The 107,500-nt window shown below is 44.1% G+C and overlaps 8 protein-coding genes across 17 annotated transcripts in view; all 8 read left to right on the top strand.

The window, feature by feature from the left end:
* The window catches only part of LOC311139281 (kinesin-like protein KIF13A), a gene marked incomplete at its 5' end in the record, with an annotated part of 125,731 nt that extends 121,926 nt beyond the window's left edge, over positions 1-3,805 (top strand). The window contains 2 exons of the mRNA XM_084174167.1: positions 901-2,050; positions 2,357-3,805. Of these exons, the coding sequence (XP_084030293.1) occupies positions 901-2,050; positions 2,357-2,490 (1,284 nt within the window). The 3' untranslated portion in view covers positions 2,491-3,805. The remainder of the gene's footprint in view (positions 1-900; positions 2,051-2,356) is intronic.
* An 8,948-nt stretch (positions 3,806-12,753) lies between these two features.
* On the top strand, positions 12,754-22,787 carry LOC311139856 (RNA-binding protein 24-B-like; the record flags this gene model as incomplete). Its single annotated transcript, XM_084174833.1, has 4 exons — positions 12,754-12,924; positions 13,492-13,615; positions 14,073-14,127; positions 22,430-22,787. The coding sequence occupies 4 exons, from the start codon at positions 12,754-12,756 to the stop codon at positions 22,785-22,787; spliced, it is 708 nt and encodes a 235-aa protein (XP_084030959.1).
* Positions 22,788-29,116: 6,329 nt separating this feature from the next.
* On the top strand, positions 29,117-38,392 carry LOC311140318 (protein lifeguard 1-like). Its single transcript, XM_084175330.1, has 7 exons — positions 29,117-29,339; positions 33,855-34,236; positions 34,501-34,616; positions 34,844-35,044; positions 35,356-35,484; positions 36,990-37,133; positions 37,635-38,392. Exons 2-7 carry the CDS (start codon positions 33,942-33,944, stop codon positions 37,782-37,784), a joined length of 1,035 nt encoding a protein of 344 aa, XP_084031456.1. The 5' UTR covers positions 29,117-29,339; positions 33,855-33,941; the 3' UTR covers positions 37,785-38,392.
* Positions 38,393-38,887: 495 nt separating this feature from the next.
* On the top strand, positions 38,888-42,222 carry LOC311139282 (speriolin-like protein; the record flags this gene model as incomplete). Its single annotated transcript, XM_084174168.1, has 4 exons — positions 38,888-39,053; positions 40,746-40,870; positions 41,472-41,677; positions 42,096-42,222. 4 exons carry the CDS (start codon positions 38,888-38,890, stop codon positions 42,220-42,222), a joined length of 624 nt encoding a protein of 207 aa, XP_084030294.1.
* Positions 42,223-42,299: 77 nt separating this feature from the next.
* smpd5 (sphingomyelin phosphodiesterase 5) lies at positions 42,300-54,658 on the top strand. Of its 10 annotated transcripts, none has more exons than XM_084175765.1 (9): positions 42,339-42,543; positions 44,206-44,357; positions 44,460-45,770; positions 46,132-46,207; positions 52,192-52,332; positions 52,626-52,715; positions 53,064-53,127; positions 53,271-53,430; positions 53,724-54,461. In XM_084175765.1, exons 3-9 carry the CDS (start codon positions 44,568-44,570, stop codon positions 53,835-53,837), a joined length of 1,848 nt encoding a protein of 615 aa, XP_084031891.1. In that variant the 5' UTR covers positions 42,339-42,543; positions 44,206-44,357; positions 44,460-44,567; the 3' UTR covers positions 53,838-54,461. The 10 variants fall into 10 exon arrangements, with proteins under 10 accessions (XP_084031892.1, XP_084031891.1, XP_084031895.1 ...); XM_084175769.1 differs by lacking the exon at positions 42,339-42,543 and adding an exon at positions 43,222-43,536 and having other exon boundaries at positions 44,287-44,398; positions 44,547-45,770; XM_084175764.1 differs by lacking the exon at positions 42,339-42,543 and adding an exon at positions 43,313-43,536 and having other exon boundaries at positions 53,724-54,462.
* On the top strand, positions 54,558-58,314 carry malsu1 (mitochondrial assembly of ribosomal large subunit 1). The gene is made up of 4 exons (XM_084175770.1): positions 54,558-55,211; positions 55,895-56,073; positions 56,358-56,439; positions 57,679-58,314. Exons 1-4 carry the CDS (start codon positions 54,902-54,904, stop codon positions 57,837-57,839), a joined length of 732 nt encoding a protein of 243 aa, XP_084031896.1. The 5' UTR covers positions 54,558-54,901; the 3' UTR covers positions 57,840-58,314.
* Positions 58,315-59,614: 1,300 nt separating this feature from the next.
* stk31 (serine/threonine kinase 31) lies at positions 59,615-79,704 on the top strand (the record flags this gene model as incomplete). The annotated part of the gene is made up of 25 exons (XM_084174169.1): positions 59,615-59,683; positions 59,780-59,846; positions 60,981-61,033; positions 61,186-61,284; positions 61,381-61,449; positions 64,120-64,278; positions 64,491-64,613; positions 64,710-64,940; positions 65,701-65,865; positions 65,958-66,092; positions 69,078-69,193; positions 69,459-69,615; positions 69,835-69,957; positions 70,215-70,397; positions 70,731-70,853; positions 71,129-71,233; positions 74,693-74,794; positions 76,298-76,378; positions 76,642-76,767; positions 77,144-77,275; positions 78,264-78,350; positions 78,591-78,740; positions 78,913-79,044; positions 79,352-79,426; positions 79,603-79,704. 25 exons carry the CDS (start codon positions 59,615-59,617, stop codon positions 79,702-79,704), a joined length of 2,964 nt encoding a protein of 987 aa, XP_084030295.1.
* Positions 79,705-88,417: 8,713 nt separating this feature from the next.
* Positions 88,418-107,500, top strand: part of pals2a (protein associated with LIN7 2, MAGUK p55 family member a) — a 37,301-nt gene continuing 18,218 nt past the window's right edge. The window contains exons 1-3 of the mRNA XM_084174642.1: positions 88,418-88,759; positions 98,169-98,281; positions 103,571-103,689. Coding sequence (XP_084030768.1) covers positions 103,573-103,689 — 117 coding nt within the window. The 5' untranslated portion in view covers positions 88,418-88,759; positions 98,169-98,281; positions 103,571-103,572. The remainder of the gene's footprint in view (positions 88,760-98,168; positions 98,282-103,570; positions 103,690-107,500) is intronic.

Raw genomic sequence — 107,500 nt, forward strand, 5'->3', positions numbered from 1 at the left:
TATGAAGTGCATGATGTCATCAGCTCATGTTTCCGCCCCCATCTTCCAACATCATCTCAACCAACCAACACTCCATCCATCGTTACGGTCACTGTCCTCAATGCATTTTAATATCCTGTAATAGGTAGACATAGGCTCCAGTGGTGGCTGGTGACACATTAAATCAGAAGAGGGCTCTTTGTAACAGCTGGAATGAAAAACATTGAATGGCATCAAACATATCAAACAGGTCTTTGATTCCATTCAATCCATTCCAGCCGTTGTTGAGTTTCCCCTCACCAGCCTCCACAGATAGGCTCCCTGCAGAAAGAAACAGTATCTGACTTTGTCCCTGTGTGGTGTCTGTCCTCTGTCTGTCTCGGTGTGGTGTCTGTCCTCTGTCTGTCTCTGTGTGGTGTCTGTCCTCTGTCTGTCTCTGTGTGGTGTCTGTCCTCTGTCTGTCTCTGTGTGGTGTCTGTCCTCTGTCTGTCTCTGTGTGGTGTCTGTCCTCTGTCTGTCTCTGTGTGGTGTCTGTCCTCTGTCTGTCTATGTGTGGTGTCTGTCCTGTCTCTGTCTGTCTGTCCTATGTCTGTCTCTCTGTGGTGTCTGTCCTCTGTCTGTCTCTGTCTGGTGTCTGTCCTGTCTCTATCTGTCTCTGTCTGGTGTCTGTCCTGTCTCTGTCTGTCTGTCCTATGTCTGTCTCTCTGTGGTGTCTGTCCTCTGTCTGTCTCTGTCTGGTGTCTGTCCTGTCTCTATCTGTCTCTGTCTGGTGTCTGTCCTGTCTCTGTCTGTCTGTCCTATGTCTGTCTCTCTGTGGTGTCTGTCCTCTGTCTGTCTCTGTGTGATGTCTGTCCTGTCTCTGTCTCTCTCTTTCTGGTGTCTGTCCTGTCTCTGTCTGTCTCTGTGTGATGTCTCTCCCAGGACTCTGAGGAGGAGGCAGACATGGAAATGGCCCTGAGTTTTGGCATGGGCCCTCAGCACTTCCACAGCTTCCAGTCCTACATCCCAGAGGACTTTGCCAACTTTGAGGTGTACAACGCTACCCTGGAGACCCAGGAGGGGGTAGTGTGTGTGGCGGGGGGCAGGGGAGAGCTGAGGGGGGGTCGGGGAGGGCGGGATAAAGAGGTGGCTCCACGGAGCCCCACCGCCAGCAGCTGCACCAGCGGTTACTTCTCCCACAGTGCCTCGGATGCCACGCTCTCTGACGTGCCCTTCGGCGCCAGCGACAGCTCCGACCAGCTCAGCGCCTCCGCGATGGCTCAAGAGAGGAATGACTCTGACCGGGACACCCACCACCTCCACCCCCACGAGACCCCCTCCTTCGACTGCACCCAGACCAGAGGTGCCTCGCCGTGGGGTGACACCCAGACCCTCCCCACCCCCCAAACCACCACCTCCCCTGTCAGTATTCCTAACTGCTCGGAGCAGCAGCCCTCTCCGCTGCCCCACAGGTGTGTCCTCAGCGTCAGCCAGGAGTTTACAGACTTCAAGGGGGCCGACGACGGCATGGGGGATCTGGGTGAGCTGGGACACTTCCAGGAAGGATGGCAGCCTGGGGACGCACCACACAAATCCCCTGTCCAACAAGAGAAGAAGAAAGAGGTCTCTGACAAACACGCGGTCGTCATCAACACACAACAACAACAACAACAACAACATACATCTCACCCCGGTAACGCCCCGCTCCCTCAGAACCACTCCCACCTCCACAACGGCAAACCGTGTGTCAGCAGCGTAGCCGTACCCTGCCCACCCCCCTCCAGCCCCCCAGGCCAGCTAGCAGGAGGAGAGCCCCAGATCCAGGAGCCGATCCAGGGAGACCTACCTCCAGGGAGCCCCTGTCCCAGCCCTAGCTGCCCCAGCCCCAACCCCAGCAGCACTGAGGCCTCTGGGGACTCCTCTAGCGGGGACGAGGGCTCTGGCTCTGGTTCTCCGGTGGCCCAGCTGCCTGACTGGATGGCTCCCGGGGAGCAGGTATGGGTGGGGAAGAGGAGTGGCACAGTGCACTACGTCGGGGGGGTGGAGTTCGCCAAGGGGATCTGGGTCGGTGTGCAGCTGGACCTGGCTGTGGGTGAGTGGCTGTTTATTTATCAAATGATGTTATGTGTAATAATGATGTAATGGGATGCGTCCCAAATAGTACCATATTCCCTATATACTATAGTGCACTGCTTTTGGGTGCATCCATAGTGCTATGGTCAAAAGTAGGGCACTATGTAGGGTGAGACTGTCATTTGGGACACACTCTTAGAGTGCTGGTGCTCTGTCAATACTTAACTGACCTTAATGGGACCTGTGAGGAACCTATTAGGTGTTTGAAATGTATTGTGAATGTGACACATGACCCCTGAATACCCCCTCTGTCTCCACTATCCAGGCAAGCACAACGGGACAGTCCAGGGGAGGGTTTACTTCCGCTGTCCTCCAGGCTACGGGGTGTTCGTCAAGCCCTCCTGTCTCACTAGAGGACCCCCCTCCATGGACACCACAGACCCCCAGCCCCTGGTCTGATAAAATTCACAAAACTCCCCAAATTCCCAGTCTTTCCAGGAATCCCGGTTGGAAGATTCCTGGAATCAGCAGGAACTCCAGAATCCTCCAACTAGGATTTCTGGAAATCCTGGGAAATTTGGGAAAGTTACTCTCCACCCAGGACTATCACCTAAAGGGGGTCCCCAGATCCAGAACAGTTCCTACTAGACCTGGCCCAGATCCAGAACAGGGCCTTCTAGACCAGGCCCAGATCCAGAACAGTTCCTGCTAGACCAGGCCCAGATCCAGAACAGTTCCTACTAGACCAGGCCCAGATCCAGAACAGTTCCTACTAGACCAGGCCCAGATCCAGAACAGTTCCTACTAGACCAGGGCCAGATCCAGAACAGTTCCTACTAGACCAGGGCCAGATCCAGAACAGGGCCTGTTAGACCAGGGCCAGATCCAGAACAGTTCCTACTAGACCAGGGCCAGATCTAGAACAGGGCCTGTTAGACCAGGGCCAGATCCAGAACAGTTCCTACTAGACCAGGGCCAGATCCAGAACAGTTCCTACTAGACCAGGGCCAGATCCAGAACAGTTCCTACTAGACCAGGCCCAGATCCAGAACAGTTCCTACTAGACCAGGGCCAGATCCAGAACAGGGCCTGTTAGACCAGGGCCAGATCCAGAACAGTTCCTACTAGACCAGGGCCAGATCTAGAACAGGGCCTGTTAGACCAGGACCAGATCCAGAACAGTTCCTACTAGACCAGGGCCAGATCCAGAACAGTTCCTACTAGACCAGGGCCAGATCCAGAACAGTTCCTACTAGACCAGGGCCAGATCCAGAACAGTTCCTACTAGACCAGGGCCAGATCCAGAACAGTTCCTACTAGACCAGGGCCAGCTGTCAGTGCTCAACAGAACCAGCTCCTCTTCTCTCAATCTCACCATCCACCCTTCTGTTCCACTAGATCAGACATGTTCTGTCTGTCAGTATAAACGTCTGCTTTCCCTTTAGCCCATCTGACCCGTGTGTTTTATAAAGGCATATCGTTGTTCAATATCGTTGTTCACTGAAAGTCAAGTTTTCTACTGCGTTATTTTAGCTTGAGAGCCTCTAGATGGAGAGACATTACCTACATGTGTTTTTCTAACGTTAGTATCATTGAATCAGCTCAGCAGCTCATATTTATGTTCAGACACCAGATCTTCCTGTAATGGTAACAGAGGGTTGTCATCTGGGGTGTGTGGATCGAGAATGTACTACTGTTGATAACTCACTGATATCCGGATTTGTTATCGAAGTCACTGTGATACGTCGTCAGGGGTAACCAAAGAACTATGGTTTTATATCTGCTGTTTAAACTGATGTCTTATGTTACTTATGTGTGTGTGTGAGTGTGTGTGTGTGTGTGTGTGTGTGTGTGTGTGTGTGTGTGTGTGTGTATGTGTGTACATATTATATGTGTGTCAAAGTAACGCATAGTGCCTAGGCCACGAGTCTTCCTGAACTTTTGGGCCGTCATGAATTGATTAATCATGAATATGAAGATGTACAGTACGTATGACTGTGGTTGCCGTGTTGCCCATGTAGGCTTCATTAGCCTGTTGGTGGTGGTGGTGGTGGTGTACTGTAACACTGTGGATTGACAGATAACCCACCCACCCCACCCACTGAAACTATTGGGACTGTTGCCATTGCTGACTGACTGAATCATGCTTCTTGCACTGGAGTGGATCAAGACAGTCTTCTGTCTTCAATTCAGGACAAATGAAACGTGTACTATCCTATCTATGCGTGTTTCTCAGTTTCTCAACTGTACTACATTGTACCTCTCTAGGGGGTGGAAACTGAGGCGTCCATGTTGGATCTATGCTGTGTCAGCTATCTGAATGAAGCGACAAGGCTTCCTCTGGGTCGTATTCACTAGGCACAAAACAGAAGAGTACATGAACTTGTCCAATAAGAAACTTTGTTTTGCGGAACGTTTTGCTACAGTGAACACTAATGAATATGACCCCGGTTGTGAGGCTAACTTCACTGACTATACAAAACATTAAGAACCCATGCTCTTTCCATGACATAGACTGACCAGGTGAATCCAGGTGAAAGCTTATGATCCCTTATTGGTGTCACTTGTTAAATCCACTTGTAGATGAAGGGGAGGAGACAGGTTAAAGAAGGATTTTTAAGCCTTGAGACAATTGAGACATGGATTGTGTATGTGTGCCATTCAGAGGGTGACTGGGCAAGACATAAGACTTAAGTGCCTTTGAACGGGGTATTGTAGTAGGTGCACCGGCTTGTGTCAAGAACTGCAACGCTGCTGGGTTTTTCACGCTCACAGTTTCCCGTATGTATGAAGAATATTCCACCACTCAAAGGACATCCATCCCTGTGGAATGCTTTCGACACTTTGTAGAGTCCATGCCCCGACGAATTGAGGCTGTTCTGAGGGCAAAAGGGGGTGCAACTCAATATTAGGAAGGTGTTCTTAATGTTTGATATACTCAGTGTATACTATAATGCATTGTGCTTCTCAAGGGGCTGGAAACGGAGGCTAGACTTGGCTGACTGCGGGCTGGCTGGCCTGATACAATACTGCCCTGTTCTGGTTCTATCTATGGAGACAAACCGCACCCTATTCCCTATGTAGTGCACTACTTTTGACCAGGGCCCATAGCTCTCTGGTCAAAAGTAGTGCACTATATAGGGAATAGGGTGCCGTTTGGGGCATAGCCATAAGGATACTGCAGAACGCTCTACAGTTCCTAACTAAGGATGTATTATTGTACTGACTGACTGGGATATACTATATACCCAAATGTATGGACCTAAACCCTGTGTATGGCTATGACCTGAAGCTCACAGGCATTAACAATGCCCTCCTCCAATCCCCTGGACTGTTACTGTTAGGTTGAATGCCCTCCTCCAATCCCCTGGACTGTTACTGTTAGGTAGAATGCCCTCCTCCAATCCCCTGGACTGTTACTGTTAGGTTGAATGCCCTCCACCAATCCCCTGGACTATTACTGTTATGTTGAATGCCCTCCTCCAATCCCCTGGACTTTTACTGTTAGGTTGAATTCCCTCCTCCAATCCCCTGGACTATTACTGTTAGGTTGAATGCCCTCCTCCAATCCCCTGGACTGTTACTGTTAGGTTGAATTCCCTCCTCCAATCCCCTGGACTGTTACTGTTAGGTTGAATTCCCTCCTCCAATCCCCTGGACTGTTACTGTTAGGTTGAATTCCCTCCTCCAATCCCCTGGACTATTACTGTTATGTTGAATTCCCTCCTCCAATCTCCTGGACTGTTACTGTTAGGTTGAATGACTAACGATGAAGCCTACTATGTTAATTTGACTAATGAGTAAAATGTAAGTATTTTTTTAAAGAGGTACTCTTGTCAACAAATTAATTACGTTTTTTTTTACAGGGAGAGGTGTATGAACAGGGGATGGACAATATGAGGAAATGGGAGGGGAGAGGAGAGGAAGGGAGAGGAGGGGAGAGATGATGTCAATTAGTTTTATAAACTGAATGATGAACCATGTCCCTCTGACATTTGTATTTTGTTGGAGCTGTGTCTGTGGCCAGCTCTGGTCCAAGGGGTTAGTGCATTCCTCGCTGATGCCCTGGACCAGAGCTAGATGTGGCTAACTGGGGTGGAACTGAGGAGAAATAGAATTTAATAATGCTGTCATTTCAAGTACATAAGAAAACAAACCCAAGACCTTACTTTAAAGACCAGATCGAAGCTGCTCTCCCTAATGAGGACTTGTAAATAGAAATGTATTTGAACATAGTATTATTTACAATATTATAATGTACAGAATTGTATTTATATTGTATCTCAACAAACTGTTTTAATTGGTACAAAGATGTTCTAGAATACAGAACGTTTACAATCTAAACACTTGTTGTGTGTGTGTCGCCTCTTATTTGCATTCAATCAATTGACTCAATGCAGGTATTTACTGAGACTTGTGCAACTATTTATTTCTGATTATAGTCTCATTGAAGTGTTTGAGTGTAATTCAAGGTGTCAAGTAGGAGTAATTATACTGAACAAAAATACAAACGCAACATGTAAACTGTTGGTCCCATGTTTCATGAGCTGAAATAAAAGATCCCAGAAATTTTCCATAAGCACAAAAAGCTTATTTCTCTCAAATGTTGTGCACAAATTTGTTTACATCCCTGTTAGTGAGCATTTCTCCTTTGCCAAAATAATCCATCCACCTGACAGGATTGGCATATCAAGAAGCTGATTAAACAGCATGATCATTACACAGGTGCACCTCGTGCTGGGGACAATAAAAGGCCACTCTAAAATGGGCAGTTTTGTCAACACAGCACAATACCATAGATGTCTCAAGCTTTGAGGGAGTGTGCCATTGGCATGCTGACTGCAGGAATGTCCACCAGAGCTGTTGCCAGACAATTCTATGTTAATTTCTCTACCATTTGCCAACTCCAACGTTGTTTTAGAGAATTTGGCAGTATGTTCAACCGGCCTCACAACCGCAGACCACGTGTAACCATGCCAGCCTAGGACCGCCACATCCGGCTTCTTCACCTGCGCGATTGTCTGAAACCAGCCACCCGGACAGCTGATGAAACTGAGGAGTATATCTGTGTGTAATAATGCCCTTTTGCGGGGAAAAACTCATTCTGATTGGCTGGGCCTGGCTGCCAAGTGGGTGGGCCTATGGCCTCCCAGGCCCACCTATGGCTGCTCCCCTGCCCAGTCATGTGAAATCGATAGATTAGGGCCTAATGAATTTATTTAAATTGACTGATTTCCTTTCCTGTAACTCAGTAAAATTGTTGAAATTGTTGCATGTTGCGTTTATATTTTTGTTCAGTATATTACTGTATGCCTCATAGTTGAAATGCTGTGTCATTGTTGCAATGTTCTTTTCAAAGGTTGTGTTCTAAGAGTGGTTCCACTAGGTGGCGCTAGTTAACAGTCAGTTAGAGGGAGCGCTCCACAGCGACCCAGAGAAGAGACTGAGTTAGAGGTTGCCGGACAGCAGTGGCGATTGAAGCATGTCAATCTTGGTGGGGCAAACTTCCGAAAACAAATGTGGGATGCATGCCAGCAAAGCCACTACACAACACAACACTAAACAATACATTAATTGCACTATAACGGTGACAAACGGTGCAGACAAACTGTTAGGGCCTACATAAAGCAGTCCCAACAGCAGAGCTTTCTTTTCAGCACCATGGAGTGAATCCTTACCACTGATACACCTGGCTATCAGCGGAGCCTTGTCTGGCAGCGAAACAGTTAATTCAGCCTCATTTACTGCCTAGCTGATATGGGTGACTTGCTTAAACAAATATGGTTTCTACTGACAATTGAGATGTACAAACTATGGCATAAGGGGACGACGAGCAGATAAGAGGAAATCCGTAATTTCAATTAAGACATTAATGAGTGAGCTAGGACAGACGTAGTCAATATAACTATTTGTTCAGCACTTTTGAAATGTACAGCGACAGAATTCAGAACATGGCATTCTCTGGATTTATGGTGCTTTCAAGACAACTGGGAAAAAAACAAGGTTGAATCATGACGTCAGTGATCTTCAGGTCAGAGCTCTAGAAAGAGGCCAGAGTTCCCGACTTGGTATTCCGAGTTGGATGTCTGTTCAAAACGTATTTTCCCAGTCAGAGCTAGTTTTTTTCTGAGTTCCCAGTTGTCTTGAACTCACTGAAGTCTGGGATTTCACAGTTCCGAGTTTCCAGATGTCATGCTGGATTGACAGCGTGGCCAATGTATTCAATATTGTCTGGCCCATGGTGTTGCATGTGAATGTTTATCCCTTTAAGCTTGGAAAATAGACCCTTAAACCCAGACTTGGACCATACACCCTCTCCACTGAATAGCAGGCTAGCGATTGCTTTGCAACACTTGCAGTTAGCCACTGATTCCTTCCAAACCACTCATTGTTGAATTTGCGATTTCCAACGTGTTGTGTAATGTTTATGTCCAGCACCGATACGTTTTATCTATAATTTCTCTTCATATGACAAGGATTGAAAAGGATTTGCCAGTAGATTGTCGACTTGATTCATGATGATGACTGCTTGTCTAGCTTGCTAGTTAAGATTTTGATAGTATGATGTTGACATGATCAGTCCAATCAAAGCTACGGTAGATATAATTTGATTTGACGTAATTTTATCTGTGGCCAATGACCTTGAGTCTTCTTGGATGGGCACTTCTAATGTAACTCTATGGCAGCACCCAAGGGGCTTGAATTCTTCGAGCTCGCCCCGTAGATTTTGCGGTGACGTAGTGTCCCAATGAGTGAAAGAACACTGAGCCAATTATGTCGCAACTAGAGAACAATACCCACCCCTACGCTCTGTATCTCCGCTGGCTGCCCCACCACCACAGAAAGCACTGAGCTAGGCTGAAACACCTGCATTCTGGAGCTGACATACTTTTTTTTGCTAAACAGGTGGGGCACAAAACAGGCGGAGCTCTGCCCCACCTGCCCTGAATGACAGGTCGCCACTTCCGGACAGACACTATCCTGTGACAGTGGCGACCTGGCATTCAGGGCAGGTGGGGCAGAGCACCGCCTGTTTTGAGCCCCACCTGCCCTGAATGACAGGTCGCCACTTCTGGACAGACACTATCCTGTGACAGACACTATCCTGTGACAGACACTATCCTATAACAGACACTATCCTGTAACAGACACTATCCTGTGACAGACACTATCCTGTAACAGACACTATCCTGTGACAGACACTATCCTGTGACAGACACTATCCTATAACAGACACTATCCTGTGACAGACACTATCATATAACAGACACTATCCTGTGACAGACACTATCCTGTGTGACAGCAGTACATATACCTATGCATGACAGACTGAGTTGTCAACACAGGTGTTTCTTGTGAGCTCAGCTCTACATGAAGGGGACATTGCCCCAAATGACAACCTATTCCCTATTTAGTGCACTGCTTGGTCGCAAGAATAGCTTGCCATTTGGGATGCATCCGAAGTAGTCTGTGCTGGGGACAATGCTGGCTTTTGACTGCTAGATTTTCAGGGACTCCATCTGTGGCTTGGTGTTGTAAGGGGATCCTGCCTGCCATAGCCACAGCCTCAGAACCAGCACCCTGTCACAATAGTGGCTGGCTGGCTGGCTGGCTGTCTGGTCACTCCAAAGAGAGAGTTTCAGACCAATTCTTCAGCTGGTTCTCTGTTGCTGAGCTTCATGTTTTTTTTATTTATTAACCTACCTGGAAGACCAGGTGTGTTGAATTTAGGCAATCGTTGAACTGATCAATTAGCTCAGTTGGTCAGGTGTGGTCCCTAGTTGGAACAGAATCCTGCATTACCTGCCGCACTCCAGGAACAGGGTTGTATACCTCTGCTCTAGTCCATAGTAACCAGAGAATGTGAGCGGAGTTGAGCGGTCAGACATCGCTCAGCGCTCCACATCCTTTCCAACAGTTCCGCTTTCACTGGAAAAGAAAAGTAAAAAACTGCCGCTCCAAATTTGCTCCATTCATTAAAATCACCATTTAACCAACACCAATCTATTTTTGTGACTACCTGGACCTACCATTTGCTTTTGAAGTACTGAAACCAAACCATATGATTTGAATGAAACGTATTTTAATACACATGAAAAGGTGAATGTAAGAAGCGCTCATAATTTCAAATAGGCTACATGTTATATTAAACAGCATATAAACACTCTAAATAGGTCAGGAGCCAGACAGGGAGCCTAAGAAGGAACAACAATGAATTATTTAGGCTATATTTTTTCAATTATTTCAAGCCTATAGCCTACAAAGAAAGACATTGTGAAGCGTTTGCGAGTGCGACACACTAGGCTGGTAGAGAATCAGCATTTAAACAACATTTGGTTGTATTAAATCATTATAGTCTATAAATTGTGCATATAGGCTGTGACTTACTTAGAATTAAATACAAATTAAACGAAAAATGTCTACAGTCTACAATGCCTTTGAATCCATTTTTAGAAACACCAGTTTTGCCAGAATTTGTGGCTTCAGGCTCATTGTGCCTGGAAAGCCGACACTCGCTCTGCACTCTGGTCAAATTGGGCACGCTCCTCGCCCCACTCCAGCTCCACTCTGCTCACATACTCTGATAGTAACTAATGTATATTTGAAAATGCCTGATAGGTTTAAGCAATATGGTAATAGCTTCACCAACATACTGGTGGAATTTTGGCTTATTGCTTATACCTATACCAGTCATTTCAGATCTACACTAAAGACTAGTGCCTAGAGAATATGGGATAGGGAGTAGGGAGTAGAGAGTAGGGGCTAGGGAGTAGGGGCTAGGGAGTAGAGAGTGGGGGCTAGGGAGTAGAGAGTAGGGGCTAGGGAGTAGAGAGTAGGGGCTAGGGAGTAGAGTGTAGGGGCTAGGGAGTAGAGAATAGGGGCTAGGGAGTAGAGAGTAGGGGCTAGGGAGTAGAGAGTAGGGGCTAGGGAGTAGAGAGTAGAGAGTAGGGGCTAGGGAGTAGGGAGTAGAGAGTAGGGGCTAGGGAGTAGAGAGTAGGGGCTAGGGAGTAGAGAGTAGGGGCTAGGGAGTAGGGAGTAGGGGCTAGGGAGTAGAGAGTAGGGGCTAGGGAGTAGGGAGTAGAGAGTAGGGGCTAGGGAGTAGAGAGTAGGGGCTAGGGAGTAGGGAGTAGAGAGTAGGGGGCTAGGGAGTAGGGGCTAGGGAGTAGAGAGTAGGGGCTAGGGAGTAGGGGCTAGGGAGTAGAGAGTAGAGAGTAGGGGCTAGGGAGTAGGGAGTAGAGAGTAGGGGCTAGGGAGTAGAGAGTAGGGGCTAGGGAGTAGAGAGTAGGGGCTAGGGAGTAGGGAGTAGGGGCTAGGGAGTAGAGAGTAGGGGCTAGGGAGTAGAGAGTAGAGAGTAGGGGCTAGGGAGTAGGGAGTAGAGAGTAGGGGCTAGGGAGTAGAGAGTAGAGAGTAGGGGCTAGGGAGGAGAGAGTAGGGGCTAGGGAGTAGAGAGTAGGGGCTAGGGAGTAGAGAGTAAGGGCTAGGGAGTAGAGAGTAGGGGCTAGGGAGTAGGGGCTAGGAAGTAGGGGCTAGGGAGTAAGGAGTAGGAGCTAGGGAGTAGGGGCTAGGGAGTAGAGAGTAGGGCCTAGGGAGTAGGGAGTAGGGGCTAGGGAGTAGGGGCTAGGGAGTAGGAGCTAGGGAGTAGGGGCTAGGGAGTAGGGGCTAGGGAGTAGGGCATTGGGGCTAGGGAGTAGGGGCTAGGGAGTAGGGAGTAGGAGCTAGGGAGTAGGGGCTAGGGAGTAGGGGCTAGGGAGTAGGGAGTATGGAGTAGAGAGTAGGGGCTAGGGAGTAGGGGCTAGGGAGTAGGGGCTAGGGAGTAGGGCGTAGGGAGTAGAGAGTAGGGTTGATTTGGAGCTGGTGTGAGACTAGTGCCTAGGGAGTAGGTAGTAGGGGCTAGGGAGTAGGGGCTAGGGAGTAGGGAGTAGGTGCTAGGGAGTAGGGCGTAGGGAGTAGAGAGTAGGGTTGATGTGGAGCTGGTGAAAGACTAGTGCCTTGTGAGAGTCATTCAGCTGTCCATGTTGACCCCATAACGTGGTGTGACGCAACAGGTGTGTTTTGTGTGTCAGGGTCAAGCCAAGTGGTATCTGTTACTTCACAATCATGCAGATCTACAGTGTGTGGATCAACATCAACAACATGCAGATATCTGACACTGCACTAACAGAGGACAGAGAGTTCAGATGACTTTCATAGAGTTTTAGATTTTAGGAGATTATTTCATAGATTTACATTAAATGGCAAGTGTGATATCAATAAATGAAAGTAACGTTTTTTCAAATACAGTACAGTAATGTTTTACACATGGGAATAATCAAAAGCAATGTCAGACGGACATGTGTTGTTATTTTGGGTTCTGTATTGAAATGAGCAAATGTTTCGCGCTCCTATGGTAGAGGTCTTTGGTCGGTGCGTGTCATCCCAATATGCGATAGTGGGAGGGCCCATGAGAGAGCGTGTCCACGGCCCAGCCCCCTTGAAGTGACAGCTGGGAAGCTAACATAGGCAGCGGTATCCATCTCCAAAGTTAAGCAGTGTCAAACTGAACTGAAGTTGGGAACGATTGGAAAGTCGCGTCTATCAAACAAGTGTCTGTTCAGTTCCAACGAAACCTAACTTAAATTAATCGTTCTAAATAACCTGTGCTTTCACAGAACTGACTGATCTCTGTGAGATTGCAAAAACATTCTATAGAAACATTGTTGCCTGCCACTTACCGCAAAAATGATGATGCACTCGTCTCAGAAGGACACCACCTACACAAAGATATTTGTAGGGGGTCTTCCATATCACACCACGGACTCCAGTCTCAGGAAATACTTCGAAGTGTTCGGTGATATCGACGAGGCTGTTGTTATAACAGACAGACAGACGGGCAAATCCAGAGGTTATGGATTCGTAAGTATTATGGATGTAAATTTGAATAACATTGTGATTGATTGATCGATCGATTGCGTAATTAATTTATGTCACATTGTTAAATACAGATATTATGGGTAGCATCTAAAATGTTTCCAGCACCAATTCTTAGAGGCTATCCGTAGCCTATCCATAATGCATCTGATGTAACTAATTCATTCACACCATTTTGTAGCCCATTTATGAACTTGCATTAACAGTTCATAAATGGGCTAACCATTCTATTCTGCTAACTATTCAGCGAAAGCTCAGTTGTGGTGTCTTGGGCTCAAGGGGCCCACAGTGATGTGATGTAATCATCCTAGAATTGCTGACTTGTGCGTCATACACCATGCCTTACCTTCAACTAATGCAGGGGCATTTTTCTCTCCACGTTTCCTTATTCTGATTTTAATACCCTCATTTCTTATTGTGACATGATCAATACTTATAAATGAATTGTAGTTCAATTAACAAAATTAGCCAGACTCCCCACTGAGTGAACATAAGATCAATTCAGACAGCCTAAACAATTTTTTTTTAAATTCTGCCCTCTCCATCCCTCAGGTGACGATGGCAGACCGGGCGTCTGCAGACCGAGCCTGTAAGGACCCTAACCCCATCATCGACGGCAGGAAAGCCAATGTGAACCTGGCCTACCTGGGGGCCAAGCCCAGGGTCATGCAGCCAGGTGAGGGGATGGACGCGCTGGCGGAGGGCTACGCCACACGTTTATTTCACAGCTTGGACGACCAAGGTGGCGTACAAACAATGACTAGCTGCTAAAACTAGCAAACTAACCACCTGCTTACAGTATGTTAGCACATTGTATGTTGCAAGGTAGATCTGTAACGTGGGATTTAGACGGAGTGTGCTGTAGTGGGGGAACTAGCAGAACAGACAGTGAAGCTAGTGTGAATGATGATTGGTTATGATTAAAGTGTGCCACCATTTTTAAAGACACCAAATGTTTAGAATGTGTTTTTATTCCTACCATTTACATTCTCTATAAGTACTTGAGCAGTTAAATTGGAAGCACTGATCACATTTGTTATAATGGAGTTATAATGCATTTATAATATGTGTATGGTTCAAGATTGAGCAAATAACGGTTGAGTTTTTAAAAAAATAACTTGTTCTTATTCCAGGTTTCTCATTTGGTGTTCCTCAAATCCATCCAGCATTCATCCAGAGGCCTTATGGGTATGTCATGACATAGGGATACTTCTTGTCTTGTTGTAAGTGTGTCATATTAAAACAACACATTTCACTGCACCTATCCAGCGTATGTGGCAATAAAATGTATTTTAAAAATAAAATATTAACATCTTTTACAGGGTGGAGAATGTTCAACTAGTGTAGGGTTGCAACATTACGATAACTTTCCCAAGATTTTCCAGAAATCCCGGTTAGAAGATTGGGAAATTGGGAAAGTTACCAGAATTTTGCAACCCTAAACTAGTGTTAGAATATCATACTGTAACACAGCACCTGTTTTCTTCACAGCTGCTAATTTTGAATGATCTATGTGCCCGTTTCTATTCTTACCCACAGTATCTAGTGATTTTCATCTTTATAAAATAGCTTGGATTGTAAAATGTAACGTTTTCCTTCTCCAGAGTTGTGTAACTGTAAGCCCCGCCCATTCATTCTCCGTTGAGTGTAGAGGTCTCTGCGTGCCATTCTTAGATTCTAAAGCGTGAATCTGATTCTGATTCTAAACGTGATGTCACCAGTTGTCAATGTTGTCTATCTCTCTCTGATCTGACAGGCTGGCTTACGTTTAAGATACAGTATCTGATGAAGGGACATGATGGTTTGAGGATGAATAGCTGAGTCTGCATTGAGCAGATCACTAACGTCTTACCAGTATACTCTGACACACACAAACAAGCTGAAATGGTGATTAGATGCATGGAAGTTGTTTTTCTTTTAATTTTTCTGTTCCGGTTTTCCATAGTCCATAGATTGGTGTGTGTGCCTTTGTTTCAGTATGAAGTGGTTTTGAGCCTAACTGCGTGCTTCTCTTTACTAGCAGTGGGGAGGGGAGTTGAGTAGTGGTTGATGAGGGGTTGAGGAGGGAGATTTTTGCAGACTGTGGGAGTTTGGATATGGAGATGTAACTTTGTCACGGGGTGTTGATTCTGATCTGTTTTTGTATTTTTATTTTCAACGATTGATTGTGCTGTAGCCTGTGTTTTTTTATTTTCCCGTTTTTAGTTAACAACGTTTTCATATGTTTTGTTGTTGATGGGGTTGATCACCAGTGTTGCTGTGTGACTTGTCTTGGACCTTCCGAACCCCCCACGCAACAAAACAACTCTTGGCTTGCATGTTGGAGATCCTTTCCTACCTTTTGATTTCTATACTCATGATGTTGTGGTTTCTGTTTTCTTTCTCAAATTAACCCATTGCTTCCTTCTGTAGCTCACGTCATTAGATATTAGTCCATCTTCTTCTACCTCTTTCTCTCCTGCTCAGTGAAATATATTTGATGGCTAGAAGGTAGGGTATGTATTACTGTAAACTTTCGAAGTTTATCAGTAAACTTCCAGAATTTTGGTATCTTTCAAGGATTTTATGGAAATCTGTCACATGATATCTAGTGGCCCCTTTGGGTACTTCAGATTATCACAGGTGTCTGTAATTATCTCTGGCCCTCTGTGTTTTAATAAGATGATTTTAAAACAGAAAATATAATGACAAAGCTGTAAAACATTATCCTAAATATAAACCATCAACTTAGTGAATACCATTGGTGTTTAATATGAGGGTTTCAGCATGAATTATCCTTTATATTTTTTACACACTTGTATTTATTTTACTATGTCAACATATATTTGTTGTCAATGTTTTGGCATCAAACTGGTGGCAGTTGTGATAAAAGTCAGTAGTCGGAAGAGATGCAGAGGTAACTGAAAATAATGCCATTGTTGATTAGATGCTTTTTTCATTAATTAGGCTATTTTCTCTTGAACCATATGGTCTATCTACTATACACTCATGGACAATATGGACAAAAAATGAATACCATATATTAATACATTTTTTCAAAGTTATTCAAGTATAAATTACTAAAGTCCGATAGATTGCCATAGATTTTCCGTTCATTACCAAAATTACTGAAGATTCCAGTAACTTTGGTAAATTACCGGTAGCTTGGCAACCCTAGCTATAACTCTGAACCCATGAACCACTCTAGAAATGTGTCCATACAGAGAAGAGAACTAGTGAGAGAGAGAGAAATGGAGGGAGGATGGAATCGGAGAATGGTGTCACAACTGTTGGTATATGCCAGACAGTATGTACATAGTGTGGTATACGCCAGACAGTATGTACATAGTGTGGTATACGCCAGACAGTATGTACATAGTGTGGTATACGCCAGACAGTATGTACATAGTGTGGTATACGCCAGACAGTATGTACATAGTGTGGTATATGCCAGACAGTATGTACATAGTGTGGTATACGCCAGACAGTATGTACATAGTGTGGTATACGCCAGACAGTATGTACATAGTGTGGTATACGCCAGACAGTATGTACATAGTGTGGTATACGCCAGACAGTATGTACATAGTGTGGTATACGCCAGACAGTATGTACATAGTGTGGTATACGCCAGACAGTATGTACATAGTGTGGTATACGCCAGACAGTATGTACATAGTGTGGTATACGCCAGACAGTATGTACATAGTGTGGTATACGCCAGACAGTATGTACATAGTGTGGTATACGCCAGACAGTATGTACATAGTGTGGTATACGCCAGACAGTATGTACACAGTGTGGATGGGTTTGTAATCGAGCCAGGCCGCTCTACTGGAACAATACAGGGGGTTGAGATGACACAGAGTTCCAAAAGGGGTTGCGTTAAGGAACTCACTCATTCAAAAGGACATCCTGATCCACTCTGTTGTAGCTCATTGGTGACCCAATATCTCATTTGTTTTAATACCAAAGGTCTGATACTAGTTCTCGCTGCTCTAACTGACAGGAAATACCCTATAAGTAGATTGTAGCGTGGAACATAGATGAATACTAACCAAGACATCCAAGTAGGCTACAAAAGTTATAACCTTTACCATGTAAAACATACAGCATATTTGAAAGGCGTACATACAGCCAGTAAACATTGAGTGTAAACTGAGCTCAGATAAGTCGTTTGCAGAGTGGTAGACTACTGGACAGGCAGCAGCTGTTCACAGTGTTCTACACGGCTTCTCAAATTCAGCTGGAAAATGAGAGTCACTCGGTGGTGCCCTAAATAATGGATGCGTAGACAGGGCCTTCGCTGGCTCGATCACTCGCACGCCGGCAGACAACAGGTGGGCTGCCTGAGACATGTGCCTCTGTTCTAGGGGATTACCCATGTGTCTCAGTGATTTACAAAGTATCTTTATTTAGCCCTGAACTTTCAGCACAACACAAAATGTCCGCCTGCCCTGCCGGCCTCCAACCAGAGGAAAGGTTCATGTCGACCGGACCAGTTTCAGCAGCAGAGCAGTAATAGGAGTAGGAGCTCTGTCTGTCCTCTGTGTCTTCTACAACTCTGTTTGACAGACAGGTGGACTCTGTTACAGTCATAGAGAGATAGACAGGTGGACTATGTTACAGTCATAGAGAGATAGACAGGTTGACTCTGTTACAGTCATAGAGAGACAGACAGGTGGACTCTGTTACAGTCATAGAGAGACAGACAGGTGGACTATGTTACAGTCATAGAGAGATAGACAGGTGGACTTTGTTACAGTCATAGAGAGACAGACAGGTGGACTCTGTTACCGTCATAGAGAGACAGACAGGTGGACTCTGTTGCAGTCATAGAGAGACAGACAGGTGGACTCTGTTGCAGTCATAGATAGACAGACAGGTGGACTCTGTTACAGTCATAGAGAGATAGACAGGTGGACTATGTTACAGTCATAGAGAGACAGACAGGTGGACTCTGTTACAGTCATAGAGAGATAGACAGGTGGACTTTGTTACAGTCATAGAGAGACAGACAGGTGGACTATGTTACAGTCATAGAGAGATAGACAGGTGGACTCTGTTGCAGTCATAGAGAGACAGACAGGTTGACTCTGTTACAGTCATAGAGAGACAGACAGGTGGACTATGTTACAGTCATAGAGAGATAGACAGGTGGACTATGTTACAGTCATAGAGAGATAGACAGGTTGACTCTGTTACAGTCATAGAGAGACAGACAGGTGGACTCTGTTACAGTCATAGAGAGACAGACAGGTGGACTATGTTACAGTCATAGAGAGATAGACAGGTGGACTTTGTTACAGTCATAGAGAGACAGATAGGTGGACTATGTTACAGTCATAGAGAGACATACAGGTGGACTCTGTTACAGTCATAGAGAGACAGACAGGTGGACTATGTTACAGTCATAGAGAGACATACAGGTGGACTCTGTTACAGTCATAGAGAGACAGACAGGTGGACTCTGTTGCAGTCATAGAGAGATAGACAGGTGGACTTTGTTACAGTCATAGAGAGACAGACAGGTGGACTCTGTTACAGTCATAGAGAGACAGACAGGTTGACTCTGTTGCAGTCATAGAGAGACAGACAGGTGGACTATGTTACAGTCATAGAGAGATAGACAGGTGGACTATGTTACAGTCATAGAGAGATAGACAGGTGGACTCTGTTGCAGTCATAGAGAGACAGACAGGTGGACTCTGTTACAGTCATAGAGAGACAGAAAGGTGGACTCTGTTACAGTCATAGAGAGACAGACAGGTGGACTCTGTTACAGTCATAGAGAGACAGACAGGAGGACTCTGTTACAGTCATAGAGAGACAGACAGGTGGACTCTGTTACAGTCATAGAGACAGACAGGTGGACTCTGTTACAGTCATAGAGAGACAGAAAGGTGGACTCTGTTACAGTCATAGAGAGACAGACAGGTGGACTCTGTTACAGTCATAGAGAGACAGACAGCTGGACTATGTTACAGTCATAGAGAGATAGACAGGAGGACTCTGTTACAGTCATAGAGAGACAGACAGGTTGACTCTGTTGCAGTCATAGAGAGACAGACAGGTTGACTCTGTTACAGTCATAGAGAGACAGACAGGTTGACTCTGTTACAGTCATAGAGAGATAGACAGGTGGACTCTGTTACAGTCATAGAGAGACAGACAGGTGGACTCTGTTACAGTCATAGAGAGATAGACAGGTTGACTCTGTTACAGTCATAGAGAGACAGACAGGTGGACTCTGTTACAGTCATAGAGAGATAGACAGGTGGACTCTGTTACAGTCATAGAGAGAAAGACAGGTGGACTCTGTTACAGTCATAGAGAGATAGACAGGTTGACTCTGTTACAGTCATAGAGAGACAGACAGGTGGACTCTGTTACAGTCATAGAGAGATAGACAGGTTGACTCTGTTACAGTCATAGAGAGATAGACAGGTGGACTATGTTACAGTCATAGAGAGATAGACAGGTGGACTTTGTTACAGTCATAGAGAGATAGACAGGTGGACTCTGTTACAGTCATAGAGAGATAGACAGGTTGACTCTGTTACAGTCATAGAGAGATAGACAGGTTGACTCTGTTACAGTCATAGAGAGACAGACAGGTGGACTATGTTACAGTCATAAAGAGATAGACAGGTTGACTATGTTACAGTCATAGAGAGATAGACAAGTGGACTTTGTTACAGTCATAGAGAGACAGACAGGTGGACTATGTTACAGTCATAGAGAGATAGACAGGTTGATTCTGTTACAGTCATAGAGAGACAGACAGGTGGACTCTGTTACAGTCATAGAGAGACAGACAGGTGGACTCTGTTACAGTCATAGAGAGACAGACAGGTGGACTATGTTACAGTCATAGAGAGATAGACAGGTGGACTTTGTTACAGTCATAGAGAGACAGACAGGTGGACTATGTTACAGTCATAGAGAGATAGACAGGTGGACTCTGTTACAGTCATAGAGAGACAGACAGGTGGACTCTGTTACAGTCATAGAGAGACAGACAGGAGGACTCTGTTACAGTCATAGAGAGACAGACAGGTGGACTCTGTTACAGTCATAGAGACAGACAGGTGGACTCTGTTACAGTCATAGAGAGACAGAAAGGTGGACTCTGTTACAGTCATAGAGAGACAGACAGGTGGACTCTGTTACAGTCATAGAGAGACAGAAAGGTGGACTCTGTTACAGTCATAGAGAGACAGAAAGGTGGACTCTGTTACAGTCATAGATTGACATTTACTCCTCTAGTGAGGTTTACAAAATGTCAGTGCATCTTTTAGAAAGTAATTAACTCCCTACAGTTTATGAAGAGGATGTAAAATTGGGAGATGTGTTGGGCTACATTTTCCACAGTTAGACCACACTACTCAACAGCTGATTTAGCAACTGACCTGTAGCCTATAATGGAGAAGACAGAGAAGGGAGAGAAGAGAGAGAACAGAGAGAACAGAGAGAAGAGAGAGAAGAGAGAGAAGAGAGAGAAGAGAGTGAAGAGAGAGAACAGAGAGAACCGAGAGAAGAGAGAGAAGAGAGAGAAGAGAGAGAAGAGAATAGAAAGTCATGGAGGTCACTGAGACAGAGGAATGGAATAGTTAGCCTCCAGAGTTGACAGGGGTCATGCCATGTGCTGCTGTAGGAGAGAGAGAAGAGAGAGAAGGGAGAGAAGAGAGTGAAGAGAGAGAAGAGAGTGAAGAGAGAGAAGAGAGAGAAGAGAGTGAAGAGAGAGAAGCTCAGCTTGTCCTTTAGGGATGACAAGAGGATAAAAATAGCCTCCAGCCTCTCCTGTCACTCTCCTAGACGTGTGTGTGTGTGTGTGTGTGTGTGTGTGTGTGTGTGTGTGTGTCTGTGTGTGTGTGTGTGTCTGTGTCTGTGTCTGTGTCTGTGTCTGTGTGTGTGTGTGTGTGTGTGTGTGTGTGTGTGTGTGTGTGTGTGTGTGTGTGTGTGTGTGTGTGTGTGTGTGTGTGTGTGCGTGTGTGTGTGTGTGTGCGTGTGCATGTGCGTGGACAAGTTTAACTATTCCAGAATACATTTTGTTAGTCCCCACAAGGTCAAATGCTATTTCTAGGGGGTTTAGAGTTAAGGTTAGAATTAGTGTTAGGGTTAGAATTACGTTAAGGGTTAGGGTTAGGAGCTAGGGTTAGGTTTACGGTTAGGGTTAAGGTTAGGTTTTTGGGTTAAGGGTTAGGGTTAGGGTAGGAGTACGGGTTAGGGTTAGGTTTAGGGTTAGGGTTAGGGGTTAGGGAAAATAGGATTTTGAATGGGACTGAATTGTGTGTCCCCACAAGGTTAGCTGGTCAAGACTGTGTGTACGTGTGTGTGTGTGCATGACATGGCACATCTTTGGACAGTTTTAGCACTAACACCTGGTCTCTGTTTGCTGGAGGTGACTGACGCTTAGGGTGGAAATAGGGCCAAATCTGCCTGGATACACTGGCTTGGTAGCCCCATTTATACCCTCTCTCTCTCTCTCTCTCTCTCTCTCTCTCTCTCTCTCTCTCTCTCCTCTCTCTCTCTCTCTCTCTTTCTCTCTCTCTCTCCATCTTGCTCTAATAATAATACATATATAAATATATTGATATTTACTCAACCAGAGGGTCTGGAGTAAAACAAAACACTTGGATTCATTATAAATGAATGTACACCAGTACTCACTCATATTGGATGGATTGTCAGAAACGTTACTAGTCGCAGGACTCACACAATAGTATGTATCGAACCTCTATTCCGTAGTCCTCATAGCAGGACATAACGTAATGACCCATTTCAGATTTTTTTTTATAACCATAATATTAGAAAACTAAAGTATGTAATTTACAAATAGAAAATGTTGAAGCGTGAACCTTCAAAAAATAATCTCTGCCACATATTCATTTTCTTCTGTGAGGCTTCTCTTTCATTTTAGTTCACTTTTTTAAATCTGCGTTTGAGGACTTAACGTGTGTGGGCATGTGGTGTGTGGTGTTGGACTGATTGTATGTTGAGTGGGATAAGTTGAGTTGCAGTTATTTCTTGATGCTTTCTGGTTGTGGTGCTGTGCGATCAGCTGGCATTGTGAGAGAACCCTGGTTCAGACACAGAGGGCTGGCTCAGGGCTGGCCGGTCTGTCTTCTCTAATGCCTAATTAAATGATGATGATTCCTGAGCTGCTCTGGTTTCCTTTTGGTTTGAAGCCTTCTCTTTCTTACCCAGAGTTCCATTGGGTGGTGTTGCTGTGTTAATGAAATGAGGACTGGGTTGACGTTGTTTTGTTTTTGTGACGCCTGCTTTCCTGTGTTCCTGAGCTCAGTTTCAGTATGTGTCCCAAATGGCACCCTATTCCCTATGTAGTGCACTACTTTTAACCAGGGTCCATAGGGTTCTGGTCAAAAGTAGTGCACTGAATAGGGAATAGGTTGCCATTTGGGACGTAGCCTAAGTTTGCGTAGAGCAGATTGCCGAGTGGCTCTGTCTGTCTGTCTGCCATCTGACCTCTGACCTCTGTGTCCTGCAGGATCCCAGCCCACTACGTCTACCCCCAGGCCTTTATGCAGCCAAGCACCATGGTCATCCCTCATAGCATGCAGTCGCCCGCCGCCACGGCCTCCGCCGCCTCCTCCCCGTACCTCGACTACACCGGAGCAGCCTACGCCCAGTACTCAGCCGCAGCTGCCAGCGCCGCGGCCGCCGCTGCCTATGAGCAGTACCCGTACGCAGCGTCCCCGGCCCCTGCAGGCTACATGGCTGCAGCAGGGTATGGGTATGCGGTCCAGCAGCCCCTAGCAGCCGCAGCCACCCCAGGAGCAGCCGCTGCAGCTGCAGCCTTCGCCCAGTACCAGCCCCAGCAGCTTCAGGCAGACCGCATGCAGTAACCAACCACAACTACTACTATTACTGAGCCTGTTTAACAGAAGAGGGGGAGGCTATAGAAAGGAGTGGGGAGGTCGTACTCACCCCCAGGATACTACAAGGGGAGAGGTGGGGGGTGGGCGGGGGGGGGAGTGGTCGTCAAACCTTGGCTTTAGAACATGCAGCGCTGCTACCAAAAGAGCCTGAAGAAAATAATCTCATAACTGAAGAGAACAGTTACTTTATTATTCAAATATCATCAGTGTTGTCATCACTAAAGTACTGTTTTTTTGTTGTCATTATATCAGAAATATTTAATATTTATTCATCAGGACAAATATCTAGAATTATTATTTAAGATATGACCTCATAACCAACCTTTAAGTTTAAGTTTATCATTTTAAGCATATTTAATGTGTAGTAAATTAAATGTGTGATTTTGTACAACCTTCACAAGTGCACTCAAGTCTAATCAGGTATTTTCCCCTCAAATTTCTTAACAACGCAGATGGTCAAACCAAAAACATAGTATGGAATTATTACTTTTCACCTTTAATACTTTTGGACCTGTATTTTGAACTATGCAATTTGAACTTTTAAAAGATATTTAGTCAAATATGTTTTCTACAAATATATACAGTGGGGGGGGAAAGTATTTAGTCAGCCACCAATTGTGCAAGTTCTCCCACTTAAAAAGATGAGAGAGGCCTGTAATTTTCATCATAGGTACACGTCAACTATGACAGACAAATTGAGGAAAAAAAATCCAGAAAATCACATTGTAGGATTTTTAATGAATTTATTTGCAAATTATGGTGGAAAATAAGTATTTGGTCACCTACAAACAAGCAAGATTTCTGGCTCTCACAGACCTGTAACTTCTTCTTTAAGAGGCTCCTCTGTCTTCCACTCGTTACTGTATTAATGGCACCTGTTTGAACTTGTTATCAGTATAAAAGACACCTGTCCACAACCTCAAACAGTCACACTCCAAACTCCACTATGGCCAAGACCAAAGAGCTGTCAAAGGACACCAGAAACAAAATTGTAGACCTGCACCAGGCTGGGAAGACTGAATCTGCAATAGGTAAGCAGCTTGGTTTGAAGAAATCAACTGTGGGAGCAATTATTAGGAAATGGAAGACATACAAGACCACTGATAATCTCCCTCGATCTGGGGCTCCACGCAAGATCTCACCCCGTGGGGTCAAAATTATCACAAGAACGGTGAGCAAAAATCCCAGAACCACACGGGGGGACCTAGTGAATGACCTGCAGAGAGCTGGGACCAAAGTAACAAAGCCTACCATCAGTAACACACTACGCCGCCAGGGACTCAAATCCTGCAGTGCCAGACGTGTCCCCCTGCTTAAGCCAGTACATGTCCAGGCCCGTCTGAAGTTTGCTAGAGTGCATTTGGATGATCCAGAAGAGGATTTGGAGAATGTCATATGGTCAGATGAAACCAAAATATAACTTTTTGGTAAAAACTCAACTCGTCGGGTTTGGAGGACAAAGAATGCTGAGTTGCATCCAAAGAACACCATACCTACTGTGAAGCATGGGGGTGGAAACATCATGCTTTGGGGCTGTTTTTCTGCAAAGGGACCAGGACGACTGATCCGTGTAAAGGAAAGAATGAATGGGGCCATGTATCGTGAGATTTTGAGTGAAAACCTCCTTCCATCAGCAAGGGCTTGAAGATGAAATGTGGCTGGGTCTTTCAGCATGACAATGATCCCAAACACACCGCCCGGGCAACGAAGGAGTGGCTTCGTAAGAAGCATTTCAAGGTCCTGGAGTGGCCTAGCCAGTCTCCAGATCTCAACCCCATAGAAAATCTTTGGAGGGAGTTGAAAGTCCGTGTTGCCCAGCGACAGCCCCAAAACATCACTGCTCTAGAGGAGATCTGCATGGAGGAATGGGCCAAAATACCAGCAACAGTGTGTGAAAACCTTGTGAAGACTTACAGAAAACGTTTGACCTGTGTCATTGCCAACAAAGGGTATATAACAAAGTATTGAGAAACTTTTGTTATTGACCAATTTGTCTGTCATAGTTGACGTGTACCTATGATGAAAATTATAGGCCTCTCTCATCTTTTTAAGTGGGAGAACTTGCACAATTGGTGGCTGACTAAATACTTTTCCCCCCCACTGTATAATAATGTTACTATAATAATGTTTGTACCTATGCAAAACAGTGACCTAGAGGAGTGATGTTAGCTGTCTGTCCTGTGTTACTATGGGGTCAGATCAGATCCAGTGGGGTCAGATCAGATCCAGTGGGGTCAGATCCAGTGGGGTCAGATCAGATCCAGTGGGGTCAGATCAGAAGAGAACAGCTACTGGCCTGAAGCTGAAGTTGGTGGACAGCTTTTCTCAACGTGCCTTCAAATATTGGTATTTGGAAAATATTTATTTAGGTAGCTTTTAATTAGAAAATACCGTTTTGCACCCTTTAGTTAGTATCAGGGAGTAGGACTGTATTGAATAAATAATGTGTGTTCATGTTATATTAGTTTCATGTTCACCTGAGTTATTCAAATTGTAATTGTGAGGTATTTACTGTAGCTACAATGATCATTTGGATTTGTATAAAAACAAAATATAATGGCATGAAGTATACCTTTTCTATATCTATACAACTATTTTCTTGTTATTTTGTAGATATCTTTATCTTTCTAATGTGTTTGGACAATGAAAGAGAGATGTTACAGCAGAAACTATTAGCAAAACATTATAATACTTTATATCCTAAATAACGCAGTTCTTTTTTTTTTTCATAGCTGTGATTTTGTTATTAACTTTGTGAGATTTACTCTTTTACAATGTTGGGAACTTTTTATACTTGAACTGTTTCATACAAAGGAATATGTTAACAAACGCTATATCTTTTTAATAAGAGTACTTTGAATGTCACTGGACATAAACTATCAAGTCTCTCAGAGATTCCAGTACAATATTCTGTTAATCTTGCCTTTTGAAATGTGCTGTTCTGCAAATAAAATCATTCATTTAATTAGATTAAATAAACAACCTTTTAGCTACTTATATTCGTATTGTCGTTTTTACATAATTACACAACTGACAGAAAGCAGTTCACTGTAAATCAACCAAGTCTCACCTACTGGGGCACATCTTTCTGTCAAACACAATCAACACCTCATCAGTATGATCTCTTATTTAGAAGAAACCTTGCCTTGCCTTATCATGGGTAACATATTGGAGTTGCAAGGTAGGTAGGTCATACAATTTACATAGATTAAGTCCAATGACATGTGAATGACACAGTCGGGTGAGAGACTCTTTAGAGGGAAACAGCTATGCACTGATCCAGTCAGCCTATGCGTCCCAAATGGCACCCTATTCCCTATATAGTGCACTACTTTTGACCAGAGCCCTATGGGCCCTGGTCCAAAGTAGTGCACTGTATAGGATATAGGGTGCCATTTGGGAAGCACCCAATGTTATAGAGTTTGGACACAGCTGAAGATGGGGACAGGTGGGAAAATACGTTAACTTCCAAAGAACGTACCAACTGTAGGAAATACTACTCTGCTCTTAACCATCAGACCATCTCTGGCTACGTGTGTCAGGTCTGAACAATGGTGAACTGTAGTCTCTTCCAAAATGTTTCTCTTCAAAGATTATTCTAAGACTCAATTCTAAATGTAACTTAAATGAATTCAGGTGAGTCAGTGTCTAGTTCATTTCTATGTGGAATTCGAATGTATTAGTTTGCCAGTTTGGTTGCTGTCCATGGTGCTATAGTACCGTGCTGTTCATGACACTGCTGCTTAGGTGAGATATGATTGGCCAGACAATCAAAACAAACTAAAACAAGGAAGAGGAAGCTGAACTAGACGTCTTGTATTATTACTTCACTGGAAAATCGGAAGAAAAAATAAACTAGGTTGGTGTGCTCTAGTCTAAACATTAGCTCTCCAACTTGAGAGATTCTGAGTCTTGTTGATTACATGATCCTCCTCTCTCTTGTTAATAATGTAGATCACCTCTGAAACATGAACCTGCTAAGTTCCTAGAATTGTAAGTATATGAACTCTCTCCCCTGCTGTGTGCGTCCCAAACTGCACCCTACAGTATTCCCTATATAGGTCCCTGGTTAAAAGGGAAAAGGGAAAAGGGTGCCATTTGGGACACTAGCCTGATTCCTCAACCCTTCCTAGAAGAGTCCTTGGTCTCCCAACTTGCAGCCACAAGTCTCTCTGACAGCCTCAACTCTCAACTGAGTATTTCATCAAAACATATCAGTTCACCAATGTAAAATACATACCACATCATCATTACCATATCCTGATGATAAACATTCAAGCTTCAATTCTATTAACACAAATCTACATAATGAAGTACACTTTACTGTATACAGAAACACTTTTTAATGGGGCTTTGATTGCATTCATGGTATTGAATCCTATGAGATAGTTGATTGGTTGTGCGGTGTTCCAACATGACATACCCTGCTGTGGTCAGTCAGGAAGAGCATCCAAAGGTTAGTGGTGTGTGTGTGTGTGTGTGTGTGTGTGTGTGTGTGTGAGTGCGTGCGTGTGTGTGTGTGGATAGCAACCAGACAGGAACAGATGAGGCTGCAAAACCTGCGATGTGACCAGTCAGACAGACAGAGAGGATCCTGGGAACTCTCTTTCCCCAGTTTCCACCTGTTTGGAATCCTTTTGAATTCCAGGCAAACAGGAACTTCAATATGGGAGTACAGTTGATAGAGTTTAGCTAAGACCACTTATGGCCACGTAAGCTTTACCATTCATCTGACAGTTTCAGTGGAATAAAGGACATGGTATGTAGTGTTCTATCTGCATTTAAGAGTTACAATACGATACATACATTACTGTTCATTTTCATGGAGATACATTTTGTGAGGCCAAGAGTTGGTCACGCTTGTCCCCATTTTACAACAGCTGAACCCTATTAGGCAGACAGACAGCTGCAGAATGTCACCTGTCAGGCCTCAGTGTCTGAGTGTGTGCAGGCACGGTGGGGACAGGTGGTGGCCTACAGGTCCTTCTCAGTGGAAGGAGCATAGTATAGACAGAGGACTCCTCTTTATATCTGTGCCATATTAGTGTCTGTGGCAGCATGGGCAGCACCAATGAGGCTACAACCCATAGGAATCCCCACCCAGTTGACTACTTTGACTACTTTAAAATGGTGGAAGCATGGTGGAAGCCCTCAATGGTGCTGCCCATTCTAACGCTGCCTTCTGTCCACTAAAGGCCTCTATCATTCTCTATGGGAAGGAGGAACAACAAAAGCCCTCTTGTGTTTCGTAAACAAGACCCTTGAAAGTGTCTCCATTTCTCCCTTCTGATCAATGTGAGAAAGAGTTAGACTAGTTCAGTGTCCTTCAATTAGACTAAATGCTAAGCTGGTGGTCAGTTCATTGAATCAGGTGTGTTAATACTGGGCTAGAACAATCAAGCCTGCACCCTGACGCCAAGACTGGGATTGATTGAAGAACACAGAGTTGTAGTTGATTGGAGAACACAGAGTTGTAGGCGAGAGAGCTGAGGTCTGTGTGTGTGTGTGTGTTCAGATGTGACATGCTAGTGGACTTTTGGCTCACTTTTACTTAAAAAATAAAAAATACTTAACAAGGCACTATAATTTATTAATCCTCATTAATAAACAAAAAACGTATTACTGAAAGTACTTGTTGTTAAAGGCCCAGTGCAGTCAAAAACGCGATTTTCCTGTGTTGGAATAATACTGTGAAATTGTGAAAATAATGATAATACTCTTTTAGTGTAAGAGCTGATTGAAAAGACGGCCTGATATTTCAGCCTGTTGTGTTGGAATGGAATTTTGGCCTGCCTGGTGACATCACCAGGTGGTAAATTAGTTAATAGAACAATAAGGAGAGTTCCAAACCTCTCTGCCAAAAACAGCTAGTTTTAATTTCCCTGCTACCCACTCAGACCATTCCCAGACAGTCCTAGCAAAATTCTTGCTTGAGAAATTGCTCTTTGCTAAGAAGCTATTTGTGTTTCTTTTTGACCATTTTAATTGAAAACAATCACAGTAAGGTACTTAATTGTTACCCATAAATTATTTCATATTGAAAAACGGCTGCATTGGACCTTTAACGTTCGATATCAAGATATATTATTTACTCAACAAAATTACGTTTCGTTTTCGGCAGGCTATATTTGTTCCGCTAAGTCCTGTGTTACATATTTAATTTCCAAAACGTCATGCGCTCCCCTTGAGGCACGTCATTTGGCCCTGCTGTCGCCAGATGGCGCTATTACACATTGTCTTTTGTCATTGGCACGGAAGGAGTAATAGCGCCATCTGGCGGCAGCAGGGCCAACAGTGGGCCACAGTTCATCCGAGAAATGACGTGCCTCAAGGGGAGCGCATGACGTTTTGGAAATTAAATATGTAACACAGGACTTAGCGGAACAAATATAGCCTGCCGAAAACGAAACGTAATTGTCTTCTTTCCTTTAAAGCTGTTCAGGTGACTATCTTTCAAACTGGGAGCGACTTGGTAAACGCTTACGGAAAACTTGCAAACTTCACCCGCGGACAATTCCGGTATGTGAGTCTGAGTTGTTTGTTCTAACTGTTGCAGTGGGATTTTCACATAATGAGTAGTTTTTATTTTATTTTTTAAACAGCCTGTTATAGTTTTTCCACTTATACAAAACAACGACGGTTGTCTATGGCGCAGTAATAGTTATTCACAGACGTAGAGTCGGCTAAACTGATCCTAGATCTGAGCTCATGAATCTTGTTACAGTAGCCCACTGCCAGTGACTGTTATTCTTGGGGGAAGGGTGCAATTGCGGCCCGCAATTCGGGGCGTTCCTGCATCTGCAGGACTCTCTCTTTATACACTATATATACAAAAGTATGTGGACACCCCTTTGCATGGCTGTGTGCTCAATTTTATACACCTGTCAGCAACAGGCATAGACAAACATTGGCAGTAGAATGGCCTTACTGAAGAGCTCAGTGACTTCCAAAGTGGCACATCATAGGATGCCACCTTTCCAACAAGTAAGTTGGTCAAATTTCTACCCTGCTAGAGCTGCCCCGGTCAACTGTGAGTGCTGTTATCGTGAAGTGAAAACATCTAGGAGCAACAACGGCTCAGCCGCGAAGTGGAAGGCCACACAAGCTCACAGAACGGGACCGCCGAGTGCTGAAGCGCGTAAAAATCGTCTGTCCTCGGTGGCAACACTCACTACAGACTTCCAAACTGCCTCTGGAAGCAGCAACGTCAGCAGAATAACTGTTCCTCGGGAGCTTCATGAAGTGGGTTTCCATGGCCGAGCAGCCGCACACAAGCCTAAGATCATCATGCGCAATGCAAAGCGTCGGCTAGAGTGGTGTAAAGCTCGCCGCCGTCGGAGATCTGGAGCAGTGGAAACGCATTCTCTGAAGTGATGAATCACACTTCACCATCTGGCAGTCCGACGGACGAATCTGGGTTAGGCGGATGCCAGGAGAACACTACCTGCCCGAATGCATAGTGCCAACTGGGTATTATTATTATTATTATTTATTATAAAGTTTGGTGGAGGAATAGTGGTCTGGGGCTGTTTCATGGTTTGGGCTAGGCCCCTTAGTTCCAGTGAAGGGAAGTCTTAACACTACAGCATAAAATGACATTCTAGACATTGCCAGACCTCACTAATGCTTGTGGATGTGAATGGAAGCAAGGCCCTGCAGCAATGTTCCAACATCTACTGGAAAGCCTTCCCAGAAGAGTGGAGGCTGTTATAGCAGCAAAGGGGGACCAACTCCATATTAATGCCCATGATTTTGGAATGAGATGTCCGACGAGCAGGTGTCCACATACTTTTGGTAATGTAGTGTACTTCTAATGGTCAATTTTTAAGAAGGACTCCGGGACAGAGGCGGGGTGCTCCAGTACAGTAAGTGGTGGTAACGCACCATAACGTTGTATGCCAACCGTTGATAAACCCCACAGAAGAAGAGGCGGGGGCGATAACGCCGGTAGCTAGCTAGCTAGGCGAACGGTAGACAGTGTCAGTGTCCTTCGCCCTCGCCTGTCGGTGACTGTTTTCCCACAGTGCTGTTAACGACGGCGAGGGCAGGCGTTAGCGAAGCCTAAGGACACTGGGTACTAGCTAGTTAGCTAGATAGGTATGACTCCGGTACACGTCAGGCGGGATTGGTAGCTAGCTAGCTAACGATAGCTAGGACTCTGGTACACAGCAGGCGGGGGGCGACACCGGTAGCTAGTGATGATACTTTATAATCCCGGAGCTCCGAGCCATGCGTCAAAATCGCTAAGCAGCTAACTTCGAAGCAGTGTGTCGAAGCATGTATCACTTTATCAGAAGTACGTCATCATCAATGACGTCCGAAGCTTCGTTTGATCATGTGCTTTTTCAAACCGTGTGTTGCAAAATGCGAGATCCCACTGATTAGTCGTTGTTGCGGCGCTTTCTTCTATTCTAAGCTGCATTCAAACACTGACCTCTACAGGACACCGTACTTACAAATATAGTTAGGATTTTGTACAAAAAGTTTAACCTGACTGGTAGTTTAGCAGGTAGAGTATGGAACATTCAGGGCCGTGAGGGTCTGGGGTCGAAACCCGTTGAAGGAACACTATTAAGAAAAATATATATGTGAAAACACACTTTCTGCACAGTTCAAATAATTTGTTTTATTTAGTATAATATACGTTTCTGTCTTAAGCATCCTAAATAATGCCATAGATTCCGTTTTTGAAAATAGTAATTTTGAAGGCAAAAAAGGGAAGCATGATGTGAACGTGGTATTCCAACGGATTATAGGCTACTAAACCAACGATTTACTGCTGCACCACGGAGATTTGCTGAAAACAGTGGAGAAAAAAACGTTTCTGATAATCATACCGCTATTTATTGCTGAACAGCAGATGTTACTAATGTGCATTGTGAACAGATAATGAAGCTCCCAGTAATGAACCCTTTTTCTGCACAATTTGGTGAAAGTGGCGAAGCCTTCAGAAAGCCTTGATTTCCCATCACCACTGGTAGCTAGCTGGTTAGGATACCGGCACAGATGGAACCAGGGTTGCCAGGTATAGCTAAAATGTATAGTCCAATGACCTCTGAAAACCCGCCCACATGGCCTGAAAACTAGCCCTCCCAAGAAATTTCAGCATGAGAGGAGTTGCCACATTTATCCAATAAACCCTTTTCCCATAAAGTTACCATGGCTTTCAACCAATCAGCATTCAGGGCTCAAACCACCCAGTTTATAATTGTAAATAAATCCTGTTTGCGCATGTGCATAACTATAGATAAATCCGACAGAAGAGTTTGAGTGATGAATATTGGACAGAGGATCTCAATCTCTGTGCATTAAACACTTGGACGAACTTCAAAAAATGAATGTTGGGCAATTTTCTGGCAAATGTGCAGTTACTAGGTGCCAGATGTTAAGACTACAAACCGTTATAAATGGCCAATTTGCGAGATTGACTTGTTATTTCAAGAACTGAGCATGAGTAAAACCCTTCGCTTGATACGGTTTTCCATAAGAAAGTCGACATTAGAATGCAGTTTACTTTAAACCACCTCTGAGCGAATTTATCTGAAGAGCTCTATTGCGCCTAAAGTCGTTTTCCAATGCTTTGTCGCCGTTATATCAGTTCTAGCGCGTTAATGTTTTATGGAAAAAGGGTGCCTCCATAATGACCAATCTAAATAGCCTACCTACAACTATGATTAATTTCCCCCATTGGAAACGACAGGCTCTGGTCTATTTTGGGTTACTTATCACAATATTTGATACCGGCAGACAGTGTCCTTCGCCCCAGAAAAATTCTGATAATACTTTTATTTCCCTTTTGACCCACATTTTAATCGCATAGACAATCAGGGGAAATCCAGAATATCAAGTGTCACACAAGCATGAAGATGGCGTGCTCGAGGGGGGCCGTTTATGCAGGAACCAATGGAATGCTCGCATGGGAGGCGTTCCTGCAGATGCAGAAATGCCTATATGTATGAACGCCCCGAATTGCGGGCCCCAATTACACACTATTAGAGAATTATTGGGAACAGTCTAAATAAGAGCGGGACAGGGAGGGATACTTCAAAGTAGTACCACTGCCCCCGCTCGCTTCCCGTAACCATACTTCATTTTTAGTTACTGATCAACAGTAACTTTATTTTCGTTTATATAATTTTGAGCTCTTCCATTGCAATGAATAACACAATGCTGTTTGTTTATAATCATTGTTCTAATCTAGATAGTTTGCTGAATCATGGCTCTCTCACAGTTATCACAGGGTGGTTAGGGTATCCCCTGCCCCAGTATCTGTACGTTAGAGATGCCTCTGAACTCAGATTCAAACTCCCATTAGACAGCTCTGCAAGCGAGTTTACCAAATAGGGAGTTTCGCTGGGCAGCAATCTTCATTTACTCCCGTTACGGCCTGTATGTACTTCCAAAAAAGGTCTAAATAAAAATACAAGCAAGCGAAAAAAATATTTTTCAGCACCTCCAATGTATTGAGCTGTTGTAGACTTTCTGTGCGTGGCAGTATGAGTGCCGAATATGCATATTTTTTTGTTTGCTTGTACATTTTTATTTAGACCTTTTTTGGAAGTACATACCGGCCGTAATGGGAGTAAATTAACGTAGTTGCTGAGCGACACTCCATATTTGGTGAGTAACGAACGTATTTTGACATAATGCTTGCAGAGCTGTCTAATGGGAGTTTGAATCTGAGCTTCCTGGGCGTTAGAGAGGAGACCCATCATACTCATTGTCGACATCTCTAATGCACAGATACTGGGGTAGGTATCCCCTAGGGATACCAGGATGGACTTTGACCTCCTTTAAAACCCCTTTTTAGATTATATTATGTACTCCTAAGACCTTTACCATCCTAACCTAGTAGGATACCTACTAGGATCCTAACTACCTAGCCGACTAGGTGAAAAATCTGTCCATGTGCCCTTGAGCAAGGCACTTAACCCTAATTGCTCCTGTAAATCGCTCTGGATGAGAACTTCTGCTAAATGACTGAAGTGTCAAATGTAACATTTGTTATTTGTCATCCTGTGTCTCTGTCTCTAGTGCCCTGTTTCAGACAAGATCAACACTTGTCCAGACAAGATCAACACTTCTTGAACCCCTCTCCTAGTGAGATAAACAGACCTAGTGATGTCCCAACCTGACAGGAATATCTATTCTCCATTGGAGGGGGGCGTCCAGCCCCCAAATGTAGTCTTTGGGCAGCCAAGCCCCCCAGGATATGAGATGACCTTACCCAACACACAGGGGATGCCTAACTCATTTGGGGGGCCAGGGCCTGCTCCAGGGGGGATGCCCTTCCCCTCGCCTGGGGCATTTGGTCAGCCTATGTACTTCCAGGGTCAGGGGAACCCAGGATATGGCACAGCACCTTACGCTCCCATGCCTGGGGCCTACGGTCAGGGCTTTGACAACCCAAATCATGGTGAGTACTTCAGTATCATTCAGAAGTAATGTGGTGATGGGAATCAAGTTTCAAGTTTTAAAGGAATAGTTCACTCAAACTATCTTTTAGTATTTTACTCATTTGTCCACAAAATTATGCGTGACAGCAGTGCCATTTTCAAGGTGGAGCACTTTCAGTACGGAGCAAAAACTATGTGATTTATCATTCATTAAAAGATAGAAAGGGGCATTTTGAAGTATGTGTGGTCTGATGTGCATTGAGTCTATCTGTCTTTTCTCCCAGACCCAAACACTGATTACAACAGCGATGATCAACCCCTTGCCTATTGTGACAACAGTGCCTTCTCTCTTGGCTCTGGGCTGGACGACAAGACCATACGGCGAGCCTTTATCCGGAAAGTAAGGGACCACAGGGATGCCAAGAGGCTCCAAATCAGGACCTCAAGCAAACTTGAACTAAAGATAAAAGATAAACTTAAGATAAAATGGTTGTACATGCATCTGTATAGCCATCATAACAATCAAACAAAATGGCCTAAAACCATTTTTAAAGAACAATCCCCGAAGTCTATTATAGAACTGTATGGATCCTATATCTAATAGTCTGTCTCCTTGTCCACATACAGGTCTTCATGGTGTTGACCGTCCAGCTGATGGTAACATTCTCCTTTGTGGCTCTCTTCACCTTTGTGGGGGGAATCAAAGTGTTCGTCCAGGCCAACCCATGGACGTACTGGGTGTCCTATGGCATCTTCTTCGTCTCTCTCATCACCATCAGCTGCTGCGGAGAGTTTCGCCGCAAACATCCATGGAACCTGATTGCACTAGTAAGTTAATAAGACCTGTCTCGTTTAAATGGCTGTCATTCCTATAACATAATGATATACTTTATGGGCCAGTTTTCCAAACTCGGATTAAGCCTATACCTGGAATAAAAAGCACGCTCAATGATCAATAGTATTCGTAGCTATACTTTATGGGCCGGTTCTGTATATTTATCAAATTGAAGAAAAATAAAATCATGTCTTATTCACTATAAGCCTGTGTTGATATGTGCACTTCCACATAAACAGTTGTATAAGTATTGTTGAAGTTCTAAAAGAGGTTGTATCACTCTCCTTGCCTCTCGTGTTTCCAGTCCATCCTGACCCTGGCTATGTCCTACATGGTGGGGATGATAGCTAGTTTCTACGACACTGACTCAGTCATCATGGCCGTGGGCATCACTGCTGTTGTCTGCTTCACCGTGGTCATCTTCTCTCTCCAGGTCTGTATCCATCTGGACATCCCTCCCTCCTTCTGTCTGTCTCTGTCTCGCTCTGTTTCTCTATCTCTGTCTGTCTCGCTCTGTCTGTCTGTCTGTCTGTCTGTCTGTCTGTCTGTCTCGCTCTGTTTCTCTATCTCTGTCTGTCTGTCTGTCTCGCTCTGTCTCGCTCTGTCTCGCTCTGTCTCGCTCTGTCTCGCTCTGTCTCGCTCTGTCTGTCTGTCTGTCTCGCTCTGTCTCTCTCTGTCTGTCTGTCTGTCTGTCTGTCTGTCTGTCTGTCTGTCTGTCTGTCTGTCTGTCTGTCTGTCTGTCTGTCTGTCTGTCTGTCTGTCTGTCTGTCTGTCTGTCTGTCTGTCTGTCTGTCTGTCTGTCTCTCTCTCTCTCTCTCTCTCTCTCTCTCTCTCTCTCTCTCTCTCTCTCTCTCTCTCTCTCTCTCTCTCTCTCTCTCTCTCTCTCTCTCTCTCTCTCTCTCTCTCTCTCTCTCTCTCTCTCTCTCTCTCTCTCTCTCTCTCTCTCTCTTCGCACAGTTCAACATGTCATAGGGTTATCAGGGTTGGGGTGTATTCCATCTATATTCCAGTCAATGCCGCAATTAAAGGTAGACTCAGCGAAATGACGTTGCCACAAGTGAGATGCAAGACTTTGCTCCCACACAGTCACACACCGTATCTGTGCATTGGCATGGGTTCACGTCATATCGCTGAGTCTACCTTTAAACAGCATTGCTATGGAATCAAATTGAACTGGAATTGACCCTGCCATCATATATACTGGCTCTACCCTATTCAATGAAGCTAGTGATGATACTGACCCTACTCTGTTCAGTGATGATACTGACCCTACCCTGTTCAGTGATGATACTGACCCTACCCTGTTCAGTGACGATACTGACCCTACCCTGTTCAGTGATGATACTGACCCTACCCTGTTCAGTGATGATACTGACCCTACCCTGTTCAGTGATGATACTGACCCTACCCTGTTCAGTGATGATACTGACCCTACCCTGTTCAGTGACGATACTGACCCTACCCTGTTCAGTAATGGTACTGACCCTACCCTGTTCAGTGATGATACTGACCCTACCCTGTTCAGTGATGATACTGACCCTACCCTGTTCAGTAATGGTACTGACCCTACTCTGTTCAGTAATGGTACTGACCCTACTCTGTTCAGTGATGATACTGACCCTACCCTGTTCAGTAATGGTACTGACCCTACCCTGTTCAGTGATGATACTGACCCTACCCTGTTCAGTAATGGTACTGACCCTACTCTGTTCAGTGATGATACTGACCCTACCCTGTTCAGTGATGATACTGACCCTACCCTGTTCAGTAATGGTACTGACCCTACTCTGTTCAGTAATGGTACTGACCCTACTCTGCTAGGTGAGGCTAGTGATATTATTATTGATTGATAGGAAATGAGTCACCTCATTGGCTAATAACTAATATGTCCCTTTGACCTTTGGCCTTCATCCTGACCCGACCTCTGACCCCATACAGACCAAGTATGACTTCACTTCCTGTCACGGTGTGCTGTTGGTCTGTCTGATTGTCCTGGTTCTCTTCGGCTTCCTCTGCATCTTCATCCGCAACAAGATCCTGGAACTGGTCTACGCCTCGTTGGGCGCTCTACTCTTCACATGCGTAAGTCCTTGCCACAAATGCCAACCTATTTCCTTTATAGTGCACTACTTTTGACCATAGTACTGCACTGTTTAGGGAATGGTGACATTAGGGACGCATACTAAAATCTCTTTGGCAATGATCTTGATTATCACAGGTGGTGTCTCTTTTCCTGTAGAAACTATACTGGTGGTAGTAGTAGTACAACTATTTAAGTATTCATGCAAGTGTTTTGATGGATGGGTCCTGGTCAAAGTAGTGCACTATATAGGGAACAGGATGCCATTTGGGACACAGTCTTAGTCATTATTTTGCATGTGTTGATCTGTCAGACCAAATCAAGACCATATCTTACTAGACATATTTACATTTACATTTCAGTCATTTAGCAGACGCTCTTATCCAGAGCGACTTACAGTTAGTGCATACATTTTCATACTATCTTGCTAAATAGAATGAGTAGAATGCTAATTCTAATTGTGACAATAGAATGATCATTGTTTTGAATGTGATTGATTCCAGTTCTTGGCTGTGGACACTCAGCTGCTGCTAGGCAACAAGGAGAAGGCCCTGAGTCCAGAGGACTATGTTTTTGCTGCTCTCACCCTGTACACTGACATCATCAACATCTTCCTCTACATCCTGTCTATCGTTGGAAGATCACGGAACTGAGCGCTTCCTCTAAAGGAACCATTGAAGGATGAAGGAGTCTTTTACGGGAGTTACTTAAATGTTCCCATATGTAGGACAACACCTGCTACACATTGTTTTATGCGCCAATGTCTAATTTTAACTCTGCTGTCGCCTGTCGTTCTAAATGTGGTTCCCTGTGCTTTAGAGCCGTGGTTCCCAAACTGACTGAGATTGGGAAACCCTGATTTAGCAGATGCAACCTATTTTGCTATTGTGTTACTATTTTTCTTTGCTAATTTTCTTATTTTTTAACTCTGCATTGTTGGGAAAGGACTCGTAAGTAAGCATTTCACGGTAAAGTCTACACCTGTGTATTCGGCGCATGTGACATAACGTTTGATTTGACTTATTCAATTCTTTCAATTTAGGTAATAAACAACCACATATCACAGTCATAGCAAGTACCTCTTATTGATAATACTCCCTCATGTTAATTGTGCTCAGTTTTACTACAATCCAGACTGGTTTAAATTGTGTAGTGTGAATAATTAATATTTGGATTCAATTTGTTTTGTGATATTTCTGATGTTTGTGAGTCTTTGCAGCTGTATTTGTTGATAGTTATTCAATTAAAAACTGAATTGTAATCTCGTCGTTTTTTTGTATCAGTGCTGGCGATTACTGGATGCTGCTAAATTGTTTCTAATAGTATATGAATCATGATTATGCACTCTGTCATATGATTATTTTTTTAAAGCCAAAAGCACGAATGTCAGATGTTTGTTAATATATTTTTCAAGACATTTGTGCCTAGTTTTCAGCTTTTCAGTATGGAGAGAAATGGTGTGAGAAATTATTTCCCGTGATGCAATGCAAATTTACAGCGTCTTTTTGTATGACATCATAAAGGAGATCCTATAATTCTATGTTATACGTGTAATTATGACACATGACATAACGGTGTCAAGTTAAATCGAACGTTCTGACTGACACCCTATTGTGATGCTATTGATAACAACCTATTTCATTGGAGGATTTGATTTATAGCACAGACGGAAAGGGTCTGCAAACTGTCGGGTTGTGCCTCAACTGTCTGACCGCCTGAAGTAGGCGCTTGGAGTCGGAGAAGCGTCTGTATGGATATGGATACCGAGGGGGGCGGTGCGTCATTGCGCTTGGAGAATGAGAAACTGCGGCACGAGAATGACGACCTGAAAATAATGCTTGGCCTGATGAAAGAAAACTTTGATCTGAAGTCCAAGCTTCAAACCTCCACTCTAACCAGCGACACTGTCAGGGAATCGACAGGTAACTGTTCAAGTATCGTTTACGCATTGCCATCTCCATCTCCTGTGTGGGTGATAGTGGTGCGTGTGCGGCTCTTTGCCACTAAAGGGCATCCGAGACACGTGACACGTCAGTACAGTTAGCATTAATCGGCAGGGTTGGAAAGGCATTGAAGAAAATTGGAATTGGAGAATTGGATTTGGAATTTCAGTATACATCGTGAATTGAAATGGAATGAATCCCAACTGCAAGTCAGTACTGCCATGCAGGTCCTAGCAACAGCACCAGCTAAGATCTTGGACATATAATAATAATAATAGGGGTGGCAGGTAGCCTGGTGGTTAAGCGCTTTGGGCCAGTAACCGAAAGGATGCTGGTTTGAATCCCTGAGCCGACTAGGTGAAAAGTCTGTCTGTGCCCCTGAGCAAGGCACTTAACCCTAATTGCTCATGTAAGTCTGCTAAATGACTAAAATGTAGATAATGTATTCAATTTATTCATTACTATTCATTACATAAAGACATCTCAAAGTGATGTAAAGCAACAACAAAAAACAAGCAATTTAAAAACAACGTTAAGTGCATTAATTGATCTACTGTCAAGAGACTGAAGGTTGAGAATGTTAATGGTCCCGTTAAATTGCTTAGACGTTGCCAGATCTTAAAACGCCTGTATAGGTATTTTACCTATCGGCTAACCAAATCATATGTTATAACAATCTGGCAGTCGATGACGTGGCAGGCAACCATTGGTTGATGCATGCGACGTCTAAGCAACCCATGGCTTGAGTGAGGTGAGCAGAGGGTGGCAGGTAGCTTAGTGGTTAAGAGCGTTGTGCCAGTAACCGAAAGGTCGCTGGTTCTAATCCCCGAGCCGACTAGGTGAAAAAATCTGTCAATGTGCCCTTGAGCAAGGCACTTAACCCTAATTGCTCCTGTAAGTCGCTCTGGATAAGAGCGTCTGCTAAATGATTAATTATTATTATAATTATTATGTGGTCAAAGGGGGAGAACATCTACATATATTTGCTTATTATTTTTGCCAGGTCTCGTTTTGTCTCAATTTGTCACCCTTTTTGCATTTAGAATTGATTCTGATTATAATTTCCTACCCCCAGGCAGGAACACAACTATTCAGTGGCAAGACACCGTGGATGAGGACAGATTCAAACATGAGCTGCATCAATCGTCCAAACATCCTCCCAGAACATCTTCCCCAATTAACCTGGAGTCCTACACCAAGCGCTGCATGTGCACAGACCCACGACAACATGAAGAGACTGCGAGCTATTCTTATGTCATGTCTCAGAAGGTGAAAGGTGTGTGAAATGGTCGTTTGCTCATCACAACTTTGGGCATGATCCTTAGAGATATGTTAGTCAGAAATTGAATCCCCATTTTGTATCAACTGAGCTGATTATGACAATATTGTAATAGCAGAATATAAAAATATTTATTCAAACCTATTGTGTGTCCCAAATTGCACCCTATTGCCTATATAGTGCATAACTTTTGACTAGGGCCCATAGGGCTCTGGTCAAAAGGAGTGCACTATATAGGAAACAGGGTGCCATTTGGGACGTTATATTTTGTTTAGAATAGAATAGAAACATTTTGTTAAACTACCTGTGGATTCATATTTATGTTGGTGTAATGTGATCTATTGGAACTAATCCATGCAGATTCAGAGGTTGGTGTTTATGTTATTGTTCAGATCCAGAACGGTTGGTGGGGGAGATAGCCTTCCAGCTGGATCGAAGGATCCTGTCCTATGTGTTCCAGAGCCAGACCAGACTCTATGGGTTTACTGTGCTCAATATACCAGACAAGATCATTCAGGTGGGAACGGTGTGTGTGTGGATGTGCATCTGTGTTGTCCTTTACACAAAAGGCTGATATTCCAGTTTTTGAATAATAAGAAAGTTGAACACCATATTCCTTCCTTCTGTCTGCTAAGGGATAATAGGGTAGTTTAACACCATATTCCTTCCTTCTGTCTGCTAAGGGATAATAGGGTAGTTTAACACCATATTCCTTCCTTCTGTCTGCTAAGGGATAATAGGGTAGTTTAACAACAGGGTGTGGTGGGGTGCCATGTATTCTTTTCAGTGATTCACACATAGATGGAATTCAAAGCCTCCAAACTGGTTTCTTCCCACGTCAAAATGGTTTTCCATTTCCTAAGAAGCTAATTGCAAATCTGTTCTAAACAAATGTGTGAGAGAGTTGGATAATGGCATGTACAGTATAACTGAATTAGAAACTCTACAGGCTAATCCCACTCCCATGAGACTGCGAGTGCGTCCCAAATGGCACCCTATTCCATGTGGGCCCTGGTCAAAAGTAGTGCACTAAATAGGAAATAGGGTGCCATTTGGGACTGACATTTCTGTTTTCACTCAAACTAAAGCCTTGACCCCCTCCCCCCTCATTTCCTCAGGTGTCCACACACCCTCTGACAGGGAAGGTGGACGAGGGCTATCGGCTGCAGCTGTCCCAGCGTCACTCTGAGCTGATGGCCAGGCTGAACCATCTAGGATATAGTATGACTCTCCACCCCCCCTTCACAGAGTTCATCATCAACACCTATGGCATCCTGAGGCAGAGGCCTGACTCCTACAGCACTCAGGAGCTGGGATACAACAGGTGATGACGAAGCTTCAGGGTGCAAGCTCGGCTGTGGTGTCACAGCACACCTTTCCTGCCATCAGGTCGGAGGTATCGGAAAATTACTGTAAATGCCGTACTGCATGCTTCGGGAGGAGTTTCATCCCTGTGGGGGGATATCACCATGATTCATTAACAATTCTATGAAGCTTCCTCCTATATGTGCAGGTGTGGCGGGGTGAAGTACTAGGACTTTATGGGACTATTTACTGTTGTTTGTTTCCTGCCATGTTACAATGTGGTTTATGTATGTAATGTGTGGTTTATGTATGTAATGTGTGGTTTATGTATGTAATGTGTGGTTTATGTATGTAATGTGTGGTTTATGTATGTAATGTGTGAGCTGTGGTAGGATTTTCCTCTTGTAGGACAATAAACAACAATCTAATCTAAACAGCCCGGACTTCCTGAGGAGAGTAGTGATCAACGCAGCCCCCTCCAAGCTGCTGAAGGATCTCCTGCTGCTGTTCAGCTGCCTCTCTTTCATGGCCAGGCAGGACGGCAAGCCCCTCTTCCTCTGGTAGACAGGCTGGGACTAGCTCTTGTCCAGGGTGTTACGTGCAGCTTGCTGACGCTGAGCCTTTTATAAACGTTTAGGACCAGAGCTAGACTGGGACCGCCACAGAGACCACCTCCCTCCACAGCAGAGCAGTCGTCTGTGGAGAGTCAAGCTTTTACACTATAAACAAATGACTCGAACTCAACTCTTAACGTGTCTACGCTTGTATTGCTTTGGAGATAAGTGCTCTCTCATACAAATTTCACACACCCTCCACAGGGACTCATTCAGACAGGACAGGTCTGCATCTCCTGCATTGGACCATTTCCTTGTTTAGCCTACAAAGGTGGAGTATTTTTTTTAATTCATATTTTCTGTTCACTTGGTTTGTTGGTTGGTTGCACTGAGGGTGGTTTTGTGAGTTACCTGACATTATATTTCCATATTGAAATGACAGACATGGGAAACCTGGACAGAATAAATACTTCTAGGGCTCATTGGGCCATAAAAAACAAAAAAAAAGCATTTCAACAAAGAAAAAGCAGCCTATGTTTAAGTATGCTCATTTTCACATACACCGAACAAAATTTTAACACAACATGTAAAGTGTTGGTCTCATGAGTTGAAATAAAAAATCCCAGACATTTTCCATACACACAAAAATCTTTTCTCTCAAATGTTGTGCACAAAATTGTTTACATCCCTGTTAGTGAGCATTTATAATTTGCCTAGATAATGCATCCACCTGACAGGTGTGGCCTTTCAAGAAGCTGATTAAACAGCATGATCATTACACAGGTGCACCTTGTGCTGGGGACAATAAAATGCCACTTTAAAATTAGCAGTTTTGTCACACAACAATGCCACAGATGTCTCCAGTTTTGAGGGAGCGTGCAGTTGGCATGCTGACTGCAGGAATGTCCACCAGAGCTGTTGCCAGAGGGTATTTATGTCTGTAATAAAGCCCTTTTGTGGGGAAAAATTCATTCTGATTGGCTGGATCTGGCTCCTGTAACTCAGTGAAAGTATAGTTGCCTTTCAATATGTTCACCTCACTTGTCACTTCAGACGAGAACGCAAACGGTGGGAAATAAACAGCGTGCACGCCCAACGAGGGAACAATGACGCAAACTGTCTAGACTAGAGTTGGCTACTCCCGGCGCGGGACAAGTCGTACACTAGTCGCTGGAAATTATTGTATTCTATTTTATACAGGAATATTGAATGAAAAATATCCACGGCATGACAAGGCCAATTTAGCAGTAGCTACTGTTACATGTATTGTATTTAGACGGATAAATTCACATTTTATGAAGGAAGTGGACTTCTATGCAGACAGGTAAGAATGCAGGTGCCTAGCTCATGTTAGCTAACCTAGCTAGCTAGCTAACCAGATAGCTACAGCTGCCTAACTAGATCTCCTATCTTAGCTAGCTAGTAGCTAACATTCGTCCACGAACGTGTGGCTATGTAAATGAGTAAGATGAAATTGGCTTGTTCGTGAATGATACATTGTGCATGTGAGCACCTGCTACCTAGCCCAAATTAGTGAACATTTTCAAACTGGTTGAATTAGCCAGGTAGTACTCCATGTTAGCCGGCTAGCTAGCTAACCACGTCGCGTCAGTTGTGAGAACAGCATTTGGAGCGAGTCGATAATTTTAAAGTAACAAGCACACACTACGAAAACTTGAGAAGCTATCGATATCACATTATTATTAATGACTGATGTTGGTTGGCATGACAGTGTCAGCAGAAATGAGTCCACTCAGGACGGTTGGCGTCATTGTAGGAAGGTGTGGGGATTTTTGGTGCCTGTGTGGACAATTTTGAACGTTGCACCGACCCCAGTAGTATCAATAGTACACTGTACACATCTGTCGCTATAGCGATTAGTGAATTCGTGCAGATGGTGACGTCTGGATTAACAGTAGTTTGGGTAAGATACCCGTATATTCTTCTCCTCTTTCCCTCCTTTGCAACAATGTCTGTCTATCCACCAACCCAGCCCTTCATGTTCGCGCAGCTCAGTAAGCCAACGTAATCTGCCTTTCTACTCCAATTGATCGCTTGCACCATGACGCACCAGCTGTCGCCCAGCCAGCTTGGGTTGATCCTGGTTTCCTGAACGGGAGTCATTTCCCTGACAACCACGCACTGGCAAGCACTATTGATTTACCTCACTAGTCGAGCCAGGAAAGGTCAGAAAACACCCTCTACATGTCCTGTCTGTATGTTGTGTTCTGCGTTTACTTTCAGTAGATTCCAGAGTCTCAGTCAGATGGTGAATAACCAGAGTGAGGTGAGCAGCTGGGAGCCCTGATGCCTGCTCTCCCTATTTGTGTCCAGAGGTGACTGAAGGAGGGAGGCATGGCTCTGCGGGAGTCCCCATTCCCCAACTGCTTTGTGGAGGGCCTCCATGCAGTGGGCTGGGGCCTCATCCTGCCCTGCTTCTGGTTCCTGGACCGCCTCATCGCCGTCTGCATGTCCACCAGCCTGGAACGCACCCAGCGGCACGAGCAGGAGTGTTACCTCCACCCTCTCAAGGTCTTCTTCGGCTTCATCCTCTTCCTTGCCCTCTTCCTGGTCACGGCTCCCCTGGCCTTCCTGGGGTTCCTGCTCTGGGCTCCCCTCCAGGCCGCCCGCAGGCCCTTCTCCTACCACCAGGAGCCCCCGTCAAGGCCAGCACCAGCCGATGAGGGGGAGAGGAACCTGGGCTTTGAGGCAGGGGCCAACAAGGCCACTTTTGGCTTTGCCACTGCCAACCTGTGTCTGTTGCCGGACGGCATCGCACGCTTCAACAACCTGGGGCACACGCAGCGCCGTGCCACCGCCATCGGCCGGAGCATCGTGCAGGGCGTGAATCGGCCACACATCCGCATCTTTGTGGACTCCCCCAGCAGCTGTGGCACCCTCAGCCCCTCCAGTAGCCTGCTCCCTGGCCCCTCCACCACCAGCCCTGTCTCATACGGTGCTACAGACCCAGCCTGCCAGCCACCACCCCAGGCTCCTCCTGCTGTGAAGGCCCATTCAGACGAGGATCAAGCTGACGGAGCGGTCCCAACAACAACGACGCCGCCCCCCAAGCCCATTGACACAAATTGTGTGGTGTACGTGCCCTGTGACGACACCGAGGAGCCTTCCCCTTCTCCTGCCCCTGTCATCAACACCAACCAGAACTCCAACCAGCAGGGCCGGAAGGGCCACAGGAACCCTCCGCGGGCTCTACGCACTCAGGGGGTCGCCCAGCGCGGCCAGGCTGGGCCAGACGACGTGCCCTGGGAGGTGTCCTCTCTCTTCCCGGCCAACGTGGACATCCTGTGTCTGGAGGAGGTGTTTGATAAGAGGGCAGCTCTGAAGCTGACCAACACCCTGGGGCCCCTGTTCAACCACATACTGTATGATGTAGGGGTGTACGCCTGGCAGCCTCCCGGCAGCTGCTCCTCCTTCAAGTTCTTCAACAGCGGCCTGTTCCTGGCCAGCCGTTACCCAGTGCTGGAGGCCCAGTACCACTGTTTCCCTAATGGCCGGGGGGAGGATGCCCTGGCTGCTAAAGGCCTGCTCTCTGCCAAGGTACCACTCACCACAGAGATCCTATTACATTACTAGAGGGGATGAGGTCAAAGACCCTCAGAATTCTAGAATGGGCTGATAATGGCAGCCATTTTGATTAAATTAAGGAGAAATCCAGTTCTAATTTGTAATTCTATGCCACTCACTGTCATTATAGCTCTTGTCTTTCTCACCTGCACTTTGTGTTTTTTTCTGCTTATAATAACTGTGATATGTGGTTGTTTAAATGTAATATATTGTTGCCGTTAACGCTCCTACTGTGTTGTGTTACTGTTGTCAGTTATTGTATTGATAATAGCCACTCCCTTTTAGTGCTAGTTAAGACGTGGTAGGTGAAGTAATGGTGTGTGGGTGTTCCCAGGTGCTAGTTGGCCAGAATCAGAAAGAGAAGAAGCTGGTTGGATATTTTAACTGCACACACCTCCATGCACCTGAAGGCAAGTCATCTTCATTCATTTTTTACTTCATCCAAAATGTCACCTTATTCTCTATTTACAGTACTACTTTTCACATCTCATTATAATATAGCTACTACATTGTTGTTACACTGTTTATGCACACCACATTTATATACTGGATTCTTTATATACTGGTATATACTGCTGTACATATCATTCTTAGTTCAGTGCTTTCAAAAAGTATTCAGACCCCTTGACTTTTTCCACATTTTGTTACGTTACAGCCTTATTCTAAAATTGATTAAATTGTTTTTTCCCCCTCATCAATCTACACAAGCAAAGCAAAACAGGTTTTTAGACAAATTTGCAAATGTATTACAAATAAAAAACAGATATAACATTTAAATAAGTATTCAGACCCTTTACTCAGTACTTTGTTGAAGCACCTTTGGCAACGATTACAGCCTCAAGTCTTCTTGGGTATGACGCTACAAGCTTGGCAAAATGTGTATTTGGGGAGTTTCTCCCATTCTTCTCTGCAGATCCTCTCAAGCTCTGTCAGGTTGGATGGGGAGCGTTGCTTCACAGCTATTTTCAGGTCTCTCCAGAGATGTTCGATCGGGTTCAAGTCTGGGCTCTGGCTGGGCCACTCAAGGACATTCAGAGACTTGTCCCGAAGCCACTCCTGTGTTATCTTGGCTGTGTGCTTTGGGTTGTTGTCCTGTTGGAAGGTGAACCTTCGCCCCAGTCTGAGGTCCTGAGCGCTCTGGAGCAGGTTTTCATCAAGGATCTCTCTGCACTTTGCTCCGTTCATCTTTCCCTCGATCCTGACTAGTCTCCCAGTCCCTGCCGCTGAAAAACATCTCCACAGCATGCTGCAACCACCATGCTTCACCGTAGGGATGGTGCCAAGTTTCCTCCAGACGTGACACTTGGCATTGTGCCCAAAGAGTTCAATCTTGGTTTCATCAGACCAGAGAATCTTGTTTCTCATGGTCTGAGAGTCCTTTAGGTGCCTTTTGACAAACTCCAAGTGGGCTGTCATGTGCCTTTTACTGAGGAGTGGCTTCCGTCTGGCCACTCTACCATAAAGGCCTGATTGGTGGAGTGCTGCAGAGATGGTTGTCCTTCTGGAAGATTCTCCCATCCTCACAGAGGAACTCTGTAGCTCTGTCAGAGTGACCATCGGGTTCTTGGTCACCTCCCTGACCAAGGCCTTTCTCCCCTGTTTGCTCAGTTTAGCCGGGTGGCCAGCTCTAGGAAGAGTCTTGGTGGTTCCAAACTTCTTCCATTTAAGAATGATGTAGGCCACTGGGTTCTTGGGGACCTTCAATGCTGCAGAAATGTTTTGGTACCCTTCCCCAGATCTGTGCTTTGACACAATCCTGTCTCAGAGCTCTACTGACAATTCCTTCAACCTCATGGCTTGGTTTTTGCTCTGACATGCACTGTCAACTCTGGGACCTTATATAGACAGGTGTGTGCCTTTCCAAATCATGTCCCAATCAAGTTGTAAAAACAGCTCAAGGATGATCAATGGAAACAGGATGCACCTGAGCTCAATTTCGAGTCTCATAGCACAGGGTCTGAATACTTATGTAAATAAGGGATTTCTGTTTTTTATTTTTTATACATTTGCAAACATTTCTAAAAACCTGTTGTTGCTTTGTGATTATGGGGTATTGTGTGTAGATTGATGAGGGGAAAATAAATAATTTAATCAATTTTAGAATAAGGCTGAAACTTAACAAAACGTGGAAAAAGTCAAGGGGTCTGAATACTTTCCGAATGCACTGTATATACTTGATTCTTGACATAACTAACTATAATATATCTACTGATGTGCATGTCATTCTTAGTAGATATTTTTGCTGTATATACGCACAGATTGCATTTGTTTTCATGACAGTGTTATTTGGTTGTGAGAACGTAAAAACAGAGTAAAAATTCAAACGGACGACTAAAAAAAGCTCAAGCCACGTTTATTCAACCCACTGGGTGCCTCAGCTGCGAGCACAACATACAAGCACATATCTATACCTTATGACTAGGAGGCACCTCCTTGTATAACTAAGATAAACAATCCTTCTCTGTTGCTAGGCAGGAACTAAGTCTGTTCCTCTTACTGGTGTTGTCATGGCCCTGCATGAGTCTAGAACCTTCATTGGAGCGTGGAAGTGTGTGTGAGATAGGACTGTAGTTAGGTGGCCCCTCTGGCCCCCCTCCCAGAGGTTTCTTCTCTCTTCAAGTGTTGACCTTATTGAGTTGAGTTCCACATCCTTCCTGGTCCTAGTTCCACAGCAACTGACCTGCCTTATCAGGAACTGGGACTAGACTGTTGCTCTGTACCTCCTTCCTTAGAAATATTAATATTCAGTAATAACATGTTTGAATAGACAGAAACTTTCTGCACTTCCCATCGTCTCCCTCTTTAACTTTCCATAAACAAAGTTACTATTCACCCTTCATTGACCCCTAACAGATACAGTTCTTATACATGTAAATTACTCAATAAGGTATAATATGGTGACAGGAATAATTATATTTCAAGACAGAATCCGACAGTTGTTAATTGGATTTGTTCTAAAATTGTTGATTTGTTTCTAGTTTTCCATTATTTGTGTACTTGTTTTGACATTTTACTGCCGTGTTAGGAGCTAGTAACACAAGCATGTCGCTGCACCATCTATAACAGGGGTGTCAAACTCATTTTAGCTCAGGGGCCACATGGAGGAAAATCTATTCCCAAGTGGGCCGGACCGGAAAAATCATGGTATATATAACTTAAAAACAACAACTTCAGATTGTTTTACATTTACATTTTAGTCATTTAGCAGACGCTCTTATCCAGAGCGACTTACAGTTAGTGAATACATATATTTTTTTAACTGGCCCCCCGTGGGAATCGAACCCACAACCCTGGCGTTGCAAACGTCATGCTCTATCAACTGAGCTACATCCCTGCCGGCCATTCCCTCCCATACCCTGGACGACGCTGGGCCAATTGTGCGCCGCCCATGAGTCTCCCGGTCGCGGCCGGCTGCGACAGAGCCTGGATTCGAACCAGGATCTCTAGTGGCACAGTTAGCACTGCGATGCAGTGCCTTAGACCACTGCGCCACTCAGGAGTTTTCTTTGTTTTAATACGATCAACATACAACATAAAGCTGGAGCCTGAGGACAGTGTGTCCAAAATAGTACAAGCACAACATCACTATTAATCATAAAACACATCAAGTTTATTTGAAAATTCTAAAGAAAAAGAACACACAAACACACAATGCCTCAGTGATTAACAGAACTGTTTCACAGATCACAGAACTATATCAGGGTGTCATTTCTCAGGCAGAAATGTAGATAAAAATAATGAAATCCTGTTCCCCAAACAAGTGCAAGAACCACAGAGTCAAGAATAGGTTAAATATACAAATAAAATAAAATCAATTAAAAACAATAGCACATCAACATAAAAACATATAAACATAAAGCTGGAGCCTGAGGACAGTGTCCAAAAGCACAACATCACTATTAATCATAAAATACCTCAAGTTATTTGAAAGTTCTGAGGACAAAGAACACACAAACACACAATGCCTCAGTGATTAACAGAACTGTTTCACAGATCACAGAACTATATCAGGGTGTCATTTCTCAGGCAGAAATGTAGATAAAAAAATAATGAAATCCTGTTCCCCAAACAAGTGCAAGAACCACAGAGTCAAGAATAGGTTAAATATACAAATAAAATAAAATCAATTAAAAACAATAGCACATCAACATAAAAACATATAAACATAAATCTGAAAGCGTTGCTCAAACTCCCGTAACAGTCCCGTTATTTTATCTTTGAACCGCTTCATGTCTGCCACATGTTGGGTCGCGCACACATTTTTCAGACAGGGGAAGTGAGCTGCATCACCACCGGCAAGTTGCGTCTCCCACAATGACAGCTTCAACTTGAAAGAACGTATGCTGTCATAATACTGCGAGACAACTTTGTTGTGCCCTTGCAGCTGTTTGTTCAAGTTATTCAGGTGCTCTGTAACATCCACCATAAATGCAAGGTCCTGCATCCATTCTGCGGAATGAAATTCTAACACTGGTTTGCCCTTTTCTTCCATGAACTGTTCAATTTCTTCTCGTAAATCAAAGAAACGCCTCAGCACAGCACCTCGGCTTAACCATCTTACCTCAGTGTGGTATGGCAGGCCATAGATGTGGTCTTTCTCTCTGAGAAGGCTGTCAAACTGACGGTGATTCAGGCTTCTGGATCGGATTAAATTAACAGTTTGGATGACCACCTTCATGACGTTATCCATCTTTAATGACTTGCAACACAAAGCCTCCTGGTGCAAAATACAGTGAAAAGTCAAAAAATCACATCCTCCATTTGCAGATTGCACTTTCTCTCTGAACTTTGTCACAACGTCTGCTTTTTTCCCGATCATTGAGGGCGCACCATCTGTAGCCAGGCTGACAGCGCGGGACCAGTCCACTCCGACCCTGTCCAGCGCGCCGACGAGTGCGGTAAAAATATCAGCTGCTGTCGTTGTATCTGTCATCGGCACCAACTCCACGAACTCCTCGGTGACGGTCAATGTGTCATCAACTCCGCGGATGAAAATGGCCAGTTGTGCAACATCTGTAATGTCCGTGCTTTCATCAATTGCAACCGAAAACGCAATAAATGACTTTACTTTTTGCTTCAACTGGCTGTCCAAATCCACTGAAAGATCGGAAATCCTGTCTGCAACTGTGTTTCTTGTCAGGCTGATATTTGCAAAAGCCTGCCGCTTTTCAGGGCACACAATCTCCGCTGCCTTCATCATGCATGTTTTTACAAATTCACCCTCACTAAATGGTTTTGAAGCCACTGCGATTTCATTAGCAATGAGGTAGCTAGCTTTCACTGCAGCGTCACTGATGTCTCGGCTGTGAGTAAACACAGACTGCTGTTTCTTCAGACCCGCCAACAGTTCATTCACCTTCTCTCATCTCCGCTGTCCTTGAAAGTTGTCATATTTGTCGGCATGAAGACTCACATAGTGGCGACGAAGGTTATATTCTTTCAGCACTGCAACATGCTCTGAACACACCAAACATACAGCTTTCCCATTCAATTCCGTGAATAAATAGGATGACCATTTTTCTTGGAACACTCTGCACTCTGCGTCCACTTTTCTCTTTTTTGACAGAGACATATTGGGGCAATGAGGGTGCCAAAGCACATAATGTTAAAAGTAGAAGCCGTAATAAATATCGCGGGCAAAACAAAGTAGCTCATTGGCTGCACGTGCTTGACCTACTTGCTCTGCCCCGGTATAAACAGTTTGCTTGCTTAACACAATTGCTATTGCGCCATCCAGTGGACGCAATTGGAACAGCAGTTTATTTTATTGAAAAATTGCAGCGCATTTTTTAAATTTTTTTATTAATTTTTTTCAAAATCATCTCGCGGGCCGGATTAAACCCGTTTGCGGGCCTGATCCGGCCCGCGGGCCGGACGTTTGACACCCCTGATCTATAACATCTGCTAAACTGTGTACGTGACCAATAAACTTAGATTTGATTTGGATTTGGGAGGCAGACATTGTCTGTCCAGCACCAGTCTCTCTTTTCTTTTATTGTAATGGGGTCAATAGTGTTTTATCACACGTTGATATACTCCCGAGTGGCGCAGTGGTCTAAGGCTAGCTGTGCCACTAGAGATCCTGGTTCGAATCCAGGCTCTGTCGTAGCCAGCCACGACCGGGAGACCCATAGGGCGGCGCACAATTGGCCCAGCGTCGTCCAGGGTAGGGGAGGGAATGGCTGGCAGGGTTGTAGCTCAGTTGGTAGAGCATGGCGTTTGCAATGCCAGGGTTGTGGGTTCAATTCCCATGGGGGCCAGTATAAAAATAATAAAATAATGTATGCACTTACTAACTGTAAGTCGCTCTGGATAAGAGTGTCTGCTAAATGACTAAAATGTAAATGTAAATAACTGTTCCCTGTGTGTCCTGTGCTGTGATTTGGCTGAGCAGGTGAAGGGGAGATCCGCTGTGAGCAGCTCAACATGATCACCAAGTGGATCCAGGAGTTCCAGGCGACCAATAGCGAGCCTGATGAGGTGGTCGTGTTTGACGTGCTTTCTGGGGATTTCAACTTCGACAACTGCTCACCTGGTATGGCTGCATCCCAAATGACACCCTATTCTCCACAGTGCACTACTTTTGATCAGAGCCCTATGAGCCTTGGTCAAAAGAAGTACGCTATATAGGGAATAGGGTGTCATTTTTGGACACCTTTCTGTTTACATGTAGAGTACATTGGCTCTGCATGCAGTTTGACTTGAGAAACAATGTTTACAAGTGCCTGGTCAAAATTGTATAGATGGGTGTCTATGTGGGCTTGATGTCATGCAACAGTTTTCAACATTGTTCCATGTTTTTGTGTGTTTTGTCCTTGGACTGTCCAGATGACAGTCTAGAACAGAAGCACAGTCTGTTTGAGGAGTACAGAGACCCCTGCCGGGTCGGGCCTGGCCAGGAGAAGCCCTGGGTCATTGGTGAGTTGGACTCTTTAGACTACGAGTGTGGCCCAAATGGCACACCATTACCTATACAGTGCACTACTTTTGACAAGGGCCCATAGGTAAGTAGTGTACTATTTAGGGAATAGGGCCACATAGCCAACAAACAGGCCTACAACTCATTAGGAACGATCAAACATTTCTTGTGACATGAATATAATGTTTTTAACCACTTGTATAGTTAGTCCCCTGTACAATCCCCAGCCCACGTTGAAGTATGTCTGTTGTTTTATGTCTTGTAAGGAGTTTTTATTTTTTATTTTAACCAAGGCACATTTCTGTGGAAACTGACAATAACATGTTTTCTTATGTTATATCGTTCAGGCACTTTGCTGGAACAGCCTACTCTGTATCATGAGGATGTAAGGACCCCAGAGAATCTTCAAAGGTATGCTATCCCTCAGACTGCATTTACTGAACGTAGTCAATGGGCCCTGGTCAAAACAAGGTAGTGCACTACACCACATAGGGTAATAAGGTGTAATTTGGGAAATGTGTTAAGTTCCTCTGATCCCATCTCTGTCTCTGTAGGACCCTGGAGAGAGAGGAGGTGAGGAAGCAGTACATCTCCTCTCCTGTGGCCCTGGACGGCTGTCCCCTGGTCTACCCTGAGTTGGGTCAGCCCTGGGTGGGGCGCCGCATCGACTACATCCTCTACAGAGAGAGCTCCATCTCCAAGCACTGCCGAACTGTACGCGTTTCCATACATTTCCCCCTCTCTGGTTAGCTAGCTACGTTAGCTAACATGAGGTAGCTATCAGATACCTGCATTCTCATTTAGCTGTATAGAAGAGTCCACTTCCTTCATGTTCTCCTCTCCCCACTCCTGACTTCCACCTGTATTATATTATTGAAATGATGGCTTGGAACACCACGAGGATGTGTTCTAGGAAATGTGTCTGGCTGCAGTCATCACAACAAAATGTGTGCCTATTCATTCTGTTTTGATTGCAACCTTTTCTCCTGTCTTTCTTTGCTCTGTAGGAAATCGAGGAGTTCACCTTTGTGACCCAGCTTGCTGGCCTGACCGACCACATTCCAGTGGGCCTGAGGCTCAACGTGATCCTGGACTCAGACAATGCCCAGTCCGAAGAGTGACAACCTAAGCCTGAAATCCTTTGGGGGAGAAGGGAAAGACATGGGGTTCATCCCAAATGGCACCCTATTCCCTATATAGTGCACTACTTTTGACCAGAGCCCTATGGGTGCCATTTGGGATGCAGCCATCCACTATGCACCACACACACCACACGGGTACAACAATACATTTACTTTGTCATTGTTGCTGTGAAAATGAACGGACCAATGAAAATGCCTAGGGGTTATGGTGGGGGTGAGCTGGCCTGCATCCTCAGTCAGAAAGATTGGATGTGCTTCCTAAATGGCACCCTATTCCCTATATAGTGCAGTACTTTTGACCAGAGCGCTATGGGAAATAGGGTACAATTTTGGACAGTACCATTGTCTGGTAGCTGCTGGATTAAAACCAATATTGATTTGCTGATGCTGTGTACAGAGACCAAATCTAAGCTGAGTAATAACATGACTCACTGAGTTATAAATCCATGTGGGCCTTTTCAGGTCAGGGGCATTGATAACTCACTTTTATACAGTCACAATCATACTTTTGGTAAATTGTTGGTACTGAAAGTAATATTTTATATTTTTTCACTCTGATTTCATGATCATGCCTGTGGAAAATAAATGATCTCACTGAAATGCACAAACTGTTTTGAGTCTCTTACTGCCTAGAATGGTGGTTAAAATATTTGAAGAATATTTGCTGGGTGGTGATACTATGATGAAACCAAGAACAGTAACACATAATTTCATAAATATGGATACATTCTGAAACCCTTATAAGCAGTTGACTGTATGGGTTTAGAGCGATTAAATATAACAATGTCATGTTCATAGCTAAAACGAGCAATAATCTTTGGCCGTCTTTGATTTGCTACTTCACAAAGTCTCACTCCTGTACACTAAGCGGCGATAAAGCGCATCCAGGAGCGGTACTGGACGGAATGAGGCGTAAACAGCGAAGAAGCCACCTGAACCAATCAGAGTCTTGGAATTAGAAACATTTCCTGTTTCTAGACAGTCCTTGGAAAAACAAACCAAAAACACATGCGTGTTGATGGCAATGACAAGATCGCTAAATCATGTGTGTACTAAATTGTTCTAGGCAATTTCTCTCTCAGATACTTTCACATAATGTTCTTCGAGGGTATACCGGTGTCGTTAGAGGTACGTGTTTAATTTCAAAAGCGTGGCCCAGCACAGGGTTTTTGTATCGACGTTACACATGTCTTGCCTCTCAGCAATTGCATCCACATCTCTCTGCATTTCACAACGGTATTAGAAGATATTACGCCGATTTACATAGTGAAGAGAATGTTTCAAAGTTGAACAGCCCTGGCAAGCTTCTGGCACAACAAGACGCATATGAGATGGAGAGTGACTCAAGTCAAAGTAAGTAGAGCTAAAATTGAATCAATCAGACAAATAAGTTAGCTAGCTAGTAGTGTGAGTAACGTTACATAGCAACAAGGCACCTAATGCAATTACAAAGACACACTATCTTATCTAGCGAAGCGCGGTACCTGCCTCTTCATGTTAAAGTTCGTTATGTATTTTTTCTTTTCGGAAGGGCAGGGCTGTGCATGGCACTTTTCTGTAGACCAATTCTAAAGCTTCATATAGGGGTTAGCTAGCTGAGTTTATAATAATAATAATATAATATAAAATGCCATTTAGCAGACGCTTTTATCCAAAGCGACTTACAGTCATGCGTGCATACATTTTTAGTGTATGGGTGGTCCCGGGGATGGAACCCACTACCTTGGCGTTACAAGCGCCGTGCTTTACCAGCTGAGTTACAGTTTACTCACCTCCACAATATATACACCCGTATGGAAGATATCCATATTACAGGGATGTAAACTACAGCTAAGTATAGGGTATGCCTATCCTGGGTGCCAGTCTGTTGGTGCCAACATGCCAACTCCTTGTCACTCGAACATGCTTGGTATGACATTGAGTGACAGGGAGCTGGAATGATGTCACAACCAGACTGGCGCCCAGGTTAGTGTATGACGTATGAACACACTGAATGACTGTTTAATGTGATGATCCTCCCTCTCTCCTTGCTGCAGGAAACCCGCAGGAGGACTTTAACATCGACGTGTTGGTGGCCCTTCTCCGCCAGGAGAATGCAGCTGATATCTGTGTCATCAAGGTGCCTGAGGACATCAAGTACACAGACTACTTCATCGTTGTCAGCGGGTCCTCCTCAAGGCACCTCCGTGCCATGGCCCTCTATGCCATTAAAGTGGTAATTCATTTATTGGATCAATTGTAGGGTTGCAAAATTCCGGTAACTTTCCCTAAATTCCCAGGTTTTCTGGATATCCTGGTAGGAAGATTCGCAGAATCAGAAGGGAATAAGCAGGAAACCTGGGAATCCTCCAACCAGGATTTCAAGAAAAGTTACTGGAATTTTGCAACTCCATTTGGACCATTTGGGTAATGGTGCTGCTGGTCAAAGCTGTGCAGCAAATGCCATGTACATTGACACCACTGTGTTGTTGTAATACTACATGTTTCATATTTTGGCAGTACAAATATATGAAGAAAGATGGGGACCCACATGCGAAGATTGAGGGAAAGGATGCAGAGGACTGGATGTGCATTGACTTTGGTATGTTTGATGATCTTCTCCTGGCTGTGGATTATAGTGCAGTAGGATGATCTGCACCTGGCTGTGGATTATAGTGCAGTAGAATGATCTGCTCCTGGCTGTGGATTATAGTGCTGTAGAATGATCTGCTCCTGGCTGTGGATTATAGTGCTGTAGAATGATCTGCTCCTGGCTGTGGATTATAGTGCAGTAGGATGATCTGCACCTGGCTGTGGATTATAGTGCAGTAGGATGATCTGCACCTGGCTGTGGATTATAGTGCTGTAGAATGATCTGCACCTGGCTGTGGATTATAGTGCAGTAGAATGATCTGCTCCTGGCTGTGGATTATAGTGCTGTAGGATGATCTGCACCTGGCTGTGGATTATAGTGCAGTAGGATGATCTGCTCCTGGCTGTGGATTATAGTGCTGTAGGATGATCTGCACCTGGCTGTGGATTATAGTGCTGTAGGATGATCTGCTCCTGGCTGTGGATTATAGTGCAGTAGGATGATCTGCACCTGGCTGTGGATTATAGTGCTGTAGGATGATCTGCTCCTGGCTGTGGATTATAGTGCTGTAGGATGATCTGCACCTGGCTGTGGATTATAGTGCAGTAGGATGATCTGCACCTGGCTGTGGATTATAGTGCAGTAGTATGATCTGCACCTGGCTGTGGATTATAGTGCTGTAGAATGATCTGCACCTGGCTGTGGATTATAGTGCTGTAGAATGATCTGCTCCTGGCTGTGGATTATAGTGCAGTAGAATGATCTGCTCCTGGCTGTGGATTATAGTGCTGTAGGATGATCTGCACCTGGCTGTGGATTATAGTGCTGTAGAATGATCTGCACCTGGCTGTGGATTATAGTGCTGTAGAATGATCTGCTCCTGGCTGTGGATTATAGTGCAGTAGAATGATCTGCTCCTGGCTGTGGATTATAGTGCAGTAGAATGATCTGCTCCTGGCTGTGGATTATAGTGCAGTAGAATGATCTGCTCCTGGCTGTGGATTATAGTGCTGTAGAATGATCTGCACCTGGCTGTGGATTATAGTGCATGTAGATTAGAATAATTTACTGAAATATCACACTGATGGTCTCTCTAGAAATATTACACTGATATATTTTCTCTGGATATGTGGTTAATAAGGTAAGGTTATTACAAATTGAAAATGTCAATTTCTTACTTGCTACTCCTGTCTCTCTCTCTCTTTCTCTCTTTCCCTTCTCTCTCTCTCTCTCCTTCCCTCCGAGTAGGAAGCATGGTGGTCCACTTCATGCTACCAGAGACCAGAGAGGTGTATGAACTGGAGAAGCTGTGGACACTACGTTCTCTCGATGAACAGCTGAGCTCCATCCCTGTTGAGACGCTCCCAGAGGACTACATATTTGGAGCCGATGTCAATGTCACCATGTGACTCAACAATTAAACAACTGTTGAGACTGGAGTGTTATTTATTCAGAAGAAGCGACACTGAGGTTGCTTCCTAAATGGCACCATTTTCCTTTTATAGTGCACTACTTTTGAACAGAGTCCTATGGGCCCTGGTCAAAAGTAGTGCACTATGTAGGGAATAGCAATGTACCATTTGGGACATAATGCTAAATGTTGAAAACTGCTGTTGTTGCTGGTTGAATTCAGCCTGTGAATTGAAGTTGTCCTCCAAGCTTTGATCTTTGTTACCATTATAAACCAGTCTGCTATGGAGACTAGAAGACACAATAAGAAGTATCTTACAATCATGGTTGTTAATGTTGACGCTGGAATGTATCTATGGGTTTTAGGGGTTTAGGGTGTTTTTTGTGTGTTTGTTGAGATGTATTGATGCAATGGGGGGAGGGGAGCATTTCATCCGAAGACTGAATTGTATTAAAGAATTCATATCAAAAATACTTTTCACAAGTAATTGTATTGTTCATGATGACTCCTGGCTGGCCACACATTATTACATTCAGTAGATGGCAACAGTGACATAAACTGATGCAGAGCTTGATATATAAACAACAGAACAATTGTTGTTAGCTAAAGTCAGTGTATAAAGCTAAACAAAATATTGTCTCATGCAGCTCCTTGTAATTTTTTTTTTTTACGCAACAAACTTTAATGTTGAACAACAAACATACCTTTATCTATACATTATGTACCGTACCATATTCAACTATTATAAACTGGGTGGTTCGAGCCCTGAATGCTGATTGTCTGACAGCCGTGGTATATCAGACCATATACCAGGGGTATGACAAAACATTTATTTTTACTGCTCTAATCAAGTTAGTAACCAGTTTATAATAGTAATAAGGCACCTCTGGGATTTGTGGGAAATGGTTAATATACCACAGCTAAGGGCTGTATCCAGGCACTCCGCGTTGCGTCGGGTTTTAGAACAGCCCTTAGCCATGTTATATTGGCCATATACCACTCCCCTCGTGGCGTATGGTTTAAATGTGTAGTACACATTATTTACACCTGCTAAGAGACCCACTGTAGAGTATCACAGAAAAAGTTTCCCTTCACGCGCGCATCCGTTTTTGCATTTAAACCACTTGACCTCAACATACATTTTCTAAACGTGCTTACATGTTTTTCATTTTCTGAAGACAAATATCAAGATCCAAACAGGTGAGATGATTCGGTAGGCCTACTTTAAATTAAATTATATTTTGTATTTTTCCACGGTAACTTCATGGAAAACATCTGTTTTTTAGAAGAAAAAAAATCTCAAAAAAATTGAATTTATAAATTGATAGATTTCACTTTGGCCTAGCGTAGCCATGCATGCTAGCGCATGATCATTGTTATGTTTTGTACGTCACAGCCAATCAACCTATAAACATGGACCAATGCACGATGGACCGTGAGAATAGTGAGTCTTTTTGTCCTCGACCTATTTCTATAACTATCCACTTAATTATGAAAAATATCCATCCCGTATTAATACTGATTTCATTGAATTTTAGTGGAGCTTGTTGGTGTTACCCACGTTTTGGATGCCATCACGTTCTGGGCACAGGTAGTTAAGCTACACGTGGCACATCTCACTGTTGAAGTAATTAGGACTTTGGTTGAAAATTTCACCTGTTGATTGATTCATTTGATTTACACAAGAACACCCAAGAAATCTATATACAGCATATCCACATGGCTCATTGTTTTGTGTCCTAGAATGTCAATGAAGGTCAAGCCATTGAAAAAATGACCAATGCCATGGCAGCCAAATGCCCAACGGCCCAAAGGTTACTTGGAAGTCCCAATCCTCAGAAGGTAAAGGAAGGTAGACGCTAAACGTGGAGAGATGGAGAAGAGTGAGACTATTACCATTGGATCTATACATTGCATCCATCTTGTGTTTCCGTCTAGATTTATGGGACAGTCTTCTCTGAGGATAGCTGTTGGTACAGGGGCAAGGTCCTGCAGCAGACTGAGGGTGTGAGTCAATTAGTGTCTGGATGCTTCCCACATGGCACCTTATTCCCTATATAGTACACTACTTTTGACCAGAGCCCTATGGGTAATTTGGGACGCGCTGATCCTCTCGCTGTCTGGAAAAGCCTACAGTACATGATGTGAGGGGGATTATCAGAATACCTTCATTCTGACACATCAAACATGATCTGTCTGTATCCACCTGAGGCTGTGCTGATGAGATCCTGGTTTGGAAGTTAAGTGGTTGGACAGGTAGTAGATTTAGACTGATTTGGAATTGCAGCTGGCGTGTAACCCCCCCAGGCCTTAGCACTGCAGGCTGTTGTGCTGACTGATGTCAGGAGACTGTGGTGCTGACTGATGTGAGGCTGACTGATGTGAGGAGGCTGTGGTGCTGACTGAGGTGAGGAGGCTGTTGTGCTGACTGACGTGAGGAGGCTGTGGTGCTGACTGATGTGAGGAGGCTGTGGTGCTGACTGACGTGAGGAGGCTGTGGTGCTGATTGACGTGAGGAGGCTGTGGTGCTGACTGACGTGAGGAGGCTGTGGTGCTGACTGACGTGAGGAGGCTGTGGTGCTGACTGACGTGAGGAGGCTGTGGTGCTGACTGACGTGAGGAGGCTGTTGTGCTGACTGACGTGAGGAGGCTGTGGTGCTGACTGACGTGGGGAGGCTGTGGTGCTGACTGACGTGAGGAGGCTGTTGTGCTGACTGACGTGAGGAGGCTATGGTGCTGACTTTTCTAAACGTGCTTACATGTTTTTCATTTTCTGAAGACAAATATCAAGATCCAAACAGGTGAGATGATTCGGTAGGCCTACTGTAAATTAAATTATATTTGGTCTTTTTCCACGGTAACTTCATGGAAAACATCTGTTTTTTAGAAGAAAAAAAATCTCAAAAAAATTGAATTTATAAATCGATAGATTTCACTTTGGCCTAGCGTAGCCATGCATGCTAGCGCATGATCATTGTTATGTTTTGTACGTCACAGCCAATCAACCTATAAACATGGACCAATGCACGATGGACCGTGAGAATAGTGAGTCTTTTTGTCCTCGACCTATTTCTATAACTATCCACTTAATTATGAAAAATATCCATCCCGTATTAATACTGATTTCATTGAATTTTAGTGGAGCTTGTTGGTGTTACCCACGTTTTGGATGCCATCACGTTCTGGGCACAGGTAGTTAAGCTACACGTGGCACATCTCACTGTTGAAGTAATTAGGACTTTGGTTGAAAATTTCACCTGTTGATTGATTCATTTGATTTACACAAGAACACCCAAGAAATCTATATACAGCATATCCACATGGCTCATTGTTTTGTGTCCTAGAATGTCAATGAAGGTCAAGCCATTGAAAAAATGACCAATGCCATGGCAGCCAAATGCCCAACGGCCCAAAGGTTACTTGGAAGTCCCAATCCTCAGAAGGTAAAGGAAGGTAGACGCTAAACGTGGAGAGATGGAGAAGAGTGAGACTATTACCATTGGATCTATACATTGCATCCATCTTGTGTTTCCGTCTAGATTTATGGGACAGTCTTCTCTGAGGATAGCTGTTGGTACAGGGGCAAGGTCCTGCAGCAGACTGAGGGTGTGAGTCAATTAGTGTCTGGATGCTTCCCACATGGCACCTTATTCCCTATATAGTACACTACTTTTGACCAGAGCCCTATGGGTAATTTGGGACGCGCTGATCCTCTCGCTGTCTGGAAAAGCCTACAGTACATGATGTGAGGGGGATTATCAGAATACCTTCATTCTGACACATCAAACATGATCTGTCTGTATCCACCTGAGGCTGTGCTGATGAGATCCTGGTTTGGAAGTTAAGTGGTTGGACAGGTAGTAGATTTAGACTGATTTGGAATTGCAGCTGGCGTGTAACCCCCCCAGGCCTTAGCACTGCAGGCTGTTGTGCTGACTGATGTCAGGAGACTGTGGTGCTGACTGATGTGAGGCTGACTGATGTGAGGAGGCTGTGGTGCTGACTGAGGTGAGGAGGCTGTTGTGCTGACTGACGTGAGGAGGCTGTGGTGCTGACTGATGTGAGGAGGCTGTGGTGCTGACTGACGTGAGGAGGCTGTGGTGCTGATTGACGTGAGGAGGCTGTGGTGCTGACTGACGTGAGGAGGCTGTGGTGCTGACTGACGTGAGGAGGCTGTGGTGCTGACTGACGTGAGGAGGCTGTGGTGCTGACTGACGTGAGGAGGCTGTTGTGCTGACTGACGTGAGGAGGCTGTGGTGCTGACTGACGTGGGGAGGCTGTGGTGCTGACTGACGTGAGGAGGCTGTTGTGCTGACTGACGTGAGGAGGCTATGGTGCTGACTTTTCTAAACGTGCTTACATGTTTTTCATTTTCTGAAGACAAATATCAAGATCCAAACAGGTGAGATGATTCGGTAGGCCTACTGTAAATTAAATTATATTTGGTCTTTTTCCACGGTAACTTCATGGAAAACATCTGTTTTTTAGAAGAAAAAAAATCTCAAAAAAATTGAATTTATAAATCGATAGATTTCACTTTGGCCTAGCGTAGCCATGCATGCTAGCGCATGATCATTGTTATGTTTTGTACGTCACAGCCAATCAACCTATAAACATGGACCAATGCACGATGGACCGTGAGAATAGTGAGTCTTTTTGTCCTCGACCTATTTCTATAACTATCCACTTAATTATGAAAAATATCCATCCCGTATTAATACTGATTTCATTGAATTTTAGTGGAGCTTGTTGGTGTTACCCACGTTTTGGATGCCATCACGTTCTGGGCACAGGTAGTTAAGCTACACGTGGCACATCTCACTGTTGAAGTAATTAGGACTTTGGTTGAAAATTTCACCTGTTGATTGATTCATTTGATTTACACAAGAACACCCAAGAAATCTATATACAGCATATCCACATGGCTCATTGTTTTGTGTCCTAGAATGTCAATGAAGGTCAAGCCATTGAAAAAAATGACCAATGCCATGGCAGCCAAATGCCCAACGGCCCAAAGGTTACTTGGAAGTCCCAATCCTCAGAAGGTAAAGGAAGGTAGATGCTAAACATGGAGAGATGGAGAAGAGTGAGACTATTACCATTGGATCTATACATTGCATCCATCTTGTGTTTCCATCTAGATTTATGGGACAGTCTTCTCTGAGGATAGCTGTTGGTACAGGTGCAAGGTCCTGCAGCAGACTGAGGGTGTGAGTCAATGAGTGTCTGGATGCTTCCCACATGGCACCTTATTCCCTATATAGTACACTACTTTTGACCAGAGCCCTATGGGTAATTTGGGACACGCTGATCCTCTCGCTGTCTGGAAAAGCCTACAGTACATGATGTGAGGGGGATTATCAGAATACCTTCATTCTGACACATCAAACATGATCTGTCTGTATCCACCTGAGGCTGTGCTGATGAGATCCTGGTTTGGAAGTTAAGTGGTTGGACAGGTAGTAGATTTAGACTGATTTGGAATTGCAGCTGGCGTGTAACCCCCCCAGGCCTTAGCACTGCAGGCTGTTGTGCTGACTGATGTCAGGAGACTGTGGTGCTGACTGATGTGAGGCTGACTGATGTGAGGAGGCTGTGGTGCTGACTGACGTGAGGAGGCTGTTGTGCTGACTGACGTGAGGAGGCTGTTGTGCTGACTGACGTGAGGAGGCTGTGGTGCTGACTGGTGTGAGGCTGACTGAGGTGAGGAGGCTGTTGTGCTGACTGACGTGAGGAGGCTGTGGTGCTGACTGACGTGAGGAGACTGTGGTGCTGACTGACGTGAGGAGGCTGTTGTGCTGACTGACGTGAGGAGGCTGTTGTGCTGACTGACGTGAGGAGGCTGTGGTGCTGACTGACGTGAGGAGGCTGTTGTGCTGACTGACGTGAGGAGGCTATGGTGCTGACTGACGTGAGGAGGCTGTGGTGCTGACTGACGTGAGGAGGCTGTGGTGCTGACTGACGTGAGGAGGCTGTGGTGCTGACTGACGTGAGGAGGCTGTGGTGCTGACTGACGTGAGGAGGCTGTGGTGCTGACTGACGTGAGGAGGCTGTGGTGCTGACTGGTGTGATTGTGTATGCAACTTGTCTTTAAAATATTTTATATATTTTTATATATATTTTTTTATATATTGTTTCCAAATGGTACCCTATTCCCTATAGTGCACTACTTTTGACCAAATCCCTATGGGCCCTGGTCCAAGGTAGTAGACTATATATGGAATAGGATGTCATTTGGGACGCCACCTATGACATTCCGATCTCCGTCTCGTGTCCAGTTTCACGTGTCCTACATTGACTATGGGAACACAGAGTTTGTCTGTCGGTCAGCTCTGGTGGAGCTGCCAGAGGATCTACAGGCACCTTGTCTGGCCAAGAAGTACACGTTCTGGGGCTTCCATGTGTCCAGTGACCAAGACTCAGCACATTTCCAGCAGGTAAGACTTGGCCTACTCTGTTCCTCTCCATGCACTGTCATTAATGTCTATGTGGAAATATGCCAGGTCCCCCTCGCAAAGTAGGTTTCTTATCTCAAGGGTTAGTGTTCAGTATTTGGTCACGTATGTGTGAATGGGCTGACACATTCTGATGTATTTTGAATACAGTCCTTCTGCTCACAAAATGTGTATTGTCGTGTTGTGCTCTTTAGGGAAAGGCCTTCCTTCAGAATCTGATCTATGGGAAGAAGGTGCGCATCCAGAAGAAGTCTGTCTGTTTCGACGGGACCATCCTGGTCCAGGCTTTTCAGGGGAACCTGGACATCGGTGAAGAGGTCCTCAACCCTCCATATGTGTTGTTTTTATGTCCTGTAAGGAGTTTTTATGACTCAAGGCACATTTTGAAAACTGACAATAAAATGCTCTTTTAGGTTTTGAAGATGAAGTTTGCCAAGTTCACCCTCCCGGGGAGTAACCGTGAGAGCCCCATGTCTGTGCAGGCCCTGCAGGAGTCCCCTTGCCTGTGGCCTCAGCGGGTGTTGGACTGGGCTGGCCCCCAGGGGGACGGGGACATGCCTGGCTCTACAGTCTGCATGCCCAGACTACGGCCTGCTTTCCCCGACCAGAGACACCGGTCTGTCTGTTCCTCCTGGGATAATGAAGTAAGACACCGGTCTGTCTAGGACTGTGTTTTCTAGCTGTTCCTCTGGGATCCCCAGGACTGGACATGTTTTGTTCCAGCCCAGCACTAGCACAGCTGATGCAACTAATCAAGGCCAAGGGCTTCATGAGTAGTTGAATCAGGTGTGCTAGCAGGGGCCTGTGCTTCCAGACTTTTTTTTTTCACTTGAAATGAGTAATCCTGTGATGTGAATGGTATTGGTGGCGGGAAGTAGCTTTGGGGATTTAACATGATAAGCTGCTGGAGTGGGGATTGACTCTTCTGTTTAGGCTGTTGATAGTTTAAACTGAGAATGGAGCCAATACAATAGAATCAACATGGTGTGTGTGAGCCAGACAATACAATAGAATCAACATGGTGTGTGTGAGGAGAAACATGAATACCGTTACATAGCCACCTTGTTACTTTTGCAGCATGTTTATATAAAGACTGTTTAGAGATGTAGGGGTTGCAACAAGTTATTGGGGTTGTTTGTATTAGTGATCACTAACTGGGGTTTTCATCCTCTGACTGGCTGCATCCCAAATGGTACCCTATTACCTATATACTCCATTACCTTTGACCAGAGCCATATTACCCATATACAGTATAGGAAATGGGGTCCAAAATGGCACCCCATTTCCTATATCCTATTCCCTAAATAGAGCACTACCTTTGACCAGGGCCCATGGGGGCAAAAGTAGTCCTTCATATAGGGAATAGGGTGGAGCAGCCTTGTGTTTTAACTCCTGCTCAGGGAGAAGAGCAAGGCCACAGCCCAGCATGCTGCCAACCTAGTGAAGAAGAAGAAGAAGGACCGGGAGATGGTGGAGGACAACCAGAGGCTGACGGCAGAACGAGATGCCCAGCAACAGAACAACCAGCGCAGGGAGGACCAGCTGAGAGACAGCCTCTCAGAGCTCCAGGTTGAACAAAGAGTGGAGAGATACACACACACAGCAAGCTTTCCAGGACATTGGTTATGTATGAGTATCGTCTTGTGTTGTCGTAATTTCAGAAGTTGAAAGAGGAGACTGCGAATTATGCCAAAGAGGCAGAGAGATGGAAGACGGAGAGGAACACACTCCAGAACCAATCAGAGCAGCTGGAGAAACACCTGCAAGATGCCAAACAGGAAGTGCAGGTGAGACTGGTGTCGTAGGGAGCAGATGTCTACTAGTCAATAGGCCCTGAACACCTGCTCACATTCAACCCTCACCACAGCACAGTAACGAGTCAACATTCAACCCTCGCCACAGCACATTAACGAGTCAACATTCAAACCTCACCACAGCACATTAACGAGTCAACGTTCAACCCTCACCACAGCACATTAACGAGTCAACGTTCAACCCTCAGCACACCTAATCTATGGATTTCACATGACTGGAAATACAGATATGCATTTGTTGGTAACAGATACCTTTAAAAAAAGGTAGAGGCGTGGTGGATCAGAAAACCAGTCAGTATCTGGTGTGACCACTATTTGCCTCATGCAGCACGACATCTCCTTCGCATAGAGTTGATCAGGCTGTTGATTGTGGCCTGTAGAATGTTGTCCCTCTCCTCTTCAATGGCTATGAGAAGTTGCTGGATATTGGCGGGAACTAGAACACGCTGTCGTACACACTGATCCAGATCATCCCACACATGCTCAATGGGTGACATGTCTGGTAAGTATGAGGCCATGGAAGAACTGGGACATTTTCAGCTTCCAGGAATTGTGTACAGATCCTTGCAACATGGGGCCGTGCATTATCATGCTGAAACATGAGGTGATGGCAGCAGATGAATGGCACGACAATGGGCCTCAGGATCTCGTCAGGGTATCTCTGTGTCTTCAAATTGCCATAGATAAAATGCAATTGTGTTCGTTGTCTGTAGCTTATGCCTGCCACAATGGGCACTCTGTTCACAATGTTGATATCAGCAAACCGCTCACTCACACGACACCATGTGCCCGGTACAGTTGAAACCGGGATTCATCCGTGAAGACCACACTTCTCCAGTGTGCCAGTGGCCATCAAAGGTGAGCATTTGCCCACTGAAGTCGGTTACGACACCGAACTGGTCAGGTCGAGACCCTGGTGAGGATGACGAGCACGCAGATGCGCTTCCCTGAGACAGTTTCTGACAGTTTGTGCAGAAATTCTTCGGTTGTGTAAACCCACAGTTTCATCAGGTGAGGAAGCCGGATGTGGAGGTCCTGGGCTGGCATGGTTACACGATGTCTGTGGTTGTGAGGCCGGTTGGACGTACTGCCAAATTCTCTAAAACGACATTGGCTTATGGTAGAGAAATGAACATTACATTCTCTGGCAACAGCTCTGGTGGACATTCCTGCAGTCAGCATGCCAATTGCACGCTCCCTCAATACTTGAGACATCTGTGGCATTGTGTTGTGTGACAAAACTGCACATTTTAGAGTGGCCTTTTATTGTCCCCAGCACAAGGTGCACCTGTATAATAATCATGCTGTTTAATCCGCTTCTTGCTATGCCACACCTGTCAGGTAGATGGATTATCTTGGCAAACGTGAAATGCTCACTAACATCGACGTAAACAAATTTGTGCACATAATCTGACAGAAATAAGCTTTTTGTGCGTATGGAAAATTTCTGGGATCTTTTTATTTCAACTCATGAAACATGGGACCAACACATTACATGTTGCGTTTATATTTTTGTTCAGTATATAATGCAAATGTTTGGCTTAGTGCTCAACGATGTTTTTTGTTGTTGGCAAGGTCGTAAGTGTGGAAGGGACATGGTAATGCAGGAATTAGGTTTTAAAGGGATAGACATGTTCCTTCTTATGAACATCGTTAAATCTCTGAGATGTTTCCCAAAACCAGTGTTAGTAAAATTGCACTTGAAAACTCACTTTATAGAACAGCTAATTGCGTGGTTAGATTATTCTTTGCCCTTCCCCGTCACTTTATATACAGAAGATCTCTACTAAACATATAATCAAGCAGTTTATCTGTCTCTCTGTGACCGCTGATAACTTGGGAACGAAGTTGACTACAAATACAAAGTTGCCAATGTCTTTGCAATTGAACAAGCAAAAGATAGAAATATGCTTAAAATGAAAACCGAGATGACTGCATTAAAATAAATGCAGTAAGCTGATATATTTCAATCATATTTAAATAAATGTAATGTTCAGTCAATTGAGTTCTGTTTGTAGGCTACATGGTCTTTCAGTTTTGCCTCAATATATTTAATGTGTAACAACGTGCGTAATGATGCGCCAAATGAATCTGTGATTGAGTGCATTATGGAATAAGCCGCCTCAATATTTGCAGCCATTATGTGATAATATCTCTAAGAACTGATCTATCATCAGGATTGTAGAATAATTCTGTTAAGGTAAGATTTGAATGGAGAAAAGCTGATCACCCACACTGGGCAGAGATGTCAGTTCAAAGTCTAGTTTTGATTTACATTTGGTTGAGTTGTCAACTAACTATGTCACCATGTCTTTGGATTTAGGTTAAAAGTTGGGTGAAAAAAAGACTGAATGCCCTTACATTGATGACTTTTTGAAAATCTAATCAGTTTTCCATGTTGATTCAACTTCTTCACATTGATTTTTTTTTTTGGGGTTGAAATGATGTAGAAACAATGTTGATTCAACCAGTGGGCAGAGAGCAGCCTTTCTTTCGATCCTATCAGTATCAACACATGCTCCAATGCACTCGTTCTGCGTGGTGTTTTGGGAAACGCATATAACGTCTGCGGCCGTTGCAGGAAAGATGCATCGTTAAAACACTTGTAAACACTTGTAAGCCTAAGTTCCGTCACTATGGGGAAGCCGGGCCTTAGCATGAATGTTATGAAAGACTGAAGGAACGTGAAGGTAGATAATGTGGCTAATGTCCTCATTAGCAGCATAAACAATGTAGCCAGTGTCTTGTGGATTTATTCCTCGTGTCACCATTTCAATGTTTTATTAAAAAATTTAAATAAATGTTTCTTTAACTCCTGTATTGTTGGAAAAGGATCCGTAAGTAAGCATTTCACTGTCAGTCTACACCTGTTGTTTCCAAAGCATGGGACAAATACGATTTGATTTGTGCTACTGTGTGTGTCTTTGTTCTACTGTGGTGTTTTGAATGCTTCTCCCTGTGTTTTAGGCTATAAGGGGAGAGTTAAAGAAGAAGGAGAAGCAAGTGGATAAGCCCCTGGACTCGGTGGTGGCGGAACAGTTCTGTCGACTGGCTGAGAGAGTCGATTCTCTGAGAGGATTAAGGTACTGCGATGGTTGCAAATGGCGCCCTATATAGTGCACTCTGGTCAAATGGGAATGAGGTGCCATTTGGGATGCAACCAGATGATGCAATGCCATTTTCGGACTTTTCCCCACACCTCTCGAATAGGGATTTTTTGATGATACAATAACGAAAATGAAGTAACTAAATGTTTTTAACTTTCTTTTTTTATAATTCAACTTTTCACATTGAGCTACCCTTACTTTCTTTTGATTGCATTAGTGTGGTTTCATTTCTACTGGACAGAGAGAGAAACCCAGGTAACACGGATAGTGACAGCCTTACGGAGTCTATCAACGTTGTCATAAACAACAGCATCTCTGCTCCGGTTGCCATGGAGAAGCTTGAGTCGGCATGGAGAGACTACAGCCTGGCTCAGGAGAAACTCAAGGCCTGTCAGAGGGTCAATCTGCATCCTGCTGTTAAAGGATCCGTCCCAAATGGCACCCTATGCCCTATTTAGTGCACTACTTTTGACCAGGGCCCATAGTGGTCTGGTCGGAAGTAGTGCACTAAATCTGGAATAGGGTGCCATTTGGGACACAACCAATGACACGTCTCTTCAGATCAGAATACAGTTTGTCATCAGTGAAATGACCATGTTTTGGCGTCCATTTTGCAGGAGCAGCTTGGGGATCTGATAGACAAGCGGAATAAGGTGCGAGGTGTTCTGGCTGCCGCGGTGGAGTCCTTCCTTCAGGAGGCTAAGTGTTTGCCAGTCAGACAACGCATGGACAAACTGGAGGTACTGAAGATGAAAACTCTGATGCTGTCATCTGAATACTTTTTCATTCAAAATATTTGGATTGGCGTTATATCAAGGCTATCAGCTGAACATGCTCTGCTGCATTAACAGCTAAGAATGTGCCCCAAATGGCTCCCTATTCCCTTACAGTGCACTATTTTTGACCATGCTCTGGTCAAAAGTAGTGCACTATACAGGGTATTATTTGGGACTCATGCTATAATCAAGCTGTTGTTACCCATGTGTCTGTGTTACAGGAGGTGAGCTCTTCCCTGACTGCAGTGTTTGGTCCAGTCTCTATGGAGGAGGATGTTGGAGAGCAGGCCTTTGAGCAGTACTACCAGTGGAGGACTCAGAGGAGTCGTCTCACCGGCTCTGTCAGAGACGGGACGGACAAGGCCCTCAAGGCCCTGTGCACCTGGTCAGAGAACGTTGGCAAGGTACAGAATGACCCGGTACCGCTTTGGTTTGGGTGAACAGGATGAAGAACCTTTAAAAAACAGTGGGTTTATTTCTCCCAAGCTTTTGTGTGTATTTTGAAGGGTGGGTATGGGAAACTGTTTATTTTTACCAAAGTGATTTGAAGATATGCCCACAGAAAATTATTTGACATGTAATACTTCTCAAGTGGTCTTCCTGTTCTTCCTGGGTATGCAACTTTACACAGATTCAGCCTAGTCGTGGACTAATAAACAGTGTTTCTCCATTGAAAGTGCTTTTTAGTTAAGGATTGGGATTGTCCAGGAAATCCTAATCCTCCAATGTCCCTTCCGTTTTTCTGCCTGTCTGCTAAGACAGTGGTGAGTGTGAATGACATAGTGGACGGAGTGAATGAGCTGCTGAATCAGGCAGAGATCAACGTGGCCAAGGAGATGGACTCTTCCCTGTCAGTCGGGGTGAGTTTGACCACGTACCAAATGGCACCCTTTTCCCTTTTTTATAGTGCACTACATTTGACAAGAGCCCATATTTCATCTGTCCACCCCTACGTGACAGTGAGTCTTATGGTGCTTCAAAGACAACTGGACGATGTCAAAACATGACGTCGGTGATCTTCAGGTCGGAAAGTTGGAGCTTTTAGAAAGATGTCAGAGTTTCCAACTTGGAATTCCCGAGTTGGATGACTGTTCAAAACTACTAGCTCATCATCGTGCTGTTGTTTACTCAACAGGAGCAGAACCATGAGACCAATGCTTTCCACAAAGTCATGCAGCACATCCAGAGTGAGCAACATCTGCTGAGTGACATTATGGAGAAGGATCTGCTGAACACAAAGGTGAGGGAATTGTTTTAGGTGTTTAAAGTGTTTAATTCCAAGATTTTCCAGAAATCAAGGTTGGAAGTTTCCCAGAATTGAGAGGGAATAAGCAGGAAATCCAGAATCATCCAACCAGGATTTCTGGAAAACTAGGAATTTGGGGAAAGTTTCCCTTAATTTTGCCTAACCCTAATCTGAGTGGATCTTGCTGTTTGTCCTAACCATATACAGTGGGGAGAACAAGTATTTGATACACTGCCGATTTTGCAGGTTTTCCTACTTACAAAGCATGTAGAGATCTGTAATTTTTATCACAGGTACACTTCAACTGTGAGAGACAGAATCTAAAACAAAAATCCAGAAAATCACATTGTATGATTTTTAAGTAATTAATTTGCATTTTATTGCATGACATAAGTATTTGATCACCTACCAACCAGTAAGAAATCCGGCTCTCACAGACCTGTTAGTTTTTCTTTAAGAAGCCCTCCTGTTCTCCACTCATTACCTGTATTAACTGCACCTGTTTGAACTCGTTACCTGTATAAAAGACACCTGTCCACACACTCAATCAAACAGACTCCAACCTCTCCACAATGCCAAAGACCAGAGAGCTGTGTGAGGACATCAGGGATAACATTGTAGACCTGCACAAGGCTGGGATAGGCTACAGGACAATAGGCAAGCAGCTTGGTGAGAAGGCAACAACTGTTGGCGCAATTATTAGAAAATGGAAGAAGTTCAAGATGACGGTCAATCACCCTCGGTCTGGGGCTCCATGCAAGATCTCACCTCGTGGGGCATCAATGATCATGAAGAAGGTGAGGGATCAGCCCAGAACTACACGGCAGGACCTGGTCAATGACCTGAAGAGAACTGGGACCACAGTCTCAAAGAAAACCATTAGTAACACACTACGCCGTCATGGATTAAAATTCTGCAGCGCACGCAAGGTCCCCCTGCTCAAGCCAGCGCATGTCCAGGCCCGTCTGAAGTTTGCCAATGACCATCTGGATGATCCAGAGGAGGAATGGGAGAAGGTCATGTGGTCTGATGAGACAAAAATAGAGCTTTTTGGTCTAAACTCCACTTGCCGTGTTTGGAGGAAGAAGAAGGATGAGTACAACCCCAAGAACACCATCCCAACCGTGAAGCATGGAGGTGGAAACATCATTCTTTGGGGATGCTTTTCTGCAAAGGGGACAGGACGACTGCACCGTATTGAGGGGAGGATGGATGGGGCCATGTATCGCAAGATCTTGGCCAACAACCTCCTTCCCTCAGTAAGAGCATTGAAGATGGGTCGTGGCTGGGTCTTCCAGCATGACAACGACCCGAAACACACAGCCAGGGCAACTAAGGAGTGGCTCCATAAGAAGCATCTCAAGGTCCTGGAGTGGCCTAGCCAGTCTCCAGACCTGAACCCAATAGAACATCTTTGGAGGGAGCTGAAAGTCCGTATTGCCCAGCGACAGCCCCGAAACCTGAAGGATCTGGAGAAGGTCTGTATGGAGGAGTGGGCCAAAATCCCTGCTGCAGTGTGTGCAAATCTGGTCAAGACCTACAGGAAACGTATTGACTGTGTAATTGCAAACAAAGGTTTTTTTACCAAATATTAAGTTCTGCTTTTCTGATGTATCAAATACTTATGTCATGCAATAAAATGCTAATTAATTACTTAAAAATCATACAATGTGATTTTCTGGATTTTTGTTTTAGATTCCGTCTCTCACAGTTGAAGTGTACCTCATATGGCTCTGGCCAATTGGGCGTCTATTACAAGAATGCTAACAAAATTAGCACAAGTAATTGCGAATTTCCATGGAGGCTGCTAGCTATATATGCTAACGAGGTCAAACTAAAATAAAGTAATTGCAAAGACAGGCAATCAGCTCAAAGTTATACATTTATAGGTAGAAGCTATCAAATGTCATTTTTGGTGAGTTTGGACATTTCCAAGTGAATGTGAGCAAGAGACATTGTGCAAATGAACAAAGTTTTGACGCATGCTTGTCTGAAGGAAGAACAGTACTGTGTACACACTGTCTGTGTGGAGTTTGGTCGCTAGGGCAACGGGCCTGCCTGCTCTGCTTGGAGAAGATAGGGGAGGAGAAAAAACACAAGGGAATCAAGCTGCAGTGGCAGCTGTACAAATAACTCATCCAAAAGGGCTTTGACTTCTCAAACACGGCAAAAAGCTAACACAATATGATGCCCCTTTGCCTTATTAATTCAGCCATTTACTTAGATAACTAGCAAGTAAAACTAAGGGGTCACCCTAATGCAGAATTGTATGCTTTTAACGCAGGGAAAAAAACGACAAGAAATATCTTGCTGCATCTCGTAAACGCAGATTAAAAATGCTTCTAATTGTAATTTCTGCTCAGCATCAAACTAATATCGTGCTTTAGTTGTACTTCTCCACTGGGATGAGAATTCACCAACGGGCATTCTATAAGCAGACAGCGCTCTGACTGATGTCTAGCTACGTTTCTCAGGTACTTTTCTTAGTGTAGCCAGACCACATTTCTCCAGTAAAATGCAAGATTAACTTTAAGCAAAACATTAGGACATTTATCTGGCTCCATTCTTTCTATGATAAAGATTAGAAATATGATGGCCATGCATCATTTTTGGCAACAACAAAAAAGGCCTTGCTTTTTCATTAAGCTCATTTACTTGTGTGGCTGCCAGCAAAATAGTGTTGCACTTCTGTTGTAAATGAAGCTATTTTCTGCCGAATGTGTTGCACTAATGTATTTTCTGTGAAAGAAACTATAGTTGCACGCCCCTGATCACTCTATTGAAGCAAAAAAAAAAACGGACTTTCAATATAAAACGTGATCCCTGTCAATACACAGCTGGATTCACCATCTCCCACTTTCTCCTGTTGTGCTATTTACAAACAAACACGTGACTGGCTCAACTGTTCTGAGGAACTACGCTAAGCTTCATAATGTTAAATAATGTGACCAGTGAAATAAAGAAAGTGATCTGCTTCCTCTCCTAAGGTAATGCACAAGTTGACCTCAGGTATTTACTTAAAGTAGCTACAAATATAAAAATGTATTGAAAAACTTAAACTTCCATTAAATAACATCGTCCTATCACTAAAATATGTACAAAAGCACAGACTTTGACCAGACTGCTCTGCACTAATACGATGGCTAAACATGCTGTAAATGACAAAAGTGGAGACATGGAGAACAGTTCTGTATTGAAAAACTTCCCCAAAAAATAGTTTCAACGGTATTGAAAAACCATTCCGTGGCTATTTCCAAATACCCCAGTATACGGTATACCGGCCAAGCCTATAGGATGCTATTTGGAACACAGTCACAGAACCGCTGGTTTGTCTGCGGAGGATACCCAGCTCATGTGCTCAATTTGTATAGTTATAATGGCCGAATGATTTCCTGTGAATAGAGTAGAAGGATTATAGGAAATTGAGGTTATTAATGGTTTCTCCACTCTCAGGCTGAAGATATTGACCTAACAGAGATTCTGAAGAAGAAGGAAGAGATCGCTGAGACCAGAAACACTATTTTCCAGGAAATCAGTCAAGAAAGAAAAGAATATGTACTTTACATGTTCCAACATTGTTCTGTCATTCTAATTCTATCATTGATATGTTCTGTCATTCTAATTACAGTTGAAGTCGGAAGTTTACATACACCTTAGCCAAATACATTTAAACTCAGTTTTTCACAATTTCTGACATTTAATCCAAGTAAAAATTCCCTGTCTTGGGTCAGTTAGGATCACCACTTTTTTTAAGAATGTGAAATGTCAGAATAATAGTAGAGAGAATGATTGATTTCAGCTTTTTATTTATTTAATCACATTCCCAGTGGGTCAGAAGTTTACATGCACTCAGTTAGTATTTGGTAGCATTGTCTTTAAATTGTTTAACTTGGGTCAAACGATTCGGGTAGCCTTCCACAAGCTTCCCACAATAAGTTGGGTGAATTTTGGCCCATTCCTCCTGACAGAGCTGGTGTAACTGAGTCAGGTTTGTAGGCCTCCTTGCTCGCACACACTTTTTCAGTTCTGCCCACAGATTTTCTATAGGATTGAGGTCAGGGCTTTGTGATGGCCACTCCAATAACTTGACTTTGTTGTCCTTAAGCCATTTTGCCACAACTTTGGAAGTATGCTTGCGGTCATTGTCCATTTGGAAGACCCATTTGAGACTAAGCTTTAACTTCCTGACTGATGTCTTGAGATGTTGCTTCAATATATCCACATAATTTTCCTTCCTCATGATGCCATCTATTTTGTGAAGTGCACCAGTCCCTCCTGCAGCAAAGCACCCCCAGAGCATGATGCTGCCACCCCTGTGCATCATGCTCTGATTTGCACTTTTCGCACTAAAGTACGTTCATCTCTAGGAGACAGAACGCGTCTCCTTCCTGAGCGGTATGACGGCTGCGTGGTCCCATGGTGTTTATACTTGCATACTATTGTTTGTACAGATGAATGTGGTACCTTCAGGCATTTGGAAATTGCTCCCAAGGATGAACCAGACTTGTGGAGGTCTACAATTTCTTTTCTGAGGTCTTGGCTGATTTCTTCTGATTTTCCCATGATGTCAAGCAAAGAGGCAGTGAGTTTGAAGGTAGGCCTTGAAATACATCCACAGGTACACCTCCAATTGACTGACTCAAATGATGTCAATTAGCCTATCAGAAGCTTCTAAAGCCATGACATCATTTTCTGGAATTTTCCAAGCTATTTAAAGGCACAGTCAACTTAGTGTATGTAAACGTCTGACCCACTGGAATTGTGATACAGTGAATTATAAGTGAAATAATCTGTGTGTAAACAATTGTTGGAAAAATTACTTGTGTCATGCACAAAGTAGATGTCCTAACCGACTTGCCAAAACTATAGTTTGTTAACAAGAAATGTGTGGAGTGGTTGGAAAAAACGAGTTTTAATGACTCCAACCTAAGTGTATGTAAACTTCCGACTTCAACTGTATGTGTTCCAACTAAGTCTGGGAACACTTCCACACTTCTCATTAAATCAGTTCCACACATCACACCCCTCCCTAATAGCTGTGTCATGTTTGTCTTGTAGATGAAGCTCAGTGCTCTGGCTGAAGGCTGCTTTCCTGAGCTCCACCAGCTCTCCCCTGAGGCAGACATCCACAGCTACATGGTGAGCTACAGCCGGTGTCCTGACGGCTCCAACTATACCTCTGTAGAAGACCATATGGTCCCATTGTGCTGCAGTAGTATCCCCTAGTGTAAATCTGTGAAGGTGTCCAGTAATATTATTTCAGTGTGTTCCTAATTTACTATGTTATTTTCACACGTGTATTATCATTATTAGCCCGGCACCTACATCTTTCACAGACGTGCGTATGATGACGACAACCATTTTATACTAGTGTGTGTGACAGTAAAGGGGTGTGTGTGCAGAGCTCTGGAGGACTGGTGTTTAGGAGTCTGGACAGGGACATGTTTGATGCTGAGCCCATGAGGGAGCTGAGTGGACGCAGGCCTCTGGTCTGTACTGAGTTCCAGGGACAGAGGGTCATACTCAAGGTAACCCCTTTCTCACACACCTTTTAGGGTTGCGTCCCAAATAGCACCCTATTGTCTATATAGTGCACTACTTTTAACCAGGGGCTCATAGACCTCTGGTCAAAAGTTGTGCACTATATAGGAAATATGCTGCCATTTGGGAGGAAACCTCAAAGGTTAAGAAAACATAGTGTATATGTGAAACTCTCTGTCAGGCCCAAATGTGAGCCAACGTTTTGAAGCCAAATGAATGTTCTTTTTGGACATGTTCCTGTATTACTGCTCCTGTTTTAAAGACGTTTGATCACATTTAGTTCCAACTGAAAGAGACCCTGCTCTTTTGACGGAGGTTTAGTTGTTATCCTTATTGGTGGTTTGTGTCTGGTTTCCCTTTCAGGGTTACACTGTAAATGAGGAGGCAGAGGCCAGAGTGCTGGAGAGAACCACCCAGTTTCACCGAACCAGGACGCAGAGGGAGAGTCAGCCTGACTCTGGAATACTCCCTCTTCTGGCCCTGTTCTTTGGCAAGGTACTGCTCACTCAGCATCTCTGTCTAGACCCAATCACCTAAGCTTCATATACAGTGCATTCGGAAAGTATTCAGACCCCTTTACTTTTTCCACATTTTGTTACGTTACAGCCTTATTCTAAAATTGATTAAATAAATACAAATCCTCAGCTATTTACACACAATACCCCATAATGACAAAGCAAAAAAAAGCAAAGTACAGAACAAAGCAAAGTACAGAGAGATCCTTGATGGAAACCTGCTCCAGAGCGCTCAGGACCTCAGACTGGGGCGAAGGTTCACCTTCCAACAGGACAACAAACCTAAGCACACAGCCAAGACAACGCAGGAATGGCTTCGGGACAAGTCTCTGAATGTCCTTGAGTGACCCAGCCAGGGCCCGGACTTGAACCCGATCAAACATCTCTGGAGAGACCTGGAAATAGCTGTGCAGCGACACTCCACATCCAACCTGACAGAGCTTGAGAGGATCTGCAGAGAAGAATGGGAGAAACTCCCCAAATACGGGTGTGCCAAGCTTGTAGCGTTATATCCAAGAAGACTCGAGGCTGTAATCGCTGCCAAAGGTTCTTCAACAAAGTACTGAGTAAAGGGTCTAAATACTTATGTAAATGTAATATTTCAGTTCTTTATTTTTAATACATTTGCAAAAATGTCTAAACCTGTTTTTGCTTTGTCATTATGGGGTATTTTGTGTAGATTGAGGGTGGGGGAGGTGGAACTATAGCTCTGTATTGACATGATTGGTTGACGGTAGGTGGGGGCGGTACGTCCTCTATAAACACAAACTCACTTCCTTGATAACTTCCTTCACAATAGCTCTGCTAAGCGCAAGAATCATGAAAGCCCTGAAGTCTGTGGAGGCTGCATCACAGTAAATGCTGTACAGCCACTTCAGATGTCGGATTGACCATGCAGAGCCTTTTAAAGAGGTCTGTGTTCTCCATTTGTCATGATGTATGTTCTAGTACGAACCCTTCTCTTTCAGTCAGACCCTCTTGCCTATGTGATGGTGCCATACTTCCCCAATGGAAGTCTCTGGGCTGTTCAGGCTGCCAAACCCCTAACTGCCACAGTGAGTTTTCTCTGCTACCTTCTCCATATTTTACGATGAGGTTTACAAAATTCTGTTAACTTTCCCAAAATTTCCAGGTTTCCAGAAATCCCAGTTTGAGGATTCCTGGACTTTCCTTCTGATTCCTGGAATCTTCTAACAGAGTTTTCTTGAAAATCGGGCAATTTTGGAACCCTATTCACGTGCCCTTGTTTTGTGATAGTATAGCACATTGACCTACTGTCCCGTCTCTCCCATCAGGAGAGTGTGAAGGTGATGAGAGGAGTGGCCAGGGGGCTCCAGGCCCTCCACGCTGCAGGCATCACCCATGCCTCCCTCAACCCCAACAACGTGTTCGTCCTCCACCGACACCAAGGCATGGTGGGAGACTACGACTTCACAAAGACTCCTGTGAGTACCCTGTCCTCAACCCTAACTTACCACACACCGCTCTCGTCAAACAAAAAAAACATTCTTCCCCCCTCCATTTTAAATACACTGTATCTCATGCACCTTGGTTTCTTTTACACCTGTCTGAATGATTGCCATGTATGGTTGTTTCATGGTTTGATGTTGATTCCAGGTGCAGAGGGCAATGGACAGTGGGATGGTGACGGGCTCTATCAGCCTGGTGGCCCCAGAGCTCCGCCAGGCCCAAGGCACACCTCCTACTCCTGCCTGTGACTTGTACTCCTACGGCTGCCTGCTGTTCTGGGTAGAACACCTTCATGTTGCCCTCTCCGTAGATCAGCCCAGGTCTCTGTATAAAATAAGATGGATGGTCAAGCAGCTTTGAGACAGAGTAGAATACAGCAGGAATGTATGTGTTTTTAAGGGGTTTCGGGAGAAGCTCTTGACATGTCATACAGGAGAAAGCGTTTTCAAAAGTTAAATGATAACGTTGAATATTGATCAGGAGAAACTCTAGGAGATGTGAACAATAGACTTATTAACAATAAGCTCCCAGTAAGCAGTTGGGTCCATACCATTATTTTGTGGCATCAATAACGCTCTGTTTGCAGCTGCACGCCCAAGGGTTCAACTGTGATCTGGATAGTGGAAGAAGACTGGCCCTGGATATCAGCGGGGTGAAACTGGTTAGTAGCCCTGATAGCCTTTTCATGCTTTAATACATTTAGAATGCATTTTTATTTTTGCTCCCAAACTGCAGGTCTACCATGAGTAATTATGAGAATAATACATGTCATTTGTAACACGCTTTCCATTGAAAGACAATCACACAGTGTTAAAATGATGTTGTCCTCTTTGCCAGGAGGCCAAACTCCAGGCCCTGCTGTCTAAGCTGCTGGTGTGTGTTGGAAGACTGACTGCTGCTGAGACCCTGGCTGATGACTACTTCCTGTCTGACCAGTAACCAGGCAACCAGGAGCTAGTAGAGTAACCGGTACATACTGGGATAGTTTGGTTGACAGTTTTACTTTAATACTAGCATGGGTCATGTCTGTTTTAGCTAACATTCCACTCCGTGACATATGCCAAAGATGTTTAGCATGCCGGAGTGGAACAATGGCTAAACAGACTGGCACCCAGACTACTTCAATACTACAATGTTTTATTTGTTCTGTTGTTCTGCCAATGTAAAAGCACAGTTTAATTCTGTTTAGCTCTGTATTGTTTTCCTTTTTAAATGTTCTATTCAGTAATCGGGTGACGTCTTGCAGTTATCACTTTTTACAGTAAATAAAATGAGACGTTCTGAGAAGATCTGTATGGACCTGATCTCGTTTAGAACTCAAAAGGGAACAACCACCAGCACAATGCTTTCAGTTGTAAGAAGTTAGTTTGAGTTTTTGCTGCTATGTACTTTGTAACACTAGTTCTGTACTCTGTTGCTGACTGTCTCCTGACTTGCCTGATAGGGACGTTGTCAGCGCCAATCTACTGGAAAATCTCTGAAAATCCCCTGGAAAATTGTTATCATTACATGTTTTCTCACCCTTCACTTGTTGAAAAGCTATGGTTTGATTTTTGTGCCCACTATTTTCAAGAATGTTGAGTTGAGAGTAATTCGGACAAATCTTCATAAGAAGTTTTTTTTTTTGTCTGTTCTCTGTCTGTCAAAACACCAATGTTAATTTTGTACTTTTGCCTCATTCTTATAATTTGATTTCAAATCCAAACTACTGGAGACAAAAGGTGTTTGCTTCAATGCCTCATTCCATATGGAGCCAGCTGTATATGGGCTTGTCCTTATGTGTTAATGAGTTCCTTAATCCTTGTTGTTCTGATGTGGAACATCAGGCTTCAATGAGAGGCACTACTGCTGCCAATCTTCTGCCTGTCTGGGGATGGTTTCCCATTACAGTTAATGGCTCATCAAATTGAGGAGGATCTGTGAGAGTGGTGTCACTGGTTTGAGAATTACCTGTCTGCATTAGGGCTTGAGAGATTTACCCAGAGGTCTTCAGTCCTGAAGGAAAAGTTTTTGGTCTATCCTTTGAGTAGACTTGCATTGAAATTGATAGCTAAATTATTCGTGAGAAATTATGGGTGTCCATCGGGAGTGGTTCTTTACAAAGCCTAACTATAATTTGATGCCCTTTTGTTTAATGGGTGGCTGTTTGAATTGCTTGTATCTAATGGGTGGTAGAAGTCACTATTTTACATGTCCCAAGTAATGGCTGTTACAGTTTAGCATATTCTGTTATCCAGAGCAATTAAGAGTTGCTCAAGGCAACATCGACAGATTTTTCACCTAGTCTGCTCGTGGACTCGAACCAGCGACCTTTCGGTTACTGGCCCAACGCTCTTAACCACTAGGCTACCTGCTGACCTGTTAGTGTACGTAGGAGTCTCAGGCAGTTTTGTTGTGATTAAGTGTTTGGAAGAGGCACTATTCGCCCTGAAAGATGCATCATTTTAATACACTTGACTTTGTAATAGGAAGAGCTGATGGAGGAAGACGAGCAGACAGTAAATGTAAACACCATGTTTTACTACTAGGACTTGTCTGCCTGTTTTGAAATGCACTTTTCCTCGTCCCCTTTAGTGTTTTAAACTAAGATAACTACATTTCCCAGAACCACTGGGACATTTTTCATAAACACATTTAATGCAAAATGAACAAATCAACCATCCATCGATTCAAGATAAGCATCAACAGTTTTATAGTGGAAAACCATGAAGAGCTTGTCAGATAGGCAGTTATCTCAAAGTGGGCACTCTGTATATATAGCCTCCCTACTGTCACTTTATTCTATTGTATATATAGCCTCCCTACTGTCACTTTATTTTTTACTTCTGCTCTTTTTTTCTCAACACTTTTTTGTTGTTGTTTTATTCTTACTTTTTTGTTTAAAATAAATGCACTGTTGGTTAAGGGCTGTAAGTAAGCATTTCACTGTAATGTCTGCACCTGTTGTATTCGGCGCATGTGACCAATAAAATTTGATTTGATTTGATTTGATTTAAAATTAAACTTTTTTAAACTATAAATCCACTTCAAGCCATTGTCCCTGCCTGTACTCTGGCAATTGTACAGCAATCTCTCTTATGGAGAGATCAATTTAGGTGAACAAGGGACTGGATGAACGCATGCTGTGATCATGTCTGTGATCACTGTGACCTGCTGTGCCCTCACTCACACATGTACTCCCGATGCATTGTGTTACAACTCCGGTTACAGACAAGGGAATATGATTCACAGTGATGCCAATGTAATACTCTGCTATCCAGATTGTAAGTTATTTTACTATTTCCTATCACCAACACCAGTCTGGGGTATAGCTATAGACAGATAATTAGTTAGTTATGGCATGAACTGATGGCATCACTGGAAGTAGTGAACCTGCTTTGCTGCTTTCTCTAGCTGCTTGAGTGCATAATGTATGCACTCACTAACTGTAAGTTGCTCTGGAGAAGAGCGTCTGCTAAATGACTAAAATTTAAAATGTGAAGCATCCAAAATGCCACCCTATTCCCTACATAGTGCACTACAACGGGAATAGTGTGCTATTTGGGATGCGGACTTGGAGTTGATCCTCTCTCAGACACTTCCATCAATATTAACGGTCAATTATAATTACTGAAGTCCACAAGAGCAAAGCAGCTAAACTCCTCTTAATTACTGAAGGCCACAAGGGCTAAGCAGCTAAACTCCTCTCGTCTGACTAGATGCAGGGAAGTCATGTGAGCGAAAAGACTGAGAATGTTCTAGCTTAGGATTTTGTTTTTTTTGCAGCATATTGCTAAGATAAGTCTAAAGGATTGGATCACTGAATAGACTGGAGCCAACGATTCTTACGTTTTTATAAAAGGCACATACATACATTTCAGCTTTGCATTTTTAATTAATTAGTAATCTTTTCTAAAAACATAATTCCACTAACATCATGGGGTATTGTGTGTGTGTGTGTGTGTGTGTAGATCAGCGACAATCTAATTTAATCCATTTTAAATTCAGGCTGTAACACAATGTAGAAAAAGTGAATACTTTCTGAAGTATTCAGTACATACTATATGAATTCAGACTTGTATCTGGGGACATCCATATTCCAGAGTGCCTTTCAATGTAAGCCCATTATTGAAACAAATGGACTTCCACTGGCATTGCTTATCATAACATAACAAATTGCAGTTGTCAGAGGTCGATGGCATGGTTGAGCAAAGTTTAGTGACTCATTGCAAATATTTAGTTTCCTATATATGTGATGCTCTTAACAAGTTTACTTATCTTCAATAAGGATGATACTCTCTCAGATAGACTACAGTTGACATTATTTATTCCGTGTCCAACATGTTCAGATGTCCATCCATACATTTGATTAGACATTTAGAGTGATGTGTAGATGACAATGACGCGTTTCGTTACTTTTTAAATCTCAACATGAAATCAGCATTGTTCAAACACTGATGACTAATTTAAGTAGGGGTATATATTCTGGTTTAACATTTGTCAAAGAGTTCTATTGCCCATCCCTAAACACTTTTCCTTGCAGTCTGAGGTGAAAATTACTTATGCATTCTTTGGGCCCCCTCCCCTCCTCCAAATGCGCTCCACGCCACAGGTATAAAACTCACAAGATGCTTGCTGCAAAAGACCGTCGCGAGCACAGAATAGTCAGTCATTCAACGAAACCATCTCCAGTCTTCACAAAATAAAGTGAGTAAAAACACTTTTCTGTCGCTGATTATTTGCCTTTTGTATAGACTTCAAGGTTTGGTGAAGTTGCTCTTGATTTAAATTAATAAAGAAAATATTTGTCTTCATGGAAAACCTTTTTTTGCACATTCATATTTTCAGAGTTGGTTAATATGTTTTCAGAGTTGGTTATTAAAGATGATGGAATATTGTTTCAGATAACAAGGTGTTGTTGGCTTTATGGTTAGTTACAGTTCATTTATAAGTAATTACCCACAGTGGCAAATAAAAATGATTGGCTACATTGTGAACTAAGGACAGGAGCAAAGCGACAGTGCATTTATTTGTTTTCTCGTTTGTTTCTCTGCGCCTTTGTGTGCTTTAGATGCGCCCTAACGCAGCAATGTCTCTGGGTATGCTGGCGGTGTGCTCGCTGGTATGCATGTCAACTCTTGTGAACGCTTATCCATCCAAACCTGCCAGTCCAGAAGAAGGTGCGCCTACCGAGGATCTCGCCAAGTATTACTCTGCACTCAGACACTACATCAACAAAATCACTCGACAGCGGTGAGTTCTTCTTTTGGTGATGGGAAGGTACAGCATATGATGACGATTATTATTTTGGGTAAACAATTACATTCATACATTTCACAAGATGTGCATTTGATCCCAGAAGATAACATTTGAAAAACACATTTCCAAAGTGGTTCTGATAATGTTTCTCTTTTGTTACTCACCTTTCACAAATTATCTGTATTTCATAAGGTTTAACATTGAATGAAATAAACGGTTGCAATATAAAAAAATATATCTTTACCCCGCTCTCTCAGGTATGGGAAAAGATCCAGCCCTGATACAGTGTTATCTGACCTGTTACAGAGGGAGAGCACAGAGAGCATCCCACGAACAAGCTATGGAAAGTGGGTGTAAAAACGTTCCAAGGATACCGATATACCTCTCCTCAGTATGATCAGCTTTAGCTATCTTCTTTTTGGGGGTGGGGATTAGTAGCCTAGCTCTAATCCATTATTTTTGTTTAAGCAGTTTCATACTACCTCTTTTTTTTTTTTATGCACTATACCCTATAGGCTATATTAAGAGCAACAGACACAGCAATATACTCATCCCTGACTGTAGCTAGCTAGAGTTAGTAGTCAATGGTCCAACATAATAATGGTCCAACATTAATGAACACTTTGCTTGTTTCTCCTGATAGATATGAGGACCTACCGTTGTGGTGGTGATGCCAGTGTATTACGGACTTCCATACCAGTCCCTTTCAACAACACCACTTGCTGTTTGTCACAACAACAACACCACCACCACATTGCCTGCTGGTTACTGACCTGACCTGGACTTTAATGGATATCTGCAGTCTGCATGCAACCACCTCTCTCTGTCTGTCATAGAAGTGTCCTGTACATATGTTACTTTTGCCTTTGTGTATCACAGTGTACTGTAAACCAAAATAAACATTTACTGGTTGGATTAAATACATAATTTAAAGTACTTTGGATCATTGTTTTATAATGTGACTCTTAAGTATATCAACAAGAAAATACTAGGACTCCAGAATCAGAAAGTAAACAAAGTGGTCTTAATAAGATAAGTGTATTTTCTAGTGTGGATTTTACACTTATTGGATACTAGCTGTTCCTGCCACAACCATTGGTCACCATAGCAACACCCACCTGTAGTATGCGCTCCAGCAGGTATATCTCACTGGTCATCCCCAAAGCCAACACCTCCTTTGGCCGCCATTCCTTCCCAGTTCTCTGCTGCCAATGACTGGAACAAATTGCAAAAATCTCTGAAGCTGGAGACACTTATCTCCCTCACTAACTTTAAGCATCAGTTGTCAGAGCACCTTACCGATCACTGCACCTGTACACAGCACATCTGAAATTAGCCCGCCCAACTACCTCATCCCTATATTGTTATTTATTTTGCTCATTTGCACCCCAGTATCTCTATTTGCACATCATCTCTCTATCATTCCAGTGTTAATACTAATTGTAATTATTTTGCACTATAGCCTATTTATTGCCTTACCTCCATAACTTGCTACATGTGCACACACTGTATATATATTTTCTGTTGTATTTTTGACTTTATGTTTTGTTTTACCCCATATGTAACTCTGTGTTGTTGTTTTTATCACACTGCTTTGCTTTATCTTGGCCAGGTCGCAGTTGTAAATGAGAACTTGTACTCAACTGGCTTACCTGGTTAAATAAAGGTTAAATAAAAAATAAAAAATAAAAGGACCTGGATCTACACCAAGAACCACAGCTGTGCACAGGGTTCTCTTTGTTCCCACTGGTTTTACGAAGAGATATACTGCCCTCTACTGGAGTGGCCTGGTACTCTCAGACACCATAATACTCCAGCTTGGAATCTAGCCTTCAAACAGCGGAGTGAAAGGTGAGAATAACATTCGATTCATTATTTCAATGTGTAACACTGTTAACCTTTCACTGGTCTGTGTGGATTTTGATTGTGTATAATCGCCTATATAACAGCACCTTGCCGAACGTGAAAACAGATTAAGGTGTATAATCGTATTAAGTGGCCTTGGATCCCTATGGGCCAATGTCAAAAGTAGTTCACTACGGAATAGTTTGCTATTTAGGACGCTGGCCTGGTTACCTCAAAGGGACCTCATATGATAATGAAGATCTGGTGCATGAACACAGTTACCTAATTTGTGTCCCAAATGGCACCCTATTACCTTTGTAGTGAACTACTTTTGACCAGAGTCCCATTGGGGCCTGGTAGGGTGCCATTTGGGACTAAGTCCTGTTTTAGAAGATAATGTGGGGCCTGTTCTAGAGCGTTCAATGTTATAGAATGCTCAAATGTAACATAAGATTCTCTGTTTGAGTCTCAATTGACAACCTATATTGTGGACAACTTTTGACCAGGGCTCTGGTGTCTTGGCTGTACTGAAATATACAGTGCATTCGGAAAGTATTCAGACCCCATGATATTTTCCACATTTTGTTACGTTATAGCCTTATTCTAAAATTGATAAAATAGTTTTTTTTTGCTCATCGAACTACACACAATACCCGATAATGACAAAGCAAAAACTGGTTTTTAGAAATGTGTGCAAATTGATAATTAAAAAAAACATCACATTTACATATGTATTCAGACCCTTTACTCAGCACTTTGTTGAAGCACCTTCGACAGCGATTACAGCCTTCAGTAAACATTTTTTTGTTGTTGTCATTTATCCAGAGCGACTTACAGTTAGTGAGTGCATACATTTTTCATACTGGCCCCCTGTGGGAAACGAACCCACAACCCTGGCATTGCAAGTGCCATGCTCTACCAACTGAGCTACAGTTGACGCTACCAGCTTGACACACCTGTATTTGGGGATTTTCTCCCATTCTTCTCTGCAGATCCTCTCAAGCTCTGTCAGGTTGGATGTGGAGCGTTGCTGCACAGCTATTTTCAGGTCTCTCCAGAGATGTTCGATCGGGTTCAAGTCCGGGCTCTGGCTGGGCCACTCAAGGACTTTCACAGACTTGTCCCGAAGCCACTCCTGCGTTGTCTTGGCTGTGTGTTTAGGGTCGTTGTCCTGTTGGAAGGTGAACCTTCACCCCAGTCTGAGGTCCTGCGCAGGTTTTCATCAAGGATATCTGTGTACTTTGCTCTGTTCATCTTTCCCTCAATCATGACTAGTCTCCCAGTCCCTGCCGCTGAAAAACATCCCCACAGCATGATTCTGCCACCACCATGCTTCACCGTAGGGATGGTGCCAGGTTTCCTCCAGATGTGACGCTTGGCATTCAGGCCAAAGAGTTCAATCTTGGTTTCATCAGACCAGACAATCTTGTTTCTCATGGTCTGAGAGTCTTTAGGTGCCTTTTGGCAAACTCCAAGCGGGCTGTCATGTGCCTTTTACTGAGGAGTGGCTTCTGTCTGGCCACTCTACCATAAAGGCCTGATTTGTGGAGTGCTGCAGAGATGGTTGTCCTTCTGGAAGGTTTTCCGATCTCCACATAGGAACTCTGGAGGTATGTCAGAGTGAACATCGGGTTCTTGGTCACCTCCCTGACCAAGGCCCTTCTCCCCCGATTGCTCACTTTGGCCGGGCGACCAGCTCTAGGAAGAGTCTTGGTGGTTCCAAACTTCTTCCATTTAAGAATGACGGAGGCCACTGTGTTCTTGGGGACCTTCAATGCTGCAGAAATGTTTTGGTACCATTCCCCAGATCTGTGCCTTGACACAATCTGTCTTGGAGCTCGACGGACAATCCCTTCGATCTCATGGCTTGGTTTTTGCTCTGACATGCACTGTCAACTGTGGGACCTTATATAGACAGGTGTGCCTTTCCAAATCATGTCCAATCAATTGAATTGACCACAAGTGGACTCCAATCAAGTTGTACAAACATCTCAAGGATGATCAGTGGAAACAGGATGTACCTGAGCTCAATTTCGATTCTCAAAGCAAAGGGTCTGAATACTTATGTAAATAAGGTATTTCTGTTTTTTATTTTAATACATTTGCAAACATTTCTAAAAACCGGTTTTCGCTTTGTCATTATGGGCTATTGTGTGTAGAATGATGAGGAAAAATAAATTAACTTAATCAATTTTAGAATAAGGCTGTAACGTAACAAAATGTGGAAAAAGTCGAGGGGTCTGAATACTTTCCGAAGACACTGTATAGGCTACTCGTGTTTAATGCTTGTTATTTATTTCACAAGGAGTATGAATGTGTAACAGTGGCTAGTCATGTTGTTTAACTAACATAGGGATAATACGTCCCAAATGGCACCCTATTCCTTATATAGTGAACTACTTTTGACCAGGTCCCATAGCGGGCTATACTATATAAGGATGTTGCTGTGTGGGTTAAAGCTGTTTGTAGAGCGTGGTCACAGTCAATGTCAAATACAGAATCATCTATAATTGAATAAATAATTACGGTGATTGTAGTGCAATCTGAAAACTATATATGAACGGAAAAGAGCAAGTCTGAAGTTTAGACACAATATAAAATATTGATAATATTTTATACTATACCAAGTTCAGTGAGTGTGAGGAAATTAGTCCAACCAATCTGGTAAGCAAAGCAAACTGATAGTAATCAGAGTTTGCATGAAAGTATTTCTGTAGTACGTTATTAAGTGGGTGGAAACTACATTCGCTAACTACTCGTCTCTAAAGTGGACTTCGAGATCAAACGTCATTCGGCGGCATGTCTCCATGACAGGCGTCGCCGGTTGCGAGCGAGAAAGAGTAGCCTACTCTGGGGTGCACGGAATCTATGGAGATCTGAAATTCTGACGGAATCACACGGAGAACGTCAGGTAAAGTCATACATTTTATTACCATCTCCTTCATAGCCCATTAGACTTCGAAACAGCGTGAGGGGCTCAGTGCCACGAAAAAAGGGTTCAAATAGCGAAACGCAAGTCAGGTTAGGCTAGCAATCCACTCACCATTCTTGCAACGCTCACTAGCCAACTAGCTGGATCCAGTCAGGCTGGGACTCAGAGTTGATAGCTAGCAAGCTAATAATATCATGCTAGCTACCATTGCTAACCAAACATCGAGCGTGTTAGCTATATTTCTAGACTACCTATAACTAGTTTGCTTATTGGCAATCTAAACCATATATCCAGTTAGCTTGTTTGCCACAAGTTATGTGGAATTGTGCAAATCATCTGCTGTCATTTTGTACTCCGTCAAATTGTGCTCGAAATGCTTCAGAAATACCAATGAGTTAATTGGCCAGAAAAGTGGTTGTATTAGCTTGATATATCAATCGGACAGTTGGCTAATAAAGTTAGCAAAACGCTAGGAACGTGTCCCATGCGACCACTCATCTGCTCTGTCTCAGCCAAATGGCAAACCCAAAATGTCTGCACGTGTTCCGCACCTCGCTCACGAAGCTAGCTAATATTTGTGTGCACTACTGTAACAAGTGTGTGTCCCAAATGTGTTATTTGGAGGGTAACTAAGGTGTTTGGGAGATTTGTGTTGGCTTTCTGGAAGGTTCCACGTGTTGAGCTGTAAGCGTCAGACATAGCAATGTTAGACAAATTGCGAAAGGACACTTCAGTGTCAACAAGGAAGAGAGAAACCAATGTAGCTACTGTACCTGTCCATCAAATTGTATCACATATTTTGCTTTGTATGGATCCGCCCTTTTTTAGTTGGCTATGTGTAGTTAGTCACTCTATACATTATTCTGTCAGTGTCGGCATGCTCACATATGAGCCTATTATTTCATCATGACTTGGACGTTTCCATTGACACATTGAATGATAAAACAGATTGTCCAATCTAACAACTTGTTAGAGTCCCAAATGCCAGCCTTTTCATGGTGCAGAAGGGGGGCCTGGTCAAATGTAGTACACTATACAGGGAAAGGGTGCTAGTTGGGATGTACATCTTGTCCTTTTGATTCTGTTATTTGGGAGACATGATCTGTTTGGATCAACAGACCACAAAGGAAAGTCATGCCAACTTTTGACTTCTTCCTGTAATTAGTGGTTTTTGTTCTTCATTCCTGTGGCAGTGTAGGTCAGCGGCTTGTCAAAATCCTTGTTTGCGTCTGAGCTTTAAACATATTTTTCACTCTCAGTTCCGGTATTTCATCAATAAAAAGCCTAGTGACATGGTGTCCCATTTAGTGAAATAAAAGCAAAGCTGAGGGGACACTGTAGAAGGACAGACAGGGGCAGTCCAGGGGCGTATTCAATGGAGTACAGTAGTACGATCCTTCAGACAAATGTATAGAGAACCTTGTCTATTCTACAATTCACTTTTATATTTAAATGGTCTGTAACATTGCACTGAAGCACTCTCCTGAATAAGCCCCTGGTCTGACAGTGAAGCCCATTCATCCCTTTAGCCCACTGCTTATTATATACCCTGGTCCCTGGCTGGGTTCCTGGGTCCCTGGTCGGATCCCTTTCCCCCTGGTCCCTGGCTGGGACTCTGGCTGGCTTCAGGGTTTAATTGAGGTGTCAGAGAATCCAGGGAATTTCAGCCTCTGTGGGAATGCTGCTGGCGAGAGCAGCAGTGGGGAACCCACCCTGGTTGTCTCCCAAATGGCACCCATAGGGCTCTGGTCAAAAGTAGTGCACGATATAGGGAAAAGGGTGCCATTTGGGACACGTGACCTGGCTGAATTCTGATTCTCTCTGAAGTGTGCAGTCAGTGTGTACTGAACTCATTCACTCCCCCTCACATATTTGAACAGGAATTGACTGATGTAAAGCTAGAGTCCTTAATTAAAACAATAACAAAGTGGTGACCCCGCCTCTGTTTTGTTCAGAAGCTGAGGGATGGGCCTGGATAAATGTAACCACTCTCAAATGTGTAGACAGCGCTATGGATGCAAGGACTGACCATCCATGATATCAAAATAATGAATGCTTAAACCAATTCAGTGCTCTAATTTAAACCCACATAAAAAAAAATACTACAGTTTACTATGGAATACTATAGTACTTACTATAGAATACCATACACTGTAGTATCCCTTGATCATGTGTTTTTTTTAAATATTTTATTTTACCTTTATTTAACTAGGCAAGTCAGTTAAGAACAAATTCTTATTTACAATTACATTTACGTCATTTAGCAGACGCTCTTATCCAGAGCACTTACAAATTGGTGCATTCACCTTATAGCCAGTGGGATAACCACTTTACAATATATATATTTTTTTTTTGTGGGGGTGGGGTAAGGGGGGGTAGAAGGATTACTTTATCCTATCCCAGGTATTCCTTAAAGAGGTGGGGTTTCAAGTGTCTCCGGAAGGTGGTGAGTGACTCCGCTGTCCTGGCGTCGTGAGGGAACTTGTGCCAGAGCAGCAAGCACCATGGTCTTGTAGCAGATGCGAGCTTCAACTGGAAGCCAGTGGAGTGTGCGGAGGAGCGGGGTGACGTGAGAGAACTTGGGAAGGTTGAACACCAGACAGGCTGCGGCATTCTGGATGAGTTGTAGGGATTTAATGGCACAGGCAGGGAGCCCAGCCAACAGCGAGTTGCAGTAATCCAGACGGGAGATGACAAGTGCCTGGATTAGGACCTGTGCCGCTTCCTGTGTAAGGCAGGGTCGTACTCTCCGAATGTTGTAGAGCATGAACCTACAGGATCGGGTCACCACCTTGATGTTAGCGGAGAACGACAGGGTGTTGTCCAGGGTCACGCCAAGGCTTTTTGCACTCTGGGAGGAGGACACAACGGAGTTGTCAACCGTGATGGCGAGATCATGGAACGGGCAGTCCTTCCCCGGGAGGAAGAGCAGCTCCGTCTTGCCGAGGTTCAGCTTGAGGTGGTGATCCGTCATCCACACTGATATGTCTGCCAGACATGCAGAGATGCGATTCGCCACCTGGTTATCAGAAGGGGGAAAGGAGAAGATTAGTTGTGTGTTGTCTGTGTAGCAATGATAGGAGAGGCCATGTGAGGATATGACAGAGCCAAGTGACTTGGTGTATAGCGAGAATAAGAGAGGGCCTAGAACTGAGCCCTGGGGGACACCAGTGGTGAGAGCACGTGGTGCGGAGACAGATTCTCGCCACGCCACTTGGTAGGAGCGACCTGTCAGGTAGGACACAATCCAGGAGTGAGCCACGCCGGAGATGCCCAACTCGGAGAGGGTGGAGAGGAGGATCTGATGGTTCACAGTATCAAAGGCAGCAGACAGGTCTAGAAGGACAAGAGCAGAGGAGAGAGAGTTAGCTTTAGCAGTGCGGAGAGCCTCCGTGACAGAGAAGAGCAGTCTCAGTTGAATGACCAGTCTTGAAACCTGACTGGTTTGGATCAAGAAGGTCATTCTGAGAGAGATAGCAAGAGAGTTGGCTAAAGACGGCACGCTCAAGAGTTTTGGAGAGAAAAGAAAGAAGGGATACTGGTCTGTAGTTGTTGACATCAGAGGGATCGAGTGTAGGTTTTTTGAGAAGGGGTGCAACTCTCGCTCTCTTGAAGACGGAAGAGACATAGCCAGCGGTCAAGGATGAGTTGATGAGCGAGGTGAGGTAAGGGAGAAGGTCTCCGGAAATGGTCTGGAGAAGAGAGGAGGGGATAGGGTCAAGCGGGCAGGTTGTTGGGCGGCCGGCCGTCACAAGTCGCAAGATTTCATGTGGAGAGAGAGGGGAGAAAGAAGTCAAAGCATAGGGTAGGGCAGTGTGAGCAGGACCAGCAGTGTCATTTGACTTAACAAACGAGGATCGGATGTCGTCAACCTTCTTTTCAAAATGGTTGACGAAGTCATCCACAGAGAGGGAGGAGGGGGGGAGGGGGAGGAGGATTCAGCAGGGAGGAGAAGGTGGCAAAGAGCTTCCTAGGGTTAAAGGCAGATGCTTGGAATTTAGAGTGGTAGAAAGTGGCTTTAGCAGCAGAAACAGAGGAAGAAAATGTAGAGCGGAGGGAGTGAAAAGATGCCAGGTCCGCAGGGAGTCTAGTTTTCCTCCATTTCCGCTCGGCTGCCCGGAGCCCTGTTCTGTGAGTTCGCAATGAGTCGTCAAGCCACGGAGCAGGAGGGGAGGACCGAGCCGGCCGGGAGGATAGGGGACATAGAGAGTCAAAGGATGTAGAAAGGGAGGAGAGGAGGGTTGAGGAGGCAGAATCAGGAGATTGGAGGGAGAAGGATTGAGCAGAGGGAAGAGATGATAGGATGGAAGAGGAGAGAGTAGCAGGAGAGAGAGAGCGAAGGTTGCGACGGCGCATTACCATCTGAATAGAGGCAGAGTGAGTAGTGTTGGAGGAGAGCGAGAGAGAGAGCGAGAGAAAGTAGTGGTCGGAGACATGGAGGGGAGTTGCAGTGAGATTAGTAGAAGAACAACATCTAGTAAAGATGAGGTCAAGCGTATTGCCTGCCTTGTGAGTAGGGGGGGACGGTGAGAGGGTGAGGTCAGGAGAGGAGTGGAAAGGAGGCGGCAGAGAGAAATGAGTCAAAGGTAGACGTAGGGAGGTTAAAGTCACCCAGAACTGTGAGTTTGTGAGCCATCCTCAGGAAAGGAACTTATCAATGATAGCCTACCCCAGCCAAACCCGCTGCGCCGCCCTATGGGACTCGCAATCACGTCCGGATTGTGATACAGCCTGGAATTGAACCAGGGTCTGTAGTGACGCCTCTAGTACTGAGATGCAGTGCCTTAGACCGCCGCACCACTCTGGAGCATTACTTAGTATAGTACCGCTCCCGAGTGTAGTACTTAGTATAGCATTTTGTAGTATAGTGTACAATACTATAATAAATATTACAGTATTATCCACACAAAAACACTGTAGTAAATACTACAGAAATGTCAGCAAAAACACTACATAACAGTATTTAATTTGCATATACCCTGCCCATTCCCCTCCCCCATATCCCAATTTGTGCCACCCATAAGTGAGAAACCTACATTACCATATATTGTGTTCCCTATGGTTATGAAAAGAGAAGAAGCTCTGAACTCCCTGTTCAGAACCCAATCCTACCTATCTACAGGTTATTTGGTCTTTTTATTTTATTTGGTACTTTTTACCCCTTCTTCTCCCCAATTGGTAGTTACAGTCTTGTCCCATCGCTGTAACTCCCGTACGGACTCGGTGGGGGCGATGGTCGAGAGCCATGCATCCTCCGAAACACGACCCTGCTTCTTGACACACTGCTCGCTTAACCCGGAAACCAGCCGCACCAATGTGTCGGAGGAAACACCGTCCAGCTGGCGACCGAAGTCAGCGTGCATGTGTCCGGCCCGCCACAAGGAGTCGCTAGAGCGCGATGGGACAAGGACATCCCGGCCGGCCAAACCCTCCCCTGACTCGGATGACGCTGGGCCAATTGTGCGCCGCCTCATGGGTCTCCCGGTCGCGGCCTGCAGCCTGGGTTGGAACCCGGGTCTGTAATGCCTTAGACCGCTGCGCCACTCGGCCCTATTTGCTCTTTCAGTATTTCTCCAGTAGGTTTCCTCAAGGAGAAAGCCCCCCACTTCTATGTCAAAGATAATTAAACAAAAATGTAATGTCTCCAAAAACACTACAGAAAATACTACAGTCCGCAAAAAACACAACAGTAATTACTATAGTATATATAAAATGTTTTACTACATTATTTATACTATAGTAAACTGTAAATACTACAGTATTCATTAGGGTTGGGCGATATCTATTTCATATCGTTTCTGTACCATACTGTTCTGTTTTTTGTTGCACAAACCAATTTAAGCAACAGGGATATAATTTATTTGACATCTTAGATTTCTTATAGTTAGTTATAGTTTTAAGCAGTGGCGTAGCACACACCCCCCCCGCAGTCCAGTCTGCCCCCAACCCCAAAATAAATGTTTTTTTAAACGGTATTGAATATCATACTGCCGGTATTTCGAAATACACCGGTAAACGGTATATCGACCAAGCCTAGTATTCATTGTTGTGTTTTTGCAGACTTCAGTCCAGACTACAGTAAAGTCCACAAAAACACTACAGTAAATACTACAGGATTCCTACCATAGTAACACTATAGTATTATTTTCATGGGGGAATCCACCAGGTGGAGTGAGTTAAGTGCACACACCTCAGGGAGAAGGCCTGGGTAAAAAATCTGGATATAGCACTCCCACTACAGGACACAGTGCATCCTTCACTACAGGACACAGTGCATCCTCCACTACAGGACACAGTGCATCCTTCACTACAGGACACAGTGCATCCTTCACTACAGGACACAGTGCATCCTCCACTACAGGACACAGTGCATCCTTCACTACAGGACACAGTGCATCCTTCACTACAGGACACAGTGCATCCTTCACTACAGGACACAGTGCATCCTTCACTACAGGACACAGTGCATCCTTCACTACAGGACACAGTGCATCCTTCACTACAGGACACAGTGCATCCTTCACTACAGGACACAGTGCATCCTCCACTACAGGACACAGTGCATCCTTCACTACAGGACACAGTGCATCCTTCACTACAGGACACAGTGCATCCTCCACTACAGGACACAGTGCATCCTTCACTACAGGACACAGTGCATCCTTCACTACAGGACACAGTGCATCCTTCACTACAGGACACAGTGCATCCTTCACTACAGGACACAGTGCATCCTCCACTACAGGACACAGTGCATCCTCCACTACAGGACACAGTGAAGCCTCCACTACAGGACACAGTGAAGCCTCCACTACAGGACACAGTGCATCCTTCACTACAGGACACAGTGCATCCTCCACTACAGGACACAGTGCATCCTTCACTACAGGACACAGTGCATCCTTCACTACAGGACACAGTGCATCCTTCACTACAGGACACAGTGCATCCTCCACTACAGGACACAGTGCATCCTTCACTACAGGACACAGTGCATCCTTCACTACAGGACACAGTGCATCCTTCACTACAGGACACAGTGCATCCTTCACTACAGGACACAGTGCATCCTTCACTACAGGACACAGTGCATCCTTCACTACAGGACACAGTGCATCCTTCACTACAGGACACAGTGCATCCTTCACTACAGGACACAGTGCATCCTTCACTACAGGACACAGTGCATCCTTCACTACAGGACACAGTGCATCCTCCACTACAGGACACAGTGCATCCTTCACTACAGGACACAGTGCATCCTTCACTACAGGACACAGTGCATCCTTCACTACAGGACACAGTGCATCCTTCACTACAGGACACAGTGCATCCTTCACTACAGGACACAGTGCATCCTTCACTACAGGACACAGTGCATCCTTCACTACAGGACACAGTGCAGAGTGAGGGTCGCAGGGTAGAGTGAGGGTCGCAGGGTAGAGTGAGGGTCGCAGGGTAGAGTGAGGGTCACAGTGCTGTAGTCCCAGAGCTACAGACAGTAGATTTAGATGGCATGTCAGATATACTTGTCAGACACTTTGCGCTGATATGATTTGTGGTGGTTCCCAAATGGCACCCCGTTCCCTTCTATTCCCTATAGCTTTTGCCCACAGCCCATAGGGTGCCGTTTCGTTTGGGACGCAGCCTAGAAGCATAAGCCCAATATGAAACGGTTTGAACGTTGAACGCTTCAAATGCTTCTAATCCCTGTGGTGATGAAAACCAATCTGACAGATATAGGCCACTTAATGATGCCAGTGACTTGGCAGCTCTGGAGTTGACCACTTGTACTCTTGACCTCTAGGGTAATCGACATAATGCGATTAATGCTTTTCAGTCTCTCTCGCTCTCTCTCTCTCTCTCTCTCTCTCTCCCCCTCCCCCCCACAGCCATGCAGCAGCTTTCTCTAGATGTTCATTCTTTCTCGTTTGCCGGTGGTAATAGGCCCTTTTCACGTGACGTCAGACAACTTCCGTTCTGCCGCGATGCAGGTTATGTTTACATCCGGTGTCGCTTAGGAACGCTTAGCTAGTAGCACATCATTATGGAGTTCACCCAGTCCCTTTCACATCTGCCACCAATACGACAAAATGATACATTTTGGTAATCACTTTTCAGTCCCTAAAATGACAAAATGTAGCAGCTATATTGCATCAGGATTAAATTATTAAACATTTTGTACAAGTAATATATTATTGGATTACAGTAGTATTACGTTTAACGCTGTCTACCTATCCTTACCCCAATCATTCCAGTGGAATCTAGACGGCACTGATCCCTGTTTAATACGGATCCGTCCACTGGCCGATGTGTATCTATCCTCAGGGGGAAAGTGCTGACTGCAAACAAAGGTGCTCCCACGAAGAATCTTAAAACTTGGTCCCTCATCTCTCCTGATCGCCCTCACCCAACGGGCACGTATTTCTCCATCAACAGGGAAATCGTGAAAACTCAGATACGGGAATTTCTGTTTGTTGTTTGAACAAAATGGTACACTGCAATAGCATCTTCTCGAAGATTGTGCCATGCTTCGGTGTTGGATGGGATACTGTTGCGATACAGACACCGGGAGAAAAGAAACAGCTAAATTAACATTCAGCTTTGACCAGGAATCAATATTTATCTAGCTATCATGCACAACAGTATTTGAATAGGTGAGTTACTATACATTCATGAATAAACTAACTGCCTAACAAAGGGTTAGATAGCTAGCTAAGTAAACTTGTTACATTACAGCCAGGCAGCAATGTAACGCTACCTTTTAACGTTATCGGTATCTGGTACTAAGTTGTTGTTAGCTAACGTTAGCCCACTTTTAAGTAACTAAGGCAGTGAACAATTATGAATTAACAATAACGTTAGCAAGTTACAAACCATTGCATATACGTAAACATTATTACTCTTAACTTTACTAATTTAACTTAAACGTACCTTTTGGAATTTCTTCAAGTAGCTAGCTTGCTAGTTAGTGGTCAACAGTTGTATTTTCGTTGAGAAGTCTCAGGTTACGGGCGAACGGAAGTGAAGTTAACCTGCTACGCGGAAAGGCGGAAGTTAGATGACGTCATCGTGAAAAGGGCCTATTAGCCTTTAACCAGACCGGTATGACCACATTACTTTCTTTGTCCAATCAGAAAGCACATACTAAGACTAGTAAAAGAGTGGGGAATGAAAGCCCTCTGGAGTGGCAGTGATCTGACCAAATGCAGGACTAAATGTTAAGTGGTTGGAATATTGTCATTTAACGGCCGACGCGGCTATTTCAGATGAGTGACTCTGTTAGAAGGCATTTGAGCTGGAAAGCAAGCATTTCAGGTTAGCTAGCGATCCCTTATTATTGGGCATTGGGTAATAACAAGGTGTTTTCTCCCTGTGTTCCCTTCAGGTTCTTCTGTGTTGTGGCAGGCAGGCAGGCAGGCGGGGCACCAGATGACTGGTGTGTACTTGGAGTAAGGCTTTGAGCTGTTGTGCTGCGCTGTATTGGAGCACAATTCACAGGTGAGTGTCAGAGATTCCACTTCCTTCTGTACTTCTTCCATTCTTCTGTCACTTCCACCTTTTTTAAACACTGATTGGTTAAGCACGAGTCTCTATTTGAAACAGTGCTCCATTCATGATGATGTCAGAGTAACTAAGGTGTGAAGGCGGGACAATAATGTGTCTGTTCTGGAAATGTATTTTCTGCTGTGTGTGTGTGTGTCCATCTGGACTACCGAGCCACAGTGGGTTTGGTTAGGGCAGTTTGCACTCTCCTCTGTTTGGAGAATGGGTTTGTACAGTCACCAGGAGCCTCTCTGTGTGGAACTCTGGGGATGTGTCCCAAATGGCACCCTTTTCCCTATATAGGGAACTACTTTTGACCAGGGCCCATGAAGGAAATAGGTTGCTATTTGGGGCACAACCTTTATCCATCCTCTCAGACCGCCCTCAATGTCCCTCTGTGTCATTCTGTCTGTTCATAATCCTCAGCTGGGCAAACATATTGCACCTGAAACACGTACTGTAGTGGAGATATGGCTGTGTTTGATCTTGGTGGTATGTCGCACCAAGGCTTTGAAACGATGTAAAAAGAGAATGATCAACGTTGTTGTTGACATCCTGGTTTGTATCTGATGAAGTGGAAACAATTTGACGTGGGTACCCTGCCTTCTCCAGCCTTCCAGGTGCTGTGTTGTCTGCCTGAGGTGAGGGCAGTCAGACTGGTTTTGATGTAGGGTGAAGTTGCCCTTAGACACTGATCTTTGGACAGCATTTTCCCCCCACTAATGGTTAGGATTGGCAGCGGAGAAGCCTATCCTAGATCTGTACCGAGGGGAAAGTTCATCCTGTAGTGTTATTGTTCCATTCAAATGTCCCTCAAAAACATATTATTTCCAAGGTATTATAATGGGGCATTGTCGGTGCATTGGGTTTGTTTTCATTCCACATTCTTGTTTTGTGAGTATACCAAACATTAGGAACACCTTCCTAATATTGAGTCTCAAAGTGAACACTTATGGAAGATTCTGGAGTGAAGCCTGAGACAGCGTTTTCCACCACCATCAACAAAACACCAAAATATGGAATTTCTCATGGAAGAATGGTGTTGCATCCCTCTAATAGAATTCCAGACACTTGTAGAATCTGTGCCAAGGCGCGTTGAAGCTGTTCTGACGGCTCGTGGTGGCCCAACGCCCTATTAAGACACTTTATGTTGGAGTTTTCTTTATTTTGTTACCTGTATGTTAGTGTGTGCAAGTCAAAGTCCTTATGATTTTATATCTGAATTTTCTCTATATTTGTTTTCTGAAGATTAGAACTTAGACCAGAGAAAGCTGTAAGTAAGCTGTGACAAGCCTTGGGTGTTTTGCAAGTAACCACTTACAGGCTTGAATTGGGAAACGGTTCTGTTCTCCTGTATAGTTAATGTTGGAGAGATCTGCCAGTGGGACCAGTCATTGTCTGTCCCAAATGGCACCCTATTCCCTATATAGTGCTCTTCTGTTGACCAGAGCCCTGGTCAAATGTAGTGCACTATAAAGGGAATAGGGTTCCATTTGGGACTTATCCGTTGTTTTAGCGAGTTGCTTGTTAGGGTTATGGAAATGAAGGCTTTTCATACTGAATCACTCCATTGATAGTAGCTTACTGCTCCAGTTGTTTTTTCACGCCTTGTTATGCCGGGTATTTTACATCAAGGCCCCACATTTGTGTTTGCTCTTGATGTTTGGAATGTATCAATATGCACTCATTCATATCCTAATCAAATGTGGTTACCATATAAATTAAAATAGACAGTTTAAAGGGGCGTGACGTGTTTCATCAACATCCATCTTGAATTATACAACGGGTGGGTCTAATCCTGAATGCTGATTGGTTAAAACCGCATTCCAGCCGGAGTCTATGCCACAAGTTACCACCGGCTAAATCTATTACTTTAAAATGTCTATTTAATCTGTTCCATCTGACTGCGCAATCCACTGTCTCATCAGCCCAGCCAGGCAATTTATAAACTTGATCTCCACTATAAAAAGCATCTAGACATTATCTCACATTTCTTTTAGACTAACATTTAGTTTACAACAGCGGAGATTTGTATAAACCTTGCCGTCTGTCTCTCCGACATTTGCAACATTGTTTCAATATTCAAATTCGATCTCCAGCTGTCCTATAGTAACGAACGTGTCGGGACAAGACAGGCAGGCAGGCAGCTTTTTTCAGCCAGTCGAAATCATGAATCAGCTGGCATAATTTTTATGGTTTGTTTGTTCTAAATGTTCCATTTCCATACTGGCTGGCAACGTTCTTATCCCTTGCTTGCTAGCTAGCCAACTATGGCTAACCTACAGTCACGTCAAACAGTGCAGCCGGAATAACAGCAGCCACATTTGCATTTGTTTAAGTTGTTTTCTAGTGACATTTATTTGGATACATCCATAACAATGAGCTAAGGAGGCGCGATTCCGCCTGGCATAGAAAATGTGCTCTCTCGTCAGGAAACTGTTGTTCAGAGGAGCTAGCCAACGACACAGCTAACACAATCACTTCAAATGGAAGCTGGAAAGACTGCAAACTAGCTGTACTTCGTTTAATTTGACCTTTTTTCAATTGATATTTCTTTGTGTATATATACATAAAAATGATGCCAGCTGATTCATGATTTTGACTGTCTGAGAAATGCTGCCTGCCTGTCTGTTTCGTCCCGACTCCCGACACGTTCATTACTATAGGACAGCTGGAGATCGAATTTGTATATTGAAACAGTTTGCAAATGTCAGAGAGTCAGACGGCAAGGTTTATACAAATCTCCGCTGTTGAAAACTAAATGTTAGTCTAAAAGAAATGTGAGATAATGTCTAGATGCTTTTTATAGTGGAGATCAAGTTTATAAATTACCTGGCAGGGCTGATGAGACAGTGGATTGCGCAGTCAGATGGAACAGAGTAAATAAGCATTTTAACGTCATAGATGTAGCCGGTGGTAACTTGTGGAATAGACACCGGCTGGAATGCGGTTTTAACCAATCAGCATTCAGGATTAGACCCACCCATTGTATAAAGCCAGACATGACCACCTGGTCTTCCCGATAGCTACTGAGGTGAGACAGGCCGTTCATACAAGGACCTGTACATACAGTGCATTCGGAAAGTATTCAGACCCCTTGACTTCTTCCACATTTTGTTATGTTACAGCCTTATTCTAAAATGGATGAAATTGTTTCTTCCCCTCATTAATCTACACACAATACCCCATAATGGCAAAGCAAAAACAGGTTTTTAGAAATGTTTGCACATTTATTACAAATAAAATTCTGAAATATCACATTTACGTAAGTATTCAGACCCTTTACTCAGTACTTTGTCGAAGCACCTTTGGCAAGGATTACAGCCAAGCCTTCTTGGGTATGACGCTAGAAGCTTGGCACACATGTATTTGGGGAGTTTCTCCCATTCTTATCTGCAGATCCTCTCAAGCTCTGTCAGGTTGGATGGGAAGTTCGGGTTCAAGTCTGGGCTCTGGCTGGGCCACTCAAGGACATTCAGAGACTTGTCCCGAAGCCACTCCTGTGTTGTCTTGGCTGTGTGCTTGGGGTCATTGTCCTGTTGGAAGGTGAACCTTCGCCCCAGTCTGAGGTCCTGAGCGCTCTGGAGCAGGTTTTCATCAATGATCTCTGTACTTTGCTCCGTTCATCTTTCCCTTGATCCTGACAAATCTCCCAGTCCCTGCTGCTGAAAAACATCCCCACAGCATGATGCTGCCACCACCATGCTTCACCATATGGATGGTGCCAGGTTTTCTCCAGACGTGACGCTTGGCATTCAGGCCAAAGAGTTCAATCTTGGTTTCATCAAACCAGATAATCGTTTTTCTCATGGTCTGAGAGTCCTTTAGGTGCCCTTTGGCAAACTCCAAGCGGGCTGTCATGTGCCTTTTTTACTGAGGAGTGGCTTCCGTCTGGCCACTCTACCATAAAGGCCTGATTGGTGGAGTGCTGCAGAGATGGTTGTCCTTCTGGAAGGTTCTCCCATCTCCACAGAGAAACTCTAGAGCTCTGTCAGAGTTACCATCAGGGTATTGGTCACCTCCCTGACCAAGGCCCTTCTCCCACCATTGCTCAGTTTGGTCGGGCAGCCAGCTCTAGAAAAAGTATTAGTGGTTCCAAACTTCTTCCATTTAAGAATGATGGAGGCCACTGCATTCTTGGGGACCTTCAATGCTTTGGTACCCTTCCCCAGATCTGTGTCTCGACATAATCCTGTCTCAGAACTCTATGGACAATTCCTTCGACCTCATGGCTTGGTTTTTGCTCTGACATGCACTGTCAACTGTGGGACCTTTATATTATTATTATATTATATATTATATATTATTATATTATATTATATTATATTTTATATAGACAGGTGTGTGGCTTTCCAAATCATGTCCAATTAATTGAATTTATCACGGGTGGACTCCAATCAAGTTGTAGAAACATAATAATAATATGCCATTTAGCAGACGCTTTTATCCAAAGCGACTTAGTCATGCGTGCATACATTTTTTGTGTATGGGTGGTCCCGGGGATCGAACCCACTACCTTGGCGTTACAAGCGCCGTGCTCTCAAGGATGATCAATGAAAACAGGATGCACCTGAGCTCATATTTGAGTCTTATAGCAAAGGGTCTGAATACTTATGTAAATAAGGTATTTCAGTCTTTCATTTGTAAAACATTTGCAAACATTTCTTAAAACCTGTTTTCACTTTGATTATGGGCTATTGTGTGTAGAATGATGAGGAAAAATAAATTAACTTAAACATTTTTCGAATAAGGCTGTAACGTAACAAAGTGGAAAAAGTCAAGGGGTCTGAATACTTTCCGAATGCACTGTAGCTAGACATGACCGCCTGGTCTTCCTGATAGCTACTGAGGTGAGACAGGCAATCCCACCGTCAGTGCACATTTACAAACATTCTCTTGTCAGAAGATCCTGGTTTGATGATGGTTGTGTTTTCTTGTGTACCAAATATGCCAGGTGTTGTTGTGGGGGAAGGCCAGAGGGAGGTGCTCATTTTGGAAGTGGGTTGCTTTTGTTTATCCCTACATGGAGCAGACCTTTGCTACCAAGTTGCTGAAATACCAGCCCCTCGTGTCACGACTGAACATCCTCGGTTATCAGTGCGAACTTGTGGTGCTGATGTTTGGGAGTCTCTGCCATGTACATAGGCTGACTGTACGTGGCCTTCAGATTGCAGGCCTGCATAGGACAAATGATTTGTGGATTTAAAATAACGTTTTTTAAATGTGTGTGTGTGTGTCCTCCAGCCATGCAGCAGGTGCTGGATAACCTGAGAGACCTGCCCCCCACCACGGGCGCCAAAGACACCGACCTCCTCTTCCTCAGGGGCATCATAGAGAGCCCCATAGTCCGCTCCCTCGCCAAGGTAACACACCCACACACTCCATCTTATCATCAGTTCAGAGAGGAGGAGGCATGAGAAAGAGGCACTCAGGGCCACCATATAAATGTCTCCTCCATCTTGTCAGAATGGACTGTGCCAATAATGGCAATGAGTCACTACCCCTCATTCAAACAGCAGCAGGTCTGGAACAGTTTGGCCACGAATGTTTGAATGTAGGGTATGACCTGTTAGCCAGCCAGCCAATCTGCCAGTACACGACGCAACTTGCACGCAATTTTAGTTGCTTGCAACCGAGTTGTTTCTTGATTGCTTTATGGGGGGGTGTCAATGTAAAGAGTCTGGGTGGCCATTTGATTTATTGTTCAGCAGTCTTATGGCTTGGGGGTAGAAGCTGTTATGAAGCCTTTTGGACCTAGACTTGGCGCTCCGGTACCGCTTGCCGTGCGGTAGCAGAGAGAACAGTCTATGACTTGGGTGACTGTAGTCTTTGACCATTTTTTGGGCCTGCCTCTGACACCGCCTAGTGTATATAGGTACTGGATGGCAGGAAGCTTGGCCCCAGTGATGTACTGGGCCGTACGCACTACCCTCTGTAGCGCCTTACGGTCGGATGCCGAGCAGTTTCCATACCAGGCGGTGATGCAACCGGTCAGGATGCTCTCGATGGTGCAGCTGTAGAACATTTTGAGGATCTGGGACCCATGCCAAATCTTTTCAGTCTCCTGAAGGGGAAAAGGCGTTGTCATGCCCTCTTCACGACTGTCTTGGTGTGTTTGGACCATGATAGTTTGTTCGTGATGTGGACACCAAGAAACTCTCGACCCGCTCCACTACTGCCCTGTCGATGTTAATGGGGGCCTGTTTGGCCCTCCTTTTCCTGTAGTGCACGATCATCTCCTTTGTCTTGCTCACATTCAGGGAAAGGTTGTTCTGACCCAGTTGTCATGTCAACACAGCTATCCATGCTGCGCAGCACAACCCGCAATCAGGCTTGACAGAACAGAGACTAACACAACAGGAAATGTATACAAATTATTGTATATGGTTTAGCAGTCAATAAATGTAATTTCGAAGAGAACCCAAACCTCTCCCTGACCAGTTTCAACTGAAATTATCCACCATGAAGTGTGCTAGCTAGCTAAGCTCGTTGTTAGCTAGCTAGGTGTTACTGTTTGCAATGTCATTTTGGCTAGCTAGCTAGCTATGTTGGTGTTTTTGCAATGTCCTTTTGGCTAGCTAGCTAAATTGTACAGGCTGCATTTCTACTGTGTCCTTGCTGTTACAATAACCAACCAGTTGGGTAAACACATCATTTGTGAAACCACGATGTAATGCAACAGATGACATGGGGTGAGTTTAGAATTCTCAAACAAGCAGCTTCAATTTGATTGGCTGTTGCATGCAATTTTAATCACGTTTGAGTAGCTTCATGTAACAGCAAGGTGGCTTGAGATTATGTCACTTGTAACTGCAACTAAAATTGTGTGAAAGTTGCTTTGTGTTACCCCAGCCTAAGTCTTGGTGGTTACTGCCGGGTGCATAGGGTTAACAGCTGCACATCTATGTTTAACACGGCAGTGAAATGTCATCTAGAACGTGTTTCAGCGGGCCAGCCATGTCAGAGATTCTACAGAGGTCAGGGGCCTGCCTCATTTATAAACCGCAGTGGTGTAAAGTACTTAAGTAAAAATACTTTAAAGTACTACTTAAGTAGCTACATTCCTAAAGAAAATGTACTTTTTACTCCATCCATTTTCCCTGACACCAAAAAGTAGTCATTACATTTTGAATGCTTAGCAGGACAGGAAAAAGGTCAAATTCTCACATTATCAAGAGAACATCCCTACTGCCTCTGATCTTGCGGACTCACTAAACACAAATGCTTTGTTTGTAAATGATGTCTGAGTGTTGGAGTGTGCCCCTGGCTATCCGTAAATTTGCTTAATATAAGGAATTTGAAATAATTTATACTTTTACTTTAGATACTTAAGTATATTTAAAAACAAATACTTGTACTTTTACTCAAGTAGTATTTTACTGGGTGACTTTCACTTTTACTTCAGTAATTTTCTATTAAGGTACAGTATCTTTACTTTTACTCAAGTATGACAGTTGGGTACTTTTTCAACCACTGATAAACCATGCGTACGTACAAAATGTACCCCAAAATGTGTGTGTGCCAGTTTTCATGCAAAAGTTGCCATTTTATACAAATGTGAGAATGTGCTCACCTCCCCACAACTCTGTGAGTGGTTGAAAAATAGTGTTGCAAGTTGGCAAGTACCGTAATTTTCGGACTATAAGCTGCGCCTTTTTTCCTATTTTTCGACCCTGCGGCTTATATAACGGTGCGGCTAATCTATGGATTTTTACAGCTAACGGCCACTAGAAGACCTCCTAAATCTATGGATTTTACAGGTTACAGTCCACCAACTTTAACTCTATGGGCTCTATGACCGGTCCGCGCCACCCACCTTTAAGCGGCGGGCTCCAGCAGGAAAAGCTGGAGGCCGGAAAAGAGTGAGACAGGTAGCGCGCAAAAGTAAAAGTGGAACCGAGAGTGGTACGAGAGACAGAACGAGAGACAGAACGAGAGCAAGACAGACAGACATTACGAGAGCGAGACAGTTTGTCTCTTTCCCGACAATCCCCTCTGTGCACGAACCCTTACATATGGTAATTAAACATTAAAACACCTGCGGCTTATAGTCCAGTGCGGCTTATATATGTACACATCATTCAATATCATTCAATTTAGCTGCTGCGGCTTATACTCCGGTGCGCCTTATAGTGCGGAAAATACGGTAAGTATTTTGTGCAAATGGCGGATATGATGAAAAGCTTATTCATAAAAAAAACGAAAAACGGGAAAACATTTGCACAAAATGTGCAGTTAGTGAGAAGAGAGAAAATCTGTTTTTATTTTTAGAATCTAAAATAGTTAGACACAGGAATCTTTTTCGTATTTATTTTATTTTCATAACCATTGCAGAACATTTTCTTCATCTTTTCTGGCCGTGATGGGTTCATATTTCCGAAAGAGCCATACAACCCATCTCTCATTGAATTGGACCTAGTAGCCTTGTAAATAGATAATGGTTGGGCGGTATCCAGATTCTCATACCGTTTCTGTACCGTACCGGGGTGTATTACTGAATGTGCACACACGGGGCACTATTCCCCCCCAACAAAACATTATTATAAAAACGTTTGACGCACAAGATTTAGGCAATAGGGATGTTGATCCAGGAGGGGATTGAATGTCTCTGCTGTAACCAAGAAGCTTGATCTTGACATCTAGCCACTTAGCAAGCAAATTAGCAAACCAAATAAAAAGCTGGAGCCCTGAGCTGGATATAATTAATTTGACACATCTGAGATTTCTTATAGTTATAATTAACTTCTAAGTTCTAAGCAGTGGCGTAGCACGCACCCCCACAACCCCCGGGTTAGTGCAGAGTTTTAATGCTCGTTCACGCGCGCAAAGTTTTACGACGGGTCTAGTTTATAACGGTAATCATGTATTGTTTATAAATCTAAATATTTATGAACGTGCTCAGACTTCAGAAATTCACATTTTGTGTGAAATTTACACAACTGTTAGAAATGTTGCCCCAGGAGTAGCAGTGTGTGTGTGTTCAGATGGGACATGCTGACATCTGGTGGACATTTATCCTTGGTTCACTTTTCACAGGAAGAAAAACAAATAAAAAACTGGCCAAGGACAGGGCATGCATAAATCAAATCAAATCAAGCTTTATTTCTACAGCACATTTACATTTCAGACATGGAATGCAACACAATGTGCTTCACAGGAAAAACTAACAAATAT

Source organism: Coregonus lavaretus (assembly GCF_964263955.1).
Source record: "Coregonus lavaretus genome assembly, chromosome: 13".
Classification (NCBI taxonomy): Eukaryota; Metazoa; Chordata; class Actinopteri; order Salmoniformes; family Salmonidae; genus Coregonus; species Coregonus lavaretus.

Bases quoted from the DNA above. Each gene is read 5' to 3' on its own strand.
- LOC311140318 (XM_084175330.1), top strand. From the start codon at position 33,942: ATGTCCCAACCTGACAGGAATATCTATTCTCCATTGGAGGGGGGCGTC. The intron at 35,045-35,355 runs GTAAGTTAATAA...TCGTGTTTCCAG, and splicing joins CATGGAACCTGATTGCACTA to TCCATCCTGACCCTGGCTAT. The intron at 37,134-37,634 runs GTAAGTCCTTGC...GATTGATTCCAG, and splicing joins GCGCTCTACTCTTCACATGC to TTCTTGGCTGTGGACACTCA.
- malsu1 (XM_084175770.1), top strand. From the start codon at position 54,902: ATGTGTGTACTAAATTGTTCTAGGCAATTTCTCTCTCAGATACTTTCA. The intron at 56,074-56,357 runs GTAATTCATTTA...ATATTTTGGCAG, and splicing joins CCCTCTATGCCATTAAAGTG to TACAAATATATGAAGAAAGA. The intron at 56,440-57,678 runs GTATGTTTGATG...CCCTCCGAGTAG, and splicing joins CTGGATGTGCATTGACTTTG to GAAGCATGGTGGTCCACTTC.
- smpd5 (XM_084175766.1), top strand. From the start codon at position 44,568: ATGGCTCTGCGGGAGTCCCCATTCCCCAACTGCTTTGTGGAGGGCCTC. The intron at 46,208-52,191 runs GCAAGTCATCTT...TTGGCTGAGCAG, and splicing joins ACACCTCCATGCACCTGAAG to GTGAAGGGGAGATCCGCTGT. The intron at 53,128-53,270 runs GTATGCTATCCC...CTGTCTCTGTAG, and splicing joins ACCCCAGAGAATCTTCAAAG to GACCCTGGAGAGAGAGGAGG.